General features: G+C 36.0%; 5 protein-coding genes and 1 pseudogene across 21 annotated transcripts; 3 read left to right on the forward strand and 3 right to left on the reverse strand.

Moving 5' to 3' along the window:
- Positions 1 to 9,201: 9,201 nt before the first annotated feature.
- Positions 9,202 to 27,200, forward strand: LOC110724089. Its single transcript, XM_021903485.1, has 3 exons — positions 9,202 to 9,371; positions 9,705 to 10,153; positions 26,809 to 27,200. Exons 1-3 carry the CDS (start codon positions 9,202 to 9,204, stop codon positions 27,198 to 27,200), a joined length of 1,011 nt encoding a protein of 336 aa, XP_021759177.1.
- Positions 27,201 to 43,099: 15,899 nt separating this feature from the next.
- On the forward strand, positions 43,100 to 48,520 carry LOC110724259 (cyclin-dependent kinase G-2-like). Of its 15 annotated transcripts, none has more exons than XR_002511934.1 (7): positions 43,100 to 44,804; positions 44,915 to 45,050; positions 45,156 to 45,244; positions 45,356 to 45,467; positions 45,578 to 46,594; positions 47,168 to 47,224; positions 47,331 to 48,520. XR_002511934.1 is itself a non-coding variant. In XM_021903680.1 (6 exons), exons 1-6 carry the CDS (start codon positions 43,660 to 43,662, stop codon positions 45,772 to 45,774), a joined length of 1,584 nt encoding a protein of 527 aa, XP_021759372.1. In that variant the 5' UTR covers positions 43,100 to 43,659; the 3' UTR covers positions 45,775 to 48,520. The 15 variants fall into 15 exon arrangements, 3 of the variants coding, with proteins under 3 accessions (XP_021759372.1, XP_021759371.1, XP_021759373.1); XR_002511933.1 differs by having other exon boundaries at positions 47,171 to 47,224; XR_002511930.1 differs by having other exon boundaries at positions 45,578 to 46,240; positions 46,517 to 46,594; positions 47,168 to 48,520.
- A 2,762-nt stretch (positions 48,521 to 51,282) lies between these two features.
- On the reverse strand, positions 51,283 to 62,200 carry LOC110724261. Of its 3 annotated transcripts, XM_021903683.1 has the most exons (6): positions 61,730 to 62,200; positions 58,771 to 59,202; positions 58,030 to 58,327; positions 57,724 to 57,942; positions 52,051 to 52,108; positions 51,283 to 51,837 (listed from the first exon to the last, which is right to left on the reverse strand). In XM_021903683.1, the coding sequence occupies exons 1-4, from the start codon at positions 62,168 to 62,170 to the stop codon at positions 57,794 to 57,796; spliced, it is 1,320 nt and encodes a 439-aa protein (XP_021759375.1). In that variant the 5' UTR covers positions 62,171 to 62,200; the 3' UTR covers positions 51,283 to 51,837; positions 52,051 to 52,108; positions 57,724 to 57,793. The 3 variants fall into 3 exon arrangements, with proteins under 3 accessions (XP_021759375.1, XP_021759376.1, XP_021759374.1); XM_021903684.1 differs by lacking the exon at positions 52,051 to 52,108 and having other exon boundaries at positions 51,283 to 51,826; XM_021903682.1 differs by lacking the exon at positions 52,051 to 52,108.
- A 6,005-nt stretch (positions 62,201 to 68,205) lies between these two features.
- On the reverse strand, positions 68,206 to 75,359 carry LOC110724263 (annotated as a pseudogene).
- A 9,543-nt stretch (positions 75,360 to 84,902) lies between these two features.
- On the reverse strand, positions 84,903 to 93,189 carry LOC110724262 (4-coumarate--CoA ligase-like 9). The gene is made up of 6 exons (XM_021903685.1): positions 91,822 to 93,189; positions 88,761 to 88,950; positions 86,879 to 87,024; positions 86,721 to 86,788; positions 86,304 to 86,406; positions 84,903 to 85,291 (listed from the first exon to the last, which is right to left on the reverse strand). The coding sequence occupies exons 1-6, from the start codon at positions 92,848 to 92,850 to the stop codon at positions 85,169 to 85,171; spliced, it is 1,659 nt and encodes a 552-aa protein (XP_021759377.1). The 5' UTR covers positions 92,851 to 93,189; the 3' UTR covers positions 84,903 to 85,168.
- Positions 93,190 to 131,817: 38,628 nt separating this feature from the next.
- On the forward strand, positions 131,818 to 136,599 carry LOC110724264 (enoyl-[acyl-carrier-protein] reductase [NADH] 1, chloroplastic-like). The gene is made up of 13 exons (XM_021903686.1): positions 131,818 to 132,012; positions 132,391 to 132,701; positions 133,701 to 133,810; positions 133,932 to 133,987; positions 134,065 to 134,149; positions 134,468 to 134,515; positions 134,687 to 134,761; positions 134,850 to 134,961; positions 135,073 to 135,124; positions 135,205 to 135,256; positions 135,375 to 135,432; positions 135,916 to 136,014; positions 136,102 to 136,599. The coding sequence occupies exons 2-13, from the start codon at positions 132,428 to 132,430 to the stop codon at positions 136,254 to 136,256; spliced, it is 1,176 nt and encodes a 391-aa protein (XP_021759378.1). The 5' UTR covers positions 131,818 to 132,012; positions 132,391 to 132,427; the 3' UTR covers positions 136,257 to 136,599.
- Positions 136,600 to 144,179: the final 7,580 nt, after the last annotated feature.

The raw sequence follows: 144,179 nt of genomic DNA on the forward strand, positions 1-144,179 counted from the left end.
TTTTCAAATTATAGAAACTTATGGTTATTTCATATAATCACATCCATTTTTGGTACTGAAGACTAGATTTATTAGTGTCACTCTATCTAACTAAGATCTTATTAGCATAATCATGGTTCTTATTATTAAAATAGAAATCCCAAATTTAAATATTGAAAATAGTTGCTCACCCAAAACATTACTTTACACAACAATCCTTGTATAGATTTCGATTTTAAATTAGAATATTTTTTTTAAAAAAAATAAAATAAACTTTAAGGGATAATTTGGATAGTTCAAAAGTTAAACAATAACTTTTTCAATTCCGTATGTTAGAAAATTTGTAATTGAACCATCAAAATTAACAATTTATGTATTTATAATTCTATATATGGAAAATTCAAAAATTCTATAGTTAATGTCGCAAACTGCTATGTACCTCTAAAGTAGCGGACTGCTATGTACCTCTAAAGTAGCGGATTGCAATGTACCACTATTAAAGTTAATTAAATATATTATTTAATTTTTTTTATTTTTAAACATTGTTAAACTTTAGCTAAGATGTTGTATTGTTTATTGAATTTATTAGATTATTAGATCGACTGACCTTGGTTAAGTATCATCATAATCAGATACTACACATGTATTCCTTTGTCATTGATGAAATTTATGTGATTTCAATTATATTGCTTTTTGAATTATTTCATTTATTTTAAAAAAATTCATCAATAAAATTATAAAATTGAAACTGAAAGCCAATTTATACCTTTATAAGTCAAAATTACAAAAATTATACTCTGCAAAAATTATGCAACCACTATAACAAGATCATTCATATCTTTATTGAATTTCATGGAAACTTAATAACCATAACCTTTAAATATAATGACCATTAGATACTCTATGTATATTTACAATTGGGATACAATTGGGATTCAATGAGAAGGTTAAGACGATTGATATACATATTCAAATTGTAAATCATCCTAATTGACAAATAATATTCAAATTGTGGGTACGCCATATATATATATATATATATATATATATATATATATATATATATATATATATATATATATATATATATATATATATATATATATGCCCTAAAATGCGAACTAGGAACTAATTTAGGCCCTTACATTATGTTAATCGGACAGTCCACGTGTTTCTTGTGTCATTAATGGCATTTTTGTAATATTTCAACTTTACACCTAGTTTCCACTTTTTTTTCTAAAAATTAAATGAAAAATTAATAAAAGTAAATGAAATCAGTCCTAAAATAAATAATATTGTCTTAAAAGTTAAGGAAACTATTAAATAAAATGTTAAAAACTGCGATATTACGAAAATGCCATTAATGAGGACGGGTGAAACATGAGCCATCAGATGGAGAGCGATCAACAACTGAGATTGGTTTTTACTTCTTAGTTCTCATTATTCACATAGTTCTCGCTCACATGATCTCAATTCTATATTAGAGGCGATCGAAAATCGAGCCGGGCCTTAACACAATTTATCGTGCCCAAATCCGTAAAAAAGTAGAGGGCTTGTTGGGCCAAAACGGGATTTTCGGGCTTTTCCGGGCCAAGTTCGGGCTTTTTAACTAAAAATGTGTTTTTATGTTTGCCCAAACCCGCCCTATTTTCGGGCCGGATCAGGTCGGGCCAATGTTGATCACCTCTATTCTATATTATATGTATAAGCTCTAGTGGTTGTGAGTTTTGTTCTACGTAAGGTTAATTCGTTGCAAACAATAGGATTAATAATCGAAAATTCAAGGATTCTTGCGTGTATGAATTTCGATAATTATCCTTCGATTAAGGGCAAACGTATCTTTAGCGTTTTGTTTTAGGACTTACTAGTAATTATTTGGGGCCGCCTATTTGTGTTTTTTTAGTACGTACTATGGGTCTGTTCATATTTAATGAGCTGATTTGAACTGAACTGAATTGAACTGAACTAAATTAAACTAAATAGAGTTGAAATGAATATTTTACGAGAGAAGAAAATTAGGAGCTGAACTGCACTGAACTGATTGGAGCTGAATTGAACTAAATTGAAATTAAGCTGAAGTGAACAGGTCCTAAGTACATACATGTATATGTTTTTGCATATTCCTAATATAATTTAAGATAATGGGGTTTTTCAATCTAAACAAGGATCATTATGTAATACTTTGGCCAAGCAACTATTTTCACCATTTAAATCGAGCTTTCTATGTAAATAAACACCATGATTAAGCTAATGAGACCTTGGTTATATTGAACCAAAAGTAATAAAAACGGATTTGAATATCTGAAATAGCCTTATATACTACTATATTTTGTAAAAATAATAATAATAATATTAATAATAATAATATTGAACCATTTCATTTTAGAAACGCCCAAAATATAACTTAGGTATACTCAAAACGAAAAACATTTTATATACCATTCTATGTTTTAATCAATTCTTATCTTTGTCTGTCATTCTAATTGACTAATAACTTTCAAATTAAAAATTAGATACACCCAAAATTAAATTGAGGAGTCCTATCTAGGTACGCCTGAATATAACTTTAGTATATCCAAATGGAAAACATTATATATATATATACACCTATATCTATGTTTTAATCAAATCTTATCATTGTCAATCGGTCTTATTGACTAATAAAATTGACCAAATTTGAACATCATAATAAGCATTTTATGTGAAGGATAATTTCATCATAAAGGTAAGATGATCAATTATTTGAGTAAGAACAAATAATAATAATTAAAAAAAAAATCAATCATGATCTCACTTCTATTAACTAATACTAAAACATAATATGCTTACATTATTTTTGACACATGTCAAACTATCATTAAATATTTTCCCGCCAAAACAATATATAATGTCATCGTTAATTTTTTTTTTTTGTATTTTACTTAGCTTATTTTTTAAAAGTACATTGTATAGTTATTTTTGGAAGGCAAAAGCTAATGAGCGCCCCCGGGGCGTTAGATAAGAGAATTAAAGTGCAAATATTAGAGTAAAATTAACATTAATTACACCGAACGACGCGTGATTTTATCATGAATTCCTAACTTAATACCATTTTAACTAATATAACTTATCCTTACCTAACGCCCCGAGACGCTCGTTAGCAAGATCGTTTTTGGAAAAACATGCATCATTAATGCAATATAATGTATACTACTTTTAAATATTTTCAACACAACTAATCAACAATAATTTTTTTTCTCAATTAAATTTTAATAATTTGGCCTTATTGTTTTAATTTTCTTATACACATTGCATTTGTATATTTCATATAAGTTGCCTTATTTTTTTTATATTATATCACAAATTAATTATGAAAAAAATTGTTACTACCGTGCAATGCATGTGCACTAATCTATTTATTTTAATAAAAGGCAAATATTGCGTACTCATAATCTCCTTGTAATCTTATTTCACTTCCAACTTTCCAAACAACACAAGTTTGGAAAAGACCACCCATTCTTCTAATCTCCTTGTAAAGTTATAACAAACCATACTACATACATAACATAATTATATATATGTACAAGAAAAAAAAAAAGTACGTCAATACTTGTACCTGTACGCCCTCCCCAAATTATAAAAGCTAAGTATTGTTAATGAAAACTATTTATTTTGATAAAATTATTAAATAAAATTTAATTAATATATTTTGTAGGATGATAATTTATCTATAGAAAAGATTCCTCCCTAGTTATGTTAAGATTTGATTTTTATTTATTTATGTAATTGAAACAATTAAAATACAGGGAAAATTTTTATCATATATTCCCTCCCCAAATCATGGTTCTCTGTTTTCAAAAAGTAAAATAAAAATAAAAATAAAAATAAAAAAAAATAAAAAACACCTCCACAAATAACGCTTATATGTTAATAAAAAAATCATGGAAACACCTCTTTTAGTTTTAGTTATATACCTTTTTTTTATTTTTTTATTTGTCTTCAACCTAAAATCATGCCCATAGCTTCAACAATGGTGGATAATACTCATGAATTCTTACGACTCGTCAAAGTTAAACACAAATTAATATGACTAATACGAGAAATTAATCCCAAAATTATTCAATAAATATAAAATCAAAAAATTAATTATTAACATTCAACAATGGCGTATTAAGCATGAAATCATATGACTGATCATGTTAACATGAAGTCATAATATATTTTAAACAATAAAATTAATAAATAAATTGATTATAATAGAATTATGACGAACAACCATTGATTTCATGTGTACTTTGGTAAATAGTTGTAGCTGAAGGAGGAAGGTTGTAGGTCAAACATAAAGGTTTTAGATGTCATACGTTGAAGATGATGTTGAAGACCATATGAAGGTTATTTAAGGTTGATTAGATATAGGTTGAGGCTGAAATAAATATTATTTGAAAGATATTCAATTTTATAAAATAAAAAAATAAAAAAAAAAACAAGCATTTGAACAAAATTTTTTTATCCAAACAAGACTTGATTGTTTTTTTGAGGTGTCGGATTGGACGACTAGGATTTGACAAATAATACATTGACGGTTTAGATTTAATATTTTACCGTAGTCGACCATAATAACATAGTCGTCCGTAGCTGACGACTAAGCTAGAATTTTTAATCTCCAACAATACAAAAAAAGATAATGCATATATTCGCAAGTAAGGTGCGTTCAGATATAAGAAACGAGATTGGAGAAGCAAATTTTTGTGTGATGCTTGATGAATCACGAGATATATCACTCAGAGAACAAATGGCAATTGTTCTAAGAATTGTTGATGAAAATGGTGTATTAAAAATAAGGAAAATTTCACATTTGCTACCAGCGAAAACACCCTGCTTCACATTTACTACCGCTTTAATTTTTTATTTTATTTTACTACCACCTAAATCAAAATTTGTTAAAAATCACTACCACTTAAAGGAATCCGTTAAGGTTCCGTTAAATGGAGCCCAATATTTCATTAAATAATAATTTAAGCTATTTAAAAAAATAAAAAACTTAAAAATAAAAAAATCCCAACCACCAAACAACCACCTTCCCCCCCCCTTGCTGGTGCCCAAACGTTGTCCTAACGCCGGTGAACCCCTAGACCACCACTACCGACACTATCGTAACACCCAAACCCAGTGACGCCCCATACCACCACCACGACACCACCCTAACCCCAAACCCAGACCACCACCACCGAAAGCCCTATGCCCAGAACACCACCACCCACAAACCCATTGAAACCCACGAACCCATACCACCACCCACCGAAAACACCAACCCCAGACCGGTCGGAACGGGGCTGGGATCGGGTTTTCGAGGATCGAGGCTGGGATCGGGTTTTCAAGGGGAGGGGGCTGGGATCGGGGCTTAGATTAGGTTTTCGAGGGGAGGGGTTGGGAACGGGGCTAGGATCGGGGTTGGGAAAGGGGTCGTTTTCGTTCAGGTTAGGGTATAGGTGGCGGAGGAATTAGAGGAATTGGTAGCGAGTATATTGCGGTTGTTCGCAGCCTTAGCTTGGTGGTGGAAGAATGGGTGCGCTCTTGGTGGTTGTGTGATACGTCTATTTTATATAGTGTTTTACCCCCGTCCCGTGGTCATTATTAGTAGTGTTTTTGGCTCTTTAGGGTCACTTTTATTACTAATATGTGTTTTCTAGTGTTTTCGTAGTTTTGGTTGAGTTTTGCAGGGAATTGCACCTTTGGAGCATTTTTCCCGGGATTTTTATGAAGCAACTACGAGCATTGGAGGAGCACGACCGTTGTTGAAGCCCAAGGCCGGCTAGAGCCATCGAGCCGGTGATTAAGGGCTCGATATTCGGAATACCGAGGTTTGGACCGAGTATTCAAGACCCGAAGACGAGATCCGGATTGGGCCGAAGAAATAAGCCCAATCGGAAGTCCAAAGCCTCGAGGAGCCACAAGGGCCCGATCGGGCAAGCTAAGCTCGATCGGGCAAGATGCGTGCTGGTGCGTGGCCCAAGGCACGCCCGATCGTGCGAGGCTTAGCACGATCGGGCGGTGCAGTGAGAAGAGCAGTGTGAGAAAAATGGAGCGCCCGATCGGGCGCGTGTTTCTGGAAAGGCTTTTTGTCGAGCAATTAGTTTCTAATTAGGAGTTGTTTTAGTTTTGTTTTAAGTACGTTTTGAGGACGATTAATTTAACTTATCTCTTCTTTTTTAGACTTTCTCTCTCTACTTAGTTCTCTCTCTCTTAATCTCTCTCTAAACCTTTGTTCTTATTTCTTTCATTAATTCCAGATTTATTTTGGTAACGATTTCTCTTCTCTTAATCTTAGTTATTTATTTTATTCCTTTCATCATGATTTATTTTATTACTTTGATTAGTTTAATTTTTAATATGTGTGAGTAGTTTAATTTCTAGGGTTTATGGGGATCTAATAAATAATATGAAGGGGTAATTTGTTGTTGTTGATTATCAATGTTAGATTAATTTCCTATTGATTGGATTAATGCTCTGTGACTAGATTAGGCCTATCTTTTATGCATGAGTTTGACAATATTGATTCAAGAATTGAGAGATGAGAATTAATGTTTAGGTCTAGTTTCAATAGGCAAGTTAATTTATAAATGGTTAAGTCAAGATTCGAGAGATGAGATTTAATACCGGTAAATCAATTGTGTGATTGTAATAAGTAGCGAGAGCCCTTTACAATCTGGTTAATTGATGCATTGATGATTGACTATTATTGATTATTGGTATTGCATGATATTTTCTTATTGGATTGTTTTAATGTTTTACAATTGCGGCTTGTAAAAGTATAGCAATATTAAATTGATGAATCGAGCAGATGTTAATTTGATATTAAAGGCTATTTTCAATAAGAACTTAGATCTAGTAAATTGCGAGAGCCTGTTAGATCTATGTTGATTAATAAATTGCGAGAGCCTGTTAATCATGTTATTTATGCAATGTCAATGATTGATTACTATGTTTTACCCTGGAGTATTATTTATTGGTGAACCTACGCCCTAGATCCCTTTATATATCGTTCTCTCCCTACTCTTATTCTTTGTAGTTTAGTTTCATACTTAATTATAAATGTTGGTCACTTAAATAATTTAGATTATAATAATTAATTAGAAGTAAAAAGACTTGTTTCCCTGTGGAGATCGACCCTACTTCCCTATCTACCTTAGTTAGTGATTTAGGTAATTATTTTTGATTAGGGGATACGACTTTACCCTGTCATTGTGTAAAGGTGAGGAGGTGTTAGTGGCGTTTGGGAAGGAGGTGGGCTGCTGGTGGAGTTTTGGATGGCGTGGTGTAGGGAATATTTTAAGCATCTCACACTTGAGCCCCACTGTAATCATACACTTAAGCATGGTGGCGTCCAAAGGGAAGGAAGCTAGAGTAAAAGAGTCGCCAACAAGTTTTAGGAACTTCTAAACCGTTCACAGGGTCCTATGAAGGTTACACCCCTTCACGATCCATGAGATCGCTAACTCCATAGTGGTCTAAAACCATGACTGAATATTTGGGGATGAAGGTACAAATTCAACCTAAAAGAGATTGAACCTGCCCTAAAAATAGGCTTCTACTTTATTCTTCTCATATTCATGTGCGCTTTCTGACTAACATACAATCATTAGGTTAACCCTAAACCTGTTTAATCTATGTTGGTTGAATATTAATGCACAAACAAAACTAGCTATTATTGGCGATCACTTGAATTATAACCATATTAACCTAAACAAGATTATTAATTATCTTATTAAGCGTGATTACAAGTACAAATTCCCTTTAATCCCGCAAGAGAGGGCGTGATCAAGCAATAGCAATAATATATATCAAACAACATAACAACAATCATCATCATAATAATATTCTCAACCTCATGTAAGCACAATATTATTAGCAAGATCCTAGGCATGATACTAACAAGATTAATAACAAATCCTAGCATGTCACTAAACATTAAAAATCAAAGCTTTAACCCTAACATGATACTAACATGATATTAGAAAGCATAGGAAGTAGCCTAAACATGATACTAGAAACATACATGATATTAGAAATCTTAATTATTACCCTAAACATGATACTAGGAATCATAAAGACATCCTAACATGATATATATTAGGAATCAAAATAATTAAAGCATGAATTCTATATATCAAAAGAATAATTAAAGTAATTAATTACTTACTTGGATGCCTCGTATCTCTTTCTAATAACAAAATACACACGTTATTAACTTCAAGGAAAATATTAAATTAATTCAAATAATTGAAATAGAGATTTGGGACCAAACCCTCAGAAATTATCAACCTTTTATGTCTAGGGCGAAGGCAACTTCAAACTTGGCTAGGTGTGTCTAGAACTTGTGAATGTGGAATTTTGTAAGAGGGAAGGTTTAGAAAAAGAATAGATAGAGAATAAGCTTCTAGCTTTTGGAGAGAGAATAGAGATTGGATGATGTTTGTCAATGAATAAAAACGGGAGATACGACCCCTTTTATAAGAAAAATAGTCTGAAATCGATAGAACCAAATTAGAATTTGGATCAGAATAAAAAATGATCCCTGTCGCGAGCGACAGAGCCTGTCGCATGGCGACAAGCCCTGTCGTTTGGCGACAGGCTTGTCGTTACGTGACAATATAAAAGATAAACACGCTTTTGTACGAAATCCTTTTCTTAATATAATTAAGCGATTTAAACTTCGTTTAATCAATTTTAAATCAGATTTCTCATAATAAAACACTTGTTTTATTTCAAACAAAATTCATTTTTTTCCTAAAATATTAATTATCAATCCTAATGCCATTAGAACTCAAAATAACCTTCTAGACTATTCTAGAAAACTATAATAAATCCTAATAATTTTAGGAATAATAATTAATAGTCCCTCCAATAGATCATTGGGCCATAAAACCATTTCAGACCCAAATTAGTATTTGGACCATAACTTCCTCATTATTCATCGAAATTGGGCATATAATATATCATTGGAAACCTCTTTACGATCCTGAACCAACTACACTATTAATGGACCCTTATCATGGACCAGGATAAATAGGACTGACTATTTTCATAAAATAGTGAAGATTTTCAAAAAGAGAAAGAAAGATTTTTATTAAAAACAAACACATCACAAGACTTTTCACACTTTCACCTCATTCGATAATCAAGCGACGTGAAAAGTATTCATCACTGGGTTTGGTTTTTGGGGAGACACAACTGGGTGTCTACATGTGGGCTGCTGGTAGAGTTTACGACTGTTATGGGCTTCTTTGGGCGCCGACGTTGATGGGAAATGGAGGTTGGATGGTGGCATTGAGGGTGGTTGAAGATGGAGCGGTGGCGGTGAAGGTGGTTGGACGGTGGTTGGGCTCCACTAATGAAAATAGTAACGACATCAGGCAAAAGGTAGTGATATCTAAAATTTTGGGATTTGGGTGGTAGTAAAATAAAATAAAAAAATTAAAGTGGTAGTGAATGTGAAGCAGGGTGCTTTCGCTGGTAGCAAATGTGAAATTTTCCTTAAAATAACGTTTTCTTGATCTTGTTCGTGTGAAAAATACATCGTCATTGACTTTGCAACAAGCATTGTATCATGTTTTGGCTTATCATGGTTTGAATGTCAAGAACACGTTGCCAAGGATATGATGGGGCATCGAATATGCAAGGAGAATTTAATGGATTAAAAGATTTGTTGTTGAAAGATTCACCTTATCATGTGCTTCCTGTCACAGTGCTCCTGAAAATGCTCTTCACATTCTCAGGGACTGTGTTCAAGCTAAAGAGGTTTGGGATTTGATTCACATGCCTATCTCTTTTTACTCTCAAGATCTTAAAACCTGGCTATCCACAAACCTTACCCTTAACCCTCCTGTTGTTTCCCATCCCCAACTTCCTTGGCAGAATCATTTTTCTTTCATTCTCTGGAAAATTTGGCTTAAGAGAAATAACCTCATTTTTAACCAACTCAATCAACCCCCAGAATCCTCCCTTAGAGAGTCTCAAGCTTTAGATTGGGAATTTGAAACCTCTCTGAAGATTTCTTCGGGTTTGATCTCCTCTCCCATCTCTTCTGTCTGTTCGTGCCTTCCTACTGCCCCTTCTCTTAAAATGAATTGTGATGCATCTTTCAATTCTGATAACTCTTGGGCTGGGATTGCTGGGGTGGTAAGAGATTATGCAGGTGTAGACACCCATTTGTGTCTCCCCAAAACCAAACCCAGTGATGAGTACCTTTCATGTCGAATCATAATCGAATGAAGCGAAAGTGTGGAAAGTTTAGTGTTGCAGATAGTTTTTCTTTTCTTTTCTCTTCTCTCTGTTTTTGAAAACTTATTTTAAGAAAACAGCCAATCCAGTTTGGTTGGTCCATGATATAGGTCCAATAGTAGTGTAGTTGGATGGGGCTTGACAAGAGCTTTCCAACGATGTATTATAAGCCCAATTCCGATGAATGTTGAGGAAGTTATGGCCAATTTACTAAATTGGGCCCGGTTTGAGCCTTATATGCGGCCCAATGATCTAGGGGATGGCCTAATATGATTTATCATTCCTAATGCAATTAGGAATGGTTTTAGTCTTCTAGATTCTTCTAGAAGGTTCTTTTCATTCCTAATTCAATTAGCATTGATAAATTGACTTTTGTTGACTTTTCAGAGTTTTAATTAAGATCAAAGAGCATTTTTGAGGAAAATATACGATTTTATCCTCCTGTACGGCAAAACTTATCTGATTTTCAAAAATGCGTCAAAAACAGGCCTGGCGCCTGACTCCAGGCATTGGCGCCTGGAGCTAGGCCTGGCGCCAGTTAGCCAGGGTTAGCGCCAGCTCTGTTTCAGTTGCGTCAGGACTCTGTTTTGTAAATTTATCTTTTTGGTTGATTTCTCTATAAATAACGACGTAAAAACTCCGTTTTCATTCACCTACAATCAGTTTTCAATTCTCATTCTCTTCTAATTAATTCTCTTCATCTCTCTCTCTCTCTTTTCTAAATTGCTTTTTACATACAAAATTCCGCATTCGCAAGATCTAGAAACACCTAGCCATATTCGAAGTTGCCTTCGCCCTAGACGTGAAGGAGGTACGAGGCATCAAAGTAAGTACTTTAATGGTTTTTATTGATGTTATGATGTAGAAATAAATCATTTTTATAATGTTATTATGATATTCCTAGTATCATGTCTAGGTTAAATTTAATATTAAATATGATTGTTACGATGCTTCCTATTTTCTTCCTAATATCTATGATTGTTAGTATCATGTTAGGGTTAAAGATTTGATTTTTATTGCTTAGTGACATGCTAGGGTTTGTTATTAATCTTGTTAGTATCATGCCTAGGATCTTGCTAGTTTTATTATGCTTTAACATGATTTATGATTATTTTTATAATTGTTTTGATTATGATTATAATTTTATTATTGCTATAATTATTATTATTATGATTAACATGATTATTATTATGGTTAATATGATTGTTATTATGATGATTATTTTATGATTATAATTTTATTATCATTATTATTGATTATTATTATGTTGCTTGATATATTTTTGTTATTTATTGCTTGATCACGCCTTTTATTGCATGTTTAAAGGGAATTGGTACTTGTAATCACGATTAATAAGATAATTAATAATCTTGTTAGGGTTAATATGATTATGATTTCAAGTGATCGCCAATAATAGTTCATTATTTGTGCATTATATTCAACAACATAGAAAAACAGGTTTAGGTTAATCCTATTGATTGCATGTTAGTTAGAAAGCGCACATGAATACGATCAGAATAAAGTAGAGGCCTATTATTAGGGCAGGTTCAATCTCTTTTAGGTTGGATTTGTACCTTCATCCCCGAACCCTTATTTGGTTCTAGACCTTATGGAGTTGACGATCTCTTGGATCGTTAAGGGGTGTAACCTTCACCCTGTGAACGGTTTACAAGTTCCTAAAACTTGTTTGCGACTCTTTTTCTTTATCTTCTTCCCTTTTGGACGCCACCGTACTTTAGTGTATGATCACAGTGGGGTTCAAGCTAGGGGTTAACGCTTGAAATTATTCCCTACAGTTTTTTGGCGACTCAACTGGGGAGGATTTCTATTTTAATTCCTGAATTTGTTTCGGCAATGATTTAGAATGAGTGGATGAGACTCGAAACGTTCTAAGTATTTCATGTGCATAATTTTGATTAACATTATTGTCATATGCATAAAAATGATCTCATTGGAAAGACCGTCCGTAATGAGTTAAAAACATAGGATTTTACACGTAGGAAATTTGAGGAATGTCTTTCACAACTAGGACCGAAATAACATCGCGCGAAACTGGAAAATTTTATCGAGCATAGAAAGCTGCTGAGGCATGTGGGAAGTAGCGCCAGTGACCAGAACTTGGCGCCAGACTTTTAGCCGTAGCGCCAGACGCCACCATTGGCGCCAGTCTCTGATTGCTGGCGCCAACCTCCCCCAATACCGAGCCAGAAATATGCGTTCTAATTTCGACCGGTTTTTCGTATTGTTTGCTCGATCCTACTTCCTGATTGAATTTTTTTTTCTCACTATTCTGAAACCCATATGTGTTCTACATATGGACCTAACCCTCTGGGAATTCATGCTCCATCTACCCGATTGAACGCTCCGTGCAACAAAGGGTACATCCGAGATGTTGAATTCACCAAACCATGGAAGCAAGTTTTTCTAAACTCGCGGTGTCCCATCCACTCGCGCCAACCCTTCACGGTTAGGCTTCCGCGCGATGCATCTTGACAATTAACCATGGATTCTCTTTGACTAAACCATATCCTGAACTTTAGAGAACTAGAGCCATGGTTAGGTTGCGAACTCATTGCATCATATTGTGCCTACTTGACTAATTGTGCATTATTTGTTGTGCATATATTTTATGATTTCTTAACCGTTTGTTTGACTTGTGTTGAGATTAAATAAATTAATGACTTAAAGAACTTTGCCTAATTAATTAATTAATTAATTAATTAATTTGAGTAAATAAAGTCTAATATTTTAATCGGAATTGACCTAGTACGACTTTAGGCGTACCCCAGTTGACTAATAACACCGAAAACAGTCCCAGACTGAAGCTCCAATATTGGCGCCAAAGTCTGAGCTGTAGCGCCACATTGTGGAGTGTGGCGCCTGGTGACAGCTCTTTCGTCTGGCGCCAAGCTGCACAGTGTGTCGCCAGTTCTGTCATTTGGCCGACAGTTCGGATTATTGGTCTACTCATCACCTAGTGTCTAATTAATCAGTTTGCTAATTAATTCGGTTAAGTTTTGTTGTCAATAGTACTTTTTTGAGTCATTAATCGAGTTTAGGCACTAAGTCCCATGGTCTTACACATGAGTCCAAGCATGTCACTTACACTCAACGTACACACCAATACACATACTTTGACCACGTTTAAGAGAGTCGTGCGTGCGCGTTTTTTCCGTCATTTTTTTAGGGGGGTAAGTCGGATATTAATCCTCCAATTTAAAAAACTATACTTAGTTCCCTAAAAATATGTACATTATTTTTGAAAAAATATGCACCCATTATTTTTATTTTTATTTTTTATTTTTTCCTTCTTAAAATAAACCGTAAATTCAAGTTAATTCGAGTTAAGTAATTAAAACGCAAAATGGTTTAAATTACAGCGCGTGGTCAAGAAAGGAAGGATGGTTAATCAAAGACAACCTCTTCGTACAAGTCCAACTTTTCGACAAACCCAAAGCTCGCAAGAGGAAAGCTAAGACTATAATGGAAACACAAGAAGAAGTCAACGAGCTTAGGAACCAACTGGTTACAGTGACTGAGACACTGAAGCTCCTAGCACTCAAGATCGATGATCCCGTGAAGCAACAACAGATGGACCTCATGCAAGAGAGTCTAAGCAAGCTATCTAGCGACTACAAGTTTCAAGGGCTTACATCACAAGGGGTCTCGGTGGACAAAGATCTTCTTCCGCAGAAGTTCAATGCCAACGACATCCTAAAATTCAGAGCAACTGATAACCCTTATTTTCATTTAAGAGCATTCAAAACAATAATGAGTATTAAGGGTATCGATAAGAAGGTTTTCCCCTCTCTGTTCTCACTATCTCTTGAGACCGTTTTCCAACAATGGTTCTTTTCTCTCGAGAAAGAAAAGACCTCTACCTGGGAGTCCATAGTAAACGCTTTCGTTGATAGATACAAGTGCAACATTCAAGTTGAGACCGACCATAGGGAACTTGAAATCCTCAAACAGAAAGAGAACGAAGGCTTCACCTCTTTCTTTAACAAATGGAGAGAAACCTCAGCCAAGATGATTGAGGTGCCAAGTGAAAAAGAGTCTGTAAGATTGTTCATCAACAATCTTCAGGAAAAATATTCCAAGCATCTCAAGTATCAAAATAATCTCCATATCTTCAAGGTCGTCTATGACATTGGGATCAATATTGAAGACGACCTGGCTAAGTTAAAAGCTGCCAACAATAACTCCAACATTGGCTGGAAAGGAAAAAAGAACGACAATCCTTCTTCTTCCAAAACCACCCACTCAAACCATGTTAGCACTTTTAATTTAGGTGAAGTCCTTGCTATGAACAATCAAGGACAAAAGAAACCATTTAAGAGGAACTTTACTCCTATTGGCATGAGTTATGACACCGCATTTGATCGCTTAAATGCAAAAGGTCTTATAACTCCTATTGGACCATTTGGGGACCCACCAGTTGAAAAGAGGTCGGCTAATTGGAACCCTAATGCACACTGCAAGTATCACCAAGGTAGGGGCCATCTTACCGAAAACTGTTGGAAGCTTAAGGAAGCTATCCAAGACTTAATCGACAACAACAAACTGCCATTTCCCCCTGCCAGTAAGAAGCCAAGCATTGATAATGCACCTCTTGCTCATGCCCTGGCTATCTCTGACGAGGAAAATGAGGTTGACCCCTCGTCTCTCATTAGACCTGTCAAAGAAATCTACGCCACAGAAAAGGAGGAGGAAACCTTTTTTTGATGTCAAAGATAACCTTCCAGAATCGGCAAGTAAAGAAGATATACAATTGCTCACACTGTCTTTGATGGAGGTATCGCATTTACTACGTGAAGCTCTCAAAGCTATAAAGGAACCCCAAAAGAAACATGACGAGGTTCCACTTCTGAAAGATGAACCCAAGAGAGAATTCACACCCAAGAGAACGACTTACGAGGCGAAGTGTTTTCCTTTACAGGTCACTGAAAAACCCAAGAAGAGTAATAGAATCTATACTCCAATTGGGATCCCATATGCACAAATGTTCGAAATGCTCTCCGAGAGTGGCGAGATCAAACCTCTCGAACAGAGACCATTCGAATCATTGAAAAGGACGGATAGATATTACTGTCAGTATCATCAATCAGGGGGTCACACTATCGAAAACTGTTTCAAATTCAAAGATTTGGTTCAGAAAATGATTGATGAATAGAAACTAGTCCAAGTGCAACAAGAAGACGATGCAACCATCAATGGAGTTTGGGACAGTAATGAAGAAGATGACTATCTAAAAGACATAGTAGGACCTCCACCTTCTGTGTCATACACCACAGATGACTTTTGGGTTGAAGAAGACTCATCGATAGACGTCCTCACAAGATCCGGGAGAATGCAACCTCCCGTTTCAACACAACCTATGCCAACCACACAACAAGTTCCCATACCTATCATTGAGGACAATGACATTGTTAAGCAGTTTAAGAAGACAAAAGTCGAGATGAACGTACGAAAACTTTTGGCTACATCTCGAGAAAATAGGTTGGCTGTAATGAATGCCTTGGATAAAATTGGGATAGATTCTGACACTACCCCTGAGGGACTAGCCAACTTCCTCATAAGTGATCTTCCTAGTCCAATTAATTTGATCACCTTTTCTGACAAGGATTTACCCCCGAAAGATGACAAACATTACAAGGCATTAAACCTCACAGTAGTTTGCAAGAGGATGAATGTTCCTATGACTCTTGTAGACAATGGATCGGCCATCAACGTCTGTCCACTTAGAACTGCGAGGATGCTAGGCATAAGGGACAAAGATTTAACTCCGTCTACACAAGGAATAAGGGCCTATGACAACACTCGTCGTCAAGCTCTCGGCAAAATTACTCTGAATGTAACGGCAGGAGCAATAGAACATGCTACTACTTTCCAAGTAATAGACATTAAAGCTTCCTTCAATTTGATGTTGGGACGCCCTTGGCTTCATGACCTAAAGGTCGTCCCCTCATCTCTCCACCAACAAGTAAAAGCTATAGTTGGGGGAATTCCTATTACCATCGATGCTTCGCCCATGAGGATCAAGTCTATAGAGAATCCAATCATTAATGTGGAGCACAACGAGGATGATGAAGATTTGTGGGGCTTTAACGAAGAAGTCTCCTTAATCCAGGAGGATGAAAGGACCCCTCTTTTCCATGACCCCCATTCCAACACGATCGTAAATGCCATGCTGAAGAAACAAGGACATTTTCTTGGGATGACCCTAGGAAAGAAGAAAGGAACGGAAAAACCGTTGGAGTCACCTGGCCTCCCTAAGTTAGACACTTTCGGACTTGGTTTCGAACCGACTCGAAAAGATCTTAAGCGAGCCCAGGAAAAGTCAAAGGCACGTAGGGACGCTCGCATTCAAAAGAAAGCAATACCAATGGATCAGTACCCTCTTACACTTAATGGTAAATTTATAAAAGAAGGAGAGGATTATCCATGCCATGAATTTCCCGAGCCATTTGTTGTAAACGGCATAAGACAACCGGGATTCGAGATTTTCTTGGATTGCTACTTCACTGATGATTTCCCAACTCCTTTCCACAAGGAGAAAGCACCCTCATGCTTTGACTTTAACGTCATGGGATTACTATTTGGGCGAGAAAAGAATGAGCCAACTTATAAAGAGGATAACTCCTCGCTCATTCAAACAGTCCTACAAAGCGAAAGCTTCGATCCCTCGAAGCTAATCACTCCAGCTGAAGGATCGCTACAAGGGTGGCGCAAGACTATCAAAGTGACTACTCCAAGTGGAAGGAAGATATCCATCACGACAGGGCAAGGGCCGATGTTTGAAGAGTCGTCTGAGTCAGAGTCAGAGTCGGAGTCTTTCCCCCTAGAGTCTTCTAAGTCCTTAGTAGTAGTACCTTCCCCTCTTGTTTCTTCTCCTAGAATAGTTAGTGATCAAGTCCCTGAGGACATATCACTCTTTGATGTAATGATCTCAGAGTATAATAATATTTCTCCTTCTGCTTATTTCTCGTGTTCTTCTCTAACCCAAGATGACGAGCATTGCTTAACTAACAATGAAAAAGACAAAGAAATTATTAAATCAATGGAAACACTCGAAAAGAAAACACCAGTAATTGAAGAAACTGAAACGGTTGATATTTCAAATGATTCAGCCTATAAAAGAGAAGTTAAAATCGGATTAACACTGAATAAACAAGAAAGAAACGATTTAATTAACTTACTTAAAGAATTTATCGATGTATTTGCTTGGTCATACGAAGATATGACAAGCATTAATAGAGAAATAGCTCAACACACTATACCACTAATTCCAGGAATGAAACCTGTAAAACAAAAGTTACGTCGAATGAAACCCGACGTAGCTCTTAAAATAAAATAAGAAGTTCAAAAACAAATAACTGCAGGCTTCATCAAGGTATCCAAATACCCCGAATAGGTCGCCAACGTCGTCCCAGTTCCGAAGAAAGACGGAAGGGTAAGAATGTGTGTCGACTATCGAGATCTAAAAAAGGCAAGTCCAAAGGACGACTTTCCTTTGCCACACATCGATATTCTGGTAGATAACACGACAAATCACGCGCTCCTCTCGTTCATGGATGGGTACGCAGGTTACAACCAGATTCTCATGGCAGAAGAAGACATGGAGAAAACAACTTTTATAACACCATGGGGCACTTACTGCTACACGGTGATGCCATTCGGGTTGAAAAACGCAGGTGCTACTTACCAACGTGCAGCAACTGCCTTACTCCATGACATGATGCATAAAGAAGTCGAGGTATATGTCGACGACATGATTGTAAAATCAAAAGACCGTCCAGGCCATCAAATAGCCTTAAGGAAATTTTTCGAAAGGCTAAGAAAATACAATATGAGGTTGAATCCATCTAAGTGCGCTTTTGGAGTCACCTCAGGCAAGCTTTTGGGCTACATCATAAGCTCTAGAGGAATAGAGGTAGACTCAACCAAGATCAAAGCAATCATGTCAATGCCACCACCCAAGACTGAGAAACAGATTCGAGGATTTATCGGCCGGTTGCAATACATAAGTAGGTTCATATCAAAATTGACGACAATATGTGAACCAATCTTCAAAAAGCTCAAGAAGAATGTACCAGTAATATGGGATGACGAGTGTCAAAAAACCTTTGAAAAGATCAAAGCCTATCTCGCAAATCCTCCCGTATTAGCACCAACACTTCCTGGGATACCTCATAGGTTATATTTAACAGTTACCAAAGAGACAATGGGAGCTATGCTAGCACAAGAAGTAGAAGGCAAAGAAAATGCAATCTACTATCTAAGCAAGAAGATGCTCGAATACGAAGCACGTTATACGCCACTCGAGAAGTTGTGCCTCGCCTTGGTGTGGGCCACAACCAAGTTAAGACATTACATGCTAGTGCATACCGTCTTCGTAGTCTCCCGACTAGATCCACTCAAGTATCTATTTGAGAAATCTACACTCAATGGACGCATATCAAGATGGATAGTCAATCTAGCCCAGTTTTATGTAAGGTTCATGCCACAAAAAGCTATCAAAGGATCCGTGGTGTCAGATTTTCTAGCAGACTTCCTAATAGAAGACTCGACGCCAATACAAGACAACGAATTTCCAGATGAGGACTTAATTGTTACTGAAGATGGTACTTGGACCTTATACTTCGACGGAGCCTCAAACCAAAAGGGATGTTGCGTTGGAGTATTACTAGTATCACCTAAAGAAGAGCATGTTCCAATCTCCATAAAGCTTGATTTCGACGTTACCAACAATGCTGCTAAAATATGAAGCATGCGTGGTACGTAGGCCTTGAAACAACTTTGGCATTGGGAGTAAAAAAGTTAAGGATATTCGGAGACTCTTCTTTGATCATCAATCAAATATCTAAAAGGTGGAAAGTAAGGAGCAAAAGTCTAGCCCCTTACCAAACCTATCTGGAAACTCTTACCGATCAGTTAGAGAAGGTAGAATACACATATCTGCCTAGGGAAGAAATTCAATTTGCTGATGCCTTGGCAAGATTAGCCTCAATGGTTAGGATTCCCACGGAAATCGAGCAAATGCCTCTAACTATAGAAAAAAGGCACAAACCGGCATACATCCAGGCTATAGAAGACGACGAAGTAGTCCAAGACGAAGAAGAAGAAGAAGAAGAAGAAGAAGAAGAAGAAGAAGAAGAAGAAGAAGAAGAAGAAGAAGAAGAAGAAGAAGAAGAAGAAGAAGAAGAAGAAGAAGAAGAAGAAGAAGAAGAAGAAGAAGAAGAAGAAGAAGAAGAAGAAGAAGAAGAAGAAGAAGAAGAAAGAAGAAGAAGAAGAAGAAGAAGAAGAAGAAGAAGAAGAAGAAGAAGAAGAAGAAGAAGAAGAAGAAGAAGAAGAAGAAGAAGAAGAAGAAGAAGAAGAAGAAGAAGAAGAAGAAGAAGAAGAAGAAGAAGAAGAAGAAGAAGAACTGTGGTATACGAATATACTCAATTATGTCACCAAAGGAGAATACCCTCCCCATGCTGACAAAAGAGAAAAACGAGCATTAAGGCTTTTGGCTTCCCAATATGTACTCATAGACAACGAGCTACATAAAAGGGTACCTAAGGGTCGAGTGCTCTTATGTGTAGGAAAGAAGGATGCACAAAGAGCAATGAGAATAGTCCACGAAGGAATCTGTGGCACTCATATAAACGGTAAAATTTTAGTCCAAAAAATAATGCGAGAAGGATATTATTGGACTACAATGAATAGGGATTGCCATCAATACGTAAAAAGATGCCCTAAGTGCCAAATTTATGCTAATTTACAACATGTTCCTCCATCCTTGCTCTATACCTACACATCACCATGGCCATTCTCTACATGGGGAATTGACATCATCGGCAAAATCACTCCCCCAGGAACAGGAGGCCACGAATACATCTTAGTAGCGATTGATTACTTCACAAAGTGGGTTGAAGCGCAATCATACGCTAAACTCACTGCAAAACATGTAGCATTCTTTATCGAAAGAAATATTATTTGTCGATACGGAGTCCCACATGAAATGATAAGTGACAATGGAACTCACTTTCAAGCTGAATGTGAAGAATTGCTACAAAAATACGGCATTCAACATCATCATTCTTCCCCTTATAGGCCTCAAGAAAATGGAGCAGTTGAGGCAGCCAATAAAAACCTAAAGACTATCATCGAGAGAATGACGGAAAAATTATAAGGATTGGCCTGACAAACTTCACTTTGCATTGTGGGGTTACCGCACGTCAATTCGCACATCAACAGTAAATACGCCATTTTCCTTGGTATATGGAATGGATGCCGTACAACCTGTCGAACTAGAAATACCATCTCTACGCATTGCGTTAGAGAGTAAACTCGATGAAGTTGAATGGACTAGGGTAAGATATGAAGAATTAATTCTACTCGATGAGAAACGACTAGAAGCTCTACATCACACTCAGTGTTATCAAACTCGCATGGCTATACATTTTAATAAGAAGGTCAAGACAAGAAACATTAAAGTAGGAGACTTGGTGTTAAAAGCACTAAGGAAAAATGTTTTAGATCCTAAGGGTAAATTTAGACCTAATTGGTCTGGTCCCTGTATTGTCAAAACAATCCTGTCAGGAGGTGCAGCAAAACTAACTGATATGGATGGCAATGAGTTCTCAAACATGACAAATCTTGACCAACTTAAGAAGTACTACCCATAATTACTTGAGTAGGATACTCGAGAGAGCTACGTTTGGCCTGATTCCTTAAGAAAGGATACTAGGAAACCCTATACGGGTGCGGCCACCTTATTTTTCGACATTCTTGCGTCCCAGAATTAATTAAAATTCGATAGAAGATCGGCGAAATATCGGCGTCGCAAAGAAAGCTCTGGCGCCAGCCAACAGCCATCAACGCCAGCCGATGGAATTGGCGCCTAGCGCCAGACTTCCCTGGAAGGCGCCAATTGCAAATAAACGGGGCCAATTCACAGATAAATTCTCGGCAAATTTCGGTGTTTTTCGGAAAATTTTCGACTTCCGTACTCGAAGAATTTCTGGAAAATTAATTTTTTTTTCGGTTTTCATTGCTTTAATAAAATAAATTTAAAGTACATAGTTTAATTAAAAGCTGAAATTTCATTGATAAAATAAAATTACATTATTGATGGAATTCTAATAAAGCTGAAATAAATTAACTTTAAAATATAAAGTATAATAATTTGAAAATTAAGCAATGCTCCTAATCTTTCTTTTCTTTCCAAGCCCTTTTCCAATTTTTGTCTGCTTCCTCCTCGTCATCCATAACCTTAGCAAGTAGGAATCCTTTAGAGGACCTACATTCAATCTTAGAGTAAATGGTTTCCCCTTCAGCTAGGACTCCATGCTTCTTTTCTACCCAAGCTTTTTTCTCTGTGGTGTCAGCTTTCCTTTTTCCCTTGTCTTTGGTAGTACCTTTCTTCCTAGGCATTGCAGGTGTTTTGAATTCAACTCTTGCACCTAAGCGTTCCTTAGCAGGAGTCACCCTGTCACCTAGACGACTCTTCACATCAGTTTTACCTTGATCTTTCTTCGAATCCTTCGAAGGCTTCTTCAGCAACCACTTCTTCACATCATTGGGCAAAGAAGGAGGAACCTTTTGGGTAATCACTTCCCATAAAGGTCTAGCACTCCAATAAGAATCAAATCTGTCTACTTCCTAAGAGACAGGGTACTCATAGGGAGGACGAAGATCCCTGGAAGGAATATTCTAAAGCAAGTCGTATTGTCTTTTTACCCTGTAGGGATAATAATAAGTCATACGAGACAAACTTGGAAGACGAAAGAAAGGTTGCTTGTTGACATCAACCATCCTTTCTATTTTCCACCATGGGACGACCCACTTGATAGCAAAATTGTGAGATTCGAAGACCTTTCTCCACCCATGGCGCCCAATTTTAGGGAAGCGTTTCTTCCTCCTCACGAAGCAATTGGGAGTGTACTTCTCAATATTGTCCGGAGGGCTAATTAATTCTAGCCTTTACATTAGTCATATATGTAAAAATTGCAATGCAAATAAATTATTATTACAGTACAAAAATATATTTTTGATTTCTGTAATTAAAAATTTTATTTTTCTACCTGTAATAAAATTGGAGAGCCGCGAAAATGTGCTTTTGGGTTTCTTTTCAATTCATCAAGACTAATCATAGTCTCTCCAACTATCATGGCATTGGATTTCTCCCTGATTCAATTTGTTCTAGTACGGTGGTTATAATTGATTGGCCTTCATTATTTTAACCACTACTAAGGAAAAATTGATTAAGCATGCAAAATAAGAAAGCCCTTCTTCTGTATATATGAAACGATTCAGAAAGAGGTTTATCAAAATAATGGCGTGCAAATTCTTTCAAATTAACTATGTTGCCATCTACTATTTTTGATAAATCCCTTTCTTTAAAATTAAAGAAGCGCTCAAAATCCTTGTAATAATATGCATCAACTCTATGGATTACTATGAGGTCTATTGTAGGAAAGCCTAAAATAGCACCAAATTCTTCTGGAAAAGGGCTAATCTCATCATACCCTATTCTAAAGCAATGAGTATCAACATTCCAATATTCTAGAGCGGTATGAATGAAATCTAACTCAAGATCTACCCCTTTTATGCCATAAATTCCCCCCAAGTGAAACAAATCTAATTCTTTTATGTCTCTAGCATTAAGAGATCGACACCATTCATGGGTGTATTGAGTGAAGGTTTTGGTGACTAGAGACATGATATTATTTTTCTAAGGCCAAGAATTATTTTATTCGCTGGAATTATGAAAGATTCGACTGAGGCAGGGGGCTATTTACGCACGATTTACGAGCAGTTTTAATCAGGTTGAAATACGAAAACAGCGCTAATTGGCGCCAAAATCCGCAATTGGCGCCACACGCCAAGTGTAGTGCCTGGCGCTACACCCAATTGCGTGGCGCCAGCTGGCGCCAATTTGCCGTGTCAGACGCGCTTTCTTAAATCGCATTTTTACCTTAATCCGAGTCTGCTAATGACTTTACGGCTTCTTTTTATCTTTTTTCTAAAACATCTTTTTATTCTTTTAATTAATATAACTATTATATTAGTTATATTATTCTTTTTTTGGATTTTTAGCTTAATTTCCAAGGTTTTTTTTAAACCCAACATTTTACTTTTTTCCTCTTTTCATTTTTTCTTTTGGGGGAGAGAGTCGGATACCCTCCATCAATAATAAAAATGACGGAATTTTTGCGCAAAATTGTTTGTCACACTTTTCTTGCACACACTTACATGCACAAAATAATAATAGCAAACATGATAAACTCATAATAAAGTATATATATACAAAATATGTCTAAAAATGAGTTTAACTAAAAGGCAAACTTCATACAAAGTCAAACAAATAATAAAAAGCACAGGTACAAACCACCTCACGCAAGAGCTGACAAAGAAATAAGTCAGTAAACATGCATAATATATGTGGACAAAATTTGCAAATAAATAAGCTTACTCAAGTCTGATGGCAAGGAATCGACCACTTTACAAAGCACGACTGGAGGAGTCATCTCCTCAATCGACCCGTATGCACGAACTCAGCAGCATCATCCTAATAAAGCAAAACCAAGTCTGTGAAGGATTACTTGGGGGCTACTTAAAGATAAGAGCCGAAAAGGCGTACCACTACATTCTCAGCCGGTACAAGAACTGGAGCTAACAACGGCAGTAGCTCCTCTACACAGCATCAACCACGGATTGTGCAAGATCACCAAGGGGGACTAGTTCCCTCTGACATGCTCAAACAACTTCGCAGCACCAGGACACTCAGCCACTCGGTGAGGCTGTTCTACTTTGTTGCAACATATTATAGGTTCCTTGGTACGCCAGTTAGCCCCTCTAAGCAATTTGACATGATTTTTAGTAATCGGCTTGATTGCATAAAGTGATCGACCTGATGAAAGATCGTCTCACTTAGCTTAAAGCGCATAAGCATTGGCTCATTAACAAAAGGCACCGACATACTGCTTCATTCGCAAAAGGCACCAACATAGTGGTTTATCAGCAAAAGGCACCGACGTACAGGTTCAAAGCAACAAAAGCGCAGACGTACAGGCATAGCAGGAGCAAATTTCAGGCGAGCTTTAAAGATCGACAAGCGGGGATCTTCGGTAATTTCCTTTGGAAAATTATCGCATCAAATGAGGATGGCTTCAAGCGAGGATATCTTCGACGGCATTCCCTAGCTTGCGGAGAGTTGTCACAAACAACTGAAGGTAATTTCAGGCGAAGTTGTCTTCGATAGTATTCCCTTGGACGCGAAATATTATCAATGCGGATGAGGATTGTTTTTAGAGAAATAATCTTCGATTGTATTCCCTTGGACGTGGAATACTATCAAAGCGGAGGAGGATCGTTTCAGGCGAAGCAATCTTCCAAATTGGAAGCAGTTACAGGCGTAACGGTTTTCAAATGGGGTGGCATTCTCTAGCTTGCAGGAGGTCATCAAAACAATCGGTTACTTTTAGAGACGTGTGCTCGACGGTGCAAGATACCTGTTTCTTAATTCTTTTATCTGTTTAACTAACGCTTGTTTGCAGGTATTGGCGCTACAAGAGTGGTTTAGGATCGCAGAACGTTCTGAATCATTCTCCATCCCTATCGATACTTTGACTTTTGTTTTCGAAACTTGCGTTTCTCCAAACTCAGTCAAAGTGGGGGCTTCTGTAGACACCCATTTGTGTCTCCCCAAAACCAAACCCAGTGATGAGTACCTTTCACGTCGAATCATAATCGAATGAAGCGAAAGTGTGGAAAGTTTAGTGTTGCGGATAGTTTTAATTTTCTTTTCTCTTCTCTCTGTTTTTGAAAACTTATTTTAAGAAAATAGTTAATCCTGTTAGGTTGGTCCATGATATGGGTCCAATAGTAGTGTAGTTGGATGGGGATTGACAAGAGCTTTCCAACGATATATTATAAGCCCAATTTTGATGAATGTTGAGGAAGTTATGGCCAATTTACTAAACTAGGCTCGGTTTGAGCCTTATATGCGGCCCAATAATCTAGGGGAGGGCCTAATATGATTTATCATTCGTAATGCAATTAGGAATGGTTTTAGTCTTCTAGATTCTTTTAGAAGGTTCTTTTCATTCCTAATTCAATTAGCATTGATAAATTGACTTTTGTTGACTTTTCAGAGTTTTCATTAAGATCAAAGAGCATTTTTGAGGAAAATATACGATTTTATCCTCCTGTACGGCAAAACTTATTTGATTTTCAAAAACGCGTCAAAAACAGGTTTGGCGCCTGGAGCTAGGCCTGGCGCCTGGCGCCATCCATTGGCGCTTGGCGCTAGTGTTGCCGCTTGGCGCTAGTGTTGGCGCCTAGCGCCAGTTAGCCAGGGTTGGCGCCAGCTCTGTTTCAGTTGCGCCAGGACTCTGTTTTGTAAATTTATCTTTTTGGCTGATTTCTCTATAAATAACGACGTAAAAACTCCGTTTTCATTCACCTACAATCAGTTTTCAATTCTCATTCTCTTCTAATTAATTCTCTTCATCTCTCTGTCTCTTTTCTAAATTGCTTTTTACATACAAAATTCCGCATTAGCCATATTCGAAGTTGCCTTCGCCCTAAACGTGAAAGAGGTACGAGGCATCAAAGTAAGTACTTTAATGGTTTTTATTGATGTTATGATGTAGAAATCATGTTTATATTGTTATTATGATATTCCTAGTATCATGTCTAGGGTAAATTTAATATTAAATATGATTGTTACGATGCTTCCTATTTTCTTCCTAATATCTATGATTGTTAGTATCATGTTAGGGTTAAAGATTTTATTTTTATTGCTTAGTGAAATGCTAGGGTTTGTTATTAATCTTGTTAGTATCATGCCTAGGATCTTGCTATTTTTATTATGCTTTAACATGATTTATGATTATTTTTATAATTGTTTTGATTATGATTATAATTTTATTATTGCTATATTTATTATTATTATTATGATTAACATGATTATTATTATGGTTAATATGATTGTTATTATGATGATTATTTTATGATTATAATTTATTATCATGATTATTGATTATTATTATGTTGCTTGATATATTTATTATTTATTGCTTGATCACGCCTTTTATTGCATGCTTAAAGGGAATTGGTACTTGTAATCACGATTAATAAGATAATTAATAACCTTGTTAGGGTTAATATGATTATGATTTCAAGTGATCGCCAATAATAGTTTATTTGTGCATTATATTCAACCAACATAGATAAACAGGTTTAGGTTAATCCTATTGATTGCATGTTAGTCAGAAAGCGCACATGAATACGATCAGAATAAAGTAGAGGCCTATTATTATGGCAGGTTCAATCTCTTTTAGGTTGGATTTGTACCTTCATCCCCGAACCCTTATTTGGTTCTAGACCTTATGGAGTTGACGATCTCTTGGATCATTAAGGGGTGTAACCTTCACCCTGTGAACGGTTTACAAGTTCCTAAAACTTGTTAGTGACTCTTTTGCTCTATCTTCTTCCCTTTTGGACGCCACCGTACTTTAGTGTATGATCAAAGTGGGGTTCAATCTAGGGGTTAACGCTTGAAATTATTCCCTACAGCAAGGAATTGGATATTGGGTTTCTATCAGAAATGTAGAGTCAAAACTGCTTGTCTGAGGGAGTTGGCTGCCATTGCAGCTGGCTTAGAGCTGATCAGAGAAAAGGGCTGGGACAGAGTGGGTGTTTACTCACACTCGAAGCAAGTTGTTGATCTCATCTCAAAGGAAACGACTATAAAGGATATAAACTCTAATATTCTGAAATGGTGTAGGGTCCAGCTTGAGGATATGCAGCATGTCAAAGTTCACTATGAAGGCAGGAATGCAAACAGGGCAGCTAACTTATTAGCTAAATATTATAGGACTTCTCCGAATCAAGATGTAACTCTTGTAATTTTGTATGATCCACCTGAATTTATTCGAGATGTAATTTTGCAGGATAAGCCTCCCTAACTATCTTATAACTCTTATTGATCTTTTAATCTAATTTCTGCCCCCGGCTTTGCATAAAAAAAATAAAAATAAAAAAAGATTCACCTTATGCATACTATGTTCATTGTTTTGCTCATAGACTTCAATTAGCCATGGTTGCTGCAACTAGAGAAGTGATCCCCATTGAACAACACCAAGTTGGCTATCATTATTAATCTTGTGGATGCATCTTCCAAATGTCATGATGAGTTGGAAGCTGCTTAACGGGCTGAAATTAATAACAAAATTGCAAATGATGATGAGTTTGAAACTGGAAGGGGACTTAATCAGCTAGGCAACCTACAATGTGCTGGTGACACTCGATGGTCATCTCATTTGAACTCTATCATCAGCATGCATAGACTCTATAATGCTACATATAAAGTTGACAAGGGGAAAACTAGGTCGTTATCTAATCTTCCCTCGGTCAAACTAAATTTATAAACACTTAACAAACCTAAATACGAGTATAGAGGCAAGTCAAGGAACGGTAATGTTCAAATGCTTTCGATTTGGGTGCCTAAACTAGGTCGAAGCCAAAGATAAAGAGAGAATACTAACAACTAACAAAACAAGTAACCGAGGAAATAAAATACTAAGCTAGGAACGGGGATCAACAAGTAATCATGTCAATTGCAACAACTTGGGAAGATAATGCCAATTAAAGGTTGTGAAGACTAATGATAAGAGCAATCAATTGGAATCAAAGATCTATCTCCTAATTGTTAAGCTAGGGTTCACTACGAATAAAAAAAACTAAGAGAATCACAATCAAAACCAATCGATAATTGCAATTCCTAAATCAATTATTCGTGTCATTAGCAATTACAATGCAATCTAGCATAATTCTCAAGGACTAATCAAATTACACACATGCAAACCTTCACTAATCACTTTAATCTCAACAATCAATCAACACAATTCCCAAATTAATCATAATTAATGAATCATACAAGTTTCACCCAATTCCTAGCCAAACAACTACTTAAATATCATCATCTATCAACAATCAACTAAAGGAATTAAGAATCAACAACATATGGAGAATAATTACACTAATCAACAATCAAGCATCAAAATTAAACCAAACAAACATGAAATTAAACAAAGCAATAAGGTGAGATAGAGTTAAGAATGCTCATTGATAATAGAGAAGATCTTCAACACAATTGTCACCCTTGTATCTTCAATCTCTCAATCACCATTGAAATCCCTCACTTTCTCTCTCTAAAACTACTCCTAATCTAGAGAGAGACTCCTAAACTAACCTGATCATCCTTAGAGGAGAGAGAAATTATTCTAAAACTAAAGCATTTCATGTATGAAGAATAAAGAAAGCTTTACAATATATATTAAAAAGGAGAAAATAAATGAAATCGCAAGTAAAACCTAGAAAGCTGCGCCCGCGGAGGAGAACAGATCACAAGGGAAGCCGCACCCACGGCCAAAGCCCGCGCCCGCGGGGTGCCCGCGGCCAGCTCGCGATGAGTTCCTGCCCAAAACTGGCAGAAATGAGCTGCAGCAACTCGCGCCCGCGGCCAGCCACCTCGCGCCCGCGGCCGTGCTGCTGCGCTACTATGTGCGCCGCTGAGCTGCTGCTAGCGTGGCTGCTTGGGTGCTGCGCGCGTGGCAGCTTGGGCAGCGTGGCTAAGAGCTCGGGCTTGCTGCCTTGATGCTCGGGATTGCCACCTTGGAACTCGTGCTTGCGGAGCTTGCTTGGTTTGGCTAAACTTACATGCTTGGCTCCCCGACTTTGGCTCCGTTGACTTCCTTGAATGTGCTTGAGCTTCCTCCTTGATGATTAAATCCCGGGAAGCTCGACACACCTATAAAACAAGTCAAAGTAACAGAGAAGCGAGAGAAATAGCCGAGAAATGAATAAAATAATAAGAAAACCATTAAAAACACGCATTTCTCTAAACTAAAACACAAACACGCAAATCAAGCATTATTCCCTAAAAACACAACATAAACTACTACAAACAAGCATAAAATATGAAGAAAACCTAGCCTAAGAGTGCCATAAATGGCATGCATCAAATTCCCCCAAGCTAAACTTTTGCTCGTCCTCGAGCAAAACAAAATCCAACCCAAGGGAAAAATAATGAAATTATTCAAGCAAAGAAAGAAACAAGAAGAAAAGAGAGGATGGGAATATACACTAACTCACTTTCGTAGGAATCACGGTCAATTCTAGCAACTAAAGACAAGCCATTTAAACCCCTAGATTGCCCTAGATTATGAGTGATGCTCTCGTAAAGGTTTCCTAAGAGATTAACCTATAACTCTCATAATAATACAAACAAGGCAAAGCATGAGAAGGAAATAAAAAGAAAAGAAAAGCAAGCACATGTTCATGAAAGGACTTTTCCAAATGTACAAGCACAAATGAATGCAAATCTTTCTAAACAAGTAAGGGAGTGCACGTTCCAAGATTCCCCAGTTTGATTGAAACATAAATATGCTAAGCATAGGAACTAGTTTTCGCAATCCACTTTCATCCCAAATGGTCTTACCGCGTTCTCCCTACTAGTCTCATATCTTCCCTTAGTGAGCATCTCAAAAGTTCCACGAAGCTTATTTAAAGCTATATCCACAAGCATATATACAAAAAGCGTAAACGCTTCTCCCCCAAGCTTAAAGGAAGCATTGTCCTCAATGCTTGAAAAGGATAAAAGAATCACATCAAAATATTTTTCAATTTTCTCACTTTCACCTTTTTTCATATATTCAAAGCAAATGTCCTCGCCTCTTATAACTTTGGACGACTTTTTTCAATTTTGCATTTATTATGTCCTTGCCTCTTTTGACTTTGGACGACTTTTTCCATCATTCATTTGCCATTATTCACAATATATACAAAAGACAAGCTTGCTTACAAATAGAACCAATATTCAACCTTATATACCACAAACTCTAAAAACATGACCATTTGCTTCACAAAAACCAAAAATGGAACAAAAAGAAACAAAAGGCTCAAAGTTCTAAAGATGTGGCTTGAAAAGAAAGGAAAAGGCTCAAATGTTTAGCAAGTAGGCAAATGTAAACCCAAAAACCAAAAATAAGAAAACTATCCTAGAAAAGATAAATTACCACCCCGAAAAGATGCCTTTGTCCTCCCTAAATGGTTCAGTCTTGAGTTTGAGAATTATGAGTCAAGATTCTAGATTAGGTCCGCAATAGTCAAGGATCCATGCCGCTCATGCAAATATATGTTGAAGGCTTGAAAAATAATGAACCTCAGATGGATGTAGAAAAAACTCACTATTGGTGTCAATTCGACTATAGGAAGCAACTACCAACATGCCACAAACAAGTAGAATCCGATTTCATGGTCTCACTTGCTCTAACCAACTACCTTAGCATGCTTTATCCTAGAATCAACCAAGCATACTCTCAAAACATGCACACCGTTACCACTTAGGAAGAAAAGCATTCAATTATACAATTCCAAATGTTATTATGTCTAAAGCAAGAACAAAACAAAAACACATTGCAAATTTGCCTTGATAGAAACAAAAATCTTTTTGTAGCTTTTCAAAATATAGAACATGGAGATGCATATACAAATGTGCATGGCATATATGAATCAACATTCCACCAAACATGATAGAATACCCTCCCCCAAGCTTGAATGAGACAACATGCTCAAACATAAATCATAGAAACCATGGAGGGGGGGAATAAGGAGATCAATCTAATAAACCAACATATATCCAACAAGTCATCATCCACTTGAGAAAGAGAAAGGAAGGATATTATTGGATATTAGATGGGTGTAAATACCCGCAAATGACTCAATTAAACCTTTCTAATTTCCTCAAGAATTGAAATTTGCCTTTCATATGCTAGCAAAAATAGGAGTCATACTTCCTTGAATCTTGATCCAAGTAGAAGCACCAAAGTATACAAGTCATGTACCTAGAAAAAGGCACACAAACATTTCCATGAGAGAAAATCTATTCTAAAAAGAAAAGAAAATGAAAGAAATAAAACACGGGTTACTTCCCGAGAAAGACTTGCTTAAGGTCCAAGCTTGACCGCTCTAGAAAATAATAGTTCAACGCACGCAAGAGCTTGCCAAATGCACTACTACACATTTCATAGGATAGTAAGTATGCACATGACAAAATAAAGGCATGAAACAAGATTAGTGCACACCTATTGTGTTGAGAAGAGGTATGCCAAGAAGAAGAAGGAAAGAAAGGAAAAACAAGAATATAAGAAAAAGGAAGAGAAATAAAAGAAAAAGAAGAAGGCATACTCTTCTCAACAAAATATTTTTGGTTGGAGATCCCACCATTATCCTCAAAGGTCATCAAATGAGGCATTTGGGGTACCAAAGGCTTTTCAAGAGAAGGGGATTTGAGAAAAGAAGGTAATGACATGGGATAGGAGGGAACAAGATCAAGCTTTCTTGAAAATGAGGTGTAAGGTGAAGGAATAGGAATTAGTTGCTCACTTACACCACTAACCATAGAAACACAAGCTCTCACATCCAAAGGGCTCTCCTCCAACTCATCATCATTCAAATTAAGCTCGTTCTTAATCACATCCTCCTTATTAACTTTACACCCTAAATGAGCTCTCAAAAGCTTCAAATCATCATCAAGGTTCAAAGGAAGCTCATCAAAGGGTTGAGGGTCGAACTTGGGAGGTAGCTCAAGATAAACATGAGAAGTGCAATCTCCCTTCAAAAAGGCCTCATCCATCTCGATGGTGGAAAATGCAGAAGAGAAAGGTTCATCAAAGGTGAAAGAGGAAGACAATGGTTTAAGATTTGAGATAGAAGTTGGAGACTCAACCTCACTAAACACTTCACTCTCATCTTCATAATCATCAAAAGTAGGCTCTACCTCCTCAACCTTATCATATGGAACCTCTTCTTCATCAAAATCATCAATCTTAAGTCCTCGCCCTCAAAGCAACCATGGTTATTAATCAAAGGAGATGGGGTGGAAGAAAATTGGTTTGCAAAATTAAGGAATGGAGGAATGAAATCACAATCAAGGGATGTGGGTGGGGGAATTGACTCACCAATCGGTTTTTTAACACTCAAAACCTCTTGGTCCTCATACCCTCAAACATCCAATCTCCCATGGAGCCTACTTCATCCTCCTCATCCTCACTCTCTTTCCTCACAACTTCTTCACGCTTCAAAAATTACAATGTTCCATCCTTCATAACTTGAATTAACGTTTCCTCAAAATTAAGAGAAGCCAACATTTTTAGTTTCTCTTCAACTCTATCTAAAGGCTCAATGGAATGACATTCAAATTTGGAAGGAGGTTCAAAATGCAAACTCTTTTTAGGAACATCCATCTCTACACCCTTTTCCTCACTCATACGCTTTCTTACATCCTCCTCGCATACTTTGGAGCTCTCAAAACAATCATCGTCATCATCTTCCATATCTACCAATGTGGTAAAAACTTCATTTCATTCAATATTGATGACAATTGACTCTCCATCTCCTCATTCTTCCTAAAAACGTCCTCATTAATCTCTTCTAACTTTTTCAACATTTCCATTTGGCTTCTCACAATCTCCAAATATCTCATCTCATTTGGTTCTAAATTAGAATTCATCTCCAATTTTCTCAAAGAACCACCAATTTGATTATAAGAAGACTCAAATGTAGACTCTAAAGATTAGAAAGATGAATAGCATTGAGGAGCATCATGGGAGAAAGAATTATGTGCAAGCATGCGAGGATCAACATTAGAGATATGAGTGGCATCATCAAATTGGGGAATGGGGGCACAAGTAGGCATGCACGATTCATCATTCATGGAACATGGAACATCACAATTATCAATAAACTCATTTGAATAACCATAACCATGATCATAAGTATCTTTAGCAAACCATACATAAAAGTCCCAAGCATCATTGATTGATAATGCCCAAAATCTACCATTAAACATGATTTCAACTATGTCTCTAGTTTGCTTAGTTAAATATTATAACAAATCCCACAAGCCTCCCGAAGATCATAACCATGGTAACTAATGAAGTTCTCTTGTCTATTAAAGTACACCCAAAATGGCTCATTCTCAAATTGAGGAAACGAGGTATTTCTCATTTTATACAAAACAAACCAAAATCAAATAAAAGAAAATTGTATACAAAGACCTAAAATCAAGAAATCAAAAACAATCAAACATAGACACCATTCCCTGGAAATGGCGCCATTTTGACGAGGGGAAAACTAGGTTGTTATCTAATCTTCCCTCAGTCAAACTAAATTTATAAACACTTAACAAACCTAAACACGAGTATAGAGGCAAGTCAAGGGTCTAACCCAAAGGAACGGTAATGTTCAAATGCTTTCGATTTGGGTGCCTAAGCTAGGTTGAAGCCAAAGATAAAGAGAGAATACTAACAACTAACAAAATAAGTAACCAAGGAAATAAAACACTAGGAACGGGGATCAACAAGTAATCATGTCAATTGCAACAACTTGGGAAGATCATGCCAATTAAAGGTTGCGAAGACTAATGATAAGAGCAATCAATTGGAATCAAAGAGCTATATCCTAATTGTTAAGCTAGGGTTCACTATGAATAACAAACTAAGAGAATCACAATCAAAACCAATCAATAATTGCAATTCCTAAATCAATTGTTCGTGTCATTAGCAATTACAATGCAATCTAGCATAATTCTCAAGGCCTAATCGAATTACCCACATGAAAACCTTCACTAATCACTTTAATCTCAACAATCAATTGGTCAACACAATTCCCAAATTAATCATAATTAATGAATCATACAAGTTTCACCCAATTCCTAGCCAAACAACTACTCAAATATCATCATCTATCAACAATCAACTAAAGGAATTAAGAATCAACAAAATATGGAGAACAATTGCACTAATCAACAATCAACCATCAAAATTAAACCAAACAAATATGAAATTAAAAAAAATCAATAAGGCGTGATAGAGTTAAGAATGCTCATTGATAATAGAGAAGATCTTCAACACAATTGTCACCCTTGTATCTTCAATCTCTCAATCACCATTGAAATCCCTCACTTTCTCTCTCTAAAACTACTCTTAATCTAGAGAGAGACTCCTAAATTAACCTAATCCTCCTTAGAGGAGGGAGAAACTATTCTAAAACTAAAGAATTTCATGTATTAAGAATAAAGAAAGCTTTACAATATATATATATAAGGAGAAAATAAATTAAATCGCAAGTAAAATCTAGAAAGTCGCGCCCGCGAAGAAATCGGTCGCGCCCGTGGAGGAGAACAGAGCACGAGGGAAGTCGCGCCCGTGGGGTGCCCGCGGCCAGCCCGCGGTGAGTTCCTGCCCAAAATTGGCAAAAATGAGCTGCAGCAACTCGCGCCCGCGGCCAGCCACCCCGCGCCCACGGTTGTGCTGCTGCGCGGCTGAGCTGCTATGAGCGTGACTGCTCGAGTGCTGCGCGCGTGGCAGCTTGGGCAGCGTGGCTAGGAGCTCGGGCTCGTTGCCTTGGTGCTCGAGATTGCCACCTTGGAACTCGTGCTTGCGAAGCTTGCTTGGTTTGGCTTGAGTTGCATGCTTAGATCCCCAAACTTGCCTCCGTTGACCTCCTTGAATGCGCTTGAGCTTCCTCCATGATGATTAAATCCCGGGAAGCTTGACACACCTACAAAACAAGTCAAAGAAACGGAGAAGCGAGAGAAATAGCCGAGAAATGAATAAAATAATAAGAAAACCATTAAAAACACGCATTTCTCTAAACTAAAACACAAACACGCAAATCAAGCATTATTCCCTAAAAACATAACATAAAAGACTAAAAACGAGCATAAAAATATGAAGAAAACCTAGCCTAAGAGTGCCACAAATGGCACGCATCATAAGTTTTGCAAACTATTATTGAAGAGGGTAATCGAGCTCAACATTCAGAAGCTGATGTAGCTTTTGATACATTAATGTCTTATGAGTTTGTGTTTCTCTTACATCTAATGAAGAAATTATTAACACTAAGAGATAATCTTTGTCAAGCATTGCAACGTCATACTCAAGATATTGTGAATGCCATGGATCTTGTTTCAACGACAAAGGAATTGATCTAAAATTTTAGAGACAATGGATGGAATGATTTACTTCTTGAAGTTGCATCTTTTTGTGAGAAAAATGGTGTTGAAATCCCTGATATGACATCTCCTTACACTACAGGTAAAGGACGATCTCGTCTTCCGATTAACATAATAATGGAGCATCATTATCGATTTGATTTTTTTATAGCCGCAACTGATTCACAACTACTACGTGAAATTAATAATAAATTTGATGAACAGATGCTTGATCTTCTTTTGCTAAGTTTGACATTGGATCCTAAAGACTCATATTAGTCCTTAGATGTCGATAAGATATGCCTCCTTGCTAGCAAACATTACCCTGAGGACTTCTCTAATCAAGAGAAATGTCGACAATCTTCCGAGTTGGAACATTTTTACTTGGATGTTTAGAGTAACCACTACTACAAAAACACCCTACGGAGTCGCCTCAAATTAATAGGTGACGCGTAAGGTTTAAGAGTCGCCTCTTACAAATCATGTGACACATAAAGCTTGATAAAAGACATCTAAAAATAAATTGAAAGGCATAGGAGTCACCTATGGTATAATAGGCGACACGTAAACTATACACGTCCTATTTTTCATTATGTGTGACTCATAAAGTATTACTTTACGAGTCGCCTCTAGTCCTGCACTATTACATGCGACACCTTTGCCAAGTTAATGAACAAATCAAACAAAACCCTAGAATCCCCAATCATTCATTCAATCCCTTGGTCATTTTTTGTTCATTCCCCAATTCCTCGCCTCCCTCATTCATTCCATTACTCTCTTTCTTCCTTCCTCTCATCACCTCTCACCGACAATGACTACGAGTCTACGACTATGCCGATCAATTTCTCATCACCTGTTTGTTCCTTCCTCTCGACACCTCTAAACAACTACGACTATGCCGATCAATTTCTCATATCTTTCATTCCTCTTTCTCACCTTAAAATATCAACAAAAGAGGATAGAGAAAATCCTTTACAAATTTCGCATTTTCTCTCTATAATTCATTTTCACTTTCTCTCTCCTCTCCGACGACAACGATAGTGACAACTTTCTTTAACTTTCTGGTGATTTTCCCTTTTTATGGTATTAATTTGTCAATTTCTAGGTTTTTTTAAAAGATTTTTTTTGTGATTTTTTCCGATTTTTTGGTTGAATTTGTAGATTACATTGTGATTTCTTTTTTTGATGAGGTTAGTTTTTAATTGGTTTGTTTGATTTTTGAATTTTGGTTTTGTTAATGGCGTTTATGATGAACAAAAATATATGAATTTTGTTTTTTTTTTATTTTTTTGTTGTGATTTTGGTGAAAATTTAGATTACTTGATATGAGTTGTGGTCGTTAGTGTGCTTATTGGCTTTCTGTATACCAATTTAGGTATATACACCGTGGTGGCTCTTGCAGCTGAGTAATGGATTTGGTAGCTAGAGATAGGGTATACATTTTTCGCCACCTTCTTGTACTTGTCAGTGACATACCCACTCGTTCATCCGGCCCTATACGTTCATGTAAAAACCTATCCAACTCGTTCATCACATACCCACTTGTCCCCTCTAATTTTTTTGCCACTTCTCTAAGGTTTTTCATGTAATCATCACCCCCTTCTACACCAAAGGCCACTATCATCATCAACATCAAAATCAACATCAACATCTATTGGCATTGAATCTCCTTGTTGGCTACTTTGAGAAATAGAAGAAGTGTACATGTTTCTATATTCATCAAATAAAGTGTAAGTGAAATCCTTCACCTCATTGGCAAGCTTCAAACCCTTTTCTTTTCCATGCATATCAATTAGAGACAATTCAACAAGTATGAACTTGCAATGAGGGTCAAGAATAGAAGCAACATAAATAAGCTTGTTCATTTTATTCACATTCCCCCAATACTTATCAAACTTTTGTTTCATTGCAATAGCCATAGCTTGAAAGTTCAAATCCCCACTTTTCTCCCACTTATTCAACATATTATACATGGAAGCAATCTCTCTCAAACCTCTATTACTTGTCACATAATGAGAGCCAGAGATACTTTTAGTCAAAACATAGAACCCCTTCAAAAACAAAGTCAATCTTTGTACTTTTTTCCAATCTTCTTCTTCGGGAGGTCTTTCATTATCATTCAAATCCTCTCCATCGGGAAGAGATAACCCACTAAAAACACGCTGAAATTTCAAAGTCGTGTCCAACATTGTGAATGTAGAATTCCAACGAGTGGGGACATCAAAAGACAAGGAAGCTTTGGAATCTATATTTGCTTTTTGCACAAGATCTTTAAACCTAGATATTCTAGCAGGAGAATTCTTCACATGTTTCACGGCATTTCTAACTCTATCAATGCACACACCGTGTTGTTTGATTCCATCCCACACAATTAGATTAATGATATGAGCCATGCATTTAACATAAAGATTTTTTTCCATCATTAATACATCTAGTTCTTCTAACCATTCTACTTAAGTGCATACAAGCAACATCATTTGAAGAGGCATTATCAACAGTGATAGTAAAAAGCTTATCCTCAATACCCCAATGCTCTAAACATGCTTCGACGGCTTTTCCAATAGCCTCTCCTTTGTGACTAGATATTGGACAAAAATTGATTATCTTTTTATGCAATTTCCACTCACTATCAATAAAATGAGCCGTAAGACACATATAATTGATTCGTTGTATTGAGGTCCAAGTATCAGTGGTTACAGAAATTCTTTGACAAGCTTTAAACATTTCTCTCAATCTTTCTTTCTCACTATAGTAGAGCTTTACACAATCACGAGCAATGGTCACACGAGAGGGAATAGTAAATTGTAGACATGCAACTTGCATTAAGTGCTTAAAACCCAGCTTCTCTACATGTTTAAAAGGTAACTCATCAACAATTATCATGTAGATCAATGCTTCCCTAATCTCTTTTAAGTTAACATTATCACACTTTGATTTGCCACTATCATTTTCTTTATCAGAAAACAACTCAGTTTGTTTATCTTTGCCCTTATTTACATTGGCAGGATTGGTAAGACATGATTCTGCATGTTTTTTAATATTTTTTGAACCATTATGGTTTCCATCAGCATCATAGGTTTTGTCACAGTATTTACATTCAGCTCGCAGTCTCCCGCCTTCAACATACTCAATGAAGTCTTCCCAATAAGGTTTCGTCCTCTTACTCTTTCTATTAAGTAGATATTTCCGCCCTACCTTCAACTTCTTACCCGGAGGCAAAATAGCATACAATTCTTCTACATCCACTTCACTAAGTGATTGTGCCGTATCTTGAGAATAAGCGGGCGTTCGTTTGGATTGGGAGCTCTCTGCCTACATTTAAAAGAGATGAAACAATTAATATCCTTCCATATATACTATGCAAATTGGGAACAAGACAGAACTATAATAGGCCATTCATGTATTCTAGCAGTCTAGCACTCTAGCAGACAATTGTAAATAATCAAGCAGTCTAGCAGACAATTGTAAATAATAGAACTATAATCAAGCAGTAGCAGTCTAGCAGAATAACCAACATAATGTTAAAGTAGGAAGTTCATTAGTTGGTACATAATTTCTGATCTGGGTATAAATTCATTAGTGTGAATTGTAATGTATACATTCCAGAAACATTATTCAAAGAAAAAGATATCTGAAATCTTGCCTCCTATATATAAATTGCTTAAATCCCACTTCATTTTTTTCCTCAGAATTTCCCACGAATTAAATTGGAGCATACAGTGAGATAGAAATGAAGATCATGATCTACTAATAACCCAATCCCACATTAAAATTACAGTCAAATGAGCAAATAACTTCACAATTACAATGTGGCGAATTGAATAGAGTGTGTTAATTCGCAAAGTAGACAATGTGGCGATTTACCAAATTATTTCAGAGCTTAGTAGAAAATGTGGTAATTTCGTCGAACAGGTGGTGGACATTGAAAAAACAAAAACCCATAATCAAAGTAATTGAAAAATCATAAATTTAGAGATTCAAAGAAACCCTAAAATCCATACAAATGCACTCAAAATATGTAAATAATCATCAACAATTCAAAAAAATCAACATGCAAATATCAACCAAATAAATAACCATCAATAATTGAGAAAAAAATACACTAACCATGAATGAGGAGTCGCTGACTTGCTGGTGAGAGAGAATCGCCGCCGCAGAGAGAGAATCACCGCCGCAGAGAGAGAATCACCGCCGTAGAGAGAGAATCGCCGCCAGTGAGAGAGTCGCCGCCTGTGAGAGAGAGAGAGTCGGACTTAGGGTTGTTTAGGTGAGAGGATTGAACTGGATGAGTGAACGTTGTTGACTGGTGAATGAGAGTAATTGTTTCCTGATTATACAAAAAAAAAAAAAAAAAAAAAAAAAGTTCTACGGTCTGGACCGGGAAAAACCGGTTAAAACCGAAAACCGGATGGGACCATTTTATAGGCCCAGAATCAAACCTGAGCATTCTGGTCCGGTTCAGGTCCGGTTTTCGGTCCGGACAGTTTATGTACACCCCTACTTGTCACTATATATTGTTTTATGTGATTGAAATTGATTTTTATATAATTGCAATATTGAATGGCGAAGTGACAGTAAGGAGGAGTTTAGTAGTTTGTATTTATGCCTGTTCAAGTTAGGATCGTTAATTTCAAAGTTTCTTGTTGTATGAGGAATTTGAGTCCTTCTGGTAGACTTTTTGTTCTCTCTAAAATTAGCCTTAATTATGTGTTTTTGGTGCTAGCCATTGTTTATTAAAGAATAATTGTGAAATGGGTGTGTTTGCTTTTAATCTTTGATGGATATAATATTGCAAAGATGGTATCCTTGAAGGGAATGGTTTGATGTCGATCCTTGAACCTATTTTTGTTAAATTGTGTATCATATACTATGACTTCTAACTTATTTCATTTTCGGATTTTGACCATGTCGTTCAGACAAAGTTTGAGGGTCAAATGGTATCTATGTTTATGTTGATATTTCTAATGTTAGTTTTATAGAAGTTTTGTCATAGAAGTTTGCAAAAGCCTATTAGCTCAAATGGTAGAGCAATGAGCTATTGCACATAGATGTGGGTTCAAGTCCTACATAGGTTGTAGTTATAGTAGCAAGTGTAAATTTAATAAGGAAAAAGAAAAAAAAAATTGTATTTTGGCATCGCTATTGAAGAATTATACTTTTCATGAAATTACTTTACGCGTCGCCTCATAAAAAGCAGACAACTCATAAAATACACCTAATGCGTCGCCTATAATGAAAAAGGCGACTCATAAATCAACCTAACACTTCACCTGTAATGAAAAAGGCGACTCATAAACCAACCTAGCACGTCACCTATAATGAAAAAAGGCGACTTATAAACCAACCTAATGTGTTACCTGTAATGAAAAAGGCAATTCATAAACTGACCTAACGCGTCACGTTATGGGCGATGCGTAAAGGGGTACCTATTGTGTCGGTGCCTGTAGTGTCGCCCTTGAAGCGATGTGTAAGATGGTTTAGAGGTGACTCGAAGCTATAAAATGTGTCCACCGTAACACAACTCATCAAGGTATTGGCAGACACAGAAAAAGCTACAACATCATATCCTCTTGTTGATAGGTTGATCCGTCTTATTCTAACTCTCTCAGTCTCAACGACGACATGTGAACGTGCATTTTCTGCAATGAGCATTGTCAAAACTACTCTTTGAAATTGGATGGAGGATGATTTTCTTAGTGACATTTTGATAGTGTAGATTGATGATTTCGCTAGTTTGAAAGTTCGTAGGGTACAATTAAAATTGAATTATTTTTAATGTTACTTAGGGCCTGTTCACATTTACTGAACTGAGATGAACTGAACTGAACTGATTGGAGCTGAACTGAACAGAACTAAGCTGAAATGAATATTTTATGAGAGAGGGAAATTAGGATTTGAAGTGAACTGAACTGAATTGATTGGAGCGGAACTGAATAGAACTGAATTGAATTGAAATTAAGCTGAAGTTTATTCTCATTGACTGAACTCAGCTGAACTGAACTGAACTGACTTATTAGAGCTAAACTGAACTAAAATGAATATTTTATAAGAGAAGGAAATTAGGAGCTGAACTGAACTGAAAATAATCGTATGGGAGCAGGCCTTAAGTGGAATCAGAATATTGGTTTTTGAAGTATATTTTGAATTTGAATATATATTTTTGGTTTAAAATTTGTTTTGGTCGGTTGGCCCATGTGGATTTAAAATCCTGGCTACGCCCCTGATTATGGAAGATTAGTGTCAAAGGTGTTTTTTTTTATTGAAGAATAATCAAAATGCCGTTTTAATTTTCAAAAACCGGACAAAGTTTATATTTTTCCAAAAAAAATTTATAACCAATATTTCAACTTGTCAAGAAATTTTCTTCACAAAAAAAAAAAAAAAAAAAAATCAAGAAATTTTTATAAGATTTTTATGGGAAAAAAAAAATTTCAACCCCTATTAAAGATTTTTTTAACAAATCTAATATATGTAGAGTCATTTTTGCAATAGTAAACCGCATCACTTCAAAACCCTAATCAGACAATTTGGTGCAATTTTTTTTTTCTTTTCTTTTTTTTTTAGAAAAAAACTACCTATCTTTTCATTTTCTTTTTCTTTTTTTTTTTGGTTGTCAATAACTTCCACTTTCACTTTTACTATTTTACAATACAATATACATCTCCATATATAATTACACATTTTTTTAACAACATTCAACTACAACCATATTTATTATGTTTTTTCATCTTAAGAAAAATTAATATATAAACTACCCACTTTTCTTTTTAATTTTTGAGGGAACTACCCACTTTACTTAATATTACAAACAATAAACGCTAATTTTTTATAACACAATATTGGAAGAAATTTATATTATAATTGCACGTTTCATTTTTTAATGTATTATCCCAACTCTGAAAACTGCAATCTTAAATTTATAGGCATTTTATTTATTTTTGAAAATAATATAGCCCCCATAAGTTCTCTAACTTTTAGCTGACCACTTTATGAAATTACTCGGTTAGTGTTATAATGGTTACTCCGTTATGGATATAGAGCTTACTTAGTTAATAACATAGAGGTTATGTTGTTTTCAGGGTTATGCAAAACGTATAATAAGGGTTTACCGTTTCAATATAATACATGTTATTCCATTTTTCTACCAGTAACCCTACGGTGTTGTTGCGCACAGAAAACTAACACACTAGCATAAGTTCCACAATTTTCCTTTTAAAAAAACTTCCTACACTGTATTTATTTTAATATCTTACTATGTGTTATATATCCGGTGCATTTTGCACGGGTACACTCTAATCTATATCTATATTATAATTTAAAAGATGTTTTCCCAACTTTTAACCACATCACTTCAAACTATCAATCCTCAAATTTTGTTAACTTTACTCTAAAATAATAATAATAATAATAAAAAAAATCCATCATAACTTCCTACTACCTCCTTTTCTTTTTAGTTGACACGTTTTGACTTTAACACTATTCATTCACCTCCCTTTGACCGTATTTTGTACTTTATATGTGATGAAAAATACAGTCATATGGGATCTTCTTAGATTCGTAACGTTATATACTTTCAAAATATCAACTTTTCAAAATTATTGATTATTGATAATTAAAGATATTAATGATTGAGTAAGTGTATTCGCAAATATGACTAAAAAAACATGTTAACTAAAAAGAAACGGAGGAAGTATTTTATAACTTCCACTATTATATTTACAAAATTAAATTAAAAATATTATAGTAATAAAAAAATAATAAAACATACTATTAATATATTCCGCGCCCTAGTTTTCCTAATTTAAAAGTCGGTAAAAAAAAAAAAAAAAAACGGCTAATTTCCTTCCGCCGACCTAAGAAAATATTAAAGGGCATCCGTCTAGACATTCGAATATTCGTTAATTTGCTGGGTTAAGTAGCGTCGACGACTTTTGTTCTTCTCTTTCCTCCTCACTTCCTCTCTCCTCATCTTATCGTCGACGATTTCCGTTTTTGTGGCCCTGCGATTTCATCCGATAATCTCTTTCATCATTGTTTGGTAAGATCTTCGGTTACCTTTGATTTCTGACTTTTAATTCTTGTTCAAATTGAGGAAAATCGCTGCGATTTTCTAGGGTTTTGCCTTCGATTTTTTGTAATATTGATTCCTCCCAGATCTGGGAATTCTAAGGCTACATACCCGTTGTTTTTCATCAATTTCATTGTGATATCATTGATTTTGGATTTGAATTGTCTGTAATTGAACGATCTCGTTGTTTAGGGTTTAAAAAAAAATTCATAGTTTTGAGAATTAGGGTTAGGGATTCTAATCCTTAAATTGTTTTTTCTTTTTCTCGTTAATTGAGGGAATTTTTGTGTGTGCTGATATTATGGCGGCTGGTAAAATCAATGTGTCAAGGAGTGTAGATCTTTCTCATGTTTCAAGAAAAACTTCTGGGATTCGTGCTAATGGTGTTTTTGATTTTGGAGATAAGATTAGGTCTAATTCTGAAGTTTATGGAGATTTGGAATATGTGGGTGGAAAGAGGGGTGTTTTTGAAGAAGATAGTATGGAATTTGATGATGGGATTGTGCTTTCGCCTCTGCAGAAGAGGAGGAAGTGCTCTCCTGTTATGAACCTTGATGATGATCAGGAGCCGGGGCAGCTTGACGAAGAGGATTTCTCTCGGGCGCCTAATATTATGATGTCTCGTTGGGCGAACGATGATGACCTTGAGGAGTGCAGTAGGGAAAAGAAGGGTAAAGGGGACGAGTCGAAGGGAAGAAGGTCGAGTCCTGAGAGTGGGGTTACACAAAAGGAGAGTTCTGATTATTCTGGAAGTCGGTCTTCTGGGTCTGATGGAGGATGTGTGCGGAGATACTATAGTGAGGGTGAATGTTTGGAAAGCGAATTGGAGGGTGATGAATTGATGGAGATTGATGTGAGTGATGATGAGGACATTGAGGCTGGAGTTGCAGGGCAAGGAAGGAGAAATATGCTGCAAGGTTGTAGATCGGTGTTTGATTACGAAAAACTTGGTAAAATTAGTGAGGGTAGTTATGGTATTGTATACAAAGCAAAGGACAAGGACAGTGGTGAGATGGTTGCCTTGAAGAAGATGAAGTTGGGAAATCAAAGAGAGGGTTTCCCAGTGGTTTATTTGAGGGAAATTAATACTCTTATGTCCTTGAACCACCCTTCAATTGTAAATGTGCGAGAGGTAGTGGTGGATGAAAGCGCCGAGGGATTTGATAACATTTATATGGTGATGGACTATGTGGAGCATGATCTTAAGGCGCTGATGCAAGCCAGGAAGCAGCATTTTAGGCAGAGTGAAGTGAAGTGCTTGATGCTTCAACTTTTGGAAGGTGTTAGTTATCTTCATGATAATTGGGTTCTTCACAGAGATTTGAAGACATCAAATCTCTTGTTGAATAATTCGGGTGAGCTGAAAATATGTGATTTTGGAATGGCACGCCAGTATGGTAGCCCGTTGAAGCCTTATACTTCATTGGTGGTTACTCTTTGGTACAGGTAGAGTTGCTACTCTTTGTTTTTCCTCTTCTGAAATAACGATCATATTCTGTTTGGTGCTTTTATTTAGCTTGCTAACTGTAATTGATGGTGTTCTGTTGTGTTTGCAGGGCTCCTGAACTTCTTCTTGGAGCCAAGGAGTACTCTACAGCGGTGGATTTGTGGTCAGTGGGTTGCATAATGGCTGAACTATTGACCAATAAACCATTATTTGATGGAAAAACTGAGTTAGAGCAGCTTGACAAGGTAGACATGTGTTCCTTTTATTTTGCCTTCTTTCAATATGCAGTTTTCTCTTTTGTCTTATCTTCGAATGCTTGATTATTTAATTTGTTGATGACTATATTGCAGATATTCAGAACACTGGGCACGCCTAATGACAAGATTTGGCCGAAGTATTCACAATTGCCTGGGATCAAAGCTAACTTTGTTCAACAACCGTGAGTATATGCTGTCTTACTGTTTCATTTTGCTGTACTCTAATGGTTTACTATCCTTGTTTAGGATGTTGCTCCTAAGTCCTAACTATGTTATCATTATTCTGGTTTCAGGTATAATCAATTGCATAAGAAGTTCCCTCGTGCTTCTTTTACAGGCTCTCCAGCACTTTCTGATTCAGGGCTTGACTTGCTGAGCCGGTTATTGACCTATGACCCTGAAATGGTATGTCTGCTTTCAAAATACTCACAGGATGCTCTAGTTTTATTTATATGTTCTTGTTTTGGGATTTTAAATTGTTCTTATTTGAGTTCTGTTCCTTTTTGTTTTTGCAGAGGATAACAGCAAAAGAGGCCCTCAGCCATCCCTGGTTCCAAGAGGTTCCTCTTCCAAACTCTAAAGAGTTCATGCCTACTTTCCCAGCATACAAGGTAGTTTTGGCAAGATGAGGCTTGATGCTTGACATTGTCTTATCATTGATCGTAATGGGTTCTCTTATCATGTCTCTGTGGACTTCACCTGGCAGTACTAGGCATCTATGGCTGGTTATTTGAGGCTGGTTGAATGGCTATCTATTGGCGGGGGGTGGCAGCTTGGGTTGGACAGATTTGGAACATGCAGTGAATGGGAAGTGAAATTTGCATTAATTGTTTCTGGGATCTATTACTTCCTGTGTCTCTGTTGTGCTTTTACAGATACAGTCAGGCACATTGTGGTGGGGTTTGCAGCAATGGTTGGCTATGATGTGCTGCTTTGATGATGAATTGGTGGTTTCGCATATGAATACAGGAAGTAGCAGAATTTTTTTTTGACTGATATTACCTTCCTGAATAGGATTTACTACCATTGTGTCATGTGCTCTTACAGATCTGAGCCTGTTTTGGAGGTTGGACATAAGTAGCCATTGTGATGGAGCAGACTTTGTAATTGAAAAGGAGCTGCATGTCTGAATTCGAAAGAAAAAAAAAATGTTTCAGGCACCTGCATTAACATGTAAGGTGTGAAGTAGCAATTCATTTCTCCATGATCATATTTTGCCTCCCTTTCAATAGTTCCTTAGTCATGATTGTTTTGAACTTTCTTTAATCATTTTTGCTTTTATCTCATACACTAATTGGTGGAGATTTGAGGAAACTCTTGTAAATAAAACAGTATTTTTATGTACATTCTTCCTTAATTTTATACACTGCCTTTGGAGTACCATAAAAATTATATATGATCTTTCTGTCATCTTGACCTGTTCTTAATGTTCTACATGCACTTATTTTTGCAAGAATTGCTGCATAAAAAGGGGCACTGGAAACTGTTAACCTCATGCCTCAAATAAAGGAGATACTTTTCAAGCTTTTCAGGTATTTACTTGATAATGGATTGCAGATGTGGCAGTGCAATGCTTGAAGTTGCTTTGTGAAACTGTTGTGCTGGTTTATTGTTTATGTTTCTGGTTCATCTTTGCTTGCATCCTCTTCCAATTTCTAAGCGCATGTAAATGTTTAAGCCCTTTTAGGGTGTCTAAACTTGAGCACCATTGATGTTAACTAATCCTTATTTATTTTTATTTTTTTTTAAGATTTTGTATTTTCTGTACATAAGCTTTCTTTCGCATTAGCTTTCATCAAATTTGTTGCTGACTACTGCTTCCTAGATCATTAGCACTTCATACGATTAGGTCCTACATGTCAGAAGGTGTTTGACATGATATATTGCAATGTAATAATTTAAAACTGTGTGCTACAAATAGTACAGGCTCCATCCATTAGCTGGCTATCTGTAATTTATAGATTATTATTTGGTTCTTGAACTTGTTATTTGATTTATTATTAGAGAAATGTTGTATAGCAGGCTGATGTTTGTGGCAACTTGTTATGTCATTAATAAACCTTTTTTGCCTTATTTGGTCTTTTCTCCTTTGTGTTTGATCGAAGCAGAAGAGTTGATATTGAATTGGCAATTCTTCACTCTAGGTTCGTAGTCATCTCCAGGTAACTGTCTGCCGTTCTCTCTAGGTTCGTACTCTAGCATTCTGCAGTTCAGCATTAATCTTTGGAGTTGTGCTGGTATGTTAACTGCATGGTCTTCTGCTCTTAGCTGGCATTCCTTGCATGAATTTGATTATAAAATTCCTGTTTCCCCTGGATGTGTGAGCTTCAAAAGAGATGGACAAATTCAGGATCAGCTGGAGCTTTGTACTCCGTACTTCATTTATGGTAAACTGAGGAAGTACTGTATCTATGTTTAACTTGCGATTATTTATTTAGATTGAGTGGTTTTGCTTTTTCTTTTCTTGTTTTTTTTGGTTGATAACATTGTAGAGGTCACGACCAAGATTCGGAAGTTTGGGCCGCAACACTTGAACAACTTTTTACATCAAGGAGACTCCTGTAATGCTTTACCAGTACAAACGGTAACTTCTTTACATTATAAAAGGTTAGGCCAGCCTCTTCTCTGGGGTGATACATGTCTTTCTTCTAGCTGTTGAATCATAAAGCACAGCATTCTGAAGTTGTTAGTATTTATATAGCTTTAGAAGCAAATAAATCGAAGTGAGTATAATTTTTCTGTGAATTGAACCTGGGTCACTGAATTGGTATATTTGTAATTGTTGATGAGTTAATATTTGGTCGTATTCAGTGCATTTTTGTTTATATTTTTTCACAATATAAAACTCTGATAGGTTTCCCAATAAATTGACAAATTGTAATGTCCAGCTGTCAGAATTTTTCTGCTTAAAACTACATGAGTTGGATTTACTAATATAGTGCTAGGCAATCAGAGCTTAACTCTTATCAGATCTCAGCGCCTGCTCTATCCTGATCCAAATTAGAGTCGAATATAAATGCAGAGTATTTACTAATAGTGGTGGTTGTCTCTTAAGTCATGCTGGATTAAGACGGAAGTATTTTGTTTGGTAAATCCCATAAATTCATCATGCACCGAACAAGTTGAGATGGAAAGCTGCTTTTCATAATGACGAGAGAGTTCATGTGCTTCATCCTTCATGTTCCCACTCTTATCCGATTTTTGATATACTACCTCTGTTACAGGTTATATGCAACGATTAGACATTTTTCTCTCTGCTTTATGTCAAATCGTTGCACATAACCTGTAACGGAGGTAGTACTTGTATTCCTTGGGTTCTGTTGCTCGTACTTTTATTTTTGGTTTTTTTTTTTAATTTTTTTTTTAAGAAAATCTTGTTGTATGTAGCTGCAGTTTGAAATAATGATGATGAGCAGACGAGTCATTGAAATCTGATGCTTATTTCGTTTACTTTACAATATCGTTAGCATTACGTTTTGTTTTAACTTTTGACACTATTTACGGTATGATACACTATTTACAGTATGATTAAAGATATATTCGGTTGAATTTTTGTCTTAGCTATGCAATAGGAATTGACTGAATAAACAAAACTGAATATTTTGTTAGAGGTCTATAAATAACTGTTAACTACACTTGGATTTAATTCATAATGTAAGATTTTTCTTGTACTCCGTCGATTTATTTTCCCACAACATGACTCTTTACTTGCTCCACCAATATTTTGTATTCCTAAACCCCTTTTTAATTTTTCCAATAAATGATCGTACAATAACTACCACATATTGAAACAAAGATTATTAAGTTCAACTTATTTGGATGAATAATAAAGCTACATTTTGGTTGAAATCAAATGTAACTTCACATAATACGGAACACAAGTATCCAAAGCTCCGATTAAACACCCCTTTTAAAAAACAACCCAAATTACATAAATTCTCAATATTTTCATGAATGAACTACTACTACTACTACTAGGAAAGTAAATACTCGTGTTTTTTCTTTGGAAGCAAACATGACAAAGTGAGTCCAATCAATATTTTTCTTAAATTTTTAATTAAGAAGAACACACCAAAGACAGTGCGTGTATTCTACTTTTAAAAGCTACGGAGTAAAGTGGAATAGTGGACTTGCCAACTTAATAATGATTTAAATGGCAATTTCAACAATATTTTTTAGTTGGGTGGGTGGTCCTACTTGGAGCCTTGTCGGGGTGTGAAGGTGTTTCCTTGGTAGTTAATATAGTTCTCCAGGGGGAGAAGTTAATTGCGCAGTTAGTTGGTTCTCCCTGCATATGGAGTTTGAAGGAGAAGTGTGGTCTTGGGGGAAGGGTTTGGTGTGTTGTTCTTGTTGCTGGGTTGTGGGATGATATGGGCATTCATTCAATTGCTATCATCCCGTTGTTGGTTTGGGTGATGACAAAGTTTGTCATCGTTGTTAAACAATATCTTGAAGGAGGCTACCCATCTTTAATGTTTGGGTTGAGCAAAGTCCTCCATTTTCTTGCACTCTCCGTCGTTAGAGTTGCAAGAGGAGAACGTCATTAGAGTATATGACACTATAGGTTTGGTTCTGAGACTCCTAGGATGCAGTTACGTTTTGCAGTCCCTATGAGTGGAATGGTGTCATAGGTTAGTTCTTCAGCAACAGGGTGCATCTTCCGGGTTCTTTCGTCTCCCAACAATTTCCATTATGAGTTCCCGTCGCTTCCGATGCCAGTTTGGGTTCTCTTCAAGGTTCGTGTTTTGCGCTCTTGATCCATCTCGACTGTCTCAATTCATTTGGCTTCTCTTGGTCCACAGTTTGGATGTGGTTTGGTATTCTGGGTTGTCTGGGCTCCGCAGCTCATGGTTTGCTGCACGATCTTTTCAGTATTTTGTTATCTTCGATCTTCGTGTTCTAGTTCTTAGTGTGTGTAGGTTTTTATGTTCATGTTTTAGTCTGTTTAGGTTGTACTCCTGGTTCTTCAATAGTATCTTTTGTCAAAAAAAAATAATAATAAAATAAAATAAAATAAAAAATTAGAAGACTACTACAATCGTTTGGCATAAAACAATTGAATAGCAAAAGAAAAGTAGAAGTTAAATTAGAGTCTTAGAGACTTACGCATCACAGTAGGCCAAAATCAAAACTACCATAATGGATGTAGATGACAAAGGAGTAGGATCATCACAAGCCCATTGATTTTTGGTTACTGAAAAGCGAGAATTATGATGCTAAAATAACAGGTCTTACACAACTATGATTTTTCTTGAAGCTGAAATCAAATTAGGCTGTAAAATGAGTCGTGTCGGATTCGTATTCGTGTCATGTTGATAAACTCTTGACCAAAATTTAACCCATTTATTAAACGAGATGAAAATCCTTAACCTAAACCTAACCCGTTTATTAAACGGGTCAACCGCATAACCGCATAACCTTTTACCCACTTATTTTATTAATTCATAAAATACAATATATAGTTTTGTACTTAATAAACTAATTATTATTTATATTTAAAAGACATATTTTATTTTATTAAATAATAAATAAAAAACATAAAAGGTTAGGGTGAAGGAAAAGTTGCGTAAGAATTTAAGAATAAGTCAAATCTATAGAAGACTTTAATTTGAAAGAGTAGTAAGATTTGTCCGCCCAAACCAAAAAAATTGTCTCATTAAAAGTTTACTTAAGTATTTATACTATGAAATTATGTAGTTAGAAGGGTTAGTAAGATTGGCATAAGAAAGTTCAATTATTTCGAGTTTTGACTACTTTTATAGATAAGTTATTCATGTTGAATTCAGGTTAATGGGTTGACCATTAATATAATCGGGTTATGCACGTGGGTTTCGGATTGAAATTTTCAACCACAACCTAACCCGTTTAATTTCGTGTTATCAATTTATATCTCGCCTTTGGCCATTTAAGCATGAATTAGTCGAGTGGGCAGTCAACTTCTTCACTCCACTGCTCGCTTCTTTCTTATTTCCTCGTATCATCTACCCGGTGAGATGACCCAATTACTTAAATGGGTCTATAATTCTTGACCCAAACCCACTAATTTCATGTCGGGTTCTTGTAGAATTATCGTGTAGGGTTCGTGTCGAGTTATCGTGTCGTGTCAACTTTGGACAGTCCTAAATCAAATACTCTTAAATGGTTACATATTAAGAGTATGTGAATATTGTAACAATTAAAAGTACATAGTTACAAACTTTCCTGTATTGTAACCCTAGGATTGCTGTGAGGCTTAGCATCATATACATTGCAAAATAATAAGATTATACTTTACAAATTTTGTACACCGGATGGACCAATATAAAAATTGGCTTCCAAAGCATGGAGCATAGGCAGCCCTATTCACGACTCTTTGCCAAACATATCGTAAGATATTAACCTTAGCCTCAGCTTTCTATATAATCGTGCACTTAGTCATCTGTCACACTAGAGACAGATTGGATGACAAAGATACAGTCTAGTTGCTACATATATACAAGTAATTGTTTGTTCCGAAATGCCCCAATAAATAAATGTAACCGCGCAGCTTGTACGGTTGACTGGGGCTGTGGGTTGTTCCTTTTGGTCATCATGTGAGTAAAATAGAACCCAGGTAGTGGAAAAATAAAGTAAGCGTTGGTATCAATACAGCCCCTAGTTGGCAACAAAGTTTGCCATCAACACAGGTTTCTTGCTGCGACAAAAGAGGCCAAGCTACCAGCTACCATTCCAGGTTTATTGCTGCGACTGAAGAGATAGCTACTAGCTACCATTTCAGCAAGTACCTGTAAATATGCTTCACAGCAACACAAAAAGTACAGAGATCATTTGTAAATTGTTGAAACCACGTAGATAAATTATGCAAGATTAACCCCTTTAGGCTGTAGTTTGCCATGAATACAGAAATAATGGAAGCAATGAGTATGAGTTTGGCTATACACCTTTACAGTTTATCGGGGACTAGACCAAAAACTTATTTAATCTTGGGACACAAAACTAGATCACATACCTAAAACCCAAAAATAATGCAAACTGCTAAGGTTCATTGCGAAGTGCCAAGACACCAGCTGGATAAGATAATGAAAAAGATTATGATTGTTTTCAGTCATAAGGGAACAATCCAAATATATAAGAATATACAAATCTCTGTTTCATGCATAAAGATATGGTTGAGTTTGATCACTTTGATAATATATGTTTTGTCACAGGAGCATATAGGTGCTTAAGGGATTATGCAATTTTATAGTTGCTTGTTTGAGGCAATAGATGGCCCTTCTAAGGCGATATATAGGATAGGGGCAGTCAGTAAGAACAAAGTCATGCAGAACTTTATACTAAAAAAATATAAACCATGTAAACAAGACGTTCTTTAGATCTGACTAATAGGAGTCAATTAAAACAAAACCCAACTAACTAGGGAGTTATAAAAATACACCAAAAAAGAAACACAAAAGGATAAATCAAAGTGTTAGATTTAAATATAGACGATATATTAGCCATGATAATGGTGCTGTCTATTCTCCAAATAGTAATGCGAGCATTTTCATTTTGTATGTGATAAACCAAAATATAAAGTTTTCACACTTACCACACACACATAAACCTAAATGTATGGAGTATTAGCTTTAGTACCTTTAAACAACACCTAATAAATAATTATACAACATTGTAAAAAGCTAGAAAAGCATTACAGAGCGTTTTGAAAAATACATGTGGGAGTGGACATAGACATGGATTGATGAAGTAAAACCAAGTGGTTATAGGTGATGTGAAAAGTTAATACTACAACTTAACAGAACCTTTATTGTGATGATGGGGTGAGCTATATCAGCTAAGAATTTAACTCTAGTGGTCGTCAACCAAGATCCCCTTCAATGCACTTTTGCATATTCTTGTAACCTCATTTTCTTCGTAGTTATTCCTTACCCCTTTTATCCAAGTCGTCTTTGGTCGACTTCGCCATCTACCAAGATCTTCATGATCTCAAGTCTTTATTCCTGCTCCCTTATATCCAAGTCCTCCAACATCAGCTTCTACTAAGATCTCTGTGATCTCAAGGCTCTTTTGGTTTGTCTTACTTGCTCAAATTAACGCAAATGATTTTCCCTTAATGTATATCATTGTCCACAACTCTAACCCTAACCCCTCTTGACTATCTATAGTAGCCGGACGTGACCAAGAAACCACCAGTTTTGCTTGGTGGTCCTAATTTTATCCAGAAAATTATTCCCACTAATCGATTAAAACTTAGGTTACCTCTTGTATCTTCCAAATATGACCCATCCTAGATGCCTAATATTTTTAATCAATAACATTGGTGGTTAAATACCCATCCAATAAAGCGAACCTTTTTACCTTAAGCTATACTATAATCACCAGACTCAATTCTATAAATCAAATATTAGTCTACATCTCCAATCCTATGCAGAATCAACCACTGGTACTTGAAGCACTCACTTAAGGGAAACTCCATACCATCAACCCAATACCTAGGTTTTTGTGACTCGAATATTGGTCTAAGTATCCATTCCTATAGACAATCAGACCAAAGTATATGAAACACTCACTTTTGGACAGATCCTTACCGTCCAATGTTACTATATCTTCACTTGACTCACACTTAATAGTTAATACTGAAATGACAGCTTTGTAAAAGAAGATGATACAAACATTCAGTGGAGGGGTTGTATGATCCAAAAGAAGATAACAGCTTTGTAATACATGATTAGAAGATAAATGAAAGCCAAAATTTTCAAAGAGTTATTCAGGTCATCAATTGTCTCAATAAGGAATAAATCAAACAACAGTATGCAAGTAATTCGAATTGCAAACATGTAAAGCAACAAATGGGGGTGCATGATGGTTATGATTTACAAACGTACTCTTCAGCTCTTAGAGCTTTTATGTGTTAACTTGATACTTGAATACTTGATACGTATATAGACATTGATTTTACAGCTAAGCAATAAGCTCCAAAGCAACGAGCAAAATGGTTATTCTTAATTCCCATATTTTTAGACCTTATAAGGACACCACTTTCCACTTAGTGATCCTTGTGCAGTTACCACTTTTCCTAAAGAACAACAAATAATTTATAGCTATACAAAGCATTTCCTTTTGCAAAGAGAAGCATAAGCATTTACTGTTCTACTTTCATAACAAAATAAACTCTATGTTGCACATTATAAGGATCAATACATGATGACTAAGTAAATGTTGATATAATGATATTTATCGCTAGAGAAAATTTATTTTACCACCAAAGTAAAAATTAGGGGGAAAAAAAATACCATCTTACACATTATTGAGGGGCCAACAACAACCTAATAAGACATTCTATATGCAAAACACTACCCTTAAGCTTAAAACAATCAAATCTAGGCCCCTCTTTACCTAAAAATAATACTCCCTTTGTTTTTTTAAAGGAGCTTGGCACACATGCCAATGTACAACTTTGACCAATAATATCTTTAATTACCAATAAGCATAAATTAATTACCAATAAGCATAAATTATAACAAGTAAATATTAATACTCTATTCATTGTGACGATTTCAATAAGTATCTACAAGACTATATTTTCTCTTATGTATAACTCACAAACATTGATCGAAGTGGGTGAAATGAATAGTGCAAAAAGTGTCAATGGGCCACTTAAAAAAATGGAGGGAGTAATATTCAGTAAAAATAAGCTAAATTCAGCGGAAATAAGTTAAGTTCAATATAAATAAGTTTTAATTAGTAAAAATCAGTAACTTTAAAAATCAAATATAATAGCAAATCAATAAAAAATAAGTTTTAATCAGTAAAATAATTAAATTTTGGCAAAATTAATTTAAATTTAGTAAAAATAAATTAAGTTTAGCAAAAAAAATTTAAGTTCAGTAGGCCTTAAGATGATACAATTAAAATATCATATTCAATATTTATCGGCTTATTGCCCAAAAAATAAATGAAAAAAAATCTCAAAGTAGTTTTTGAGCAAGAAACGTTCTTCGTATTTTATAAGGTACATTTAGCTAAATACAAAATATTATGTAAAGCGGGTCATTCAAGCTGACTTTGCTTTTTTTTTTTTTTTTTTTTCCTTTAATAGGATTTCAATACTCCTTCCGTCCTAAAATACTCTTTACATTTTCCTTTTAAAACTGTCCAAAACTACTCTTTACATTTAGTAAAATACAAAATGCTATGTAAAGCAGGCCATTGAAGCTGACTTTGCTTATTTACTAATAGGAATTTCAATACTCCTTCCATCCCAAAACACTCTTCACATTCTTTTAAAACTGTCTATTATTAATCTATACAAGTATACACTCCCATTTTAAGAAAGAACCCGCCAATATATAATTATTACCTCTCTTCCCACTACTAAAATGTTGGAAAATTTGTGTGGAACGGACATATATGTTCACTATTTTATCTGGAAGGACCTTATATGTTTAAAGTGGTCTAAAAGGACCTTATATGTTTATTTTGTTGTTTGGAGGGACCTTAAGATCGGAATCCGGCAATAATTGACTTTTTTCTCCAACGTTGACCTCTCATATGACCTTAAAAAATGACCCCCTTTTCTTTTTTTCCACGATTTCCGTCAACTTCCCTTATTTTGATTTATGTCATTTGGGGATTAGAGGAGAGAGAAGGAGGAATTGGAGGGAAATTGTGGAAAAAAAGAAGGAAAAATTGAAAAGCCCATCTGCTCAAAATAATCCCACCTTTTCGAATTCCAAAAATAATCCCACCTTGTAACCCCATCTTCTCAAAATGATCCTTTTTACCCACAACCGTTTCAATAGGTAATTTTTATTTTTATTTTCAAATAAATAAAACAAAGGCAAAATAAAATCAAAAAAAAAAAAAGAAAAAGAAAAAATCCCCTAACACCCTAACGCAGCCCCACACCCACCATTGGCACCACCTGTCCCCCCATCGGCGACAGCATAACCCTAGCCGTCGGCACCGCTGCCCCACCAATACCGGCGAAACCTTCCTTCCCCCTTCTCTTTCCTCGAAAACCATCTTAATCCAGCCTAACCACCTCAATCATTCGAACCCCAGCCTCTTCGAACCACCGCAAACACCACCCGAATTCCACCTCAAACACCACCTCAAAGTAATCCCACCACAAACACCTCAAAATTGGCCGATGTCTAGGATTGCCAGCGACAAATGTGTTGTTTTGGGGTTGAATTGGAGGTTGTGGCTGCGACTTGTGAGGCTGCGACATCACGATGGTTGGAGATGGTTGTAGCGATGTTGATGGTTGCAATTTTGAAGGCTGCCACGCTGGGGGAAGTTGGGGTAATTGTGGAGTTAGTGCAGTTGTGGTCGTTGTGGGGTATGTTGGGCGAATTTGGAGGTGGTGCGGTGGGGTTATTGGTGTGGCTGGGCGAAGCCCGGGAGTTAAGAGGGGTTGTGATCGGTGGCGATTTGGTGTGTGTGGGTTCGATGGTGGTGGGTTGTAGTGGCAGCAACTGCAGAGAGGAAGGTGAAATTTGTGATGGTGGTGATGGTGGTAAGGCGCGGCGGCAGGGGGTTGTGACAGTGGTGATAAGGGGGTGGTCGTGTAGCTGGGAGAATATTTTTTTTTTAATTGTTTTGTTTTTATTTTAAATTATTTAAAATTTAAGACCAATTAAAAGGTGACACGTGTCAAGTCACCTTCTAAAACAGGTTACTAATTTCATAAACCGGTAAAAGGATCATTTTGGGAAGATGGGGTTACAAGGTGGGATTATTTCTGGAATTCGAAAAGGTGGGATTATTTTGAGCAGATGGGCGAAAGGTGGGATTTTTCTTTTCAATTTTTCCAAAAAAGAAAAGGGGGTCATTTTTTAAGGTCATGTGAGAGGTCAAAGACGGAGAAAAAAGTCAATTATTGCCGGATTCCGACCTCAATATCTCCCCAAACAACAATATAAACTTATAAGGTCCTTTTAGACCACTTTAAACATATAAGGTCCCTCGAGACAAAATAGTGAATATATAAGTCCCTTTTAGACAAATTTTCCTAAAATGTTTGACCCCACACCTTATCCCATTCAATTAAAAACTATCCCATTGACTCCTATAGTCCTACCACTACTACTACTTCATTTAATACAATAACAATTGATAACCACACAACCATTGATCACCTATAAGTTTGAGCAAACTGCAATGGTGAGACAGCCAGAGGAAGTAAAAAGGGAACCAGCCTTGCAAACCAGTGGATAGGTTAAGAGGGGGGGGGGGGGACTTCATAATTTCATATAGACACCCTAGTTTATGATGCTGGAAGGCAAGCACAAGGACTAGAGAGATCACTACTTAACCCCATCCGTCTGAAATCAAGATGTGATTTCCAACCTAATGGCTTGTGCATGGTGACTACTGAGCTTCAGGTTCCAATACTTATATTTCTGGGTAACAGGAGTAGCTTGAATCTCAATGGGGAAGGGTAAATATAATAAAACACAAACAAGGGTTGTGGATGCAGGGGTAATCTTACTGATCCATCCCAATTCTTCCACTTGGGGAACATTCACACAATTCTCTAGTCATGCTTGATTATTTTCTTAAAAATAAACATACCCAGGCAAGATTATAGATAATTTCATCAAATTTAAGAGGCTTCTAGACAAATTCATTGCACAGGTATGTCATGTAATAGGATGATAACAAAAGACCAAATTATTACCATCAGTCAGCCGTCCGCCTCATTTAAGAGGCAAATTAAAATGTATTGTGCACTCATGCATCAGGTTTCTTCAAGTGTTGTTTGTTGTAAATGTTAATGTCTTGCCAAGAACAAAAGTAACCATAGTGAGTTCAACACAGAATATTGTATCCATGAATGCCCTATTCACTGTCCATCCAAAAATGGTCACTCCACCAGGGTTGGCCTGCATATACATGACTTCAGGGGAAAAAAAGGGTGAGAATTCGATGATTCTATATGAATTACAATGCAGCATAAGCGTAAGTTAGCACTAGAAACACACACCAAATGCTTGTCTTTTGAGATATGAAGACACCTTTGGATTCAATTCTACATTCATAGATGGTAACATGTAGTCAACAGACTCCATGTCACTCTCTGGGTAGTTCATTGATGCAATTGCTGAACCCGCAAAATTAAAGTTCCCGCCATTTTCTGATGCCCCCAGAGTCTCATTTGAATGACAAGTCAGTAGTGCATGCCATCTGCTAGCAAATGATGCCAGGCTTTCAGCTCTATGCGATATTTTTGCAGCAGCATGCAAACAAATAATTATTCCGACTACCTGAACCATGGAGGAGATCTGCAAGTTGCCATAACTAAAAGTAAGTAGAATTCCATAATAAATTAGAGCACAGTAAAGTTTGCAAAAACTATTACACATGCAAATGAATGGCGCAGTACAACATCAGTAGTTATATATAATACAACATTAATAGCTAGTAAGACTAAAATCCCTAACATAGTGGCTATGTCATTTTATCATTCTTAGTTACACAGCTAAACTTCAATTTGTCTTTCCAGATGCCTTTTAAAGAATCATGGATATTTGTAGATACTTTGGCAGAAGCATTGGATAGGCAACAAAAATATAGAGTCCAGAACTTGGTTGTGTAAGTAGCTTCTAAGCCATACGTAGCATAAGAAAACAAAGGAAAGAAAAACACTGCCTCATACTGTAAAGGTGCTATCAAGAAATTCTTCAGTTTCCATATATTCAAGGGCAAACTTAAAATTGAGACTTACTGCAAAATCCGCAGCATTTATGAAATTGATGGTCCCACTGTTCCCTGTCGTTTCAAGCAGAGTCACAACTTGACTAGCAGTTACAATCAAGAACTCCAATATAAGGAAAATTCGGAATCTGTGACTTATTTTGGACAGATTAAAGGTAAGACGACTGTGCTCTTCAATATATACTAAAACATTCAAATTCCTTTCCAAAAGCTTCTTGTAGTTCTCAAAGTGTATAACTTGTAAACTGCATACCAAACTGAACAAGGTGCTTCCAGTCAGGTACACTGTTGCAGTATAAGTCCAGGAAACAAGCAAAACACACACAACCATCATAGATTGCACCAGTGAATCATTCTGGACATATATAACCCTAACAACCTCCCGTGCCATCTTCAAGATAACGCATGGAAATACCCATACAGCCAGCGAGCGAAAGAAGTCCTGAACAAAATTGACAGCAGCTCAATTGTTTATCACACAAGTTGTGATAAATTTCTCTATCCCGCCTAAAAGATAAAAAGAAATTACAGATAACATGTGTATATGAGGCATAGATAATGTCACTGTCGTAGGACACATGGTAATGCAAAAGCAAAATTTCTAGCAATGCAAGTCACAAGCAGAGAGATAACGTAGTGAGGAAGATGTAAACTTAATACATCTCTGATAGTCTGCTAAGATCAGAGTATCAGACCATGACAGATAGGGAAATAGTTGGAAAAAGTTCTTGCTAAATTACACCTAACCACGGTATGACACTTTCTGTAATTGTCATGGATGTATATCATAATCACAAAAAGGACAAGTATGCTTAGTCATCTACATTTCAGTATATGAGCAAAGTTTATACAGTCTCTAATGGTCTCACAGACTGATTCCAGAAGAGCTAGATATATGTCAATTCCAAACAAATTATATTTCTTGATTGAAAAAAAAAAAATTATAAAAAAATTATAAAAAAAAAAAAAAAAAAAAACCAAAAGTTAATGAGAAAGGATATAAAAATTCTCTTTTTGGATATCCATTGAGATTTAGTATAACTTTATGCCACAATTTGTACCACTGAACTTACAAAGAAGCATTTAATTTGATAATTTACTTTTTGTTAGAGCACATGCATAAAATTGAGAAGCTAATAGACTAACAGCTACAAAAATAGTCACCTTAGCCCCCTTCCATCTATTGTACAGTTAGTAAAGTAGCTTAACATAAAGATGAAGCACCAAAATGGATCTTAGAGGGTGAAATTTTACAAACTTATGAAAATAGGGATAAAATAGTTATCAAAGAGTTCAAAATTGTAAGATTTAAAGGAACAAGTTAAACATAAAACACCTATTTCTTAAAAACTATTCAAGCCTAAAAATTATCTTGAAGGTTTGAAGTAGAGGCAGACCTAGTGTGAGCCTTCCATACCCTTAAATTTTTTGGAACATTTAAAAGTTAAAACCATAAAACAATTCTACAGTGTAGCCAATACTTTCTTTTCATTGTCAATAAAAAATTCTAACTTGTCAAAAAATACCTTGTTTTTTACCTTATTGATTTTTTTTGTTAAATAATATCTTGAATTAAAAAATCTATTAAAAGTAGAACTTTAAGCCAATTTTCCAGCCATATAGTCAAGATTCCGAGAGTTGACTCCTTCATCCCCACCAAAATTTTGAGCACGCTCTACACGTACAATAATGGCTCGAGTACATTCTCTCTTCTACATTATTGAAAGTCTAATTCTAAAAATTCAACCTTCCCTATCCAATCCAGAGATTGTCTTGATTTTAGAAGAGTGAGGAAGTGATCTAAGATTCTAAATAAGGCAAAATTTAATCAAAGTTAAGCGCAATACCACCAACCAAACTCATAATGTTTAATGACATTTTTACAAGTTTAGGGATGTGTCAAGACGGGGTGCTAAGTGCAATAATACGGGTTATTTTAACCTAGAATAGAATATTATATGGAACAAAATCCCCATATTAACACAAATTTGAATTATAGCCTTAAAACTTTACATGCCCCATATAGCCATATGGAATTCCAAGATAAACCACTGGGTTTGTAGGGCTGATGAATACACTAAAGCAAAACATAAATCCTAGATCAGATCAATGTCAAAGTCAAGTCTGATACCTCACAATCGGATTCTAAGAAACATAATTACATACACAAGTACTCCATCAGATTATCAAGGTGCCAAAAAAACTAACTCTCTAAAGAGGAGTGTGTTCAACACAGTACATCAGATTAACACTTTCATTTTCCTTCCTCATTTTCTTCTTTCTCTAGATCTCTCATAAGTTACAAGTCTTACAACAATTACTTCAAGAAGTAACCAAGCAATATTAACTACTTCAAATATTAGATGACTTTTAGAGACATAACACTATAATAGTACAACATGTGATGCCATTGAATTTTCTTAGTTTTAGGCCCTAGGGTAAGAAAAGGAATATCAATCCACTACCTAATACAATAGCACTTGTCTCTACCATGAACGAATACTCCCTTCGTCCCATAATAGTCCAACTTTTGTCGCCATTGAATTTCTTAAAGGCTGTAGTGCAAGAAAAGAACAAACTTTGTGAACTGCAACCAAGTACAGAATACTTGTCACTTCCATAAACAATTACTCCTTTCTCCCATACATAGAGCCATTCTTTGAGTGACACTACTAACTAAGAGAGTCCATTACAAACTTCCATTTGTGGGACCCACATCCAATTTCCTAAATAAAATTATTGTTATAATTTTTTTTCAACAATACAAATCATCAGTTCATCAGCAACAATCCATTAGACAAAACCAGCTTAAAACATAGTAATATCACACAATCTCAAACTAAGTTTTGGCCAGAAAAACACACACTAAACTTCCACACTTTGAAACAAATAAATTTCTCTTCAAATAACAACATACATAACAATTCAAATCATTAAATTGAAAAGAATAGGGTATACTAAAAACTTACATTGATTTTAGGGATATACTCAAAATGAAATTCATCACCAATTTCATGATACTTATCAACAAAAAGAAAAATCCTGAGCCCATATTTTCTAAAACTCCGCGAAAAACAAAGCAACGACACCGCAGCAGCAGTAGCCTGAAAAAACAGCGTCTCCAGCTCAAAACTTTTAACATGGTATTTCCGGCAAGCGGCGGCATCGGAAGAGCCGCAGTAGAATAAGATGATGACAAGAGAAGGAGCGCCAACACCGAAAAATAGGAAAGAAAGTGAGGAGATTGAAAGTGAAAAGCGGGAATCATGGATGAAACCCAGAAATCTGAGGAAGAGTTCAATTCGTCGGAGTGAAAAGTGTAATGGAAGAGATGAGGTTTCTGGTGGTGTTGATTCTCGGTTGTAATATCGATTTTGTAGTTGCGAGTAGTGTGATGTTGAAACCGCCATTGTTGGAAGCTTGGAGTGTAAAGAGAGAAAGGATGCTTGATTCTGGGTTTAATTAGATAGTTGATTGAATTTGATTCATTGATTAGGAAGTTGAGATTTCATTTTTTATTTTTTTTAAGGTTATTTAGATTGTGACACGATCAATTTAGGGTATGTTCTCTTCCGTTGAAATTCAGTTCAATTCAATTCAGTTCAATTCAGCTCTTATTTTACGTCTAATGATATTGCTAATGATATAAAGCCAAATTTCATTCTTGTAAGCTCTTATTACAACGACGACGACGACGACAACAACAACAACAACAATAATAATAATAATTAATAAGTAATAAATAATAATAATAATAATCATCAATAAATAATAATAATAATAATAATAATAATAATAACAATAATAATTGAAATAATAATACTAATAATAATAATCAATAAATAATAATAATAATTATCAATAAATAATAATAATAATAACAATAATAATAATAATAATAATCAATAATTAATAATAATAATAATAATATGTACATTTGTATATACACATATGTATAGTAATAAATAATCAAAGATCACTAATCTGTAGTTCAAAATCACTAATTAATAAGTTCAGTTCAGTTCAATTCAGTTCAGCTGAGTTCAGTCAATCGGAACAGGCCCTTAGAGCCTTTTAACAAGTTTCTATAGTAATTATTAATTATTAGATATTTTTTAAAAAAAAATAGCTAGGCATGTTCACATTTACTTAGTTTCAATTCAGTTCAGCTCTGATCAGTTCAGTTTAGCTCCAATCAGTTCAGTTCAGCTTCAATAAGTTAATTTCCCTCTCTAATAAAATATTCAGTTTAGCTCCAATCAGTTCAGTTCAGTTCAGCTCCAATCAGTTCAGTTCAGTTCAGCTCAATTCAGTAAACATGAACAGACCCTAAATGTTATGTTTTTAGTTAGCAATAATTTCTGTTCAGTCCACTTTAATCAGTTTAGTTTAGTTCAGCTCCTAATTTTCTTCTCTCATAAAATATTCAGTTTAGCTCAGTTCAGCACCAATAAATTAAATTCAGTTCAGCTCAGCTCAGTAAATGTGAACAAACCCTTAGTTGGTAAGCCAACTAGCCAAGGTTGCAATTTTAAATTAAATAGAGGAAATTTTGACATTTGCTACCACCTAAAACACCTTGATTCAGATTTGCTATTTATTAATTTTTTTTTTACTTTGCTACCACCCTAAACAGATGTTGTTAAAATTCACTACCACTTAACGGAATCCGTTAGGATTTTCGTTAAGTTTATTAAAAATATTAAAAAAATAATAAAAAAAAAAACAAAAACAAAACCAGCCAACCAAAACACCTTAACCACCATCCCCCTCCTGCCGCCGGCGCCACCTCCCCATGGTCCTCCACCTCGCCGCCGTAAAACTCCCCAAAAACCGCTCTTTCTCCTTCTCCTTCACCCACATTCTCCACTCTCGTTACCCACAAGCTTAATTGAATTGCGGTTTGAGATTTGCTCAGATCGATTGGGGTTTTTGGCTGGGATTGAGGCAGGTTTTCGAGGGGAGGGGGCTGAGAAGGGGGCTGGGATCGCGACGCCGGCGCCTTGCGAATTTGGGTTCGATTGCTGGGGTTCGAACGGAACTGGGGTTGCGATTTTGGGTTCGATTGCTGGGGTTCGAACGGGGCTGGGATTGCGAATTTGGGTTCCTTTTTTCTGTGTGCGGCGGCTGGAATTGGGTGTTGGTGCCGATTGGTGGTGATGCGAGGGAACAGGGGAAAGGGGCGGTAATTGATGGTGGTTGGCTGTGGTTCTGCTGCTGATTGGTGGTGATGCGAGGGAACAGGGGAAAGGGGCGGTAATTGATGGTGGTTGGCTGTGGTTCTGCTGCTGATTGGCGATTGTTGATGGTGGTTTAAGCGGCTGGGGTCGCGACTGGGGATTTGGGAGCGGGTTGGGTGGTGCTTGCGATGGGGTTGATGTTGAACAGTGACGGTGGAAGGAGTGGGTGGTTGGGTGGTGGTTGCGGTAGGGTTGATGTTGAACAGTGACGGTAGAAGGAGTGGGTGGTTGGGTGGTGGCTGGACGGTGGTTGGGTGGTGGTAACGGAAATGCTAACGGTGTAAGACAAGTGGTAGTAATTTCTAACAAACTCTGTTTAGGGTGGTAGCAAAGTTAAAAAAAAAAAAAATTTAAATAGGTAGCAAATCTGAAGCGAGATGTTTTAGGTGGTAGCAAATGTCAAAATTTCCTTAAATAGAGTATGATTTTGTTTTTCAAATTAAATATATGTTAATTTTTTTAAAATTTATCTTATTAAATATTACTCACAAAACAAACAATTTGGAATAATCAATTATTATGATGCAATTGGTAGAGAAAATATACTTAATGTTGAGAGTAAAATCGAAATAAAGTTCACATGAACATTTACCTAATACAATAATGTAGAATATCACGGAATATAATGTAAAATTTTGCTATAAAAGAGCAAGTTTCGTATTGTGAACAAGGCAAATAATACAAAAACTCTACTTCTATGTCTAATTCCTCTTACTAATTAATTTCTTTCTATCATTAAAAGTTTTAACACTTTAAAAATAAATGGAGAAAAATAAAACATGAAATTAGTTATTTTCATTTATAGAATACGCAGTATAATATTGTCATAAAGAGTTTTGGAGAAATATAGAGTATATTGTTTCCAAGATACATAAACTATGGAGTAGAAATTAATTAAATAAAATAAATTTAGGAGGGGAAAAATCTTACATACCAAGAAATTAAATTGTTCGCATTCGTGCAATTTTAGAGTTAAGAGTACAATTAGGTACTCAATTCTTCTAATTTTCACCTTTTAGGTACTCAATTTTTTTTGCTTTGCTTTTGGGTACTCAAAGTGATTTTCAGGTGAACTAACTCACCACTAACTCACCACTAACCATACCTAATTAAAAAATTAATATTTTAAAAATAAAAATAAAAAATTCATAACTTTGACTCAGAAACTAGCCGTTATTACTATATTTAAAGGGGCATGAATTTGGCCAAAAAATGCCATGAAAACACCTGCAAAACACTAGCATCATTGTAGTGCAAATTCACCATGTTTTCTTAACCAAAATTCATCCAAAACGATTTTCCCTGATTCAATTTCAATTAAAAAAAAACAAAAACAAAAACAGCAACACAAAAGTTGTAGCAGTATACCAGCAACATATATCATCAAAACAGGTTCATTCACCATGTCTATTTAGGCACAAATTCTTCAACAAGGTTTTTCCAGATTTAAAAAAAAAAATCAAAACAGTAGCTGCTGCTAGGTTCTTCCCCTGCTGCTGCTGCACAAGAAAAACACACACAACATCATCAATCACACATACACAATTTCACCAAAACCACCCCTGTTTTAGTGCGCAAAACAGATCAACAAATCAAACCTTAGAGCATAAATAATCAACATGCAATCAATATCCACCAACAACACAAGCTTAATACAACAACAAACAACACAACAACAAATTTAACACAAAAAACACAAGAAATCGACATTTTGATTTCGATTAAAAAAAAACCCAAAAAACGCAAAACCCTAAGTCGCAATTACCATCATCAATTGGGCAAAAAATTCAAAATTTATATCAAATTAACAACAAAAACCATGAGTAAGTAAGCATACCTCAAAAAAATGGCGGCTTTCACTGTCGTTTTCCCCATATTTGAATGTAGCTGCTCGTGTTCCTCGACTTATGCGCAGCGAATATTTCCAGAAATGGAAAGAATTAAGGGGCAACAAGGGGGAATAAAGAATAAGAAAGGGGAAAAAGAAAAGGGTTGACCCGCGGTACTGAATTCTTTAACCAAAGGTACTGAATTCTTAGGCTGAATTATTTTTTTTGGCCGGAATTCTTAACTCAGTACCCAAAAGCAAAGCAAAAAAAATTTAGTACCTAAACGGTGAAAAAAAGTAGAATTGAGTACCTGAATTTGTGCTTAACTCGCAATTTTAGTATTGATTAAAAAGTTTGAGGAAAAGTGTGATGGATTGATTTTATTGAATTATTGTTTATGTTGAGTACAAATTAAACAAGTGGGGCATAAATGAAGCCGAAGGTGCAACCGTTTACAAAGTAATGTTATTATTGAAAAGGGTACGGTAAATCAATAGGCCATAGTAGATTGTTCAAATAGAAGAAAATTGACGGTTACAATCCATTATTGCGTGTCAAATATTAAAAAAAAACACTTAAATAAGAAATGTGTCAAATATTGCACGGGAGAGTACTTGTTGTAAAATGTTGATATTGTGAAATTCCTCATCGAAACAAATCAACAAAGATCTCATATTAGCATGTTTGAAACAAACTTATCGAGAGAGTATTATATTCATAGTCCGTTTGCCCGATTCAACTTTTTCATCGGCTTACGTGTCAAAAGATATTCGATTAAGGTGTTAGGAAAAGATGGGCACGGGTCGTGCCGCCCGCGTGTTGGCACGAGCCCGGCACGGCACGACGCCCCACTTGTGGGCCGTGGGCCGTGAACACAAATGTTGAAAATTGGCACGGCACGCACGAGCACGATCGTCGGCACGGCCCGCCAATATATATATATATATATATATATATACTCCCTCCGCAAATAGTTATCTCCAGCATTTGCCATAAATGGATGCTTCTATTATCTGCAACAAAAAATTTTCTTTCCTTTATAGTAAATTTTAAAGAGTAAAATGACCACCTTACCCTTACTTTATTTTTTAAACTTTGTTTAACATCTAATAATTACACTTACTTACCAACTAATTACCACCATTTTGTCCAAAAAAAAAAAAAAAAACTAATTACCACCTTACCCCAGCCACTACGCCGCCCCTACCTGCCTACCACCAGCCCAGAGAACCACTCACACCGCGACTATACCCCATCGCAGCGCCAATCTCCGACCAGATCTTAGATCACCGCCCCATTCTCCGATCAGACCCCATCACACCCTACACCGCCGCACCATAATCCGCACCCTAGATCGACCACATCCTAGATCACCGCACCCTAGATCGACCACACCCTAGATCGCCGCACCATTTTCCGTTGCCACTACTCCACCACAACCACTAATCTGAATTCGTGGATTTTGGTGGTTTAAGTTTGTGGGATTTGCTGTGGGTTTCGTGGCTAGTTTCGTGGCTAGACCTGGGGTCATGGACTCGTGGGTTGGGCGGTGAGCTTCGATTCAAGATCTGGGGTCGTGGGTTTCGTGGTGGGTGTCTGTGGTCTGAGTTCGTGGGGCTGGTTCGTGAGTGGGGGTTGCGTGAAAGAATGGGGGAATGCGTGGTGGTTTCGGTGGTCAGAGTTCGGTCTGCGTTCGTGAGTGGGGGGTCGCGTGGTGGTTTCGATGGTCTGAGGTCAGCAGTTCTGCGTCAGTGGTGGGGGTCGTGTGGGTGCTGGTGTTTCGTGGGGTGGCGTGGTGGTTCTGCGTCAGTGATGGTGGTTGCGTGGGTGTGGGTGTTGGATTAATTATCCCTTCCCTCTCCTTCTAATTTTCAATAATCATGCTTAAGAAGTTTTGGCTAGGAGTCCATAAAAAGTACAAATGGTGCAGATAATTGTTTGCGGAAGGAGTATATATATATATATATATATATATATATATTAAAAAATTTAAAAACTGTGGTGGCCCGCAGCCCGGCACGGCACGACACAATACCCATCTTTAGTGTTAGGGGACCGAATTGAGCTCAGAATTAGCAAAAAAATAACGTAAGTGCCTCGTCTTGCGTAAAAAAAATTGCATACAAATCGATACATTTTTGTTACGCAAAACGAGGCATTTACGTTATTTTTATGCTAATTCTGAGTTCAATTTGGACCAATAAAGACTAAAATGACCCCTAAAACTCTAACCGAATATTTTTCGAAACGTAAACCAATGAAAAAGTTAAATTGGGCTGCAATTTATAAGAACTTTTAAACTGCAATTTGCATTTTTTTTAATGGACAATTTACAAAATACAAACTTTAAATAGCTGCAATTGACAAATCTTCCAATAAAAAACGCTGAACAAACTCTTCATATACTAATACAATTGTAGCTTCTAACAAATTACATATACAATATTAAATTACATATATAACATTGCTCTCTTATTTGACTTTGTACAACATATATAAACAATAAAACCATATACACAAATGAATAACCATTTAATAATGTATTTGAACTTCAACACAGAACTGAAGACGATTTAAATTCAAAACCCATGCTAAAAATCATCTTCACCAGGAATGTCAACTTTGCACACATGATCCACACTCTTGCTCTGTTACAACTCGAATTTTTCTGCACCTAGCTTACCTGATGCTGAGAGCAACTGCAACTGATACAAGTAAACTGCGAGAAACTATTGTTTAATCATAGCTTAGATGGACTAGCTGTAGTTTGATTGATGAGCTCCCTCCTAAAGATCTTCCCTGATGGATTTTTCGGAATAGCATTGACAAACGAAACACGACGAATCCTCTTATATGGACTAACCTGCACAGAAGTGAAAGATCCCCACTATTAGGTTAAACGTGATACTTTTAGGTTTAACAATAATAAATCAATCAAAAGTTCAAGACACATTTATAACAGTTTCACATATTCAAGAAGGGTGGGTTAGTGCTCCCATTAAGTTATACATTAGAGCAACTATTTGACCAACAACATTAATCTTACAAGGAAACTTTATAATAGAACTACCACAACAGAGCTGCACAGTGTAGTAAGAGTTCGTGTATGTATTCTTAATCAGTGAAATCAACATGAAATTATCACAGCTTTACCCTTGTAGTAGCAAAATTTCAAATTTCAAATCTATCAGTACTAACACGGACGCTAATGTGAGATAAATACACAATATGACGAAACAACTTCATTTACCACCATAATTTCCTGCTGGACAGCCTACTATAAGTCTATAATCAGTCTACTATAAACAGAGAATTGATAAATAGAACATTTAAGACAAAGGTTAGAATATGATGCTATATTGCTATGCAACAGATTTTCTGATATATCAAAGTAATTTTTATGGATGGTCAGACTAGAGTTTAAATTAAGACCCTCAAACCTTATTGCACCAGGGATAAATTTTTAACAGCATAATACTAAATCTGTTATCAACTAGGGGCAAACATGCCTCTTTTGCAACGTAATCCATCACTTGAGATGCAGTAATGCTGCTTTCAGGTTCACGGACTATGAATGCCAAGGGAATTTGTCCAGCTTCTTCGTCAGGATAACTGCAGTCAAACGGAACAAGATTTATTACACAGGAGTTTGATAACTTGGGCTAGTTCAAAAAAGGAACTTGTGGTTAAAGGACATCCGGAAACCTAATCAAAACTCGAACACATGGTAATTTTATTTTATTTTATTTTTTTTTTTAAAAAAAAACTTACGAAAGATTTTCCAAGCAAAACACAGGTGAAAATTAAATTGACCACCCCCCCCCCCCCTTTCTCCCCAACCCCAACCCCCCAAAAAAAAAAAGAACACCAAAAACAAAGAATGATAATATATGTTAGTCCTTCAGGAAACTTAAAAAACCCTGAATATAAAAAAAGTTGCTTGTTGTTTTAATAATATTATAAGCATGCATTTTCATGTTCCTCCTTGCATAGAAAGGAGGTAAATGCTGAGAGAAAACTGATGTAATCTTGAATAACTACGTGAGTGCACTAGAGGAAAATAATCAACTTACGGAATGACAGCAGCATCGGCAATTTCTGGGTGTGACAATAGCAAACATTCCAACTCAGCTGGAGCAACCTGGCAATTGAAAGGATGTGATACAGTAAAGTGAGTAAACACAGACTAATAGGTGAGCTGAAAACATAGTCCTCTTGGCTATCTTGTAACCTGATATGCCTTGTACTTGATCAATTCTTTTAACCGGTCAACAATGTATAGATATCCATCAGAATCAAAATAGCAAAGATCACCAGTTTTCAACCACCCATCTGGATGAAAGGTTGCAGCAGTAGCCTCTTTATCTCCAACATAACCTACAGTTTTAGTCATTGCTATTAAACAAACATCATAGTTAAAATAATCATTATTGATAGAATAATGATGTATCAAAAGCAGACGGAGCTTTCCTATACAGTGTATTAATTAGCAAAAGAGGACAAAAGAGTGCCATCAATCTTGGCCCAATGATATCGTAATAGGAAGAGATAGAACAACTATATATGCTAAAATTGGTAGATGCACAATATTTTTTGCTTAATCTGCCCCAGAGAACTTCTATGAGATAAAGAATGTATTGGACAAACATTATACAACATCAAGCTAGGTGGCAATTTTTACAAATTGACCTCAGAGCATCAAAAAATATTAGTAGACATGATAGGTTGGGGAACCTTTTCAAGTATGCTAGGCTTAGTTGAAAACTACCTGAGTGAAGTACTTAGGTTACACTAATTGATCAGAGAATAAATTCCGCCACCTTAAACAAATTAACAAGGAGAAAATAATCAATTTTCAAAAAGGAAAACATACTAAACGAAACTAACCAAGATATTGAGTCATCGACACCATCGTTTCAAATGCTGAAGTAAAGAAATATCATGTGGAACAAGAGACAAAAAGGCAGAAGTCCTAACTTTGTAGGAGGGGGAAAATCTACTTTCCTAAAAGCATAAAGGTACCCAGAATTACAAAGTCAGAAAAATCCAACAAAGCTTTTCGAATGAAACTCCTACCAATAATATTAACTAAATCTCTTGATAACCAGGTCAAATATGTGAGAAAGAGATGCTTAAATGCCTGCAATTTTTCTAATCTGAATCCCCAATGGGATTCTTTATGGCTAGAGCCTTTATAATTGAACTAAGGCCTCTCTCTGAGTATCCCAACAATCTTAGAGACCGATTTTTCCCAAAGTTATACTTCATGTTTATTTGCTTGACCTATAACCCTTTGGCACGCAACTTAAGAAAGAGATTACAAAAAATAAACATATCTAAATAAAAAACAAAGTAATACCATACAACCCATTTTATCCCTTGTATTCATGGTTATATTTTTGTGTATTAAAACAATCATTTATCTTACCTAATTTCTTCCTTATATTGCGTGCCATGGGACTACAGGTCAAATGAAAAAAAAAAAAAAAAAAAAAGAAACTGAGGAAGTACCAAACAGTAAGTATCACAAAACGACTCATGGCATAAATAATAAATTTATGACGTGTATTGTGTACTTTAATCTTTGAAAAGTAGACAGTTTCGGGAAATGGAAGTGTAAAAATTGTTAAAACTTGTACAAAGTCATTGTTCACAATAAAGCAACGTCCATTAATAAATATACCCAAAAGAGAGCCATTGACCTAGAATTATGTGTCTCTACTTATCAAAAGTCAAATTCTCAAGGACATATATTAAGCCAAGCAATACAACTATATTGAATTGATATGTTGATAGGTCTTAAAACTAGGATCTATGTTACTTGGACTCGGATGAAGTGTCAAATTAGACACGGGTGTCCAAGCATCGGACTCGCCTATTTTCTTGAAAAAAGTTGTGTTATTAGTTACAAATGAAGTGTCCAAGTGTCGGTGTCGGTGTCCGACACGAGTCGTGTCGACACGGACACGTGAGGTAAATGAAAGAGTCCGAGTAACATAGACTAGGATGGTAACTTAATAAGAGGGTATGATATTAGAGATCTTTCAAGGTCACGTTATTACATAGTCAAATCCATTGTTAAAACATTATCTTAGCAAAAGCTTCTCTTTTTGGAACGATGTATTATCAAAAATCACGAGAAGCTCTAATTTGGTTTATGAGGTTGAGTGGTTATCCCTTGTGAGATCCAAAATGTGGCAGATTATACTCATTAAAGCCTTAAAGGTTGGGTAGGTTATTCCTTGTGAGATACAAAATCTTACAAATTAGTCTTTGTAGACTTGAGCCAACTCAATAAATCAATGGTGTCTTTTTAAGGAAATTTAACCATTGGTTTCAAGAATCAAAGAGGATTTCAAACTTCAAAGCTAATGTTAGGCATAAATATCCCAACATTTATAACTAATTTGATTGCATTGAACATCACCTTGCTTGCAAATGTTGCAATAAGGAATAAGGTCGGCATGTTAATAATTTGATTTGATTGCATTGAACATCACCTTGCTTGCAAATGTTGCAATAATTTGATTGCATTGAACATCACCTTGCTTGCAAATGTTGCACAAAAGGCTCAACCTTCTTCATTGGTCATTTTAATAATAATAATAATAAGAAGAAGAAGAAAATCTTCTAATATGGGTATGTTATATCTATGTTCATTTAAAAAGGCGAATATGTACCCAGGACCGTCGAGACACATATAGAACTCCTAAGGAAATTACCTTTCATGATGCTTGGAGCGCGCAGCCATAGTTCCCCTTCTTGGCCAGGTGGCATTTCATCTCCATTTGAGGGATCAACAATCTTTGCTTCCACGTGTGCATTTAGGCGGCCAACAGAACCATATTGTTCACATTCTATAAGTCCAACTGTCGAAGATACCCCACCTATCTCAGTCAGTCCATATCCCTAAAAAAGTGAACAGGACAAAAAAAAAAATAAGAAACAGAAAACATATAATTTATTGACCACATGAAACTAATTACTTGTACTTTCTGAATTTGTAACAGTAACCATCATGTTCTCTATCAAAATAGTTATATTCTCAAATGGAAGTGACCCTTTTTAATGAAAACAAGGGAAGAGCCAAGTAGAAACTACATACTTCTAGTTTTCATCATATTACAAGTGCCAAGCATCTTTCTGATGCTTCTGCCCCCGGAGAGAGGTTTCATATGATCTTAAGAAATACAATACAGGTTTTACCCATATCCATATGGTTCAACACTTCCACTTACATACCAAATAGGCCCAACATTTCTACCATTTACCTAACTACTATTGCACAAGAAACATAAAGTATACTACGTTTGTTGATATCTACAACTATACAAGAACCTAGCCTCAAACACCATCTCCAATGCCCACATATCTAAACAAGAAATAACAATTGAGGATGTATGCTTCATATGCACTACTAGTCAATATAGCTTCGTAATGCTTTGTAACAAAATATATCTCCCATCATTCCAACAATTTTCCAATGTTAACCATATTAGGGTGTGCTGTCTTAACCTCACATATTTTAAACTCAACGCCGAATTCATCTAGTGCACACACATAGTTCCCAAGTCCACACATAACGTCCTTCACCTTGTTCAAAATATGGCGTGTTATGAACCTTTGACCGAAGGTTGGCTTCTATAAACTAGATTGATTACATATTTTCTGTTTGATGTTTGGCCATGTACAGCACTCAACAGTCAATATGCTTTGTAATTTCTAAGGAATTCAGAATGTTTTAGACTTTAGAATTTTGATTGATGTCAGATTTCTTTGCTCATAGCAAACATGTCAATCGAATTCTTAATTTTATTTTTTACAACTTGGTGGCATACTTGTTTCAGGTAAAACTCAACAACACAACAACAGTCAAATTTTTCAGAAACCAAAAGTATGTGACCAATTCCAATCAGTCAATTTACTGAATACCAACTTGAGGTTTATGTAGCAAATTCGAGCTCTTTCTAAGAGGTCTTACATACTTAATCTCCCATACTACTAAATAAGACCCAAGCTAGTTCCTACTTGTAAGTCTTGTAACAGAATATGGTTATGTTAGAATTCAGGCTTAAAGTTAGGAAAGTTGTTAGAAAATAGCTTTTGGCCCTAGAAATCTGTTATAGTAGTTTGTTAGAGTTACAGTTTATAGATAAGCTCTTATATTGAATGAAATTAACAGATTCTCCCCTCTTTCTCTCTAATTCAGTTAAATAATTAATAAAAAAAATCTATAAATAAGAAAAATATAGTTATGTAAGATCTTGGTTGAATTAATGTGTTAACAAACGTGATAAAAGCAAGACAAGTGATGAGAATCGATCCCACAATCCTCCTTCACCCTCACAAACGTGATAAAAGATTCATGTCTACAAATTTAAAAAGATAACATTAATCAAATATTTATATACCTGTACAATTGTGATATTAGGATAGCGAACTTTAAACCTCTTAGCAACCTCCTTACCAAGAGGCGCACCACCGCAACCTAAAAACTCAAGGGAGCTGAGATCATAATTCTTTGACAATTCCGATTTTTCAAACGCCACCATTAACGGCGGCGAAACCGGCATATAAGTAACCCTATACCTCTCCACCGTCTCCAACATTTTCTTAAAATCGAACCTTGCCATTAAACCAGAGTTTCCGCCGTTGCCACCTCCTTTACCAACATGAAGAATCCGAAGGTATGGAACATTGGCAGAAAGAATAGATTGATTGCCATTGACCTAGTTTTGTTCTGTTTGACTTTCTCCAATGCCTTTGTCCTCCAAAAATTGAATGCAGTGATCGCAATGAGGTTACGATGCGTCAACTCGACTCCCTTGACTGGACCCGTGGTCCCAGATGAGTATAGGATCATGGCGGAGTCTGACTGGTGGATTGAAACGCGAGGTCGGGTGACTCGATGAGTTAGCATTGAGTTGAACTCGGGCGAGTCGAGGAGAATGAGGGGGACACTAGAGGAAGACGAAGTAAGGTTTGAGGAGAGAGAAGAGACGGTGAAGATGACGGAGGGTTTAGCGAGTTGGAGAAGGTGAGTCAACTCGGAGTGGGTTGATAAGGGGTTAGCAGGGGAGACGATGATGCCGAGGGAGAGGAGAGAGAAGTAGAGGACTGGGATGTGAAACGAGGGAGGAGAGAGAATGAAGGCGACGGTGCCGGGAGAGAGGGGAAAGTTGTGGAGGTTGGATAGAGAATGAGAGAGGGAGTTGACTTGGCGGAGGAAGTGGGAGTAGGAGAGAGATTGATGGGTGGCGGAGTCGATGAAGACAGGGGAGGAGAGAGAAAAGTTGGGGTTGGAATGGAGGAGAGAGAAGACGTAGTCGGTGATGGAGAGGTCGGTGATGGTGGGTGGAAGAGGGAGGTTTTCGCGGAGGCTGTGGAAGGTTTTTGTGCCGGAGCAGTAGCCATTTCTGAGATCAATTGAGTGTTGCATTGCCACCAATAATGTCTCAACTTAAAAAAAAACACGAGTGTTATAAAATATATTGCTCACACGAGTGTTATCTATAATACAATGATATAATGGACATCCACAAATAGTATAACCTTCATTAATAGTAAATTGCAACAAAAGAATATTTTATATCTCACAAATAATACCCCTTTGTTGCAATTAATCATTAACGGAGGTTGTACTATTTGTGGATGTCCATTATATCATTGTTTATAGATAACAATTGTGGGAGGCTGATTTTGTGTTGATGTATTTCTATTTTTAAGTCCCACATGATGAAGTAATGTCAAGGGAATAATAGGGCGTGTGTTCTTGAGCATTTTCCCTCGTGATAATTTGGTACGAAGATTCTTTCATTCTTCAAAAGGGGACCCTACAATTGGCATTGTTAATGGGTGTGAACAAAGAGAAGTAGATTGGGGCATTCTCTTGGCTGGTGTGAGCAATAATGGAACGAAGGAAGGAGGAAAACCTTATTTGATGGAGGGCTCTAAAGGAGTAATCAAGTTCATGCAATGAATGATTAATGGAGGAAATCAGGGAAGTTTTCCTTTAAATTTATATCATTGCTAATTTTCTTTTATTTACATAATACGTTTATCGAATTAATTGTGTGCCCCTAGTTAATTGTGCTTTATTATTAATTTGATGTTTTGTTCAGCAATGTGGGGTTAAGTGGAGTTAGTAGTTGTTGAGGTTAACTAGTATGTTAGTTTGACTTTCATGAGTTGCAAGTTAATCAGGAACATGCATATGCTAGTCCAATAATTAATTAGTCATGTTCTATCTGAAATTCTGAATTAATATGTATTATACTCAGTTTGATCATTGCTTGAGAACATAATTATAGTAAATTGTGAATAGGTCTGCTAGTCAGAGCCTCATAATTTTTGTTGAAGCTAGCTTACGGGTAATTGATATGTTTATGACCATTTCTATATTGCTTTAACCTAAAAACTCACCGATTATATTAATTTGTGAATATGTACTCTAAATGTATTCTACTTTTGTTACTATCTACAATTGCACCGTATAGCTTGAATATGTTTCGACTAATATACATGGTAATGATTGAGAATGTTCAGTCTCGAGACTCGATTATTATTGATACGAAAGTTTCTTCTTAAACTTATGTTTTCCTTTACATGGCTTTGGAACTTAAATTTGTCATGGAGAATATTTCACTTGAATAAGTTTTATTTTAGTTCTGTTTTTTTTTCCTCTCCATAGACCATTACAATCTATACTTGTATTTTTTACCCCAATCATGACTTCATGAGAAAACCATGTCTAGCTTTAACCTACTTCTTCCATTTTATTGTTCTATTGATACATTGTATTTTATTATGGAATTTGTTATATGTACTACCCTTCATAGCATGTTCATTTAGCATTTCTCTGACCTTTGGATCCGCGTATGAGCTAAGTTTTATCTTGTGTATATCCATATTAGTTTGAATTTATAAAAGAGTTTAGAGTTATTAGTTCTAATTCTTGTGAATTTAGCCTTTTATTGAATTTGAATTGTATTAGAGGTGTAGCATTTAAGCTACATGCAGTAAGAATGAGATTTTAGATTTCACTTATTAAATGTTTTGTTGTATATTTATGCGGATAATATGTTCACCCAAGTTGTTAGAATGCGCCGTCATTCTCTTGTAGTATGGGTGATGTATGTGATGAATTACTACTAAGTTCTACCTGCATGACCTTGATAAGTTGAATCATGTGAAGTAGTGTAAGAATGATTTTTCCGCTGACATGACTTGTAAGTAACCTTATAAGTAGATTATATGATAAAACGTGCTGACATGATTTTAGTGTTGGAATATTGATTGATGTATGACTTAAATAGATTATATTTGATAATAGCTATCTACATAAAGTTGGTTTACAAGAATGATCATTGACAAAACTAATGGCTTTCTATACACATAATTTCATGTATAATATACGAAGTTTTTTTTTAGTAGTAGATATGTATTGTCTTTTGGGTGGAAATTCTTAATACCAAAAGGTGAGATTTGACTATTCATAACTAATTAATTAAATTTACTAGCTCATTCCCAGAAGTGAATGAGAAAGTACATAATTGAAACAACAACTAACACATTTGTATGATGTTTTCTGAATTATATACTTCGGAATATTCATGGAAAATTCTAAGAATTGTAAACATGCATGAGAATAAATTTATGAGCTTAAGAAATTAAGCATGACATTATAAAATTCTTAGTTGAAAAATGTATTCATTATTTCCTTACTTTAATTTTGAGAATTTTCAATATAACGATTTATATAATTGGGCAAGAGGAAAATAATAACTTTGCTTTGTTCGATACATGCATTGCTAAAAGAATTTATATATAGCTTAAAAAGAGAATGGATTTAAAGATTGTTGGACTATTTTTATACCCCCATATGCAAGGATTAGGGGGAGATTTTATGAAATCCTTGCACATGAATAAATAAATATGTTGATGGTCAGTTTGGTACATACACTACTCTAAATATCAATGATTTATTTAATAGAAGTGGCCACATGATAATAAAATATTTAGAATAATGATACCATCTTAAAGATGGATATGAATAAATATCATTACCTATATACTAGCTATAAATGTACATAGTAAGTTGATGTCCTAGAAGGACAAGATCAGTTGCTATTGAAACTAGCACACCTGAAGTGTGGTAATCCAAAGGGTTACAACAATAAGAATCCTTGGAAGAGGATAGGAGCAATAAATCTCATGCGATATGGTTGGGTAACTTCTTCCATGTAGTAGAACACCATTTCTTGACGATTGATCCTTTCAAATTGAACTTGAATCTTCAAATCTTCAAATAGACTTATTGAGCTATCTTCATTTCTTCATATTTGTGAAAATAATACAAGTGTTTACCACTATTTCATTCGATAGTTTTGTTTCGAATTATCATAACAATTAGATGTATGCCTTCTTCTGGAGGTCATATATACTAATGATGATCAATAATTGATCACAGTATCCAAACATAATTTCATGGCAACACTTGATATCATAATTTCATTTTTCTAGTATCATATGAATTAAGAAATTAAAATAATTACATATTTTGCTCATGGCTCTTCTGGACCATAAGAATATTATACTCACTCAATGGGATCTCAACTTTATTCTTTAATTAGACATTTCATGTTTATATGAGAGTTTGCCAATGAATACATAGACTGGTTGAATCTCACATACTCAAACTTCAGGCTGAGATATCAATGTTGTAATCATATTGACTCTCCATGAGTTTGATAATAATTGCAACATTCAAGATATAAAATATGTAGGGCTGGGTATTTAAATACATTGTATATAAGTTCTTCAGGAACTCTTCTTACATGAATCATAACAAGCTATTATTAAAACGACGTCATCAATAATTCCATCACTAGTGTAAGCCCATTGGAATATAAATATTTCTTTATAAGTTCTCATCAATGTTGTATATATGCCTTACTATACATTGGACAAACATTCACACATACCACAATTATTATATTGAAACTAGCTAGTGCATGAAATATGAGATATAGGAATCATGATAAGATATTGAACAAAATATACAACGAGTAATGCATCTAACAACTTCCTAAACATGCAATAAGCAATCCATTAACCAATGACTCACGCACGCACATGGGTATAAGACTCAAATTAATGCAAGACACTGTACAGTGTGGATTTAAAAATCCATATTTCATTGGACTTCTAGTCCATGATAAACTTTTGATGATTATAATTATGTCGACATCATAATGGACATATGTTTTAGCTCCCCTATTCAATAGTACATTCTATTATGCATATACATATTATTCATCGGTTCCAATGTGTACCGGTATCATAAAATTACTTTAATGTATATTTTGCATGCTATTTTATAATGATATCTGAATACATTTCTCATTGTTGGTACCATCATAACATTTCTTACATAATGGGTCATCTATTATATTAATTTAGATATTTATACCACATATCAAGGGTATTTCTCACACTATGATATTAATATACTATTGTTATACTTTAAAAGTATCAACTGCACTATCTTGCCATATATCGCATATTTATATTGGAACCGATCATACAAACTACACTTCAGGTGCAGTGATTTAACGAAAAATTGGCAAGATCTATCTTAATGTATGCACGTAATATCATTATCACTATAATCAAAATATATCTCTCTATTCGTCTAGATGGGTCATAACGGTATACAAATCAAATTATAGATTTGCAACATATGTTGATACAAAAGTTGGCTTGTAACTTTACAAAGTATCATTAGAGGGATTAATTAATTATAGTTTTATAATATTGCCAACTTACTTCAATTCTTCCCCCTAAGTTGGTAAAATATCTCAAATATTGGGGCAATTCTTCACCAACTTAGAATATAATTTCATGTGCATCAAGTTTCGATAATCATATATATTCAACAAAATTTTATCTCTTCTGGAGAATAATGAAATTTTATTTTCTTCTAGAGATCAATATTAATAGGGGTAATAATTTGTGTAGTTGCTAATTTCTTATTCTATTCCTTATGTGCTGACATACAATATAATATATAGCCCCAATTAAGAGAATTGTTATACAAATATAAACTTTCTTGTAATTTCACTAGGTGATGATCTTCGTTATCACTAGAAACATTGATAGTATGATACTAGTTACTTACAATTTCCACATATAACTTGTACGTGGTGAGCTTCTGGTCACCTAATATTTGTCAACATATAAATTATTCTAGTGAACTTCTGGTCACCGGTTATTTAGAAAAACCAATGTATTATCTCTTGAACTTTTCTTTTAACACAAACTATTAAAAATCACAATCCAAATATAGCTCAATCTCAATGTTATGTCTTGCCATTCAATTTATTTCATATATTTAACATGAGAGAGCGTCAGCACATTATTTCTTTCATATCATATGAAACTTCAGGTTTTCATAACGGCAATGTATTAAACCCCGGATGGCCTAATTATTAATATTACATCCAATCACTTTTCCTTTAGTATTAAAATTATGGTCAGTTTTATAATATTGGCGATCACCTTATTAGTGATACTTTATGCATGATCATGAATATGATGTGATATAAGTACACCAATTTATTTCAATCTACAATTGGCAAGACAATTAACTAATACTCATACTCTACTAGAGCATTGATTGTAATCGTGATACATGCTAATCTTGTTGGACAACATTTTATACTCTTCTGGAGTACTTTATATAACCATAACACATTTTAATGTACTAGAAATGATCTCTTCAAGAGATGCATCAAAATGTCACTTTCTCAAATTTGTCATGGTCAAAAAATGGTGTTCTCCTACATGGAAGAAGTTACCCCAACCATATCGCATGGGATTTATTGCACTGGAAAATTTCACATTAATACGTTATGCATTCATAGGGGGAGCAAATACGCGCTGCACTCTTTTTCCCTTAACCATGGTTTTGTCCCACATCGGGTTTTCCTGGTAAGGTTTTTAACGAGGCAGCATCTCAAGCGTATTACAAAGAATGTTATACTCTTTTTCCTTCATTAAGTTTTTATCCCACGGGATTTTCCTAATAAGGTTTTAACATTCTTAGATAATGGACATCCAAGGGACAGTGTTATGAAATATATATTTGTGGATGCCCATTATACCCTTGTATTATTCTTAAACTTTCTAGATTTTAGGGTTTATTATTTTCCAAAAAAACCCTATCAATTGTACTGTATATATATGTATATCTATACATCCATTATATGAAATACAAGGAGAACACAATAATTAATTCTCTCTCCATCTCTCATATTTTCACCTCATTTTATAACAAAGAGGTATTATTGTGATTTGTCAGGTAAGAAACTATGAATACTACGAGTTAGGGATGACAATTCAGTTCGAATCCGCCCCTATTCTGATCCGATTCGAAGAAATTTTTTTGAAGCGGATCCGAGAAATAATAATACGAATCCAACTTTGTTTAAAAAATCCGAATCTGACTCAAAGGAGGGTCGGAGTCTACTTAGAATCCGACTTATCCGATCCAACTCCGACTTTTCTATGTACTTATAGATGTTTTATTATTCAATTCATGAATTTATAGGTCTTTGAAGTTGATTATATATGAGTTGCTATTGATAATTAGGTCAAAATCAAATTTAAAGTCGCATTCGGAGTCGGATCAGATCGAAGTCGGAGGTTGGAAATGTAAGTCGGATTCTCGGAGTCGGAGGCGGAGGCAAATTAAATCCGACATCTTGTAGGGTCAGAGTCGGATTTTTCATAATCCGATCCGATCTGACCCATTGCCAGCTGTACTACGAGTAATGTTTTACACCGCGGGATAATGGGATGTTACTAGCACTGTCAAAACGGTTTGGTAGTTCGGGTTTGGTTCGGTTTGAAATCGGTTCGGTATTAAATCGGGTCGGTTTGAAATCGGTTTAAGTGTCTCGCGGGTCGGTTCCAGTTCGGTTTAAATAGTTATTGGTTCGATTCGGTTTTGGTTTATTCTTGAGCGGTTTTAATTCGGTTTGAGTTGTAAACAGTCCGGGTAGTAAACAGTTCGGTGCAGACGGGTTGCAGTTTGTTAACGGTTCGGTGTAAATGGTTTTTATCCCGGTTCAAACAGTTTCGGGGTGGAAACAGTTTCGGGTTAGAAACAGTTCGGTTCTTTTTCGGTTTAGTTCATAACTAGTTTGGTTCTTTTTCGGTTCAATTTATAACTGGTTCGGTTCTTTTTCGGTTCAGTTTATAACTATTTTGGTTCTTTTTCGGTTCAGTTTATGGGAGGAGGATTTTTAGTGGCAGGAAGATATTTTATGCTATGATAATAATTTGGCAGGAAAATATTTTATACTACGATAATAAATTTTCAAAAAATATTAGTTTAGCAGGAAGAATTTTTGTACTATGATAATTAAATTTCATGTAAAACACCTTTTAACTTGATTTTAATATTCTCTTTATAGTAAGTAGTTTGTAGCCGATTCGTTTATAAGCGGTCCGGTTCATAAACGATTCGATTTGCAAGTGGTTTGGTTTATATACAATTCAGTGCAAACGGGTCGCGGGTTGTTAACAGTTCGGTGTAAACGGTTTTTATCCCGGTTCAAACGGTTTCGGGTTTAAAGCGGTTTCAGGTTAGAAACAGTTTGGTTCTTTTTCGGTTTGGTTTGATTTCAGTTCGCTTTAGAACTGGTTCGGTTTATTAACGGGTTCGGTTCTTATATGGTGTAGCGTTATTCAGATCGGTTTGGTTTCGGGTTCATTCACATACGGTTCGGGTCGGTTTTCGGTTTCAAAAAAACGGTTTTTAATTGGTTCGGTTCTCATTTGGGTTGGTTTGTTTCGGTCAGTTAAACGGTTTCAATTTGAAATTTGACAGCACTAGATGTTACTCATGTTAGGGTTCAACTTATTTTTACTTATTTCAGACAAAATAAGTTCATATCAGATTTAAAAAAAAAAGAGTTCAGATCAGTTCTTATTAGATCGGAAAAAATAAGTTCAGATTAGAACATTGATTTATGTGCAGTTTTTAATTGCTAAATATCTTTAATTTCGTAATGAAAAAAATTGTGAAAATTACATATTAATAAAATACAAATTATTATGAATCTAAAAAAATTTCACTTGATATATTTTTTCCTTATAAATTATTGTACACTTAGAGTCAAAATTTAGTCAAATCAGACCAGATCAAATCATACTTTACTATATCTAATCAGAAAAATAAAGTGAACTAAACAAAGCTCTGCCCCTGTAGTCACATCACTCACAAGTTAGTTGTGAAGTGACTGGATTACTTTGAATTATCAACTGCTCCTATAGTCCTGTACTTCTATGTGGTTCTCGTAGTATTTCGTATGAATCATGCAAATATATCTTTAATCATGAAGTTTTATTATCATACCTCACCCCTCACGGTTTTTTTATCTGGTATTTGTGAGTCAAACACTTTGAGAGTATAAGGAGATAAGAATAAGGGGTCCCCACCCCCTAAAGTGTCTCTAGCGAGGATTATATCTAGGGGTGCTAATTGAGTTGAGTATCTCGCGAGCAACTCGAACTCGACTCGGTCAATGCTCGGTTAAAACTCGAATCAAGAAGTTGACGAGCACGAGTTGAGCAAGATCTGACTCGACTCGATAAGCTCATGAGCAACTCGATAATATATTTTACAGTAATTTTTTGGTGCAGCAGGCAACACTATGCGGCAAGGGTTACTCGAGTTTTTTTGTTAGGGGTTACTTGAGTTTTGAGTCAGGGGTTACTTGAGTTTTTAGTCAGGGGTTACTTGAGTTTTTCAGTCAGGAATTACCTGACTTACTCGGACAAGAGTTACTTGAGGGGTTTGGACAGGGGTTACTCGAGGGGTTCACTCGGTTAAGGTTACTTAGTCAGGGGTTACTCGAGTTTCTCAGTCAAGGGTTAATCGAGTTTCTCGGCCAGGCCGCATTCAAAAAATTGTGACTCGAGTAACCCCTGAGCGAGAAACTCGAGTAACCCCGCCAACTTGAATAACCCATGACCGAAAAACTCGAGTAACCCCTGGCCGAGAAACTCAAGTAATCCCGGAAACTCGAGTAACCTCTGACCAAGAAACTCAAGTAACCCCAAAAACTTGAGTAACCCCCCGACCAAGAAAATCAAGTAACCCGGAAGCTCAATTAACCCTTGACCGAGAAACTCAAGTAACCCCGAAAAACTCAAGTAATCTCTGACCGAGAAATTCAAGTAACCCTGAAAACTCAAGTAATCCCTGACAGAGAAACTCAAGTGCCGCACGGTACAAGAGGCCGCATATAAAAATTTGTTTATATTTTATTACTACCTCCGTCCCTTAATACAATGCCTCTTTTCCTTTATCATGTGGGGAATAAATGCTCAAAAGAGACATTGTATTAATGGACAGAGGGAGTAATATAGAATTTACAAATAAAGTTACCAAGTTTAGACAAATTTGACACTAATAAGTGTTAATTTATATTATCGAGAAAGAGTAAATCTTTCATAATATATATATATATATATATATATATATATATATATATATATATATATATATATATATATATTAAACAATATAAAGTGAACAAAAATAAATAAAGGCATATAATTATAGAATGGTAAATACTTTAACAAGCAGATCGTGAACTCCTCAACTCGACTTGAAACTTTAACGAGCACGAGTTGAGCACATGTAAAAAGTTTTTGAGTCGAGTCGAGCACCCTTCAGCTCCTGTTTCGACTCGCTCGATAAGCACCCCTAATTGTATCTTTCAACCTTGACTAGACCAAGCTTAGCTTGGTTAATCATGAAGTTGACATCTCAATAATAAACATTAAGATAAATCCAACAACTTTACTTACTACTGTATCGTTTTATTTTAGTAGCAGTAAGAAAAGATGGTCAATGCTTTGAAAAAGTCAAATGTATCAATTATACCACCAAAAACGCAACTTGCGTCAAATTATATTTACAATATCGCTCTCAAAATTGAATTTGAAAATTCATATATACATTTGAACCACCGTTAATAATGTATTTGAGTTTCAACACATAACTTAATTAGAGGGTTTTAATTGCAGAAACTCATGCTCATAAAATGTTCACAATGAATATATCACCCCCTGCACAAAAGAGTTGCACTCATGCTCTGCTATAACTCAATTATTTTCGCACCAAGCTTACCTGATAGCAACTCTGGTCCGTTCATCATATTAATAAATACAAGTGCAGGGAGGGGACAACCTTGAATTAAATGAGCAACATTAAGCAGCCCAAAACTATAACTGATACAGGTAGGATGCTGGAACTATTTTTTAATCATAGCTTAGATGGACTAGCTGTAGCTTGCTTGACGAGCTCTCTCCTAAGGATCTTCCCTGAAGGATTCTTTGGAATAGCACCGACAAAAGCAACACGGCGTATCCTCTTATATGGACTAACCTGCACAGATGTGAGAGCACAACTATAAGGTTTCACAATTTCACTAATGTTCACGCTCCATTGTTAATCAAAAGTTAAAGACATCTATAAGACTATAACAATTTCACAATTTCAATAATGTCACTCCATTTTGCTATGCATGTGAATAACTGTATGACCAACAACCTCGCTCTTACAAGGAAACTTTAAAGCACCTATAGTATGGAATAAAACTACCCCAATGTGGGAAGGCATCATTATTTGGCTTACAGCTTGCTAAACAAAATGGGATCAAGCTAAGAGCATGATAATGGAGTCGGATTGTCAGACCCTCACCACTCGTTGTCTCTCCATGTGTATCTCACTAATTTTGATTCAATTTTGGGTGATATTTTGTCTACTTGCTCGAATTTTGGTTTTTTAGAGTGGTCCTATACTAGAAAGGAGGGTAATTTTGTAGCCCATCACCTTGCTAGAGTTATGCTGTTTGGTAATGCCCAAGTTTGGTTAAATCATTGTCCAAGTATTATTTCCTAGTATGTACTAATGGACAAATTGTCCCTTGATTAAAGAATTTTGGCTCTCGGTTTTCTTCAAAACAAAAACCACCCCAATGTGATGATGCCACAACAAGGCTCAATGGGGTAGTAGGGGTGTCATGTATGCAGCCTACAGTTGCAAAGATGTGTTTTCCGTTACATGCAAAGCATAAGTTGTCCTACTCAAAGTAAATCCTCTAAAGGATTGGTAGTGTTTCAAATCAATCAGTAACATGGGCGTCAATTTATCACAGATGCACTATTATGACACAACACCACCAGATTTCCCTGCCAAAGGAATGACCTCCTATAGTCTGCTAAATAGAAAACAGGTTTTTGAATGTAAATCTAGAATACGATACTATGACTGCAACAGAACTTCAAGATGTACCTAAGTAATTTTATACAATGGCTACAGGTTTTGACCCTTGCATAAAGTTTTGACAATATATATAAATGATGCCAAGTTTGTTATCAGTTTAGAAAGAACATGCCTCTTTTGCAACATAATCCATCACTTGAGACGCAGTAATGCTGCTTTCAGGTTTACGGACTACGAATGCCATGGGTATTTCTCCAGCTTCTTCGTCAGGATAACTGCAGTCAACACAAACAAGGTTTATCATACATTCATACCTTTTTTTTATATTGTAACAACTAACATGATTTATTCCACACAAGTGACCAATTGGGCCTGGCTCAAAAAAGGGGATCTAACTAAAATGTTAATTTCAGGTGAATATATAAGACATTTGAAGCCCAATACCAAATTAATTACCTGTGGTATAAAGTTATGAAAGATTTTCCAAGCACAACACAAGTAAAATGTAAATTGAAAATCATTGATAATCATCCATCCCCCCCTTCTACTATAAGATCATGTGTGCACAATAGGATTATGACCAACTTACGGAACGACAGCAGCATCAGCAATTTCTGGGTGTGATAATAGCAAACGTTCCAACTCAGCTGGAGCAACCTGGCAATTGAAAAAGATATGATCCAGTGGATATAGAAGAGTTTTAAAGTTGAAATGATTGTCCTTGTCATTAAATGACTATCTTGTTACCTGATATGCTTTGTACTTAATCAATTCCTTCAACCGGTCAACAATGTACAGATATCCATCAGAATCAAAATAGCAAAGATCGCCAGTCTTTAACCACCCATCTGGATGGAAGGTTGCAGCAGTTGCGTCTTTATCGCCAACATAACCTGCAGTTGTTACAATTGCTATTAGACAAACATCAGAGTCTAACAAATCATCTTTAATATAAAATGATGTAACACCAGACAAATTTTTCCTTTCCATTGCATAAATTAGTAACAGTTAAAGCTAACATTATCAATTAAAGAAAATATAGCCATCAATCTTGGCCAATTGAAATATAGGAGAGCTGAAATGATGATGTTAACATTGACAGATGACAGCAATATTTGCTAAACCACTCCAGAGAGCTTCCATGAGATAAAGAATGATAAGGATGCCTTTAGGAGTACCCAAGGCTTTCCAGAAACTACATGAGTGAAGTAAATTAAGTGCACAATAATGATCAGAAAATTTATAGAGCTTCTTTTAGTAAACTAACAAGGAAAAAAGAATCAATTGATAAAAAGGAAAATAAATTCATTACATAGAAATGGTCGCTTTAAGACAACCAAGAAATTTTAGCAACCAGAGCATCTTCTATATGCAAAACAGCAAAAGTCTGCATTTAAATTGAAATGAACAGAAATGTATTTTAAGACAAAAGAACAAATAGTAGAAGTAAAAAAATTCCAACTTCAAATGAAATCCCTATCAAAATTATTCATTAAACCTAATGATGACCAAATTATAATTTTGAAAAAGATATGTTTTAATGTCTATATTTCTAATTTCACATCCCGTGGTGATTGTTTATTGTGGTGAGCCATTTTGATGAAATTAAGGGATAAGGACCTCTAGGAACGAGATGAACAATTTCAAATGATCCAGAAGTTGATAATTTTCCAGGAAACTGTAATTACGAGCCTTTTACTAGCAGCATATTACAAAAGTAATACGTTTGTAATATGGGGATGCTTAGTCAGATGCCCTTTTACTTTTCACTGAAAAGTAGAGATATGGGAAGCATCAAACTTTTAAGCTTGCAAAAAAGTCACTCTTCAATTCTTCATATTAAAGCAATGTCCATTAATAAAGGTATTCAAAAGAGAGCCACTAGTGATTTGCAAACTCTAAACCTTGACTACCAAGAACAATGCACCTTCACTTATCAAACTTTATATCCTGGTCATATACTCACAGACGTGTATATTGGCCCAGGCCACACAACTATATTGAAGTGATTGTTGATAGGTCTAGTAACTAGGATGAAGATTGGATACGAGTCTACAAAGTTAAAGATCTTCAAAGACATGTTTTTAGGTTCAGAACATGGCAGAATTAATTATCTCAGCAGAATCTTCTCCTCTTACGAATGGTGTTAAAACTGCAAAGATCACAAGGATCTCCAATTTGGTTAATGAGGAAATAGCCTAGGTGTCATTATACTCATTATCATTACATCCGTAGAGATTTAAAGGGTTATCCCCTGTGAGATCGAATATATGACCAATAATATTCTTATAGACTTGAGCCAACTCAATGATGTCAATTTTAAGAATCAATTGCAAACTTCAAAGCTAATGTTGGACGTAAATGCACCATCATTCTAGCTAGTTTGATTGTATTGACCATCACCTTGCTTGCTATCAGCCTACAATACATAAAGTTGGCCCTCTAAAAGAGACTTGATTTTCTTCCTTGATCACATAAAAACAATATACTTTGTATAATATAAAACATATCAATGAGCCTTGTTGGAATTTCCCTTCATAGATATGACATTTTGTTCCCAACTTTTAAAACAAGTACAATATATTTTATATGTGTCCAAGAGACGCATTGAACTTCAGGGTAAATTTACCTTTCATGATGGTTGGAGCACGCAGCCATAGTTCCCCTTCTTTACCAGGAGGCAAGGCTTCTCCTGTCGACGGATCAACAATCTTTGCTTGCGAGTGCTCTTGTAGGCGGCCAACAGAACCATATCGTTCACACTCTTCAGGTCCAACTGTCGACGCTGCCCCACCCCCTGTCTCAGTCATTCCATATCCCTACAATAGAAGACAGAGCAAATATGAAAAAAAGAAAACATCTGTTGAAGTTGCAGAACCTCCCATGAAATTAGTTCCTTATACTTGCGGAATCTGAATCAGTAACCAGCAAGTTAAAACTCTTAAAAGTATTTCTTTTTAGGGAAAAGTTACAAAAGTTTAGCTTAACAGCAAGGAAGCTGGCTGCTCAGAAATGGCTACTGAAGTTTAACTAGCTTCTTATAAAAAGAAAGAGTGATGGAGCCTCATGGAGGGAAGGAAAGGAAAGGGATAGAACTAGAGAGATATAGTGAGAACGTGTCTTTATTTGATTTCTTAAGTGACCATTACAACTAAGATACAACATCTTTCCTTGGGCAGTACCTCTTAACAAGATCAATTCGTTTTCCACAATTTGGTTTTAAACATATCAATATGGTTCCACACTATCACTTACATATCACACAGGTGCCACCATTTCTACAATTTACCTCACTACTAATCCATTTATCTCACGAAACATAAGATATATGGTAATATGTACTACTATACTAGAGCCTAGCCTCAACATCCATCTCCAATGCCACACCAAAACAACAATTGAGGAAAGTGTGCTGCCCATATGCATTACTCATTATTATAGCTTCATCATAACACTTTGTTATGTAATTTAATTTCCATTCAATCTTCAATATTTACCTTATCAATCTTCTTATAAACCTCTAGATAATAACTCAAAAATGATGTTAACCAACAAACTGGAATTGCATCTACAAGGTAAGTCTTATACCCAAAAATATTAAAACATTTGTACAGTCATGTTAGTAGAAATCATTAAGGTGTCTTTTTTATGCAAATTAAGGTGTCTTAATATTGTCACGTCCTACCAAAATTTACAGTAAATTTAATTTTTATACAGTAATATATTTATGCGCAGAGAATTGACAAATGCAGATGATATTTACAAATGTTGAATTGTTGACCCACAAAGAAGACGAATATCCCAACTTGAAAATTACTCTCCTCTCAGTTTCTTCTCTTCCTTCTCTAATTAACCCCGGAAGATCTAATCTTTTCCAAAACACCTTAGATTAAACATTAGAAACAAAAACTTAAAAGTCGAAAACCATGGCAAATCATTTTGAAGAATTTCAAAACCATGTAACTCCTAGTAACTGTTTTAAGTTCATTAAAGTAGTTTCCAAGGCCACACATAGCTTACTTCACCTCAATCAAAGGAAGGAATGCTGTGATGGAAGGTTGGCTACTAATCCGTGTGGACGAGGGAAAGGGTTTTATGTGAAACAAATGGGAATATAAGCTTCAGAATACCATGATAACTCTGAGCACCCAAGGTCACAGTGGAGAAGATAGATACAAAACAATCAGTTTAAAAATGGTTGCAGAAAATAACCAATTGATTATACAATTCTGGTACTGCATCTAAAGAAAAGGTCTTGGGTTTTTATCTTTTAAATTTGTTCAGTTATTATATTAATTTGGAGTTTAGGGTATTTAGAAACTATACTATGGATTGTTTTCAAAATTTCTAGATAAGTTCCTTTGTTAATTTGAATTTTAGAATTTTAATTGATATGTTTCTTTGCATTTAGAAAATATTTTAAGCTAGGTCTATGTTGATTCCAAAAAGAAAAAAATTAAACCCACTTAATTTTAATGGTGTGCTTAATTTGTATAAGATTCTCGAATATAGTCAAATTTCTGAAACAAAAAGTATATATAAATCTAATCAGTCAAATAAACTGAAATAAACTATTTAAGTTAGTTTAATGCTGTTAGGAATGGCCCTTGTTAACTTGATTAGCCAATTCCAATTCTTATTAGGAGGTTTAAAATTACCTAATCTTCAATATAGGACATAAAAGCCGGTCAGACACTTCCCCTGCTTGCACATCAAGACAAAGAACCATTCCTCTTACTAGAAGTCTTCACTGATTAGCAAAATTAATTGTCAAATATATATAATCCAATCAAAATGCCATCTATACTCAATAATTTAACCTTTAAAAGATTAAAGCAATCAATCATTGTAGCAAGATTGACTTAGAACTCGAAAGTCAAGAATGCCTGCTTAAGGCCTCCTCTTAATGTTAATTTCACAATTAATGCATTTCCCTCCTCCATTTGTGGTGGAGCCATGACTAATTCATACTATTCAATAAAATCTTTGCCTTCAAATCCATGTTTAATGAAAACTAAAAAAAGTCATACCCATGCATTGTTCTAAAGGTTTATAGAATTGACATACTACCAACTCATACATCTTTGTAATTTGATGCTTTTCCAAAACACCATTCTTCCTCATTCTATAGCTTTAATTTTCAAAACTTGACAGTTTCGTTTATTCTCTACCTCGTTCAATTTGTTAGATATCTCAGTTCTTACCATTATCCTAATTAACATACCAACGCAAATGAAGTGTAACATTATCAGGCAATACTTCTTTTGATAATCAAACTCCATTACTAGTCTACTACAATAATCACTTTAACAACAATGATAATTACTTACGGTATATAATAACAGTATTTGAAAAGACATTCAGCCTTGATATAGATTTAAAAAAACCAGTACTTTACAATTACGTAGTACTAGCTTTATTTAATCACGTAACAGGGCCAAAAGAAAAAGGCAGCAATTAACTAAATCAAATACAGAAATAATCCCAAAAGTAAACCAAACTCAATAGAACATTTCGTCATGTCTTTCCAGAATGACCACATTTTAGATCATCAAAAGGATCGTCTACATCATTTAAACTGATTAAAAGTAATTAAACTTGATACTAGTATCAAGTATATAAGGAGTAGTACAGAATTTAAAATTAAAATTGAATTTAGAGAAAACATCAATTTAAATACAAAAAATTACCTGTCCAATTTCCACATGAGGAAAACGTGCTTTAAATCTCTGAGCAACCTCCTTACCAAGCGGTGCACCACCGCACCCTAAAAACTCAAGGGAGCTGAGATCATAATTCTTTGTCAATTCCGATTTTTCAAATGCCACCATTAACGGTGGCGAAACCGGCATATAAGTAACCCTATACCTCTCCACCGTCTCCAACATCTTCTCGAAATCGAACCTCGCCATTAAAACCAGAGTTTCCGCCATTGCTACCGCTCTAAGCAGCATAAAGAATCCAAACACATGAAACAAAGGCAGAAAGAACAGAGAGATTGCCCGAGTTTTCGTCCCTTCTTCCTCCTCAATCGCCTTCATTCTCCGATGGTGCAATCCAGCGAGCAAAGCGATGAAATTCCGGTGAGTCAACTCAACACCCTTGACTCGTCCCGTAGTCCCAGACGAGTATAGAATCACCGCGGAATTCGACTGCGGGATCGTCACTCGAGGGCGGGTGACTCGGTGAGTGAGCATTGATTCAAACTCAGGCGAGTCGAGGAGGATGACGGGAACATCAGAGGAACACGAAGTAAGCTTTGAGGATATAGAAGAGACGGCGAATATGACAGACGGTTTAGCAAGTTCAATTAAGTGAGTCAACTCGGATTGGGTTGATAAAGGGTTAGCAGGGGAGACGATGACGCCAATGGAGAGGAGAGAGAAGTAGAGGACAGGGATGTGGAACGATGGAGGAGACAGAATGAGGGCGACAGCGTTGGAAGTTAGCGGAAAGTTGTAAAGGTTGGATAGAGAATGAGAGAGCGAGTTGACGCGGTTGAGGAAGTCGGAGTAGGAGAGAGAATGGTGAGTAGCGGAGTCGATGAGGACAGGGGAGGAAGGAGAAAAGTCGGGGTTGGAGTGGAGGAGAGAGAAGACGTAATCGGTGATGGAGAGAGGGGTGGATTCAGGTGGAAGAGGGGGGTTTTCTCGGAGAGTGTGGAAGGTTTTGGTGGCGGAGCAGTAGCCGTTTCTGGGATTAATTGATGAGGGTTCCATATTTTCCGACGATGAACTTTTTTTTTTTGGGTTTGGGAGAGAGGGAGAAGGGGTGAATTTGTAGGCAGAGAAATAGGAAGAAGTGATGGAAGGGGGTTGGTCTACTGTTTGGGGGAGTACTACTGGTTATGGTAAATTGGTGCAATAAGTGGTCACAAAAAACTAGATATATCTAGTCTTAGATATTTGAATGTCCCGCCGTAACTACTCTCTCTATTTCAATTGTATTTTTATTTTTAATTTTTTTACTCCCTCCATGGTTCCATTGATAATGCCATTTTTTGACTATTTATATGCACTATTTTAGGGCTTGTTCCGATTGACTGAACTCAGCTGAACTGAACTGAACTGAACTTATTAATTAGTGATTTCTAACTACGGATTAGTGATCTTTGATTATTTATTGATTATTTATTACTATACATATGTGTATATACAAATGTACATATTAATAATAATAATAATAATAATATTATTATTATTATTGTTATTGTTATTATTAATTTTGATTATTAATTTTTATTATTATTATTATTATTATTTATTGATTATTATTATTATTATTATTATTATTATTATTTATTGATGATTATTATTATTATTTATTGATTATTATTATTAGCGATTAGGGGATTTTTATCCACCAATCACCGTCTGACAAGTGGACCAACCAGGTTCCGCCACGTGTCCTTCACGAAGGCCAACAGGAGCTTGCCACGTGTCAGTCACAGATACGTCCTCCACGGACCACTTAAGACACGCCACGTGTCCACCCATGCCAAATGGGACAACCGGCCATCAAGGCCCATTTCAGTCTAGAGGCCCGATCAGCCCTAGGTTTACCTTAAACCTAGAGAGTTGCACGCTTCCCAAGGCTATAAATACTTGATTAATCCTCATTAATCACACGACGGAAAAGAACCGAATAATTAAGAGATCAAGCAGAGAAGAACAAACTTATTAACAACCGGCTAATCTCGCTAACGACGCAGATTACCAACACCAAGCACTCTCACCTAGAGAGATCTCATTACTTTACTTTCTGTATTGATTACTCCTTGATCAGGTACTAACTTGACCGTTGGAGGCGGAGCTCTCAGGAGTCTCCGTTATTTTGCAGGTACAGGCGTCCGGTTCCAGTCTCGGAATTGTAACTCTCCCGCAGGACATCAGAAAACCCCGAAACATTTGGCGCCGTCTGTGGGGAGAGTACTTCAGAGATGGCATCCAAGTCTGTACCGATTCCAGAAGAGAGGCGTCCCCTAGACGACCCTCAAGTTCATTCGGACCATGATACCGAAAGTGAATTTGAAGTTGAAACTCATACAGCTCCAGACGGGACCCTAAGGGCCCGACGTACCCGTCATACTGAAATGAGGGAACGGGAGTATCTTCAGACAGGAAGCGAGCCAGCAGGCGCACCGCTTGCTCGGCAACAGCCGACTGATGGGTCTGCTCCCATCACAAGGAACGAACTCATGACCTTCATGAGGGATTTCAAGGGAGAGATCCAAGAGTTGATCAACAAAAAACCGCCTGCTTCAGTCAAAGAGCAGTCGGCCAAAAAACCTTCCACTTCACTGAAGAGGAAGCCAGTTCAAGGGCGAGAGGCGACTCCCCACCCTAAATCTAAGAAGCGGGAGCCGTCTGCTCTTGATTTCACAAAACTCCGTTATCCTACGGGAAATAGGAAACCGGTTCGTCATATTCAGGCGGACGGGTCAAAGCAAACGTTCACAGATGCTCGGCACCTGCTAGAGCAGAAGAAGAGTGACCGATTATCAGAGTCGGCTTCTACTTCAAATTTTCAGGACAGTTTGCGAAATGCCTCTATGAGGCCAACTCAGTCGTACCATGAGAGTCAGTCAGGCGGCACCTCCCGTCAGTCCGGCTTTCATAGTGCCCAGGCGGTACCAAACTTACCATTTGTGCCGCAACAACAGTATTTTATGCAGCCACCTCCATTTGGTGGACCTGCAGCAAAAAACGTCCAACCTATGGACTGGCAGCTACGGCTGCTTAGACTTGGTGAACAGCCGACGGCCTTCTCCAAGGAAATTACTGAAGCCGCTCAGCCGGCCAAAGTAAAAAATATTCTAGTAGGCGCCTATGACGGCACTACTAACCCAGAAGACCATCTGATGGCATTCACCAACCTGATGTACCTTCAAGGGTTGGATGATCCCACTTGGTGCAAGTGTTTCCCAGCGACTCTCAAGGGAATTGCACAGCAATGGTTCGGCAACCTGCCGACTGGTTGTGTAAACAGCTTCAGGACGCTTGCTTACTTATTTACCTCCAACTTCGCTATGAACATCCCTGCGAAGAAAACAACCCTTGATTTGGGAACAATTCAGCAGGGTGAAAAGGAGGGGCTTCGTTCCTACATCAGGCGGTTCAACCTGATGAGAATACAGATTCAAGGGTTACCGGATGAGGTAGCTTATACTGACTTTTTTAGAGGTCTCAAAGACGGGTCTACCTTCAAATTTGATTTAGTTCGAAAAAGGGTGGCGACTCTTCAAGAGGCCTTGATTGAAGCAGAAGCCTATATACAGGCGACTGATCTGTGTACGATGAAACAATCGGACGGGAAGAGGTTCGACAATAGAGAGGGACGACAGAAACAGTCGTCCAACAAAGATGAAAAAAGAAAAGGGGTCTGGGCGGCTGATTCCTCTAAACAGCCGGCCCAGAAAAAGAAAAAAGAATTCAAACCATACTCCCCAAAATATGTGTTTAACAAGGATAACCAGTTTATCCTAAAAGAAATAAAGGGACGGCTCTCAATTGAGAAGCCGCTCCCCATGAAGGGTTCTGCGAGCAACCGGAACCAAGACAAAATCTGTGCTTATCATGATGACATTGGTCATCACACCAATGACTGCATCAGTCTCATGCGGTACCTGGACCGCTTGGCTGATCAAGGTGATCTTGACACTTATGTCAAGAAATCTACGGGGAACACTTCCTCAAAAAAGCAGTCGGCCAAAAGGAATCAACAGGCCGACAGTTCCGATACAGATGATGCAGTCGTCTACACCATTGCAGGCGGCTTCTCAGGAGGCGGCCCCACTATTAGGGGCAACAAAGATAATATAAGGCGGTTAGATGTAAATTCCGTTCACCAAGAACGACCGTCTAAATATACATTTCCTGAGATTATCATCACTGAAGAGGATCTAGGAGGAATAAGGGGGCCGCATGACGACCCTCTCGTTATTGAATGTAAAGTGGCCAACCAGAGAGTTGGTCGAATCCTCATAGATACCGGGAGCTCTTCAGATCTCATCAGCAGCAAATGTCTGTCAAAACTGAAATATCAGACGGACTGCATACATCCGGCCTCCCACCCTTTAATAGGTTTTGGAGGAGGAGTCGTCCATCCACTGGGACGAGTAGATCTACCCATCCGCCTGGGAGAAAAAGGGGAAGGACGACACATGGTAGTCCGGTTCCTAGTGGTAGAGGAACTCTCGGCCTACAACATGATTCTGGGTCGACCAACCCTGAATAATTCTAAGGCTGTTATAATCCCGTCACTTATGCTGCTTAAGTTTGAAAGGGACAATGGAACAGTCGGCTCCCTAAGGGGAGATCAGAGGATGGCCCGAGAGTGCTATCTCTCGGATGTCAAGCCCACGGTTATGGCCACTGGGTCAAGTGGAGAAAAAACAGACCTTGACAATGTCAAGGAAAGTGCGCCTGTTGCAGAAACAGGCGACAAAAAGAGAAAGGCACCCCAGACTGAGTCCGCAAGAAAAGCAAGAAAATAGCAATCATTGGCAGAGGACCGGCCGGATGAGTTCCGCCCTCAGCCGGCTGGTGAGCATGCGGACCTGATATTAGACGACTCTCATCCTGACCGAACAGTTAAAGTAGGGACGACTGCTCTGAGAAACCTTGGTGACGACTTTCACAACCTGTTGAAAGAATACAAGGACATCTTTGCATTTGAAGTCCATGAAATGCCAGGCATTAGCCCTGATCTGGCAGTACACAAACTCGCTGTGGATCCGAAAAAGAAGCCGGTACGACAAAAGAAACGGAACCATGGTGAAGAAAGAGGTCAGGCGGCAGCCGCCGAAGTCAAAAAATTACTTGATGCAGGGTTCATTCGGCAATGTTACTTCCCAGATTGGGTTGCAAATGTGGTGCTTGTTAAAAAGCCGAATGGCACCTGGCGAATGTGTGTAGACTACACAGACTTGAACAAGGCGTGCCCCAAAGACAGTTACCCTCTGCCTAAAATTGATAACCTGGTCGACTCAACAGCCGGCCATGCCTTGATGAGTTTTATGGACGCCTATTCTGGTTTTCATCAAATTCCTTTGTGGAAGAAAGATCAGGAGAAGACGGCCTTCGTCACTGATCAGGGATTATACTGTTACACGGTCATGCCGTTTGGTCTTAAGAATGCCCCGGCTACCTTCCAACGAATGATAAACACAGTGTTCTTTGATCAGATTGGGAGAAACGTCGAGGCATACATTGATGATATGATTGTCAAGACTAAACTTCAGAAGGATCATCTGACGGACCTCCGAGAAACTTTCGCCACACTCAGGCGGCACCATGTCATGCTCAATCCCAAGAAATGTGTATTTGGAGTTGAGTCTGGGAAATTTCTCGGATTCCTTATCAACCAGAGAGGAATAGAGGCGAACCCCGAGAAGGTACAGGCGGTCATTGACATGCAGTCGCCTCGTACCGTTCGAGAGGTTCAGAAGTTAACAGGTTGTCTGGCGGCCTTGGGAAGATTTCTAAGCCGATCAGGCGACAAATGTCTATACTTTTTCCAGGCAATTAAGAAAAAGGCAAGGTTTGAATGGGGGCCGGATGCTGAGGCCGCCTTCCAGAAATTAAAGGTTCACTTGCATTCCTTGCCGAGGCTGGTCAGCCCTTTGCCCAAAGAAAATCTGTACATGTACCTGGCCGTCTCTGATCATGCGTTAAGCGCGGTACTCCTTGCTGAAAGGGACGGCTGTCAACTCCCGGTCTACTTTGTCAGTCACGTACTAAAAAATGCCGAGTTGAGGTATCCCCTAGTGGAGAAATTTGGTCTTGCACTCTTCATGGCTGTTAAAAAATTGAAGCCCTACTTTCTGGCACATGCAGTCGTCGTGTATACCGACCAACCGATCAAGCGGCCCCTTACCACCATGGAGTCCTCCGGACGAATGATCAAATGGGCCATAGAAATGCAGAGTCTCGAAGTTACTTTCGAGCCTAGAAAAGCAGTGAAGGGGCAAGCCTTTGCTGACTTTATTGTAGAGATGACTCGTCCTCCTGACTCTCAAGTTCCAGACCAAGTCTGGAAGGTATATGTGGACGGAAGCTCTACTTCAAACGGTTGTGGAGCAGGCGTCGTATGTCAATCTCCAGAGGGCGACAGGTTCGAGTATGCTCTACGCTTCAGTTTCCAGGCTTCAAACAATGAGGCAGAATATGAAGCTTTACTAGCCGGGATCCGCATGTGTAAGGCGGCAGGGGCAATGAAAATAGACGCCTGTTCTGATTCACAACTGATAGTGAGTCAGTACAATGGCGAATACGAAGCGACACATCCGGCCATGATCAAGTATTTACAGGCGGTCCGACAAGCAGTCGGCTCCCTTGAGGATTTCCATCTGATCCAAGTGCCGAGATCAGAAAACAACCAGGCAGATGCACTTTCGAAATTAGCATCATCCGCCTCCTCCGATACTCCTCGAACTGTGTTTTGGGAAGTAATGGAGAAGAGAAGCATCGAGGAAAATCCTATTGGAATTCTAGACAGAAGCTCAACCTGGATGGATTCAATCAGGGCATATCTGACAAACGGAACACTGCCGGATGATCCTCAACAGGCGGCAGCACTGAAAAAACGAGCCTCCTGTTTTGAAATTATACAGGGAGAACTTCACAAGAGGGGGCACCTTCAACCCTTCTTAAAGTGTGTTACTCCTGAAAAGGGACGAGAGATACTAGATGATCTTCACTCTGGTCTCTGTGCTTCCCATATAGGTGGTAGGATGCTTGCTCAAAGGGCAAGGCGGCAGGGCTACTTTTGGCCTACTCTGGAAGCAGATGCAATGGAGATGGTGAAAAAATGTGACAAGTGCCAAAGGTTTGGCAAATTAATTCACCGTCCGGCTACTGACCTTACTACCATTCACAGCCCACTACCGTTTGCTAAGTGGGGCATGGACATTCTGGGTCCATATACGCCTGCTACAGGCGGCAGAAGGTATATACTTGTTGCCGTTGACTACTTCACTAAATGGGTAGAGGCGGAGGCTGTAAAGGGAATCAAGACGAAAGATGTAATTTCATTCATTTGGAAAAACGTCATCACTCGGTTCGGGGTTCCCATGTCTATGGTTTTTGATAATGGTCCCCAATTTGAGACGCCTGTTCTCAAAAGCTGGTTGGGAGACCAAGGAATTGCACATTACTTTGCATCTGTCGGCCGTCCACAAGCAAACGGCCAGGTAGAAGCCTTTAATAAAATCATCTCAGACGGTCTCAAGAAAAAGATTGAACGAGCAGGCGGCCTATGGGCAGATGAACTACCACATGTTCTTTGGGCCATTAGGACGACTGAAAAAGGGGCGACTGGAGAAACTCCCTTCCTCCTAACTTATGGTGCAGAAGCTGTTCTTCCAATAGAACACTACGAGCCGACTCTTCGAGTAATGCTATATGACGAAGAGGCAAACTGGGAAGCCATGCGCCTGGCATTAGACTCACTTCCTGAAAAGAGGGGCAATGCTGTTTTGCGCCATGAGATCTACCGCCTAAGAATGACTAGATCATACAACAAGAAAGTACACAGGCGTCCACTCAAAGTAGGGGACTTTGTACTTAGAAAAATGGAAGCAGTTGGTAGGGCCAATGAGTCTGGAAAACTAACTCCCAACTGGGAAGGACCCTACCGAATCTATGCGGAAGTCAGGGACGGTACCTACCGTCTGGAAACACCAGACGGACAACCGTTGCCTCGAACCTGGAATGTAGATAACCTTAAAAAATATTTCTTCTGAATGATGTAAAGTAAAGAGCTACTTAATAAAGTTTGCACTTACTATTCAATATTGTATTACGAGGGGCATGCTGTCTGTACCTTTACAGTCGGCTACTCTCCATTGAGTTTCACTATCTTTAGAGGGGCATGCCGTCTGTTCCTTTACAGTCGGCTACTCTCCATCGAGTATTTTACTCACAATACTTAGCTAAAAAGATTAGGGCCTGGCCGATCCTGTACCTAACAGGCGGCTACCCTTCTTTTACTTAGCACCTACGTTCACCAAGAACTTACCAAGGCCACCGGCCGAATGATCAGACCAGGCGCCAAGCCACCTGATCAAAACTACAAAACTAATTCGACCTGTCCCAACATCATAGCAGGCGTCCGACGGCATCCCTCCGGATGAAATTCGTCGCAGAGAGCAGCTCCCTTTTGGGTGGAACATTGTTCTATAAACTAATTACACGGCACCTATACGACTGTCCCCAAGGGCAACCACGTAGCCGTTTTTGAGACAAAGATAACTCTATCACTAACCAAACCAATGGTAGCAGTTGACATCTGAGTCAGATAACCGCCTGTATTACTTGGGATAAATGCAGGGGGTACCTATTGAGTTAATAGCCAACAAACATTGGCGAATCAAGGGGTCTAGCCGGCCTACGCCGCCTGGTACCTCTACTTCTCAAACAAAAGTGACGGCGACTGAGTAACTCCAAAGTTAACTCATAGTCACTCCTTCAAATTTGGTATGGAACCTAAAAAGTTTGGGTCGTCCGCCTGTTTTAAACAAACAAGGGCACTTGAACCCTTATTCCTACTGGATAACCTATTGAGTTAATAGCCAACAAACATTGGTGAATCGAAGGGGTCTAGCCGGCCTACGCCGCCTGATACCTCTACTACTCAATAAAGATTGTGACAAAGACTAAGTAACTCCTATGTTAACTTAATAGTCACTCAAACTTAGTATGAAGCCTAAAAGGTATGAGTCGTCCACTTGTTTTTAATAAACAAAGGCTCTCAACCAATACTCTTGCTAGGTTAACAAATAACGAGTTAAAAGCCAACATTGGCAATAAAGGGAAACAACCGGTACCCGCCGCTTGTTTTCCTACTTAAATTCCTTGGCTACTAGGTAATTCTATTTACTTGGTCAAATTGAATAAAGAGTTCGAATACCGATTGATTAAATGGCCGACTGATCATCTATCCTGGAAACAGACAACCAGTCGTCCAGGGGCATAGGCGGCATACTTACTAATACCTGTCTTAACGTTCGGCCATACACAACAGTCGGTCAAGTGAGCAAATTTTAAATACTTAGACAAATTTGATCAAAAACAAAAACTTTGATTAAAATGAGCCGGCCATAAAAGACCAGCAGAATATTCAAAACCCCGGCCCCCTGGCCGGGTAATTACAAAGCAAACGGCACGCAGGCCGTGAAAAGAAAAAAAAATATATACTTAAAGCTTAAGAAGGGGGCAGTTCAGTATCAGCAGCAGCCGCCTGGTCAGCACTCTTCTTGCTGGACTCGGCCTTAGCTGCATCATCTTTTGATGCCTTACCCCCAAGTGGCACAAGCGCCACAACCGGCTCTTCCTCCTCCAACGCAACGTCCATCGCCTCTTCTTCAGCAGTCGCCAGGATCTGTTGATTATATATTTCCGAACACTGGCGGTACGTTCTTTCCCATGAGGCAAAGTCGGCACTGGGGAACAGTCGTTCCCAGGTCATGCGTTGGATTTGGGCGGAGTCTTCCACCATCTCCCGGACGAGCTCTTGTTTCTCTTGCTCGGCCTTGTCCGAGAGCTCTTGGGTAAGACTCTTCTCCTGGTTCACCAGGCGTTCTTTTACGTTAGCCAAAGATTTCTCCATGGCTTCGTAAGAGTGCATTTTCTGGCGAAGGGGCTTCAGCTCGGCTTTAAGTTTGGTGACGGTCCCCTCCAGCTCGTCAACCTTCTTTTGGGCCGCCTCTAGCTGAGCCCGAACAGCGGCGGTCGCCTGCGCCTGATAATAAAGAAGATCAATGGTCAGTACTTCATTTTGGGCAATTTGAAACATTGCCTTATCACAGCTGGAGGCGGCCATAGCCTTTGCGGCCTTTACCTCTTTGTTTTTCCGATCAATCGGCTTGCGAAGGCTGTTGACTCGGAGCAGGGCCTAAGTACAAAGAAAAACAGGCGTCAGTTTCCAATCAAAAGAGTTAACAGGCGTCCTGGAACTCAAAAGCTCAAAAAGGTGCTAAGTATACCTCAGCTAGGATCCCTGAAATTCCATCGAGGTCAAGGGTGCCGGCACCCTTGACCGTCTCCCTGTCAGAGGGAGGAACTACTTTAACCATAGACTTGGCTACCTCAACCAAGTCTAGACCCTGGGAGCCGGCTGCATTAAGTAAAAGGATAAAACAAGTTAGACTTAATCAAGAAGGAAGCAAGGGTGAGTTTTTTACAAGTAAGGGTCCATACATCTAGGCGGCCCCGCTTGGGTTTTTGAAGAAGTGGCCGGCTGCTTCTCAGCCGCCACTGTTTTCCTGGAAGACCCAGGAGAGCTTGCAACAGTCGTCCTCCGGGCCTTGGGGTCCGGCTGTTGCGAGGAAGAAGCCCTTGGAGTGCCAGACTGAAAACAAAAAGAGTTAGTATATGCATAATACAACTAAAAGGAGAAGAGTTTTCAAAGCTTACCAAGGGTGCCTCCTTGCTGGGGGAGTCGGCATACGACTGCTTCATTAGCGAGACCCGCAGCATGGCCGCCGCAGTCTTAGATGCTGTTATTTTACTCATGGCGTCGGCTGAAAGAAATAAACAGCAAAGTTAGTAAAAATCCCAAGTAAACAAGGCGTGAAGAAACAAAGTATTCGTCAGGCCGGCTACCTCTAGAGCACCGACTGCCGAGGCCACAGGCGGCCAAGAAGTACTCGTCATAGAGCCACTTGAAGCTCGGGACGCAATTTAGGGGTACTTGCTCTCGTACCCCTGAAGTAGAGTTCACCCTAGTCTCTACTTTGAAGAGTCCTTTGTCTAGGATCTCTTTTTTAGCCTTTGGGGGAATAGGCGGCATGCTTCGGCCGCCTGCGAGAAGAGGCGGATCCCTGTTCCACTTGTTAAAACATTTCAGCTCCGTGTCTGAACTCTCGATAATAAGGAAGGTGTTCCGCCAATCCTTCCATTTGTTTGCCTTACCTCTCGTCATGAGGTAACCCCTATGGCTTGTTAGTTGATACCAGCCGGTACCTCCCGACTTAGGGGTCCGGCTGAGATAGTTCATGTGGGCGAAAGCCTCAAAACTTGGCTCCACCCCGTTCAATTCGCACCCGGCCACATAGCCGAGTACGTTTACCCAAGAGTTGGGGGCTAACTGCCATAACCCCAGATCATACCCATCTAAAATCCGCTGAACAGCCGGATGTAATGGGAAGCGCAGTCCAGCTTTGATGGCCGCCACATAGCAGCCAAAGCAGCCATCACCATAGCTGGTACCAGCCGGCCAGACGACAGTATCTTCTAGATCCGGCACAAACAGTAAATACTCCGGGCCCATTTTGTGGTTAGCAATAAAGCTCGCCACGTTGTCTCGCATGGTTGCAATCCGGCCCCGGGGCACCCTGCAGTAGTAAGGGGCGTTTTCCTCTCTGTAAGAGGCGGACGGCTCTGCCCAATTATCCCCCTTCTCCACTGCATGAGAACTTCTCGCCTCTTGTAGGCGGCTATGTTTTTCTTCTGAGCCAGAAGAACTACTGTTAGAAGAGCTGGATTCGGACTCGTCCCCTGACGAGTCCGAAGAGGACGACTCCTCCCCTCTCCTAGAGGGGCCCGCCTCCTCTCCCTTAGAAGGAGCAGAAGGAAAATTAGACATGTCCACGGTTAGATGAGAAGGGAACACCTTGGTCCCTCTCTCAGAACTGTCAGCTTGACAGTCGCCTCGTTCTACATCTGGCGCCTGGTCAGATGTTTCGCTAAGGAGCACCCTTTGGGAGGAGCCGTCTGAGTTTGATATCATAGCAGTCTTTTTTGTTCTGGCCATCACGTTCTGCATAGACACAGATTCAGTCGGACTTTGTATAAAGGGCAAAGATGGGTCCAGAAAAGGGCAGGCGGCACTCCTAGTCCTAGATTCAGCCGTCCCCGGTGACCGGCTGATCACTAACTTAGGGCGTGTCGTGTGCTTCCATGGTGCCATTTCAAAAAATAAAAAGAAAATTAAGAGTAAGAGAACTGAGTTACCTGAACGGGTGACGGTTGATGAAGTCCTGGAAGTTCGGGTCAGTCGGCTTGTCAGAACAGGCGGTAGGCAGAAAAAGTCCGAAATGTCAGAGCAAGTTCAGGGGTCCGAATGTTCTCGCAAAAATTCTCAAATGTGAAAATGACCGAAGTCAGCACTTCCTTTTATAGGCAAATTGAGAAGGCGAAGGGTCGCTTCCGAATTCAAGTTTGGGCGGGAAAATCTCTCGGCCGTCTGCAAGGTGACACCTGTAACGGGCCGTCGCCTGTCACCATGCGACACCTGTCACAGGCGACACGTGACCAGTCGCGTGCCACCTGTGAGGGGCAAATGATTAGGGGATTTTTATCCACCAATCACCGTCTGACAAGTGGACCAACCAGGTTCCGCCACGTGTCCTTCACGAAGGCCAACAGGAGCTTGCCACGTGTCAGTCACAGATACGTCCTCCACGGACCACTTAAGACACGCCACGTGTCCACCCATGCCAAATGGGACAACCGGCCATCAAGGCCCATTTCAGTCTAGAGGCCCGATCAGCCCTAGGTTTACCTTAAACCTAGAGAGTTGCACGCTTCCCAAGGCTATAAATACTTGATTAATCCTCATTAATCACACGACGGAAAAGAACCGAATAATTAAGAGATCAAGCAGAGAAGAACAGACTTATTAACAATCGGCTAATCTCGCTAACGACGCAGATTACCAACACCAAGCACTCTCACCTAGAGAGATCTCATTACTTTACTTTCTGTATTGATTACTCCTTGATCAGGTACTAACTTGACCGTTGGAGGCGGAGCTCTCAGGAGTCTCCGTTATTTTGCAGGTACAGGCGTCCGGTTCCAGTCTCGGAATTGTAACTCTCCCGCAGGACATCAGAAAACCCCGAAACAATTAGTATTATTATTTCAATTATTATTGTTATTATTATTATTATTTATTGATTATTATTATTATTGTTGTTGTTGTTGTTGTTGTTGTTGTTGTTGTTGTTGTTGTTGTTGTTGTTGTTGTTGTTGTTGTTGTTATTGTCGTTGTAATAAGAGCTTAAAAGAATGAAATTTGGCTTTATATCATTAGCAATATCATTAGACGTAAATTAAGAGCTGAATTGAAGTGAACTGAATTGAGCTGAACTGAAATGAACTGAGCTGAACTGAACTGAACTGAATTTCAACGGAAGAGAACAGACCCTTAATTTATAAGATTATATAAAATCGGGAGGAGAGTTCTAATCACATCAGGTCTCTTTCACTCTTCAATATTTGGTATGTGAGAATGGGAGTTTGCGGATTAGAGAGTGGGATTGGGAATTGGTGGTTGAAAATTTATAAAAATGTTATAGTAACTTTTGTTTGGTTAAAATATGGGAATAAATTAAAAATAAATAACAAATAACAAATTTACCAAAGTAGTGTTATTATCACATTTTATTATTTCTTATAATTAAGTGCAATCTTGTCTTTTAATATATTATGAATTATCAACCCTCTAATATCACCCCCTACCCATAGTACCCAGATAAAAGCATCTACAATGGCTATCTACATGTGCATGTAGTTTTAAATTGCTACATCGTAAATCCCCTAGTTGCATAATTTAAACTACGACCTCTACAATAGTTAGCTACATTCGTTTGTAATTAATAAATAAATCTTTTTAAAAAATAAATAAATAAACAAACGAATGCATAAAATATTTTAAACAAATAAATATTATAGTATTGGGTGGAGTGAAACTATATATAGATATGGCTTATCTACAAGAGGTAGCTCCACAATAGCTATAGCTAGCATGTAGCTATCAATTATTTAGAAAAAGTCCTTATTCACAATCATTATAGATGCTCTAATAAAATCTTGGGAATTTGGATTCCCATTCTCATACGGTCATACCCCATATTTAATCTCACTTCCACAAAAGAAACATGGTCATATTTATAATTCCCATTCCCACCTCTATATTACCACATTTAAAATTCTAAACACCTCCTTAAGGTGATCAAAGTGCAAGTTGGGTCAAGTCAAGGGTTGGTTTGAAAATGCTTATCCAATACCTATAAAATTGGATTGGGCTTATTGAGTTTTTTAGGCTGGCCTAAGAAATTAATTATGAAGTTAGAAGCTTGAAATGCGTGTTCAATGCCCGTGAAAAAATAAAAATATATGGGTCGAGTCAATCTCGATTTGACTTGTAGCTGAAAATTTGTGCCCAAATTGGACTGAGCCTAACATGATGAGCTCTATTTTAACCATGTTTATTCTTTACACCTAAATTAAACATAGACATGCATTAAAGTCATTTTAAAATTATTTTTATTATGTAGTAATAAAGATTTACTCCCTCCGTCCCAATTGACATGAGACTTTTTTCTTACTATTCATATACTAACTTTCACCGCAGATTTTTAGCAACAAACTAAAAACAAATGTAAAATCTGTTTCTATAATATTATTATTATTAAAAAAAACTCGTGGCAATACATGTCATGTTGACATATGTCAATGACAATAGTTATGATGTAACATGTTATCGTTTGTTAACCAATGACATAGCCCAAGTCATAAGTGTATTCATATCTATCTATATTATTTCTAAACCTAAATCAACCAATTACAACTTAAATTAATGCTATTAATTTTAATAAGAAATTTAAGATGAGGAAAAAAAAAAGTTTTAGCTTTTAAAATACTCGCACTGCGTATGCATTCACTGTCTTTTCGATTTACATTTAAACAATGGTCATAACTATTAATTAAATACTCGTTAATGATTTGGTAATACTCCGCAACTAATATGAATCTAATTATTAATATGGTCATGAAAACCACAATCACTAATTGTAATACGAGTACATCATGATTATTCATTCTAATATGAAAAAATTCATCTGAAACACATAGAGTTCGAAAAATCAGTGCAAAAATATAACGGTCAATCCAAAAATTTTAAACTTATATTTTATATATATAATTTGTGGGATCATCCAAATTATTAATAGAGTCTAATGTGAGTCTTTACAAACTATTTTGAATGCATTATAATTAGTTGCAATATGTAGACACCTAAAAATGTCTCCCCAAAATCAAATCCAATGATGAACAACCTTTCACCGTCATTATTAGGCGGTTGAGTACTTAATACCGGGAGTACTTAAAGTCTATGTTCAATCAAACCCAGCTCACAAAATAGTCAACGGATCAGTCCTAATGTTTAGTCAAAGCATAGTCCAATTTATATTTTGGCCCGAACCCTTTTTAATTCATTTTGTATAATTTATTAATTGATCCCGATTAATGAATAATAAACCTAAATCAGCCCAAAACTATGAAACGACACTTAAAAATACCGAACTTAATGATAAAGAATTAGGTTAAAAAAGAATTTGGACGCATTTTGGGCAAAACTGTACACCGCGACACGGTGTGCTATACTGTGCCACGGTGGACAGTATCGTGTCATGGTGCCCAGTATCGTGTCACGGTACACACACCGTGACGCGGTGCCTAATTAGGGTTTTTTCGCTGCTCTTATCACTTCCAGGGTTTCGTGGGATCCCTTGTCCATTTCCTCTATAAATACCCTACTGATTTCTTCCGTTCGAGGCATCAAATAATTCTATCTTCTCTCTTATATGCTCTAGCATAAACACTAGCCTACCCTATTCTTCCACAATACATCCTTTAAGCACTCCAAGGAGTCTGTACTTTACCCGTAGCTCTACTCTTAAGCCAAGGCGTGAAAGGTAGAATTGTTTGAGGGTTTGGCCCTAAATCATCCTTAATTTAATTTCCATTGTTGTTGTTTATTAATGGAGGACAGGCTAGGCTGTGGAATCGCCAGGGCCTGCTTTGATCCATCCAAGCCCATTGACAAGCAGGAAGAGGAATTTCCTTGAATTTACTAATGTGTTTATTATTTTGTAATTGCAAGCAAACAAAATCAAAGTAAGGAATCATGTTCCTTTTATTCTTATTATTTTTTTAAATGATTTTTATTATGTTTGTTATATATTAATTGTTGGATTTATTGTTGAAATGCTTCTAATACTAATGTTAATTTTATTATATTTATTGATCACCATTTTGCATGTTAAAGCAAGGGAATATGTAATAGAAAATTACGATAAACAAGAAAATTTGGAAGACCGGTTTAGGTTCCTTTTTAATCTTGTTGTTTAATCAAAGTGATCACGAATATTTTAGAATTATATGTTGCATCAAAATTCAACCAATTTAGCATAATAATAGTTTAGAGCGAATTGAATAATTGTTTGTATGCCCTTGAGATCGCAGGAATACTTTTCACTATAAGAATCGATTATAGGCCAATACGGGCGAATATGACTCCATGACTCACTTTGTACCTTCATCCCTGATCCTCCTTTCGTGGTTATGAACCATATGGAGTTAATAATCTCATGGGATTTTGAATGGAGTGTAACATTTACGGGTCAAACGTTGTTGCCTATCGTTGTCCCCTAATCGTTGTTGTCTTTTATGATCTGGGAAGGGTTTACAAGTTCCTTAAAAACTTGTAGGCGGCTCCCTACTTTATCTGTCCCTAATCGTTGTCCCTAATCGTATATGTCATTTCCTACTTCCTATGAGTGTTAAACATATTCACAACATGCTTACATAGGCGAGCTTCGAATGATGCCTACACAATGAAATTGAAATTATGGTGATTTTATTCTCATTTACATTAGATGACCCGGGGGGTAGCCTAGGCCAACAACTAGTTATATATTTGAAGGCAAACTAGCATAATGCAATGGAATTTTTGCCAAGTAATTTGTAATCCCCCATATTTTTAATATATTTATTTATTTTTTATACAACTATTTTTATTTCGATTTTATAGTATGAATTATTTTGATGTAAAAGTCTTAAGATTTTCATTATCATTAAAACTAAAATTATTAAGTTTTGGTTGAAATCAAAATCCCTTTTAAGTTTAGTAGCCCAATACTTAAATTTTACTCAAGCCCAAACCACACAATTCTTACTCCTAATAAAATTAGGAAACTAAGGTCCAAATAAAAAAAAAAAAAAAAAAAAAAAAACCCATACACTTCCTCTTTTTTATCTTAGGTAAAACCCTTCTCCTTTCACTCCCTGTTCCTCCTCTTTCATGATTTCACACAAAGTTAAAAAAAACTCACCTTGCTGCTGCACGACTGCCGAAGCTGTCGCACCACCACCAGGCCACCTGCCGACGCCGCTGCCCAACACCACCTCCACCGCAGTCCACCCCTTTCTCTCTCTCCTTCTTATTTTTTTTTCTCTTTTGTTTTGTTAATATAATTCAAGTTTTAATCTTTATTTAAATATTGTTCTTAAATTGTTATTACTATGATTTGATTATGTGTATACTTTGCAAAATATTATGAATTTATGAATTTTGATATGTTTAAATTATAATACGAAATTTCAAATTTATGTATGTATAAAATTCAGGGTTTAAATGTTGTTTTTCATTATGGTTTTAGGGTTTTAAATGTGTTAACTAAACTATCTACTTATATTATGACTAAATTATGTTAAAGCATAATTATTTTGATTATTTATAAAATTTCATATTATTAAAGTTTCAATTTTTATGATCAAATTGTATTAGTTTCATATTTTTATGCTTATAATACCATAAATTAATGATTGTGGGTATTTTATGAGTATAAGCTTTGAACTTTAAAATCTAATCTCAAGAATGAATTTTCAGATTTTATAATTATTATTCTGAAGCCTCTAACTACATTGAATTGGTGTATTTTTGGCTTTTAAACATACTAACCTACTATATAATGATTTTTTCAAGTATACATCATATTTATGGGGTTGTTTTATAATCTTAAATTAAATTTTCAGATTATGCTCTTCACTTTAAAGTTGCTGGAATTTTATATTATACGCTATATTTTCATGATTTTGGCATATAAGCTTATAGTGAACTATTAAATTATTAACTTTGACTAATGGGAATAATTCAAAGGCATTATTTTGATGGTTTAAGAGGTTTTAAAATAGTTTGATATTGCTGTAAATTTATTTACTTGGGTGTTGATTTAGTTTTTGTTGTTTGGTTTAGGAGAGGACTGTGTAGAAGGCGACTTCTAGTTTCTAAAGTGGTCAACCGACTCTTTTATTCAAGGTATGTACGAGTTATTAAACCTTGCCTTTAAATGCATGTTTAGGGATGTATCGAGAACTTAGTATCATGTATAAGACTAGGCTTAATTGTTTGGTTATACATTGTGATTTCCGTATGTTGTGTGTTATTTTACTTTGCAAGTGTTATTTATGCATTAATTTTGTAAGATGCGCTTAGAGGCAAAGGTATGTGAATATGTGGAATGATTTATTGATTACTCGTTCATGATTATTGAGATAGAATGAGTAAAGGAAGAATTTAAGTTTTATAAGACGAGGTTAAGGTTTGGGGTGCTTTATGCACTCAAGGTGTTTATACACCGAGGTAGTTAAAGGAATCAATAATAAATACTGCTTGTCACTAATAAATCAAGAATTAAATTTTAAAACTTGGTTTACTTGATTGAATTGATATTGGCTTGATTGTGTTGTTTTGCATACGAGTCATCACCAAGTCCGAACTTGTAAATCACGTAAAGTGCAAGATGGATGAGCAGTAAAACTCTGAATTTGTGCACATCTGGAGTAATGACAATCAGGGGTCCATAGGGTATTAGCCATGCACTTTTCTAGATCGCCGTCTGATCTACGAGTCTCTTGTTTCAAATACTTTTCAAAAACTAGAAGTTTGATGAGATCTCATACTAGTTATGGTCACGGAGTCGCGCCAGCGGCTATTGGATGTTTTATTGATGTTTTCGAAATGAGGCATGGAATTTTTCTTGTAGGGAATTATAGGTACTAATTGCGGAATAAACATGAATCACATTCATAAAGCACCAAACCAAGTCTAGCAACATGATGACGCCCCAAGAGAATGAACTTATTATCTCCATAATAGTGATCCTTGATATATCTAGTAATTGCACTTATCGAAGGCACAACTCCTTCAATCTCCCACTTGTCTGAGACAAGTGCTCAATATTCAAATACCTTAAGTCAATGTGTGTCGATTTGATAATATGATTGCATCTCATGTCGTGATCATATTAGTCTACAAATCTTTTCTTTAAAAAATGAGTGAGATTCACAGAACAAATGATTACTATGTAATGCATTTGAGCAGGCCATGCATTTTTCTGAATTCTCCCTCTTCAAGGGGCCAAGACACATTCCTATTTAATAGGTAGACTCAATCCAATCTTGTGGCAACCAAAGCTCCCACTCAACTTCTGAAATAACCAGGAAACACCCTTTAAAATCTCCAGTTATGGGCAGACGTTTGAGTGTACCACAGCCATGACATCCATTGAATGAAATCAATGTTCCACTCATGTCAAAGGAATCCACTAATATATCCGGAAGCTCTATACTTGAACTTCAAAGTAGGTTTATAGTTCGATCATGCATCATTCATGCATATCCATGTGATTGACCGAGCATCACTACGCTCCCATAGCCCATGAAACTTCGCTATCCAACTAATCTTAATATGCTAGTCCATTATTAGAAATCATTTATGTCCAGTTTAATGATTCTGAACTAGGAACTTAAATAATATATGAATTTAGTTCACCTATAGGGTTCCAATTACCAGGTCATCAACCTGATGAGCCCAATAATTCATAATTATTTTGGACATTTTATTTAATATTGAAACCACGATTAAATAAGAGAAATGATAAAATTTCTGATTAAACATAATTCTGCAAATGAATGTATTACATATGTAACTTATTTTTCTCCAAAAACAAATACAACTTCTAATTACATCATTTGCCTCAATCCAGCTTCACTAGCATGTTTCTCATGCTTAAGTAGTGGAAGGGGTTTAGTAAGTGGATCAGCGATATTCTCATCCGTATGAACTTGCACATATTCATTTCTCCTCTGTTAAAGATCTCTCGAATGAGGTGATACTTCCTCTCTATATGTTTGGATTTGAAGTGTGACCTAGGCTCCTTTGATTGAGCAATGGTGCCATTGTTGTCACAATGCAACTTTTGATTCCCTTTTGAGCACTTGGTACGATATCCAGCTCAGTTAGGAACTTCTTTATCCAAACTGCTTCCTTGGCTGCTTCAACTGCAGCCAAATATTCTGATTCTGTTTTAGAGTCTGCGACAATACTCTGCTTTGAACTCTTCCAGCTCACTGCTCCTCCATTCAGACGGAAAATGTACCCAGACTGTAATCTAAAGTCGTCTCTGTCTGTTTGGAAACTCGCATCCGTATAACCTTTGACAACCAACTCATCTTTGCCACCATATACTAGAAACATTCCTTTCGTTCTTCTCAAGTACTTAAGGATGTTTTGGCAGCTGTCCAGTGTGCATCACCTGGATTTGCCTGAAACCTGCTACACATGCTTAGATCATATGCAACATCCGGCCTTGTACAAATCATGGCATACATTATTGATCCTATTATAGAAGCATAAGGAGTGACAGCCATACGTCTCATCTCATCTGGCATAACCGGACATTGAGATTTACTGAGAGTAATGCCATGGGACATAGGGAGAAATCCTCTCTTGGAGTTTGTCATCTCGAACTTGTCAATAACCTTATCAATATAAGTCTCTTGACTTAGTCCAATCATCCTTCGAGATCTATCTCGATGGATCTTGATTCCCAAAATGTACTCGGCATTACCCAAGTCCTTCATGGAAAAACAACTCTTCAACCATTCCTTGACTGACTCAAGCATTGGTATGTCATTTCCCGTGAGTAGTATGTCATCCACATACAAGACTAGGAAAACTATGCTGCTCCCACTAGACTTCTTGTATACACAAGGTTCCTCTTCACTTTTGAGAAAATCAAACTGTTTGATTGCTTCATCAAAATGAAGATTCCAACTCCTAGATGCTTACTTCAATCCATAAATAGATTTCTGAAGTTTGCATACCTTTCTAGGATTTTCTGGATCTTCAAAACCCTCAGGTTGTGTCATATACACTTCCTCCGTCAAGAACCCATTCAAGAAGGCGGTTTTGACATCCATCTGCCAAATTTCGTAATCGAAAAATGCAGCAATTGCTAGAAGAATCCGAATGGACTTAAGCATGGCTACTGGAGAAAAGGTTTCATCATAGTCAATACCATGAATCTGTCTGTATCCTTTCGCAACCAGTCTTGCTTTATGGATGTAGGCATTTCCATCCTTGTTTATTTTAATCTTGTAAACCCACTTGCAACCAATAGGTTTTACCCCATCAGGCAAGTCAACTAGGGTCCATACTTCATTTTCAAACATCGATTCCATTTCGGATTTCATGGCCTCAAGCCATTTATCTGAGTTGGGGCTCGTTAAAGCTTGCTTGTAGGTTTAAGGTTCCTCATTCTCCAATAAGAAGATTTCAGAATCCTCGATTATCAGAACCTTAACAAACTGTTTGATTCTGATTCTGGTAGACCTACGTGGGGTAGGAGCAACAATAGAAATATTCTCTCCAACTCTTTGAAGATTTTCACATGAATTAGATTCAAGTGGACGATAGGAGTCTCGCTAGTCGAATTAGCTTGCTCCGACGCATGATTAATCGACTCATGCACCCTCGCCTCTGATGTGGTGTTATCCACATCCATTTGTTGCTCGTCCCGAATTTCTTCGAGAACCACTTTACTCCCACTTGGCTTTCTAGAGAGGAATTCCTTTTCTAGAAAGACACCATCGCGAGCAACAAAAACTTTGTTATCTTCGCGATTGTAGAAGTAATACCCTCTTGTTTATTTTGGATAACCCATAAAGAAACATTTGTCTGATTTAGGGTGTAGTTTATCACCTTGTAAACATTTTACATAGGTTTCACATCCTTAAATCTTGAGAAAAGACAACTTGGAGATCTTCCATTCCACATCTCATATGGAGTCTTTCCACTGCTTTGGACGGGCTTCTGTTTAGTATTCTCGCAGCTGCTTCTAATGCATATCCCCAGAACGATATGTGAAGATCAGTAAAGCTCATCATGGACCGAACCATATCTAGCAAGGTCCTATTCCTCCTTTCTGACACGCCATTAAACTGTGACATTCCTTGAGGAGTTAACTGTGAAAGTATTCCACAACTAATCAGATGTTCATTAAATTCTTGGGTCAAATATTCACCACCACGATCAGATCGTAATGCTTTAATTATTTTCCCAAGTTGGTTTTGTACTTCATTTTGGAATTCTTTGAACTTTTCAAAGGATTCCGACTTGTTCTTCATTAAGTAAATATAACCATATCTACTTAAATCATCAGTAAAAGTAATGAAGTAATTAAATCCACCCCTTGCTTTTGAACTCATTGGTCCACACACATCTGTATGTATGAGTACCAAAAGGTCACTAGCTCTTTCACCTATACCCGTGAAGGGTGACTTAGTCATTTTTCCAAGAAAGCATGACTCACAATTTTCAAATGATTCATAATCAAAAGAAGAAAGGAGTCCATCCTTATGTAATTTCTGGATGCGCTTTTGGTTAATGTGACAAAGCCTACAATGCCATAGGTAAGTTGGGTTTGAACCATCTGTTCTTTGCTTTTTATGGTCAATGTTGTAGACATGAGTTGTATATTCTAAGACATACAAACCATTAATTAATTTTGCGTTAGCATATAACATATTTTCTTTAGAAATAAAACAACATTTGTCTCTTATTTCAAATGAAAATCCTTCAAAATCTAAAACAAGAACTAAAATAATGTTTATAGTAATTGTTGGTACATAATAACAGTTATTAAGCACCAAAATAAGTCCAGAGGGAAGTCTCAAGTGATAACTTCCAATAGCAAGTGCAGCAACTTTTGCTCCATTTCCTACTCGAAGCGTTACTTCCCCTTTTGCTAACTTCTTACTTTCTCTCAATCCCTGCATGTTATTAACAATGTGAGCACCACAACCGGTATCGAATACCCAAGTGGAATATGAAGTAAGATTGATTTCTACAACAAAAACATCAAGTAACTCCTTACCTTCTATTTTCACTGGTGTATGATGGGGACACCCTGGTGTATGGCATGGCCAACTACCACAAAAGAATCATTCGCTTCCTCTCCTTTTCAGGAACTCCTTAGCATGGTTGAGTAACAGGTTGATCAATGCCACCGGCAAGCCCTCATCATTATGAGTGAGCTTGACTATATAAAAACCATCGCGGAGTGAGAACAAGATAATATCATGTGCAGAGTCATCATCAATTGGTTTCCCAAGGACATCCATCTGATAGAACATTTCAATTAGTTTATTGACATGGGCCCTTACTGACTGACCAGGCATGAGTTTCTTAGCCATTATCTTACAATGAACATTTTAAGCCTCATACCTAATGCTGTTAGTCCAGGAATAGTAAATCTGAGGGATCGAGTTAACGACCTCTCTTACATTATGATCTTTGAAGCCTCCACTTCCTAATGCCCCAATGTCACCTCGACAGATAGCACGAAGACATTTATGCAAGTTGGTTAGCTCATAGTGCCTGAATCTTCTTTTCTAACATATTGGAATAGATTCTAAAATGAGTCTTCTGATTTTCTCTGCATCTGAAACAATTTCAGCATGCCTTTCAGCTTTATAACCCTTTGTATACTCGCTCTTAACAGGAATATATAAACGAGATTCAAGCCCATGGCTTGTGAGAACTTTTCTCAACTCATTTTCCCATTCCCTGAAGTTTCTGAGATTCAGCCTTAAATTAAGTTTTATTGGTAAAATAATGTTGTCGTATAAGTTATTCATCTACAAACAAAAACAAATGAGGCAAAATTCAATAATTATGTTTAATAATTTTAAAGTACCATAAGCGATTTTAAAACTGGTAACTTTAAAGCATTCATTCAATTTAATTGATCCATATTGAATAGAATGATTCCAAGATCCTTTATTTATGCAATAATTGACCGGACTGAGGCCCTACCATCAAGTATTGCATTTTCAAGGTGAGTAAACTCTTTACAGATTACAAATCTTTGTAATTCTTGGTTGAATAATTACCCATCACATGTTTAATTATTACCCTTAGCTTTAAGGTTCTAAACGCTTTAGGTAACCAGTATAACCAATTAAAATTGTAAAACATGATTTACCTCCACTCCCCTAAGATATAATATGACACCCAGCTGAGGCATGACCTATTATAAATATCGAAGGTTTCATCGGGTTTTTAATTGGAAAAGCGATCTCAATATTACCGGGACTTAGATTTATTATGTTGTGATTTTTTTTAGTGAACTCTGGCGCATCATCAAGCAACATAAATAAAATCTAACATGCATAATCTACAAATGCATAAATAAAATATGACATAGAATGGCCCCTTAATCCTAAAAAAACTAATAAAGCAAAAAGCTCCCACTTGAACCTTCATGGATCTCATCCATCTTGCTCCTCTAGGCCTTCACTCCATGGATTTCTTGGATTAACTGCAACCTGTAATACTATTCTATTCTAAAATAAATTACAAAAATACTTAACGGTACGCAGACTATATTTAGATTACAAAAATACATCATGATGCGTAGATCGTATTTAGAATCTATGGGCCATACTATTCTATATAGCAATAAACAACATCATATATGATAGAATGCCATATAATAAATCACTCATCATGTTTTCCTAAACTACAATATCGAATGTTCACAATTAAGGAAACATGGCTCCTAAGTATCTCATATTTTTATTAATTACTGTAATTAGATAATATCATATATTATTCATAACCAATTATAAAATATCATATATTTTAATTTAGGTATGAGATAGAATCAAATCTTATTTTAATTATGGAAGATAAATCATATTTATTTTCCATGATTATCCTAACTAATTTAGAAGATTCTATCCTAATTACTTGCCAATCACATATTTTAAATCAATTAATATCCTAAGATAATTATGGGATAATAACATTATTTAATCAATTATTATCCAAATAGAACCTTTTGCTCCATAATTATCCAATCTTAACAAAATTTAACAACTTTAACTTTGTTAATTATCTTTTCAAAATCAAAACTTATCCTTTAATTTTTTATTTTGAAAACTGATTTTTATCCAAAATAAAATAAAATACTTGTTTTTTGAAAAACGCGCCAGCAACCGTGGTGTTGGTCGGCTGTACACCTTGCGGTGTACGCTGCCCTGCAGCGACGCAAGAACAGCAGCAGCAGCACACGCAACAAGGTGGTGCACTGCTGCGCTGCTCCTGTTCGACCCCTACCCAGCCCGACCTCTCTCCTGGCTCACCGCCGGTGCGGCAATCGCCGTGGCTGCGCCACCCAGCCCTAAAATCCCTTTTTTTTAATTTAAAACAAAACATTTTTATTAAAATTAAATTAATGTGGTCCTTCTAATTTTAAAATCAATTTCAAAATTAGGGTTCTTCATGAATTTAATCCCCAATTCAATTTAACTTTTAAATTAAATAATTTGATCATGAAATCAAATGGATTGAATTCTTTAAACACATAATTATCGAATTAAATCAAAACCAAAAACACAAATTTCACAAATTAAGGTTTATGATTTCGAAATTTTTGAAATATTAGGGTGGGGGGTTCAAAATTTTCAAATTAATTAGGGAACCTTTGAAGTGTGATTCACTAGTAATCGAGCAAGAACAAGGGACACGAAGAACCTCAAACGTGATTCCTCTACTTGGTCCACAAGCACGGATTAAGACCTCCACTAATGCTAGTTAGTCGCGATCGAACACTTCAATCGACTTTCTATGGAGAAGAATGAACAACGAACTAGTCACAAACCACCACGAACGCCACCGGGAGTGGCCGACCGCAAGTCCAGGGGGGAGGGGTGCCGTGAGAGAGAGAGAGAGGTTTAGGGTTTTGGGGATTTGGTTGCCTTGATTCACAATTCACTGTAAGTTTATTGTGACTTAATTAATCAACCCTAGGCATGGATCTTATTTATAGATCACATCTCTAAATAAGAGTTCATGACAAAGCCCAATTCCTAATCACAATCAAACCACACTAGCCCAATCCTATTCATGATTAGTGAAATGCTCATAAGGCCCATTAATGGGCCTCTTACTTTCTTAACTCAATACCTTTGTTTGTGACCTCATAGAATCCATTCTAGCGGGCGTTGGACTATTTTACTAGCCCAAAGATCATCTCTCATAGTCTAGCAACAAATGATGACGCCCTAAGAGAATGAAATTATTATCTCCATAATAGTGATCCTTGATATATATAGTAATTGCACTTATCGAAGACACAACTCCTTCATTTCTTTTTTATTGATGTTCCCAGTGGAGCATGGGATGGACAATCTTGTCTATTGCTTAATCTGATGAATTAAATGAAATGATTTAACTACTATTAACTAGTGAAGTCTTAGTAAAACTGACACTTGTGAGTCGTGTGTTGAGTCTATAATTTAATGGTGTGTGATGATTGAATATTAGTAGCATGCTAGGGATTTCTTATTATACTTCGTAGCTTGTATGTACTCAGCGTTGCTGATTATTGCGTGCTTTTGTGTGTCTTTCTTTGGTCATGGCTTTCGCCTTTCAATCACCCCGTGACGATCAATTTTTATACTTGTAATATTGGGGAGCAAATTAACCACATGTCTTTACATATTCAGCATTCGCATCAAGGTGATGGGATTTTGAGTGGAGTGTTGGTTACTTTTCACAACTTATTTTGCTACTTGCTTTTGAATTTATTTAAACTCGGTTTCATTTTATACTATTTTTACTAGTTTGGGTTTTGAATAAGGGCCTTAATGGTTCCAAGTTGTAAGACTTAATTTGGTTTTGTTTATTGGTTTTGAAACTTATTTATAACTATATTAGTTTTTCCGCTGCTAATTTCTGATATAGCCTTAACGTTTAAACACGTGGCGATAGCACGTTAGTAATTCTCTTGGATATTGTTCAGGGTATTCACATGTTTAAAGAGAGAATTATTGGGGTGTTACATAATTATTTTGAAATTGATAAGTATATTGGTACATATTCGTGCAGAATAAACCAATACACATCATGGCAATTTTATAAATAATTTAAACTTTTTATGAGATACTCGGTATAGTAGTAAAGATATCATTAAGTGAATAAATAATGTCATTATTAGATACAATTACATAATTATTTTGAAATTGATAAGTATATTGGTACATATTTGTGCAGAATAAACCAATACACATCATGGCAATTTTATAAATAATTTAAACTTTTTATGAGATACTCGGTATATATAGTAGTAAAGATATCATTAAGTGAATAAATAATTTCATTATTAGGTAGTGTAATGGTATTATAATGTCTTTACTAAATTTTATTTTGGCTAGCAAAAACAAGGGTGGTTTAAAAAAGAGATACAATTAGGGTAAGTTAAAAAAAGGGCTTAGATTATTAGTTAAAACTATATTAGAAGATCACATCAATAATATTAATTATAAATGATAGTAATGATGATTATTGTTTTTTCCAATTCAAGTAACTTGTATTGTCCATCTGTTGTTGAGTTGCGAAATGCGGTTGGTGGTTGAATTAGTACGATTGATCGAGTTGCGAGGGGTGTGGGTGTTGCGCGGGGTGTAGTGGTGTGGTAGGCAGTGGTCGTGGCTGGGATTTGATGGTGTGATGGGCCGCGGTGGTCGTGGCTAGGAGCTGAGGGTGGTGGTGGTGGTGGTGGTGCAGGGTATGGGGGAAGGGGTTGAGGTAGGCTCCGGTTAGGCTGGTTTAGGACTACATGTTAGGGATGTGACTCTTTACTATTTTTTTATTATTATTTTTATTCATATTTTTTATAATTTAAAAAAAAGGAAGAAAAAAGGTGACACGTAGCAAGTCACCTTCTAAAACTGCTCACCAGAATAACAAACCGGTCATGGGACTATTTTGAGCAGAAAGGAGGTAAAAGGTGGAATTATTTCCAGATTATTTAAAGATGTGATTATTTTGAGCAGAAGTGGCAAACGTGGAATTATTATTTTAAGTTTTTCTTATAAAAAACCTTTAATTAAAAAAATAAAAAATAAAAACCTTAAATTTTTTTTTAAAAACGAAACCCTACCCAGCCCCTCTTCCACTAGAAAACCTTCCCACCACCGGAAACAACTAGCGTCTAGCCCTCCTCCTCTCCCCGATTCTGACCCTTGGCCTCCTTAGCATGTCCTCAATTCCGACCAACCATGTATTCCCCTAATTTCAGCCATATATATACCAAATTCCAACACCCCCATCCCATTCACGCAAGCCATCTCCTCCACCCCTGACTGTAACACCCTAGAAATTCCTTCCTTTTAAAATACCTATTTTGCTCTGTTTAAAGATTTAAATAGGAATATCTAAGTCATTACCGCCACCGTGATAACGGTTATGACGACTATCAAAGACACACGGCGGAATACTAATTTCAAAACATTTCAAACCAAGTCAACATTGAAAATCAAACAGCGAAAGTAAAGTCAAACAAAGGTCAAACGAAGTAAAATAAAATCAACCTACAACTTGGAACCATTGTAGGCCCTTATTAATCAAAATCGAAATCCTTCGTTAGTCACCTGAAATAAATAAAGTCATAAACAATTAAAGCAATAACACATTCATATACTTATGGAAACTAGCATGATTCGCTCTTCACTCATGCCCATTCATGAAAATGCTTCATCACCTGAAAATCTTATCTCTACTTGCTTCCACTACTCTCCATTAAAAATGGGTCATCATAAGGCCAAGGTAAAGACAAGGCCAACAAACATACAAAACACACAATCAGCAAAGTTGAGTATATAAGCGTAATTAACACACTAACATATAATTTCCTATCAACACACAACTTACCTTGTTGCACCTGTATTTCAAGCATACAACATTCAATAAAAGTTCTCACTAGACTCAACATAATTTATTTAGTATCGACTATGCATCGAACGGGTTTCCCCCTCAACCTCCCCCAAATAAATTTGAGGTTACTGACACAGGAGCTAACCGTGCCAGCATCAATAACCATTCGTAAGTAGCGGAATTCTTGCGCATAATAATAATAAAAGGAATATATAGCGTCTTGTACTCCAGTAGAAGTTATGATCAAATATAAAGTCACATAACTCCCCCCCCATACGTTCATACTCAAGGTGTATACGTTCCAAGAGTTTTGGTGCGTAATCTCTTTCACTTTACGTTATTTACAGATTATTAAACTTGATGATGACTCTCAAACTATAATTATTCAATCAACAATAATTATTCAATCAACCAAATAAACTAATTTAATTCTTGAATAATTAGTGACCACATATTATTTAGTGTTGAATCCTTTTTAATTCTACCTCGGTGCCAATGACAACGCATAAAAGCGCCACAAATCCTATCCCTCGGTGTTAAAAACACCTTAAGTGCACTAAGGCACCAACATACAATTTATTCCTCGTGTACATACACTTATATAGCTATTTCCTCATGCTTATAGCATCAACAAAAATTATATATGAACCATAATAAAATTCCTTTTTAATATTCCAAACCAAATTAAACATTTAGTTTAGTTAAACATGATCTTTAACATGCCATAAATAAATATGTGGTTCATAAATAATATTCCAACTATTATTTTCCATTCAATAATCCATCACAAATAAATCATGCTTCATAATCCAATCACCAATAATATCCAAATCATGATTTCCAATCCAAACCTAGCATGATACTACTTGTAATCAATCAAACACATTTAACATGCTACTACATCAACATATTTATGCTAAGTACGCGAACGTACCTTAGCTTGTATACGATCTTAGAATCGCCACGACTAGTAAAAATCACTCACTTCGAAGTCTCCTACAATTTAAAATTATCGAAGAGTATTAAAATCCACTTTACAAAAATTTCCAGCAATATATACTATTATAAAACCCCTCATAATTTAATTAAAATATGCTGTAATTATATTTAAAACATCATAATTTAGTCCCAATTAATGGGTAATTAAAATTCCTTAAAGAAACTTGATTTTAAGTGCTCTACTAAAAATTCCAGCACTATATTTTAATTAAAACTTGCTGTAAATAAGCCTTAAAACACTTTAATCAAAGATCTAGAGTATTATACATCATAACCCTTCAATAATTTACAAATGAAAAACCTAGGGTTTCAAAAATTGAGGCTTTTTAATTAAAAACATAATCTGAAAATTAAATAACATAATACTTATAATCAAACATCAAAATCAAATCCCAAAATTCATAATTAACAATTAGATTTAGGAATAAATTAGTTTTAAGTAATAAAGATATTGGCTGCCTGCTGCCGCCGGCGGCGGCCACCTGCTGTCGGTGGTCAGCAGTGGTGGGGGGGGGGAGCAGCCAAAAAAAAAGAAAGGGGAAGGGGAAAAAGGAGAAAGAAAAAAGAAAGAAAAATAAGGAGAAAAGAGACAGAAGTTTACCTTGAGTTTTCTCCACTCTGGGCAAAGTTTGATTTGCTTCATATGTGGGATATTTATACCCCTTCTCTACAAACCCTTTTTCCCTAACTTTCCTCTTTTAATTTTCCTAATCCCACCCCTAATAAAACTTTACTAAATTAAAACTTTGCTTAAATTAAACCCTAACTTAATTAAATTAATTAATTAAATAAAATTTCCTTTTATAAATATTTCTAAACTTAATTTAAATAATTAATTAAAATACTTTAAATGAAGTAATTCAATTTAATTAAATACTTCTCAAAATACTTATTATATTTAAAATACGTATAAAAATACGAGGTATTACACTGACAATGCCTGAAACCGCAATCACCACCCCCAACAGGCCAACCACACCCCTAACCATAACCACTGAAATCCCAACCCCTACCCTTTCCCTCCACCAGACTCGAACCCCAACCCAAATCCCCATTACCAAACCCGAGAATCCCAGAAAATTAAGTGGTGGTTTCTGGCTTTGAGATCTTGAAGAAGCGGTTATTTATGACCTTAAAGAAGTGGATTCGAGGGTGGGAATGAATGGGAGGGGGTTTGATTCCAGTGAATTCCGACCAGGTTAGGGTGGTTATCAGTGGCTGAGGGAGTTCGTGGTAGGGGCAAGGTGGAGGTGGAGGGGAGGCTGCTGACAAAGTCGAGAAGAGCGAGATTATTTTTTTTTTTAAAAAAAAATAGTATTTAGCTGGGGCGATGCACGGGTTAATCTTGTTGGCAAAATATAAAGTATATTTTTTTCAATAAAGAATTTTACTATTGTGTATTTAAATTGTTCTTAGGTTTTTTTCTAATCAAAACATATGTAAATATACATTGTTTTATGTTAGTAAAAATACTAGTAATATATATGCTAACAAATAAATACTAGTGAAATGTGATGCAATATATGCTAACAAATAAATTACATTATAACATATGTAACATTTAGAAATACAAATTGCATCAAGAAAAAAACATCTACTAATAGAGATTTAACTCAAACCTGACATACATGTGATGGAAAACATTAGCCTACCTACATATGGATGCATTAAATAAAAAATTGTAAAATACAAAATAATTTAAAATAAAATCATTAAACATTAATCAAACACTATTACTTCTGATTAAGTTTTTATTATTTATATTTTTTTTAGTTAATAATAGGATAAACCCCCTACTAATATATATGCACGGTTTTTTAATAATTATTAAAAACATTATTTTTTTAGGCTACGCAGAAAATTATATTGAACAATTTAATAAATAAGCACATATAATTTTTTTTATAGAAAGCCACATATAAAATTATATTGAACAATTAAATATTTTAGAAAGTTTGGTTTATATTTTATGTAAAGCAAATGTAATAAATCAGATGCAATCCTTGTTTAGAAGTTATAATTTTTAAATTAAGGATTATTGTGGAAGATAATTTTTTTTTTTTAGCAAGTATTATTGGAGGGAAATTTTTTAATAGATTGCTATCAAGTGTCCCTTTTGGTTTTGCCTTTAGTAATATGTAAAATAGATATATGAAGAAATAGTGAAATACTATGAGAGTACAATGAAAGTAAAATTATTTGTACAAAACTAATCATATAGAATTCTTATTAAATTATATTCAATTGTCTCTTCACAAATTCGATATAATGTAGTTCCACTTAATATATTGTTCCTTTGCTGAATATTGAATTTTTCACCTAGAAAACACATAAATCACCAACTAATAAATCAAATCAACAATAATACTTAAAAAGAAATAGTAAACAAAATTAAAATTGATTATTATAGATAAAAAAAAATATATATATAGTGGAGTAAAATGTAAAATTTAGAAAATGACTTTTTTTAATTAAAAAAACCAATATAGAGTTTAGCGTATGGGTAACTGAACATTTTAAACATTAAAAATAGATACTCATAATCTATAATCTGTAATCTATAATCTATATCTATAATCTATATCTATAAATACAAACCACAACTTTTTCAAATGACATGTGGCATCATACTCATTACCTCATATGCCACATGTCACCTCCCTTAATGTTTATATTTAAGTCTTTATACATTCTACAACTTGCAAATTCAATTAAGAAAGTGAGTGTTTCATTTCCACCATAATAAAATAAAGTTTAATTAATTAGTACACAACTACACATTACATCTATTCACAAAAAAAAAAAAAAAAAAAAAAAAAAAAAAAAAAAAAACCATTACATAAATATATATTATAATAAAAATTGTCTTTTCATCTCATGGACTTTAAATATAACCTTAATTAATATGTCGTTTCATATCCCACAATCTTTATGTTTATATAGCTAACTAAATTCCTTCATCTTCTTTCACAGTTCTATCCTCACTCTTTTTTTGTTTTCCTTTTAAGTTAGGAAAATTTGTCAGGAACTACACGCTTAATAAAGGGATTTGGAAACAACTACCCACTAAAAAATTTTACCAAAAAAACTACTCCCTAAATTTAAAAAGTTAGAGTAGCACTACCCATTTGTATTTTCCGGCGAGAATGTCCGATGCGTGGGCCCACTTTTTTCAATTTTACTATGAAAAGACACGATGCAATACCTTAATTCGTAACCCTAGGATAACCAATTTGAATTAAAAGCAACAAATTCAACCAATTTTAAATTATCCCCAATTTCTAAGAACCCTAATTTTTCTAATCATTACACCCTAACATCAAAATTCATAATTAATGGATTAAAAGAGAAGAATTACCTGTGAATTACATACCCTACTTGTTTTGACTTCTTCAATGAGGGATTTTCAGAAGAAAAATTGAAAAAGTGGGCCCCACACGCCGGACTTTCTCGTCGGAAAATGCAAATGGGTAGTGCTACTCTAACTTTTTAAATTTAGGGGGTAGTTTTTTTGATAAATTTTTTTAGTGGGTAGTTGTTTCCAAATACCCCTATTAAGCGTGTAGTTCCTGAAAAATTTTCCTTTAAGTTATAACATATGAAAATAATTAACCCAAGTAACAACCCGTGCATTAAACTGACCAAAAAGCTAGTTTATCATCATATAATGATAGTACCATGTAGCATCAAGGAAAGAATACAACTAACTATTGTGCCACATGAAAAGCATCATGTAATAATCATATTGCAATAAGTGGACATATATTTTTTTAAAAATGTAATTAAAATTAAATCAAATAAAAAAATTATTTTGCAAATCTAGTTCAATTTTTAAAAAATTAGATCAAATAAAAAATTGTTTTACAAATCTAGTATTAAAAACACAATAAACAATAATCATAGACAAAAACAAAATTAAAAAAAAAATTAAATTGAGATCTTAAGAATAAAATAAAAAATAATGAAAATAGAAATAAAAAAACTCAATCTTTAAATATTGTGAAAAAATTGATTATGCAAATCTTGTAAAAAAATCCAAATGAAATTTTGATACACAATTCTTCTTACAAAAGTATGATTAAACACCAATTCAATCAACCAAAAATTCAAAAACAAATTTTAAAAAAGATTTGAAAGATATTAAAATCCTACATAAACTTAATGCAAATTGAGATTTGTAGATAGATTTCATAAGATAAAAAAAAAATTAGGTAAGGATTCTATTTTCAATCAAATTATGATAGAATTTTAGAATAAGATTATTAGTTTAGAGTTATTTCTTCGATAAAATACCAAATAATAAATTTATAATTAGGCTACAAGACAACATCATTTAGCTTTTTAATTTTTCGCCAAGTATCGTACCACGTTGGATAAATATAGATTGACTTTGTAGCAAGAAAATTTATTTTAGAATTCTATTTTCAATCAAATTGAATTATAATAGTATAATTTTATCTTAAAAGTCCATAAACTGAAGGAATTGTGTCTTCGATAAGTGCAATTACTAGATATATCAAGGATCACTATTATGGAGATAATGAGTTCGTTCTTTTGGGTCGTCATTATCTGTTGCTAGACTATGATCAATGATCTTTGGGCTAGTTAAATAGTCCAAAGCCTACTAGAATGGATCCTATGAGGTCACACAACAAGGGTATTGGGTTAAGCAAGTAAGAGGCCCATTAATTGGCCTCATGAGCAATTAACTAATCATGAAATAGATTGGGCTAGCATAGTTAGATGAGAATTAGGTTTTGGGCTTTTGACATGGGCTCTTATTTAGAGATAGGATCTATAAATAAGATCCATACCCAGGGTTGCAGTGAAGCAGTCATAATTCACACACAGTGAATTTTGACATCAAGGCAACCAATCCCAAAACCCTAATTCCCTCTATAATTCACGGCTCCCTCTCCTTCCCCTTTAGACTCACGGCCGACCACCCTTGGTGGCGCGTGTGGTGGTTCGTGGTTGGTTCGTTGCTCGCTCTTCTCCGTTTAAGGTTGATTGAAGCGTTCAATCACGACTAACTAGCATTAGTGGAGGTCTTAATCTGTGCACGTGGACCAAGTAGAGGAATTACGCTTGGGGTTCTTTATCTCCCATTGTTCTTGCTCGATCGAACGTGGAATCACGTTTCAAAGGTACGATTATATGTTATTTATGTGTTATGCATTAGATCTTGGGATTAGGTACTGTATGAATATGATTCATGTTTTTTCCGCTGCGTAGTACCTATAATCTCCTACATAAACTACCGGGCATCGCCGGGGCACAAAACTAGTACTACATAAACTTAATGCAAATTGAGATTTGAAAAAAAAATAGTTGCACATGATAAAATACAAAATTATTAAAAAAAATATTAAAATTAATAGAAAACTTATCTTTAAATAATGAAAATGGAAAAAAATATATATATATATACTCCGTTCAAAGTTTTATTAAAACCTAGAAAAAATTGCAAAGCACAATTTTTTTAAAAAAATGATTAAGTACAAAAACAACTTAAAAGTAAAAATAAATTTGAAAAAAAAAATTGTAAAGAAAGTTGTGAAAATATATCTTGATTGCTCTCTTAAATTCAATATCGCTATTATTTTTTGCAGTTTGTATAAATTGTGACAATAATTTTTTTTTTTATTACTTGATATGAATGGTAGATTTAGGGTAAATAGAGAAAGAGTAAAAAGTTAGAGAAGGGAAGATAAGCTACTCGTACTATTAAGTTGTTTGTGTAATTGAAAGTTTATATAATGAAATTAAGTGAAATCCAAGAGACGCAAATTGAATGAAAATTGATACTTATCTTTTTTGAGGGGAGTAAAACTCAAGAGACACAAATTAAATGAAAATTGAACTTATCTTTTATGAGGGGATTGGATTGATTTAGGAATATTTTTTTTTTTTTTAAAAAGCACTTTAGTTGAAACCCAAAAAAGGGAACCAATGTCCTTTAAATTTCCTATTTTAAAATACTAGTATAGGTTTTTTTTTATGTAAAAAATTATTTTCCTGGGTGGAAAAGTTTTTATTAATTTTTTTTTTATCCAATTAGTTATTTTATTGAATAGACATCATTAGGGGATTGGGATGAAAGAGGTTTTTTTTTTTAATTTCTAATTTTTAAAATCATTTTAAAACAGAAAAAATAGGAGGACAAGTGTCCCTCCAACATCTTGTATAGTATTTTTTTTAATTTCAAGGTTTTTTGTAAATCAAAATCATTGTTATCAATATCAATATTATTACTAAAACCCAAGAGATTAACATGTTAACGACATGTGTCATACTTTGACCTCATAAAATTTATGATAAAGCGCCACATAGATGATGACATGACAACGCATTAATATTTGGATTAGACTTGAACCATTCCATCTTTTGAAATTTTCAACTTTTCATTACCATTATTATTCCACAATTAATGTCACTTTATTGCTTACTCCATCCGTCCCTCATTTACATTCCTATTTCTAAAATTACACGGGAATTAAGGAACTTTGAGTAACCTGAATACCCATGATTGGAAAGTAATGTGGGAATTACAAAACATTTATTGTTGTAATTGAAAAAAAATAGAATGATATTAGATGAAGCACATGTCATCGATCTTCTTTAAAAAAAAAGGACCAATCACATTTTTTGGTGAAAAATATAATTAAGGACCAATCATATTTCAGTATAGTGTTGTACATGGATTCAGAATGTTTAAAAGGGTGAGTGCCAAAATTACGGTTTCTATGCCATTAATTGCAAAACAAAAAAATAATAAAAGTAATGCCATATCACAACTATTTAGGGATAATTTGGGGATATTTGGCAAAAAGTTACTTACTAAAAAGGGAAAGTAAGAATGTAATTTTGAAACACCCAAAATAGAAAGCAGGAATGTAAATAAGGGACGGAGGGAGTAATTAACATTCATATATGAATTTTAACTTTTCATTAAGGATTCTAAAAGTTTTAGCATTATGTACAATTCCTTACTTAATTGTAAAATAAATACTACTGCATTTCTCTTTTTATCTCCAATTAATTTTACCATTTTTATTTTATGATTTAAACTTAAGGTATTGGTTACAAAATATTATTTAAACTCAAGGTAATTTTTTCATTTTGTATATAAATATAACCCGGGGCATTGCCCGACCCCCAAACTAGTTAATAAAAAAAAATTCTTAACAACTTACAACGTGACATGTGTCAAATAAAAGCCATAAAATAGGTTACCATTTAGAGAAGATTTGTGTTAAAGGTCGTATTATTTAGGAATAATCCAAAGGCGGTTCCATTTTTAGAATGTCGTGCAAAGGTGGTATTATTCTTGGAAAATTTTCCTAAAATATACCATAGAAATTTAAATTTTTACGTATGTAAATTGACCAAATTACAATGTGCTCACCAAGGGCCTGTTCACATTTACTTAATTTTAGTTCAATTCAGCTCCAATCAGTTCAGTTCAGTTTAGCTCCAATCAATTCAGTTCAACTCCTAATTTCCCTCTCTCATAAAATATTCAGTTCAGTTCAGTAAATGTGAACAGGCCCCAACACTGGAATGTACCCAGACCAATGTAAAATCTTCTAAAATAGGAGTACTAAAACAAGTCATTGCTAACATCATTAATACGGAGTAGACATATGTCAATTTTAAGGATGAATTTTTCACACCTAAGTTATTTGTGACATTTCCCTTAAAAAAAAAGTTATTTGTGACATTATCATTTTTAACCCTTGTTTTTACGGCTATTTTACCAAATGCCACTGAGTACTTATAAAATTCACCAAATGCCATCAAAGTTTTCACAATTCACCAAATGCCACCGACAAACATACAATTACACCTCGTACCACTAATAGCATATGAACGTTAGTTTTCCGTTAATGCAATTCTTATTTCACCAAATGTCATTACTTTGGAAAATTATTTCACCAAATACCATTACTTTTTAAAATTAATACACAATAATTATTTATTTTAATGAATAAAAATAATACTTTTTTTTGATTTTCCTGACGAATATTGTTCGGGTAAGGTTTTGGGGGTCATTTTGATCCTTTATGGTTACAAATTAAACTCGAAATTGGCTAAAAAAACGTAAATATCCCGTTTCGCATTTTTTTCAAAAAAAAATTAAGATTATTGACATACAAAACGGGGCATATTTGTTTTTTTATTCAATTCCGAGCTTAATTGTTACCATAAAGGATCAAAATGACCCCCAAAACCTTACCCGATCAATTTTGATGGTTAAAAAATAACGACACACTTATCGAAATATTTTTCAACGCACAAAACGGAGCATTTACGTTATTTTTTTGTCAATCCTGAGCTTAATTTGTACCCATAAAGGGTCAAAATGACCCCCAAAACCTTACCCGATCAATTTTGATGGTTAAAAAGTAACGACATGCTAATCGAAATTTTTTTCAACACACAAAACGAAGCATTTACGTTATTTTTTTTGTCAATTCTGAGCTTAATTTGTGTTCATAAAGGTCAAAATAACCCCCAAAACTATACCCGAGTAATTTTTGCCACGAAAAAAGAAGAAAAAAATATTGTTTTTATCAATTAAAATAAATAATTAAAATGAACCAATCATATTATGACACGTGTCAAGATATAATCTTAATGATTAACGGAGTTAACGACCGTTAGTCATTAGTGGCATTTGGATAATTTTTGAAAAGTTCGATGGCATTTGGTGAATATTGAGAACCTTGATGGCATTTGGTGAATTTTTTAAGTACTCGGTGGCATTTGATGAAATAGCCGTTGTTTTTAGGTAAGAAGTTCAAAGACTGAAAAAAAAATTAACATTTTTTATAAAAATGAATTAAATCTACAACTACACATTTACAAGCAATGAATTTCTCCATTTGTTTTGTTTATACTATTTACTAGATTAGGCTCGTGCAATGCACAATTTTTAACAATATTTTATTATTTTAACAATGTTTTTTTTAGCTTATTTGTTTGTAATATGTACATAGTACAAATTTATAAATATAACTAAAGTAATGTTTATAAGAAAATGAAATAGTCTGACCTTCTTTTAATTTCTTCAATGAAAATTGCATAATTAGTCAATTTAAATATAAAATCTATTAGGAAAATGTATAATTAATTAACCATTTTTAAACTTTTATTTATGTTGAAAAAAATACGAAGTATATGTCATTATTAATTTTGGCGGGAAAATCTTTTATGAGAGGTTGACATGTGGATAATAATAACATCAGCGCTAATTTTAGTTATATTTATAGATTTAACCTAGTTCAGTTCAGTTCTATTCGGAAAAAAAAAAGTTCAGTTCAGTTTATTTAAGCTCTAATAAGTTCACTTTAACTCTAACCAGTTCAGTTCATTCAATGAGAATAAACCCTTATTTATGTAGATATAGATTATGGAGTAATGGTCTTAAAAAAAAAAGATTATGGAGTAATCAAAGACCTAATAAGGATTTCCTAAAAAAAAAAAGACTTAATAAGGAGTACTCCCTCCGTCCCAAAAAGAATGACCCATTTGGTCAAAACTTTGTCCCAAAAAGAATGACCCATTTGCATTAAAACACCACCAATTTGCAACAATATTTGTGCAAAATTAGTTTCCCCATATAAAAATTTCATTTTCCATGTTATTTTATTACTTTCTCTCTCTATTTTTTTAGAAACCCAATGTAAATTTATCTTTCCAATATACTTTTACTTCTTTTTACTTAACTTCTTTGATACCCGCGTAATCAACCCGGGTCGTTCTTTTTGGGACGGAGGGAGTAACAAACAATTTACCAACTCTTCATCTAACCTACACCAATACTCCTGAATTTTCTCTCTCTTCCCTTCTACTTCGACAGAACCAAAGTGTCCCCATTAATAAACACCCATCAAATTCTGTACTCTATTTACACTATCCCATACTGTTTAGTTGGAGAGAACTTCGTTTTCATCGAAACCCAATTCGCTTTAATCACTATTTTCTTGTTTGTCTCTCATTCCTCCATCCTTCACATTGGCTTCTAGGTAACCCACATTGTTTCATTTCTGTATTATTTTTTATTGAGATCTTGCTTTCATGTTTGTTTTTTAGGTTAATGTGATGAAGTTAACAGATAAAGTTTGAATCTTGATTACATTTATATTGGATGTATACCATTTTAATGGTTATTTTGTAATGCTTGAATTGTTAATTTTGTTATATTATGGAATATTTAACTTTTTGAAGTTCGAATTTTTTGGGTTTTTCTGGGATTGGTTTAAATTGCTGGTTTCCTTTAGTTTGAATCGGAATTGTCCTACGAAAGTTGAATTGAAGGGTATTGCTGAATTTCAGTTACAGTAAAATTTGATTTTACCCTGCTATTGAATACTAAGAAATTCATTTGTTTGATTGGTTAGCAGATTATTAACTGGGTTTACTAGAGCAAGTAGATTGAAAATGGCAGCTTCCACAGCATCAGGGTTGCATATGGCTGCAGTAAAGCCATGTGTGTCTTCCCCTCGCCTTATCTTTGGTGCTGGTGCTGCATTTTGCAATGCTGATATGAGACGGGCATCGTGGGCTAAGCTCACAAGTGCTTGTCATATATCATCTGTACAGCCTTTCCAGCACAGGTTCTTGTCTTCCGCCTCGAAATCTGGCAAGGGTGTCATCAAGGCAATGGCGGAATCTAGTGACAAGCCTCTAGGGGGATTGCCTATTAACTTAAAAGGTCGAATTTCAGTACATTATGCTTTACATGATATTATAACAATCTGCGTGTTTTGTTTATGCTTTTTTGTCATTGTCAAAGGGAATAATGTCATCAAATATATAGTAATATAAAGAACTAGTCTAGAAAGCTCAATTTTGACATTCATGAAGTGATATGATATACAAATGGTCGAATTAACATTAATCAATAGTATAGGAAGCTCAATTCTTCTCCTTCTTGAACCAAAAAATAAAAAATAAAAAAAAATATAAATAGTTATTACCTCTCCTGCCCTTGTTTTTTGTTGAATACATGTAAATGACAGTTATAAGAGAATTGTTTTATTGTTGGATATATATACGAAGTAGTTTATTTCAATGAGGAATTTTGAAATTTTTTTCCAATTCTTTTGCTGCTTTGGTAATCTTATGCTGCATCTCTTGTGGAAGAGGGATACTAGTGAAGTATCGAACACGTATTGACTATGGAGTGTAGGAATGGATGGTCATCTAGATAAAAAAAAGGAAGTGAGATGAATAAACTTCTCTTCAATTTGAAGTGCATCGGAGTTCCCTCTTTATTTCTAGTGATTTACTTGTTATGTTTGAGGTCTAATGAGTTTATTTGCTATGAGAGGACTAATCAAATTTCTGCAACGTATAACTTTAATACGAGGTTGAGTTAAGTATTAAGCATGTTTTGGGCTATTGAACATATGCGTGGCCGCGTGGGCATGGAAGGGCTTTAAATATGAGGCAGAAGCTGCCAAGTACAAATTTGTAGAGTTGATCCGAAAATTAGCCATCTAAAGTGTTATGTGCTTTTGTTGCTATGTGTTATTGCCTTGTTTTCTCGTGCACCTTTTTAAATATTTTGTAAATGTACTTTATGTGATACTGCAGATGAACATAGATATAGTTTGTCTTGTTCATAGCTTAGATTTTGCTTTAGTTTGAAGAGATAGTTAACTATGAATACAATGGTTGAATTTAGTAATTTAACAAAGACTAGATTCAGGTAAGAGGGCATTTATCGCTGGTGTAGCTGATGATAATGGATATGGTTGGGCAATTGCAAAGTCTCTGGCTGCTGCTGGTGCTGAGATTCTTGTTGGAACTTGGGTCCCTGTGAGTACTTACTCATTAGAGTCTTTTACCTGCGGTTGCTCCACCTTATTGAATAAAAGCTTGATGTTTACGTGTATAAGTCTCTTACTTAATTTTCTTGGTCTTTTTGGTGTTCTTACAGGCACTGAACATTTTTGAAACAAGTCTAAGACGTGGAAAATTTGATGAATCTCGAGTGTAAGAGTCTCTGTTTGCTTGATCCCTTTTGTAAGACTTACACTTGCATTGGCCTTAGTGTTCATTTGATGTTTTAGGTTGCCTGATGGTTCATTGATGGAGATCACCAAAGTATATCCTCTAGATGCAGTTTTTGACAGTCCAGAAGATGTCCCTGAAGATGTAATGGATTATCAATGATTATTCTCTTGATTTACAGTGGAATTGTTGTTTATTACACTCTCTGTCAAAGTTAATTGGCCACTTTCTATTATTTTCTTTTTAAATCACAAAATTTGAACTTGCCTCTTTTATTTTTGAGGATATTCTTAACATAGAATTACTACACTGGTATGGTGAAAATAGTATGTTTTAAATAATGAAGGATACTTGTGAAATTTTTACTCAATAGATACAAAAAGATGTACTACGGATGTCAGCAGTTTGAGTTTGTAACCATGAGGCATATATCTAATTTTCTTAATGATGGGCTCAATGCAGGTTAAAGCAAACAAGCGGTATGCAGGGTCTAGCAATTGGACCGTGAAGGTATAAAATCTCTGTTAATTTTGGAATGCATGGTTAACATATGAATTACTGTCTCAAATTACTTCCGTTTCTGATTTTATATTTTAATGGGTGCCACAACTGTTGTTTATATTGCTATTATTTTAAATGCGAGAAAGTATGCTGTACTGAAATCTTTTTCATGGCTTGTAGGAAGTTGTCGAAACAGTAAAGCAAGATTTTGGGAGCATTGACATCCTCGTGCATTCGCTTGCCAATGGACCTGAGGTCATTAGTTATTGAGTTTCTAAGTTTGATACGAAGTATTAGTATTGCCAACTATTTTCTAACTGATCTAGTAACAACTTATCTATAGGTCACTAAACCTCTATTAGAAACATCAAGGTATGGATATCTGGCTGCAATTTCTGCCTCAAGTTATTCTTATGTTTCGCTGCTCAAGCATTTCCTTCCTATAATGAACCCAGGTATCTGTCTTTGTGGTATTTTGAGTGTTATTTATTTTTTGGTAGACATAAAAAAAACCTTTTTACTGTTTGAGGTAGTTTGAATTTTATTGTTTAATCTTTTGCTTGCAGGTGGTTCTTCTCTGTCACTCACATACATTGCTTCTGAGAGGATAATTCCCGGGTAAGTTCCGTTCTCAGTGCTATTATTCTGAAATATATAGTCATTTTCCCTTAGAACCTGATTTCTTATTTCTTTCACAGTTATGGTGGAGGCATGAGTTCAGCAAAAGCTGCATTAGAGAGTGACACAAAGGTAAGCTTGTATATCTGTTTGTTTTCTAGAGGGGAAGGGACAGTCTTATGGTCACTTCTTTGATGTAATTATTAGCCTTTTTCATCCTGGCATTACTGATATTCGTTGGTTGGCTAAGGTAATGGCATTTGAAGCAGGGAGGAAACGCAGGATTAGAGTGAACACAATATCAGCTGGTAAGCTTCCCTGAATTTCCATCGAAACTGCTCACTATAGCTACCAGCTATCTATGTACCACTCATGACCAACAAAAACACCAAATTCCCTGTTCTAATGCTTGTGTTGTCTGGGAGGAAAATCATATTCCAAGAAACCTAGTTTTCCTACTTTCTTTGGCTTGATTTGGTAAAGTAGCAAAATTATTTTCATAGATTGAATATGTTTTCCCAAGGGTGGTAAAGATTTTCCTCAAGGAAGGAATTCTACATTTTCTCAAATGTTAATTCTCTCTTTGCAACTCCTCTGCTCTCCTGCATTTCCCTTCTCTCTAATTTATCTAGTTAAAAACCAGACAAAGGGTATGAATCTGATATAAAGTGAGATTTACTTATCTGTTAAATCTAAGTTTCTGTAATCAAACATTGTATATGACAACATTTTGTGAGGTAAATGCTAAGCAGCTTTTATCCCTAACCAATCATCTAATGTCTTTTCTCAAGGTCCACTTCGGAGTCGTGCTGCAAAGGCTATTGGATTTATCGATATGATGATTGACTATTCTATAGCTAATGCTCCGTTGCAAAAGGAACTATCTGCGGGTAAGATATATTGTGAATTGATTAGGGTTTTAAATTCTCTTTAATTCATACACCCTTTTTGACAAGCTTGTGAAATAATGTGTGCAGAGGAAGTTGGAAACACTGCTGCTTTCTTGGCATCACCTTTGGCATCTGCTATTACAGGGGCTGTAGTCTATGTAGACAATGGTCTAAATGCAATGGGAGTTGGCGTAGATAGTCCTATTTTCGAAAATCTTGACATTCCAAAAGACCAACTTTGAAATGATGGTTAGCTAGCACCCCCATTTTGTGTTATGATCATTGGGATCTTCATTCAGTAGTTTGTGTGTTGAGGATTGGTAATCGGAGTAGGATGCTTATTGTATTGTTCTTCATATCCTTGTACTCTAGGCCTCTTTAGCTCCTAAATTATGACCTGTTGTTGCTTGGGGAGGTAGTTCCTATTTGTTATCATCGGTTGAGAATTTGATTACATAAATGCCATCACATTGATGTACCCTTTGAATCTCGAGGCACAAATTACTACCCTCTTCTCCAATAATTTCAATTTTAATTATCAATAGTTCTAAAGCAAAATAATGCCATCAACACAAAATTGTATGCCATGTTTTTGTATGCCGTGTTTTGTGTTACGATTGTAATTTGCCAATATTACCAGTCTACTAGAAAATATTACTCCCTCCGTCCCAAATTACTCGCAATGATTTGACTTTTTGCACTATTCACACATCTCATTTTGACCATCTTTTTTAGCTATTATATGAAAGTCAATGTAATTATGTAAGATGGTGTTGGGTTTATTTTAATATATAGTTTCTTAATGTAATCTTTTTATAACTTATTTAAATATACTCCCTCCGTCCTCGATTGATTGTCACTTTTGAAGAAAAATCACAGGAATGAAGGAGAATTAAAGAAAGTACATTGAAAAAGTAAATTTACATTGGGTATGCAAAAAAGTACAGAGAGAGTAATTAAAGTACATGGGAAAGTAAAATTTACATGGGAAAGTTAAATTTGCACAAATATTTTTGCAAATGTTAGAGAATTTTGGTAAAAATAATAATATTAATGGTACTTGAAAAAAAGCAAATGTGACTAACATTTTGAGTCACCAAAAATAACAAAAGTGACTATCAATCGGGGATGGAGGGAGTATAATAAAAGATATCAAAGGTCAAACATGTGCATCTGCAAGCATTTTCAGTCAAAATGTTGTAAGTAAATTGGGACAGAGGGAGTATGAAATTGCTGAGTTACAACATGAAGATTATCATAGGATCATTGGAAGAGGTTTGCTTAGCTAGTAATGACAAGCTTCCATGTTGCTCGAGCGCAACACGTTTTTGTCCTCTTCGATATTGAAGTAGTGTTAGGTAAGTGCTTAGCTACTTACCAACAGACTTCTTTATTTGGCATCAAACTGGTTTTGTTAAGAAATTAGGTTTTGATGGTACCAATGAAATTCTTTGTTACTAATCAAGTAATCAGTAAGGCCAACCTGTTGGGAGTGGATTCTAAGCAAGCTACAAACTAGGAAAAGGTTAATAATAAAATAATCAATTACACTTAATATGGAAACGAGGTGAAAAAGGAAGCATACATGGTCAAAGATATCAAAGAATATTAATCAAGGATTTCCAATCAAGAAGTCAACAATCAATCAAAGATCTTATGAAGAATATGGAATCAATCAAATAAAGCTAAATCGGGAAATGAATAACTTGATTGACGGAATACTATCCGCGCAGTGGTCCCTATTGAGTAAGGACAGTACGGACTCAAGTGCACCTTTCTGAGTAAGGCAACTTCCCTTCAAAGCTCGGACCATTTGAAGATACGTAATGAATGCTTGGGCAACAAGCACAATCAAGTCCCATGATTGGAGGAGCGAATCAAGGAAATATCAATCACCAAGTCAACATTTCCTAAGATATGAAGATTCCAATCAATATTGTCAACATTACCATAATAGCAAGGATTCTTCAATATTTACCTTTATTAGACTTATAAATCATTATAAATAGGACGCTCGTGGTAAAAGAATTCATTCACACATTCATACATTGTCTAAATACAATTAACTATACTTTTATATTAAAATCTCTGATTTATATCGTCCTTACTGACACCAATTTGATTACTAAAACCCTATAAAACCTCTAACAAATTCCTAGAAACCCTTTTCTAATATTTGTCCTAAACACAACCGTTACGAAGTAGTAGGCTAATACTAGCTACGGACTATAAAACATCATTAGGAGTCCCTTGTGTTCAAAGTGTACACACAAGCGATTATGAGCTGGCCCAAGTTGATCTCCTAGATGAACCTGACTTGTTTATCTAGGGCTATAATTGTCTTTCCGCATAGAAAGTAAGGGGTATGAAGGTTAATTCATTATTTACAGAATTTTGCTTTCTCACTGTCATTAAGTCCCAACCTTAACTATGGTTTGTTGGTAAGGTGTTACTTTTAAATTCTCAGAGTTTAGTGAAACTTAAATTGACTTTTTTTGGTAGGTGGCGCGGCAGCTGGAGTGAAGGAGGTGGGATGCTCTTCTCCTTTTATCCCCTCCCATGGCCACAACAACCACCTTTGCCGCTTCGCGGCGATACCGGTCGACCAAACATTAAGACACCCTAGTAGCAAAATATGTAAAGTGGGCCATATCAATCCTTTAGGGGAAGGTATGATAAAGAGGGTGGTAAGTAATCGCCGTGGTCGCTGCAAGCTAGTGGTTGTGAGGTGGGTTGAAACAGTAGGAATAGTGGGGTCAATCTAAAGGAAGAAGAAGGCTGGGTTTGTAGAGGAGTAAGAAGGAAGTGTAGAACTGTTTTTGGGGTTGAATATGGTGAATGGTGAAGATCAGAGCCAAAGTTCAAGATTCACAACAGCCAGAAAATGAAAAATAAAGGAAAAGTACTCTGAAATTGAAGACAAAAGACAAGTACCCAACTCTAGTTGAGCAAGTTAACTCGTAACGTCCTTCCGTAAATCCATTTATTACTCTGTGAAGTTACTTTTGAGATGCTTTTTCAAAAGCAATTGGACACATCAGCTAGTAATAATTGTTTATTGTTAAATTTCGTTTCCTCATGCTATTTTATTACAAGAATGTCACTTGATAAACAAAAAATGTTTATCAAGGGGATCAAGTTGTATTTCCTTAGCGGTTATGGGTAGATACTTTCTCAACTTTATATTCCTCCAGATAATCCAACTTTTGCTCTGTTCTTCTAAAATAATCACACCTTTGGACTATTCCATTATAATCCTACCAACCCCTTCTTCCCATATCAACCCTAGCGGGTCACCAAGTCGGTGCAACCGGTTGCATTGCCTAGGTGGCATTTCATTATTGGTAATTTGTTCGAAAAAAATTAAGGTTTTTTTGTTTCAAAGGAAAACAATTGTCATGAAAAACATGATTTAAAGAAAATAATTTTTAGTGGAAAACATGATTTTAAAGAAAGTTTTCTTTGTTTGTTTGATTAGAGGAAAACTTAAGGAGAAAAAAAATGAAGTAAAAGGAAAGGAAGGATGGGGGGAGAGTATAAGGAGAAGTAATGAGTGAAGAGGAAAATGTGACATACCTTCTTTTTCAAAGAAAAACAATTTCCTTTTTTAAGGTGTAAATTTTCACCTTTAGAAAAATTATTTTTCATCTCTTATCAAAACAAATAAAGGAAAATGGAAAGATGAAACCAAAACAAACTGATTAAAGGAACTTTTTTTTTGTCCAGATAACCTTTTAAAAATTTCATGGCCACATGATAATACTTTTTTTTTTTTTTTTTTTTTTTTTTTTTTTTTTTTTTTTGAGACAACCAATGACCTCTAATACACTTAATTAACCTCTACTTTCCCTCATTTCTTTTCATTTCCCTTTAATTCTCACTTAACTATTTAATAATTAAATTAATTTATAAATTAAAAAAAAAAACAAAAACCACCATTTAATATTTTAACATGATGAATGATCCTTAACTCTCACTTGACTATTTAATATTTTAAAATGATAAATAACCCTTGTAGTGACCATTGACATTCCCTCCTCTAAGGATGCCACCTCCTCCACCATCGACATTCCCATCCAATCAGTAGCCGCCTACCACCATCGACATTATACCTGTAAGGAGGGGGTCCCATCGTAAGAGGTCTTCTCCTTAAATTCTCATGGCCACTTAAAAGCCTAGGACTTTACATTTGTTAGGGTGTAGTAGGATTTGAATTCCTGACTGTTGTATGCAACACGATACCTAAAACTATGTTAGTTGATTTTATTTACAAGCATTAATTCACGTAGGAATTACATCGTAATGTCGTTATTCTTATTTAATCAAATTCGTGAAAAGGACTAGAAAATAAACAATATTCGTCTTGGCTTAAGTGATCAACCAACAATTATTTAATTCAATTCTAATCTTTATTTAACGTAAGATACTATGTGGAATTGATTAATTAATTATTTTAAAGGTGATCAAACAACACTAACTAATTAATTAAGGTTCTTTTAAACAAGAAAATAAATGTGATTTAACTAAGTGCTCGAGAATTTACCACTTCTCTTTGCTAGATCTCCGTTTAGAACACTTATGGACTCCTTCTTGTTGGGGAACCTCCACCGTAGTAACAAAATATCAAAAGGGGTGAGTTTTTTAATTTCTTTTCTCTTCTCTCTATTTTTGAAAACTTATTTTAAGAAAATAGCCAATCCAGTTTGGTTAGTCTATAATATGGGTCCAATAGTAGTGTAGTTGGATGGGGCTTGACAAGAGCTTTCCAACGATATATTATAAGCCCAATTCCGATGAATATCGAGGAAGTTATGGCCAATTTATCAAACTGGGCCCGGTTTGAGCCTTATGTGCGGCCCAATGATCTAGGGGAGGGCCTAATATAGATTTATCATTCCTAATACAATTAGGAATGGTTTAAGTCTTCTAGATTCTTCTAGAAGGTTCTTTTCATTCCTAATTCAATTAGCATTGATAAATTGACTTTTGTTGACTTTTCAGAGTTTTAATTAAAATAAAAGAGCATTTTTGAGGAAAATACGATTTTATCCTCCTGTACGGTAACTTTTATCTAATTTTAGAAAACGCGTGAAATTCTGAAATCAGCGCCAAACGCCAGCTGTAGCGCTTGGCGCCAACAGCCAGCGTTGGCGCTGGTTCGGTTTTCTGTGCGCCAGGGCTCTGTTTTATTAATTTTATCTTTTTGGCTGATTTTCTCTATAAATAACGTCGTAAAAACTCCATTTTCATTCACTACAACCAGTTTTCATTCTCTCATTCTCTAATCATTCATTCACCATCTCTCTCTCTCTTTTTCTAAACTTGCTTTTCACATACAAAATTCCGCATTCATTAGATCTAGAAACACCTAACCATATTCGAAGTTGCCTTCGCCCTAGACGTGAAAGGTTTAATTTCTGAGGGTTTGGTCCCAAATCTCTATTTCAATTATTTAATTTAATTGTTGTTTTATTATTTTCCTTGAAGTTACTAACGTGTTTATTTTGTTATTAGAAAGAAGTACGAGGCATCAAAGTAAGTACTTTAATGGTTTTATTGATATTATAATGTAGAAATCATGTTTAAATTGTTATGATATTCCTAGTACCATGTGTAGGGTATTTTTAATACTAAATATGATTGTTACGATGCCTTTTATTCTCTTCCTAATATTTATGATTGTTAGTATCATGTTAGGGTTAAATATTTGATTTTTATTGGTTAGTGACATGCTAGAGTTTGTTATTAATCTTGTTAGTATCATGCTTAGGATCATGCTATTTTATTGTGCTTTAACATGATTTATGATTATTTTTATAATTGTTTTGATTATGATTATAATTTTATTATTGTTATAATTATTATTATTATGATTAATATGATTATTATTATGATAATTATTATTTTGATGATTATTTTATTTATCATGATATTTATTATTTATTATGTTGCTTGATATTTATTGTTATTGCTTGATCATGCCTTTTATGCATGTTTAAAGGGAATTAGTACTTGTAATCACGCTTAATAAGATATTTAATAATCTTGTTTAGGGTTAATGTGATTATAATTTCAAGTGATCGCCAATAATAATTTATTTGTGCATTAATATTCAACCAACCTAGATAAACAGGTTTAGGGTTAATCCTATTGATTGCATGTTAGTCAGAAAGCGCACATGAATACGATCAAAATAAAGTAGAGCCTATTATTACAGCAGGTTCAATCTCGTTTAGGTTGGATTTGTACCTTTATCCCCGAACCCTTATTTGGTTCAAGACCTTATGGAGTTGACGATCTCTTGGATCGTTAAGGGGTGTAACCTTCACCCTGTGAACGGTTTACAAGTTCCTAAAACTTGTTGGCGACTCTTTTGCTCTATTTTCTTCCCTTTTGGACGCCACCGTACTTTAGTGTATGATCACAGTGGGGTTCAAGCAAGGGGGTTAACGCTTGAATTTATTCCCTACAGTTTTTGGCGACTCCACTGGGGAGGATTTCTATTTTAATTCCTGAATTTGTTTCGGCAATGATTTAGAATGAGTGGATGAGACTCGAAACATTCTAAGTATTTCATGAGCGTAATTTTGATTAACATTATTGTCATATGCATAAAAAAGATCTCATTGGAAAGACCATCCGTAATGAGTTAAAAACATAGGATTTTACACGTAGGAAATTTGAGAAATATCTTTCACAACTAGGACCGAAATAACACCAGGTGAAACTGGAAATTTTTTATCGAGCACAGGAAGCTGCCGAGGCATGTGAGAAGTAGCGCCAGGGCCAGAGTATTGGCGCCGGACTTTTCTGAAACCCATATGTGTTCTACATATGGACATAACCCTCTAGGAATTCATGCTCCATCTACCTGATTGAACGCTCTGTGCAACAATGGGTACATCCGAGAATGTTGAATTCACCAAACCATGGAAGCGAGTTATTCTAAAGCTCGCGTTGTCCCATCCACTCGCGCCAACCCTTCACCATAAGGCTTCCGCGCGGTGCATCTGGACAATTAACCATGGACCCTCTATTGACTAAACCATATCCCGAACTTTAGAGAACTAGAGCCATGGTTAGGTTGCAAACTCATTGCATCATATTGTGCCTACTTGACTAATTGTGCATTATTTGTTGTGCATATATTCTATTTTTCTCTTAACCGTTTGTTTGACTTGTGTTAAGATTAAATAAATTAATGACTTAAAGAACTTTGCCTAATTAATTAATTAATTAATTTGAGTCAATAAAGTCTAATACTTTAATCAGAATTGACCTAATACGACTTTAGGCATACCCTTTTTGATTAATAACACCGAAAACAGTCTCAGATTGAAGCTCCACCATTGGCGCCAAAATCTGAGCTGTAGCGCCACCCTGTGGGGTGTGGCGGCTGGCGACAGCTCTGTCGTTTGGCGCCAAGCTACACAGTGTGACGCTAGTTTTGTCGTTTTGCCGACAGTTCGGATTATGGGTCGAGTCATCACCTAGTGTATAATTAACCAGTTTGCTAATTAATTCGGTTAATTTTCGCTTTCAATAGTACTTGGTTGAGTCGTTAATCGAGTTTAGGCACTAAGTCCCATGGTCTTACACAAGAGTCCAAGCATGTCATTTACACTCAACGCACACACCAATACACATACTTTGACCATGTTTAGGAGAGTCTTGCGTGCGCGTTTTTTCCGTCATTTTTTTAGGGGGGTAAGTCGGATATTAATCCTCCAATTTAAAAACTATACTTAGTTCCCTAAAAATATGTACATTATTTTTGCCAAAAATATGCACCCATTTTTATTTTTCATTTTTTATTTTTTTTCCTCCTTAAAATAAACCGTAAAGTCAAGTTGATTCGAGTCAAGTAATTAAAACGCAAAATGGTTTAAATTACAGCGCGTGGTCAAGAAAGGAAGGACGGTTAATCAAAGACAACCTTTTCGTACAAGTGCAACTTTTCAACAAACCCATAGCTCGTAAGAGGAAAGCTAAGACCATAATGGCAACACAAGAAGAAGTCAACGAGCTTAGGAACCAACTGGTTACCGTGACTGAGACACTGAAGCTCCTCACACTTAAGATCGATGATCCCGTGAAGCAACAACACATAGGCCTCATGCAAGAGAGTTTAAGCAAGCTATCTAGCGACTACAAGTTTCAAGGGC

Source organism: Chenopodium quinoa, unplaced genomic scaffold, assembly GCF_001683475.1.
Source record: "Chenopodium quinoa cultivar QQ74 unplaced genomic scaffold, ASM168347v1, whole genome shotgun sequence".
NCBI classification, from domain to species: Eukaryota; Viridiplantae; Streptophyta; class Magnoliopsida; order Caryophyllales; family Amaranthaceae; genus Chenopodium; species Chenopodium quinoa.

Coding starts and splice junctions, on each gene's coding strand:
- LOC110724262 (XM_021903685.1), bottom strand. CDS start 92,850: ATGGAACCCTCATCAATTAATCCCAGAAACGGCTACTGCTCCGCCACC. Junction 86,407..86,720: donor GCTGATGCTGCTGTCGTTCC/GTAAGTTGGTCA, acceptor TGTTGACTGCAG/TTATCCTGACGAAGAAGCTG. Junction 85,292..86,303: donor TGGATTATGTTGCAAAAGAG/GCATGTTCTTTC, acceptor ACATCTGTGCAG/GTTAGTCCATATAAGAGGAT.
- LOC110724259 (XM_021903679.1), top strand. CDS start 43,660: ATGGCGGCTGGTAAAATCAATGTGTCAAGGAGTGTAGATCTTTCTCAT. Junction 44,805..44,914: donor GTGGTTACTCTTTGGTACAG/GTAGAGTTGCTA, acceptor TTGTGTTTGCAG/GGCTCCTGAACTTCTTCTTG. Junction 45,051..45,155: donor AGTTAGAGCAGCTTGACAAG/GTAGACATGTGT, acceptor ACTATATTGCAG/ATATTCAGAACACTGGGCAC.
- LOC110724261 (XM_021903684.1), bottom strand. CDS start 62,170: ATGGCGGTTTCAACATCACACTACTCGCAACTACAAAATCGATATTAC. Junction 58,328..58,770: donor TAAATGCTGCGGATTTTGCA/GTAAGTCTCAAT, acceptor GGCAACTTGCAG/ATCTCCTCCATGGTTCAGGT. Junction 57,943..58,029: donor TCTCAAAAGACAAGCATTTG/GTGTGTGTTTCT, acceptor TTTCCCCTGAAG/TCATGTATATGCAGGCCAAC.
- LOC110724264 (XM_021903686.1), top strand. CDS start 132,428: ATGGCAGCTTCCACAGCATCAGGGTTGCATATGGCTGCAGTAAAGCCA. Junction 133,811..133,931: donor TTGTTGGAACTTGGGTCCCT/GTGAGTACTTAC, acceptor GTGTTCTTACAG/GCACTGAACATTTTTGAAAC. Junction 135,125..135,204: donor TCTGAGAGGATAATTCCCGG/GTAAGTTCCGTT, acceptor TTTCTTTCACAG/TTATGGTGGAGGCATGAGTT.
- LOC110724089 (XM_021903485.1), top strand. CDS start 9,202: ATGTGGGCTGCTGGTAGAGTTTACGACTGTTATGGGCTTCTTTGGGCG. Junction 9,372..9,704: donor GAAAATAGTAACGACATCAG/GCAAAAGGTAGT, acceptor TTCCTGTCACAG/TGCTCCTGAAAATGCTCTTC. Junction 10,154..26,808: donor GGTGGTAAGAGATTATGCAG/GTGTAGACACCC, acceptor TATTCCCTACAG/CAAGGAATTGGATATTGGGT.